The sequence below is a fragment of the Rhea pennata genome, chromosome Z, assembly GCF_028389875.1.
Source record: "Rhea pennata isolate bPtePen1 chromosome Z, bPtePen1.pri, whole genome shotgun sequence".
Classification (NCBI taxonomy): Eukaryota; Metazoa; Chordata; class Aves; order Rheiformes; family Rheidae; genus Rhea; species Rhea pennata.
The window spans coordinates 40639948-40784126 of NC_084702.1; the positions used below are offsets into that span (position 1 = coordinate 40639948).

Here is a 144179-nt window from a genome sequence, read left to right on the forward strand (position 1 = left end):
ATTTTCTTTGTGCACAATCTTCATGGCTTCCCTATTGGCTGAGGATTTTTCTTTTGTTGGAAAATCAGCTTTTAATTTCCTCTTTTTGCCCTACCAGCTAAATTCATGCAGGGATGAATAAAAGCTGTGATGAGTAGACCCCTAAAATTTTCGTTATGGAGCTAGGAGCCTCTTCAGAAAGTGTACGCATCGGACTGCAGTGCAGTAACTACCAGCTTGCTCTCTTGGGGACCGTCCGTGGGGCGCTCTGAAGTAAGCCATGTGCTGCTAGAGCTCTGCCAGCCTCACAGCACAACCCCTGGGGCAGAGTGAACAGGCAGCAAGGATTCATGGCTTTTCTGCTGTGAAATTCCCAAACGGATGACTTCCTTCTTCCCCTGTGACTTTTTTCACCCGTGTATGCTTATATCCCTGTACTTAACACTGGCAAGATTACTTAAGGTATAGGGGAAGCACAACTGGTACATCTTTTTTAAGTCATGAGTTGGTCAGTCTTTATTATCAGACATTTCCGAAGTCTGGAGATGCACAGGCAGCCGTGACAGGTGAGCGTGTCTTTGGCACACTCAGCTTGGCTGTATGCAATTTGAAAAATACACCATGAAAATGTCTTTCTAAAGAGATGTCATCATTAAACCCTTAGAAATGTTACAAAACTAAAGTTTTGATGCAGTTACTCTCTTAGCAATTGCAAATTACTTGGCAGGTATTTTCAGATTCATTATAAAGTGTATTCCCTTTAGGAACAGAAGGACAGAACAGTATGTTGTTTTGCATTTACGTCCAGGTATCTGAAGGAAAACTTATTTATTTGTATGTTCTCTTCTCCTATCCTAAGAAATGGGATATCTGCCAACTTCTTGTGAAGAAGAAAGTGAAATCCTATCATGTGAACAGTAAAATGCAAAATCAGGAAAGAGATTACCATAACCATATGCATTGGCATTTGCAAATATCTTTCATTTCTAAATGGCTTTACAAATCCTAGCTTTGCTCAGACTTAGTCTTTGCATGAGCATACCTAAAGCTCATGCACATAATTCCAGTATGGAAAATGGAATAGTCACATGAATTTATCTGCAGAAACCATATAGGACAAGCAAAACTGCAGGTATCTTCACTCACCACTGAAATCACAACAGTAGTAAGGGGAATTGCTGTGAAAAAGAAGGGAATATTATTATTATTTGTGAAAACACTGTTTCTTAAACACTTTCCAGCTACTTCTTGTGTTTAAAGACCCATTCTGCTTGCAGTGAAGCCATGAAATGACTATCGCTGAGTCCACAGGATGTTGGATCAGGCGCTCCTGGTATGTTCTCGTGCACCACAATAGTTAAGCCAGTGAGTGAATAGCCTTTGCCTTTTTTTTTAGTGTCACTGATACTGCGTCTGTCCATATAAACTTCAGCCTGCTTTGTGGCTGCTGTCTCTCCATTCCCCAGCTAACATTAAATTAGCTCTAAACTAGAGAGAAATCAGTAGCGTAACACCTCAGGCTGCAGCAATGAAGTCCTTCCATGCGATTTCTGGCAGCCTTGTGCTTGACTGAGCACCATCCTGCTGCAGCTGCACCACAGAGGGTACCCCCAGGCTTAGCGCTAGGGCACCGAGGGGTGCACAGCCCTTCCTCACTCTTTTAATTGTGTGGTTGCTAGCTGGGGATATCCAGACCAACTGTGTGTAAGTCACTAAGAGCGCACTAGCTGAATACACAACTGCCACAATACAACTGCCACAAATTGAGTAAATGAAAATAATCCATATTAAAAAAGTACCCTCTTTTATTTGCCCTAAGTAATTTTTATTTTACTTAAGAAAATTAGATTTTACCTTAAACTGTCTTGTTGTGCTGACACTCGGGCTTGGAAAGACAGCTCGGGCTGTTCCCTGTATCAGTGGACAGACTCCGCGTGTAGAAGTTCCCCTTGATACAGAAATCCAATTGTCCTGCCGTTTCTTTTTGGAAATGTAATTGTTTTCTTGATTGAACTTCTTTTCTTGTTCTTCTGGAAAAACAAAGCAGGAAACCTGCCCCCTCTTTTCCTTTTTTCCCAGCTGTTTGAAAAAACATAGAAGTTTTACAACTTTCCTTTGGAAATGCTGAAAGTTGTGTAGGAACAAGAGAAACAAGACTTCTCCTTGCTTCCATCCCGGTTGCTTGAAATGCAGCAGGTCTTTTGTTCCCACAGCAGTGCAACAAGTCGTTTGTTAGCAAGTTAGGTAAGTCCTGAAAGCAAGCAAGAGTGAGACGTTCTGTGCCATTTGGAATGGAATCAAAGAGAGAAATATTTTTTTCACAATCTTTTCCCACAGAAACACTGGTGAGAGAAACATTCTTCAAAGTGTAAAGGGTTGCTTCTAGGAAGAGCTGCTCTCTTTATATGTCAGAGCTACAGTTTCCCTTGGGAAAGTTGTCATTTTTTTCAGATTATTTGACCCTTTGGTAAAGGACTTGCATTCTTTACCTAAAGATAAAGCGACAAGAAGAACATGGAGCTGAAATTCTGGACATTAGTCTTTCTCCTCATTTGTCCAGGCCAAGAGATCTGAGGACACCTAAGAAGCAAGTCTCTAAACAATTAAGGATGATTTGAATGGGGTCCAGTTTAAAGCCTTCCTATTATAACTATACATTTGACTGTTTTTATTATTTTGTGCTCAGCAGATGAAGTATTGGAAATATGCTGAGCCCACTGACAAGCTTAAGCATATGGAGAAAAATACTTTCTAGAAGACCAGAACTTACAGAGCTCCAGATGGTAAAATGAGAGCTAAATCTTCTGTTGAAGAGATCAATGAGCTAAACTAATAGAAGTCATGCATAACACAACCTACATGACATAGAGGACAACAACAGAGTCCTTTTCTATGAACATCTGTTAGATCTATAGGCCTGTAAGGAGATCTCTCTCAAGCCTGTGTACTTAGCATGTTTGCAGTGTGTTCATCAGTTTTGACAACAATTTGGGGCTCTGCGTCGGCGGGAGCCAAGGCCTGACACCTTAGCCTTGTGCAGCCGCCAGAGAGAATTTCTGGTTTTGTCCGTGTGTGAGCTTCTGGGCAACAGCAGATGCTCCCATGCATCCTGGTCATTTCTATGCGAGCTTTAACAGTGTTTTATCAAAAGCATTTTCTCTTTTTTATTTCCCTCCCTGTCAGCCCTTCAGAAGCACATTCGTGCCCGCTAAAGGATTTGCTCTTTCTCTCCTCTTCACGTAACTTATCTTGTCTCCATACCTCTTGTGACTCCGTTACCATCCCAGTGGGATGGTAACTTCTGTCATTGACTAGTTTAATGTACTTAATGTTTTAATGCATAGTTAGATTTATTTTAGTATATTTTTAAGCTGCAACAGTAAAAATAAACAAAAACAATACAGCAGACAGAGGTCAGTGCATTTATTTAGATAATTTGAGATGCTTTTCAAATGTTGTAATGTTTGGTGTATTTTAGAGCAGATAATATAGCATTACATCAATAGTGTTTAGAGACCATACAAGAGCAATTAAGTATACTAATATTTTTCTTCAACGAAAGTTTCTGGAAGACATTTACTACATTCACTTAAGAAAATGATAGCGCTGTGAAGACTAATGAAACAGCTGCCTTGGACAGCAGAATTTAATTTTCCTCTTCCTGATTCTCATCAATACTAATCCAAGAGTAATATACTTACTTGTATACAGCCAGATTTTTAAAAGTATTTAGGAGCCAACCTCTTGCTGATTTCAGTGAGATTTAAGGACCTGTTCATTTCTGCAATATGTATACGATTTTCATAAGGTGAGAATGCAATCCAGGTGTCCAATCAACATTAGATCATTTGATCAATTTATGTATCAATACGAGATAATTTCTTATTTTTCTAAAAGAGAGCTAAGATTTCTTTTTGCAGATTTTAAAAAATCTTTTATATTGATCTTTCTGTTGGCTTGTATTTTATTCAAAACATAAATACTGTTATGCCGTAGTTTGTTAACAATCCAGGCAGTTATGAAGACAACAGCACTTGAGCCCCCTAATTCCACATGCACCCAACGTGTTTACTGTCTGGGTTACTCAGAGTAGCAGGGATATGGCTATGTCATTAAAACTTTGGGAGTGCACAGTGTTCTTGAGCAGTTCTGCAAGCAATCCATAAAATCTGTAATACTGTAAGTGATTCATCCCTGGCTTTTAGACAGCTAGCTTCTGCTCATACGTTTCAAATGAAAATTGTTTAGACCAGCTGCTTTAGACCAACTTTTCAAATTTATCCATTACTAGTGTGGGCATAAGTGCAGGGAAGTATATCAGTATTGCTATTACTAGTCTTGATAACCAGGAAAAAATCTATTTTAGTACAAATGGGGAACATTTGGTTTCGGAAGAGAAGAGTCTGAGTTGGTTGCACCCTCTGGGGTGCAGGCTTGGGCAGTAACAACTGATGTGATTCAGCCTCAGATTAAAACAGCCTTTGAAGAGCTTTGGGCATAATAATATCCCCAAACCCATTTAAAAGCCCCTGTATTTATGAACTTAATGAGGATCTAAATTATTATTTTAAGAAAAAGAAAAAAGATTCTACCAGTATCCTCACCTATTCTTAGCATGGCATACCTGAGAGTCAGTGGATGATGTCTCTTACTTTGCAAGTAAACAGTCCTTCAAAGGAAAGTCCAAAATGTTATTTCCCCATAGCTCTTAATCACCATAATAAAAAGTATTTGAATTTAATTATTTGTCTTACTTTGGACAGACCAGTTCTATAAAATAATCTGTCTTTATCTTTTCAGCACCATGCCTTTTGCTTGTGTTCACCTTGTAACTCACAGATATGCATTGGGTATAAAGTACAGATATTTATAAAGAAAGATGTTACTTCCACTCCATAGGTGCATGCCTAGATACTGTGGGGAGTAGCACACTCAAAACCTCAAGTTGCAACATAGCCACTCCATTCAATTTTGTATTACGTTTATTTGGAGACGCCATCCTTTATGCAACCCATTTCTGGTCAGTTGAAGGCTAATTCAGAAGAAATGTTTATTGAGAAATATGGTCTGATTCACTAACAAATGCACTATGACCAAAGCTTTCATAATGTTTGTGATATGAATGAAAAACATTTGGAAGAGTTTGACGTTTGTGTTTTGGATTAATAATGGTTTGTGCGTAGTATTTCTCAGGATTTGCACCGGGGAGAACTGCAAGCATCTCTACAGCTGTTCTTTCCTCTAATTACCCATCATGACCCAAGCAGATGGCTTTGTCTTTTTCCCATTGCTTCTACGAGATCTCTGTAGAGAGGATTTCAGTCTTACCTTCCTGGGGAAAGTATAACTCAGTCTGAAGGAAGACAAACTCCATATTTGAGCTTCTAATTCATATTCCTTATCTACAAAAATATAAATGTTTTAAAAAGACTTACTAGTAAAAGTGGGCTTGCAAAGTTCAGTAACAGACTAGATGCATAAGAAGAAAGGAAGGGCAGAGTGTGGCTTACTCACATTTACTCCAGCATATTTGATATAGCAATATAAGGAAAGTACCTGGATATTGTACAATGAAGAAAGATAAGATAGAGCTGATAGATAAAGAATGATAGCTAAGCTTATTTTCAAAACTGTTAAAAACTAGAACACATGTATCTCACAGGATCCCACAAGAATATGCCCTGAGGCTAGAAATCAGTCTTGGGATGGGGATTGTATAACACATTCCTCAATCCCTTGGAATCTGAGCTGGTACTTCATGAGGGAACTACTCAACCACGTCAGGTTGTCTGTGCATGCTCATTGCTATGGGATTTGGCTCTTGGACTGGGATTTAATTCTGAGAGAGCCTGCATGTGATACGATATGGCAGGCAGGATAGCCTCAGTCTGAACGAGGGTCTCCTATTTCACACAGGTGGCCCCACAGTAGCACTAGGCCATTGGCAGCATCCGCTGCCTCATTCACCCAAGTAAATCCTCCTCTGATAAAAGCAAAGCTTTTATCATACCAATGTGAAAGCTATATGAAATGAAAAGGTTAAAACACATTTTGGTGGTCACCTCTCACTTGGCTATTCTGGAGACTGATCTGTGAGAGGAGACTTAGATTTGAAAGGCTCGGCCTTCCTTTTTGGCTTCATAGCTGTGGACACAACATTGTGCCTTCCCCTTTACTCTTCCAGGAATATGTGTTAGTGCAAACAAGACAGGAGCAACGTGATAGGATGTGAGGAATAACCGGGCAGTTAGACACTTGCCTCACTTTTGTTGACCACCAAAAGAGACTGAGGCCAGGATAGAAAGGAGGACTCTAGACGTGGAACTGCAGGTCAAGCATGCTCCCCATGGGGGCTACTCATCAAGCCAGATCCCTAAGAAAATCAGCTATTTTCAAGTTTGTGGGTCTCTTAGACTTTCAGACAAGCTTCTCTCCTAGAATGTGCCCTGAGTTGGCAGCTGGGGGATGTGGAGGAGGCCTGGTAGCTCTCTGGCCCCCTGGGGTATCTGTGCATACAGAGTATCCTTCCTTGCAGTTTTAGCTAGCTTCAGGAGAAGGCACCAAGAGACCTTAACACACACAGCAAGATCTATTGCCACAGGCACAAATGCAAACTGTTAGAATACCTATTTTTGTATGGAAGGAGGTACTGAAATGCTAGTGCATATGTGCAGATGTTTAAATAGTTTTTTGCTTCCAGTATTAAATCTGCCATAGGGTAAAATAACAGGACTTTCTGCCCTACTCTGTGCCTTTTGAACCACTTGGGCCATGCAAAGATCATGGAAGAAAACATGCATCTCTCTGCAGTAAAGAGTTCTCCAAGTGGGCGAACTTTTCAAATCATCTTACACCAGTGTTGTCACAGAGTCAGCGTGCCTAACCACATGTTCATTTGCCACTTGAGTAATTCTTGGGTCCTAGGAAACAATACACTCATCTGAGTGCTCGATGTATCACTGCCACAGGAAAACAGCAGCAAACAAACGAACAGAAAAAGAGTTAATAGAGAAACTGTGGCAGAAAAAGAGGACAATTCCTTTCATGCATAGCAGTGATCAGACAACTCCTAGTACCCGTCATAAATACTAATTATCCTCAGCATTGCAGGATACAACCAAGATACAATGGGTTCCGAGCAGGGTGGCATCCCCTAGTAAATGGTCATAAGATTCTGGCTTGCACAAATGTTCAGGATACAGACTTGCTTTTCCTAGGAAAACCACAATTAGTGGGAATAGTTCCTAACAGATATCAGAAAGGAAATGATGAAGAAGAGGGAATATATCCATCCTACTAGAGTGCTCCACCAAAACAAAAAAATCTTACTGAAAAAAGATGAACTTAGCCTGGAAATGGAGAAATTGCCTGAGAAGCTCTGTCAGAGCATATAACAGTTTGTTTAATGGTGTGGTTGCACAGCATAACAATTTCCAAGGAAAGCACTGAGCTGGAGAGATGTTTTTCTACCCTATCATTTGCCAGTGTGGACTACGTTACTGAATGGACTATTGTATGCTCACTCAGTGCTTTCATACCACTCAGCATAGACTCAGCCAAATACCTGTAAAGGGTGCCAATCTGTATTCTGTTTTGTTTGAGGAATAATCATCTTTTATTTATTTACAGGACACTGACAATGTGTTGTCAGTGCTTTACAGACATGCGCCTTTTGGCAAGCGAAAAGCCTCGGAGTCCCCAGCCCGCTCTGGATGGCCTCTCCTGTGGGTACCGAAGTGACCACTCCGTCGGAGAGCCAGGAGGAGGGGGCAGAGGCAAAGGTGGCTTTTATGGCATCTCTTATGCTCCCTCATCTCTGGGGATTACCGATCTGGGTGGAGTTTGGAAGTATCCTGTAAATATGTATGTGCAAAGCGGGGGCTGCCTGTGATTACAACCCATGGGAAACACACGAAGAAAGCAGAAGCCTGTGGGTGTTATTAGTGGTGGTGCTACAGAACAGCCTGCAGTGTCACCCGTCAGTTTGGCGGCTGGCTTTGTGAGCATATTGCTCTCACCAGCATTTAAACCATTTGTAGTCTGTTCTTGACCTTTAGCTTTTGGTCCATAACTGTATATGGCTAAAAACATCTAATTATCCTGTACTGTCTGCTGATGCATTATCCATGCAATTCAGCTACTAGCAGTTCCACCTGCTTGCATTATTCTGAAACTATACAGTAAATTGCTCTACATATTTTTCCCCCAACCTGCCAGAGAGCTCTGTACCATATGGCCAAGCCTCCCATCTTTCTCACCTCTCTCATTTTCCGTAAGCACGTATGGCAAACTACTTCCTCTCATAGGTGTAACCAACAGCATTACCCTGTCTTACCCCCTTCACAAGGGAAAAGCTCATGTTATGTCTTCCTGCATTTCCTTATCAATGGGCAGAAAGTACAGCTCAGCCTGCTACAACAGCTTGTTTATGAGGGGAATGTAAAAATATCTCACTTTCTCTGCTGTGCCCCACAATGTTGTTTTCAGCTAAACTTGTCTCTGCAGGTTATCTCACTGGTGGCTGTTGTGGTCTACAGGCTTGCGGTCTGTGTTAGCTACGAAGGATAGGAGAGTACGCGCAAAACGTAGATATGTTTGCACCATGGTCTTTGCTAAACCATGCACTTTATAGGTGTGGTTAATAGTAGTACAAAGACAGATGTGACTGCATTTATTTGATCTTCCCTGCTGCAAAGTGAATGGTTAACCAAACGTTGATAAGAAATCATCAATATTGTCATCCCTACAGCGCTTAGCAATGACGCAGCGCTATCCACCCAGCCTCTCCAAGTGCGGCATGCAGAAGTGCGTGTTCCCTATGTAGGAAAGGATAGCGCATGTTTGTGACTTGCCTCCAGCCCCTTGACAAACTAGCAGCTGTGCTGGAGGCAGGAGTGACACGTCCCGAATCCCCGTTGCCGTTCCAAGTCCGCTGCATCGGCATGCCTCCACAGCGAGCTGTTCCACTCCAGCTGCCTCCAGTGCCTCGCGGATCTGATATCACTTTATGCATGCCAGAAAATATGCACTTACATGTAAGTGACTGTTTCATACATCTTGAAATACCGTTCATTTCCAGTGAAAATAACAGCTTGATATTTTGCTGTTCTGCCAGCATGCAGGGACTAATCAAAAGTGCTCTGCTGGCCTGCATTCATTTTCCACTTTCAAAGGGACACATCTCCAATATCCTGAGAAAAACAAAAACAGAGACAGAAAATAACAAAAAAAGTACAAGAACATAATCTAATTACCGATCTCAGTTTGAACCTGGAATACTTACTGATTACAGCCTTTTCAACCCCTGTTAACACAACTCTTGCCTGGCATTGAAGTTTTCCAATACAAGAGTACTACTAATGTTTCTTGGATTCATTTTCACTTCTGCCTCACTCCAAACCTTTTCTACATTCTTTCTACTGCAGATAGAAATCAATATTGGTCCTCCTAAGGCAGGTAGTTACTCAGTAGTAACAGCCCAAGAAAAAAAATCTGTATTGCTTTATGCTCCTTTTTGGCAAATATAGAAGTAATTAGTGGCTTCAGTCAGGTCTGCAGATCAGGTATGCATAAAATTTTTCAGGTTCCCATCAGAGCCTCTGTTTCATGGAGCTGTACTGGGAACTGCAAGACCAGTGTCTTGGAGGGTCAAAATGTATTGCTACGGGCATGGTTTTGTAGGAACGCTATGCAGGCTACCAAACGAGTCCCTGCCTATGTAAGTGGGAAGTCTGACCTGGTCTTACTGTCTCATCTGTTTCTGCTTGCAAAGTCTTCTCAGTGGGACACTTCTGGCTCTAAGCGTTGTTTTAAAATGCAGGAAAATGAAAAATGAAGACATCACTACAAATGAAGAGCTTTACAGTCTCCTGAGCTCTGTTTTCTCTCTCACTGCTTGTGAAGGCAGCTTTGGTAGTACTTGCAATTGGGGCCTGACAAAGTCCGAAAGTCTGGAGGCAGTGTTACAAGCTTGAAAAACCTGTCCAAAACCTAAGCAAAAGGCATTAAGTTATACAGAAATTATGTGTGTGTCAACCTGTTCACACAGCAACACTTCTACTGACTTACAAGGGCAAAAGTTCAGTCAGTACATAACCAGGAAAGCTTATCTCAGTGTCATTTAACCTTGTGACTGTGTATCCATGCTCCACATGAGACATACCATGAATGATCAAGGGAAACATGGTTATGCGTTGAGGGTCTCAACAATATCCTTTCCTCTGAAACTGCGTCAGGCTCCTATCTTGCACCCACAAAAATCTACCGCATCTTTTGGCCAAACACTTATTTAACCTAATATTGGTACAGACAAGTATATTCTTGCATAGATACTGTTATGTTTAGCAGTAAACTATTTCTGAGGCCAGGTGCAAAATTAGAGGTAATGTTTAATATGCCCTGGAAGATGTTTCTCTTTGATAAATGCGTGCTGATCAAGGAATACTTAATGAAGGTGAATAAAACCTGCTAGCCAACTGCTTTTTTTCATTAGGATAGTAGCCATGAAACCTGGAGTGTTTAACCTGGTGTTACTGAAATCTGGAATAATCTGTGAAACCGGAGTAGTTTTATACCAACCCTGAAAATAGTAATTGCTGTTCAAGTAATTGCTGTTCAAGTTTATTTTTTGAATCTAAATTTAGACAATATAGCTCCTTTATTTTTTGCTGTAAATGGACTTTTTGTCTATACTTTGTTTTTTTTAAGTTACAAAGACTGGTTTCCACTTTAACTGGCAGCGTGTGCTTCTTGCCTCTTTCAGCTTCATATCCACAGCTACGGAGGCAAAAATTATGACTGTGACTGGCATGTGTGTGTTGCTGTACTGGTTTGTGCAGTTACTGTCCTAGGTCACGCACCTGCTTGCTAGCTGCCTAAGCATGAGGATTCACTTTAACTGCCAATAAAACCTGTGGACCTAGAACATTTAAAAAATGCAACTTTTTAATTCTGATTTCTACTAATTTATTCACTTAACTGTTATAGCCACCACAGCAAGCTGTAGGGAATACAACTGAGAAAAATAAAAGATATTATAAAACTTCAGAGCTTTATTCTGCCCATTATAAGATCAGTACAGAAATCAGTTCAGACGAAATCTTGAACACTTTCAGTTGTGGCAATGTCAGGCCATAGCTTTCTGACAGACCAAGTGAATCTCTTTATTTGCAAATGGTGATTTTGCTTTTCTGCACAGAATCCTTGCATTCTCTCTTGGTATAGGTCAGCTTTTGCCAGCCAGATGTTTACTTCCTGACCTTCACAGCCTCCCTCTGCAGGGCGCACTTCCCTAGAAAACCTTCATTAGGTTTCTAGTGCATTCTCATTTATCTGCCTCTGACTTATTTGCGTTTTTCGGGAGTGCTACTGACAATGGCTCGAGCTGGTAGTGTCTTGTCCTTTATGGGGCAGAAGGAGGAAAAACTCAAGCAGCCCAAAGCAGTCAGACAGCTTTTCACCAAAGCTACAGAAAAGACCATCAAAAGGGAAGCAATGCATAAGAAAATGCATTGCATTTGACTGCATTAATAACTAGTTACAGATGAGTAACATAGGAGCTGATAAATTAAGAAGTCATGATAAAAACAAAGTGGCAGAGACAGCTGCTGAGTAAGGTCCTGAAGGCCCAGCATGACTGATGCTGTCAGTAGTGTGACCTATGCAGTGTGCCAGTTTCAAATACAAGCAGCTGCTAAGGTTGTTGATTGAATATACAAATGTGTACGTGGGAGAGCATCCAAGTTATTGCTGTGTTGAGGTTTAGCCAAGCTTAAAACTGTCTGTAGTTTTGCCTAAGCACATTTCTGTCCTCTCCTTGCCAGATTTAAGATAGAAGATTTCTATAATGTAACGTTTTTATGCACAGGATTTGGAACTATCGCCTTCATCACACTCAGAAGGATTTTTAGAAAACCTTTGAGGCTTAAGTAACACATTAGGAAACGTCTATGTTTTAAAGGCATGCCTGCTATCCCTTTCTGTTTGTTTCAAGCGCAGTTGCTAGCAAACGTTTCCTTCTGCCTTTTATAACAGGAGGGGGACAGGAATGAGGAGAGAATTAGAGGTGCCAAGACTGGGAGACAATGTGAAAATACATGAGGAAATTCTAGAGAATGGGAAAAGGAAGGAAAGAATCAGAGGGAAAAAGGAGGGAATAGGATGAAATACTAAGGGGTGAGATTCTGTTGTCATTTACATGGTTATAAATCAGGAGAGAGTGAAGGACACTAAAATGAAGAGCTCTTTTTCATTTGGGACCCCTGGATTTGCCAAGCACATTTGTTCAGTTTTTCGTTTCCCTTTTGACACTCTCCTTCACTTGTAATGTGAAATCTAGATTACAGACTGAGTCCATAAAAAGGTTTATTTTCTTGAAAGACATAGTTTGTTCTTCACAGAAAGGAAAAGAAATGGTAGTTTAGATGAGCAGATATTTCTGAGGACAACACAAAGATATATTTATTTCCAGTATCAGCTACATTTTCCTAGAAGCACTTACTAAAACTAACCTGCTATCTCAGACCCAGCCATCTTTCTATATCCTGTGGTTTAAATTTCTTTGGAGAGGCTGTCTACACAGAATGAAACATGAAGAGCCAAGCTACAGTTACTTGGCATCACACAAACCACAGAGCAAAGTCCCTTCTACCTAAAGCATAGAGTGACAGTCTAGAGCTCATTGCCTTCTGGGATGAGTTAGGTCCTGGGCAAGATACTGGGGGAACAGTAAAATTAAGCTAAAGCTACAGAGCAACAAACCTTTGTGTGTCTTAGCTGCCAGGCTGCTGGCACTCTGTGACAGGTCTAGCAGGGAGAGTTGGTGAGTGTTCCTGCCCCCATCGGATGAAGAGGAGTTGACAGTGCCGGGATAGGGCCGGGTCAGATCTTCCTGCAAAGAGCAATACAGAGAGCTGAAGGCCTGGATATAGGCTGGTCTACAGCGGATATTGGAGTGAGGTAGTACCCTTATTCAGCTCTTTGAGGGAGAGACTGACAGCCTTAGTTTGTGCAAAATGTCTTTTGGGATAGGATCCATCATATGGAGCTGGTACATTTAAATTCCATATAAGAAACGTGCTCGCTGAGCTTCGAAAATCCTAAGTAACAAGTACCTCTTTTTGTTCTCAGACTTATGGGCCTTATTAAAGTCTCCCGCTGATACTCAGGGGCCAGCAGCATCAGCATGACAAGCAAACCAAAAAAGTAAGTCAAAATCCACTTCACTTTTCTCTTTCAACTGCTGACCACAGTCCTTCCTCATTTTCAGTCTGCTAGACATATTACGTCATTATTCTAGAAGCCCTTTAGTTTTTTTTTTCCCTAGTATCATACAGTAGGAAAGTCTGCAGTTTTCTATACAAAAAGCAGCTTGCAACTGGTTCTTCTGCCAGAAGCACACTGCAGTTATTGCTCCAATGTGTATGCGATCCTGGCAAAGTGATGAGGAGCCTCCAGAACTGGATAAAAGCTTTGGGGTGTCATGCAGTGGTTAAGACCGGTACTGCATATCAAGTAAGCTGTCGCTTTGTAAATAAATTCAACTGACTAACAAATGTCTGAATGTGAGTGTGCATGTTTTGACAGTGGTAGTAAGGGGAAGGGAGCTACAGAGAGAGCATAGAAGCTATGTGTATTTTATACCAGAAAATTTTTACACTGCCTCCTGACAAACTTCCTTACAGTCAGAATTTTTCAATCATCTCCTCTATCAATATCTTTAATTATGTTACATGTACACAATAAAAGCTTGTTTCTGGTTTCTAGAAGGAAGAAATATAAGGAAAGGCCACACTGTTAGTAGCTATCAGGTGCTTCTCAGATGACACCTGGTGGACAAAAGCTAGAGAGATGAAATGCAAGACTTCTTCCCTCCAATCAACCTGATAGCAGCTTGCTCTTACAACACAGAACTGAATCTTCCCTGGCCACATTCTTCTGCGTTACCGCACCTACCGCTGTTGTACTCATCAGATGCCTGTGCTACTCTGCTTATCTTCTCCTGAAGTGTATTATCAGAGCACCTCCAGGTAAGCACATATCATCTATGTCATACCTTTTTTTGCACCTGTTTACATTTTTTTCATAGTGTGGCTGATGCCTTGAGTAGGTTTATTCTGACCTGTGGGTCAGAAGTTGTGCTACTACACTGTACTGCAATGGAGACCTTGTTTTTAGGAAGAAAAATACAACAAACGCTCATCTTAGCAGCAACGAGATGTTTTTATAGTCCAAGGCTACCTAGACAATTTTATGAATGCTTTCACTTGTGGATAGTTGTTCCCATAGAGCTAAAAACTTTGGTTTCCCCTGGTTATTATTGTTCTCTTTCTCTTTTAAATTACTTCTAGTTTGCTTCTCTAATACTGGCTCTCTTTTCTGCTTGCTGCTTTACAACTAACTGCCCTAACGGATTGTTGTCTAGGACCCAGAGATGATGCACCAACAAAAAGACACACTCTGAATTCACTTGAAGAGAAACATCTGCTCATGGAAGTCTCTTTTCAGAGGATCCACATCCAGTGGGAGGATGCTGATGCTGTCTGGTAAAAAAGGTAGTTTACTTAGGGCTCTTATGGATATAATGTTACTGTGCAATCCTTTTTCTTTACTTCACTTTCAGGATTTCAGGAAAATGGGTGGTATGGATGAAAAAATACTGTTCTGTGCATCCATGACAGAAACTCTAGACTAGACAGACTAACCAAACAGGCTCGTAATGTCATGTGTCTTGTTCTAGGCTGAACATAACGCATTGCCTGCTGATAGGAAGCTATGGTTTTCAGTACTGTTTAACTGCTGTGTGTTTACTAGAAAGATTGTCCACCTTTGAAGTCATTTGATATTCTATTCCTTTTTTTCCTAGATTTTTACCTCATTACCTGTCCCACCTGACCAGTTACTGATTTTTCTTAACATCCCTTGACCAACTCTTGCTATCTGGTTGAACTGTGCACAGCCAAAATTTGGAGGAGACAGAGAGAGTGCACAGCTTGTTTTGGATTCTTTGAACCCTGCAGTTGCTGTGCCCAGAGCTTATGCCTCTAGTATGTTTAAGGCCAGCTGAAATTTAAGTGCTGAGCACATGCAGTTTTTCCAGATTTAAACAGGAGAAACGAAGACTTAACTACTGTTGAAATAACAGGCATCTCAATAGACATCTCACGCTAGCAGCAACAGGAGCACCCTACGTCAGAACATTTTGGCCTAAATATCTTCCACCAGGCAAACCCTTTTCTTCACCTCAGGTCCTGTGATCCACTCAGAGTTAAGAAAAAAAGTGAAATTGTACCATTCCTTCCATGTATTATTCCTGCTAAATGAAACAAAGGGCAGTAAATGAAATTAGTTTTCACCTTCCCAGAAAATACAGCTTTATATTTATGCCACTGAAAGCAAAATCTTAAAATATTTGCTCAGGCAAAACTGTCATAAAACTCAGGGACTTGCTAAAGCGCTTTCATCCCCAAACTGAGACGAGAAATAAGGAATGAGGAAGACGGCAGGATTTAGCTCCATGTAATTAGCTAAGCTAACTAGTTTCCTCTGGATCTAGATTATCAGTTTACAAACAGCACAGGGAGGGCACCAAGCATTGTGAGATGTTCTGGCTTAGATGAGTCCTGTGGCATAGAGGAATGAAGTGAGGTCCCAGCTCAGTCGAAAGCCAGGGTTCACCTTTACGCCAGCTTTGCAGCTTGATGCCTGACCCCTCCAGTGCTCAGAGCCAGAGCTTGCCAAGCTCAGACACCTGAAATCCCTCTAAACATGATTTCTAGGGCATCTCCATCAAAGTCTTCTGGATTCTGAGGAACTCATGAATAATATACGTGGCAAACAATAATGTAAGAATCACCACTCAGAAACTGATGAACTACTGAACAAACAGTATCTGAATTAGCTTACGAGTGGAGCCATCTTGACAAAACTGCTTGCTGAAAAATAATGCTTAAAACAGCACAGTCCCTGAGCAATTACGGGTTTGCTTATCATAGTGACAGAAACTTTGAAAGGATTGATAGTCACCAAAGAAAAGCAAATAGAAAGAAGTTCTAGAGGACACACTTCTCTTACATCTGAGTATTGCAGGACAAAGATAAAGAAGATTAGGAAACATTGCTGTGGAAAGAATACTTTTTCAAGCCATTGCAGGTAGCAATCTGTGAGAACAATTCTCCTTAATTTATGCTGATGACTATTTTCAGGTTTTGAAATGTTCTCCTTTGCTTGTTAATTTCTATTCAGCAAATACAAAGAAATCAAATGTAAGCGCAGTCATAAAAAATAAAAAGCAAAAATATAACAGGAAAGTGCTCTTAAAAACATCAATTAGGCAATAAAATGTCTTCAGCATAGGCCATTTGGTTAGCATCTGCGAATGTTTTTGTGTTTTGCAGCTGGGAAAACACCAGTTCATGAAATCTCTTTAGCTAGCAAAGCCACTAAATGAACAGATTATTTCTACTCTGCAGAAATGTTAATTGGCAACTCACTAAAAGTTTGATTGGTATATGTGAGTGAAAAACAAGATCTTGAGAGTTCCAAAAATGTACTGAAAAATGTGAAACTCTTTATTCTTCTGTCAGGATAATAAGGACATGCTTTGGTCTTCCTGAAGGAAGTAATCAGCACAAAAGCTCAAATCCAGACATAAACAGAACCTTAGCCAACAGCAAACATGCCCTATGAGGGGAGAGAGAGAGGGGGGAAAAAAGGTTTAGTCATATACCCAAGATGGCCAATCAGCCACAGTCAAATTACAACAGTATGTGGTTCCTCCCAGTTAAAACCAGCCACTTAGGGAAAAGTGGCACTAGCACTGCCCTACAACAATCATCACTTGCTGCTATACATTTCATGGTTCTTCATATATAAGGTTTCCAAATAACCTATAGCTCAAGCCTGCTCTGTCCACTGAATGTTCAGTAAGTTGCTATGATGGGACACCAGTACGTGGTTTGTGATGCTCTATCAGTGGCTTTGGGTCTTCTTTTGCTTTGGGCAAACTCAGAGGGAGTTAAATAGCATCCCTCAGAGTAAATGTCTCCAAGACTTTCAACAGTATGGGCACCCTAACATACATCCAAGAACACAAGGTGGTTAAATGTCTAACAGTCACCATCTGCTTTAGACAACACAGTGAGGATCCTCTACATATAAACCCCACTTTCTTTCCTTTGAAATCCCAGGATTTCAGGACCCTGTTCCAGGATTCTTTTCCCACCGTAGATTCCTAGAATCTTCCTGGAAAGATGTTGAGCTAAGAAGGTGTCCTACCACCAAAGATCTCTTAAAATGTTTCAGTGGAGTGCTGTTCCCTGAGTGCTGCTGAACCAGTTAATCCTCCATAATGTTAGGTTGCCTTCCACAAAGTGCTAGAAACATTGGCCGCACCTGCGCTGAGAAGACAACTCATTCTGGAGCTGTGCAGAGCAGATGGCTTCTGAACCTGATGTTATTTGAGTTAATTGGGGGTCATTGATTTCATTGGGTCCAGGCTATAAATTAATGACTATCATGGAGCTGGAGATGGGGATGTAATGGTTTGATGTTTCTGACTGTAAATGAGCCCTCTGAGAGGAAGCTTAATAAGCCTGTGTTTCACCTGGCCACCGGGACCGTGGCACCGAAAGCAGACTGCCTGGAGCAGCTCCTGGGGCCCCCGCTAGGGTTAGAGGTGGGAAGGGCGCAGCTCCGCAGAGAGGGGCACAGCGCGCTGGCGGCGGGAGGTGGCAGTTATTCCGGGGAAGCACGTCCCTGGGAGCAACCACGGCCGAGCGCGAGCCGCGAGGCGGCCCGCGCGGGGACCCGCTCCCCGCCGCCGCCCTGCCCGGCCTGGCACCCCACGCCGGTGCGTCCGCGGGCCGAAGTCTCTCTCGGGAGAAGTCGGTTGGTAGCGAGCAGCGGTGGCGGAGGGCGGCTGCGCCACGAAGCGCCGCTCTCCCGAGGGCCGATCCCTTGCTGTTCCCTTAGGAGCAATATGCCCAGATAGAATAGCGCAGACAGAGCTGAACTGACACAAATAACAGCGCAGGGAATCCTTAGGGCCACGAGAGTGATCCAGAAAAGCCCGACAGCACCGAAGAGAAAGAAAGGAAGACGGAAAAGAAAACGAGCGGTCCCGCGCGGCGGCGCTCAGCGCCAGGGCGGGCAGCGAGCGCCGCGCTGCCGCGGCGGGGCGGCGACCGTTGGCGGCGGCCAACATGGCTGCCCTGGCAACGGCCGTCGCCGCGGCGGCGGCCGCCGGGCAGCAACAGGTAAAGGCGCGGCGGCGGCCCGCCACGGCGGGCGGCTGGGGGAGCGGGGCGGCTCCGGGCGGCGCCCTCCTCTCTGCGGGCGCGGCGGCGGGCCCGGGGCCGGCGGCGGCGAGGCGAGCGGGGAGCGGCGGCCGGGGGAGCGCGGCCCGGGAGGCGCGGGGCTGCGTCGCTCAGAGCGAGGCGCCGGCGCCGGTCCGCAGCGCGGTCGAGAAGGGGGCGAACAACCGTGCGGAGCATCGTGTAGGGAAGAGCGAAGCGGCACCGCCGTCTGCCAGGATGATCTCAAAATAGCGGCTTCGTGGGCTGAACGTGCGGTCCCACAGCCCTTCCTCGTCAGTAATCCTAGGGTTAATTACACTGTGGATGTCCAGAGTTGCCGCAAACAGTGCGGGCGGGATTTTAAGCTTCAGGTTTCAGGATTGCGGGAGATAAGCTGGTCCTTTCCTTGAACAAGATGAATTAGGGGGTAGTCTGCCTAGTGTAGGTTACGTGCTTACAGTCAGGAGCTTGGTTTCCTCTTAATCTTTCCATACTAATTGCCAGAAGAGGCAAAGCATTTAGGTTTGGTTTATCCTGTGGTTCACCGGTGAGCAACCTCTGTTAAAGCAGTCTGATGCTGCCTTTTTTCCATTTCTTTGTTGAAAAATAGGTTTTATATACAGTCATCAGGTCACCATGTCATCAATCAAGTTTTATAGCTGTGTGACTTTAAAATATTTGAATTATGCCACTGTACACCTGAAGTAATGCTGTTACTGGTTACCTCTGCACTGCATTGCTGACTGCTTAAAAATGATCAATGAATATTTGAAAACACAATATTGTTTTTTAATATTATTTTACTTTGTTATGTACAGAATGACAGCTGTTTCAGCACTGCAGGTGCTGGTCGACAGTTTCAGCTTCAGAATTGGAAGGTGAAAGCTGAACAAGCTAAGAAGGTTGAATTTATACGAACAGCAGAAAAACTAAAAACCCAGTAAGTTGGAACACTTCCTTGTAAGTATATTTTTCATGCTGTTCTAGAAATAACTCAAGGTTAAAGGTAAGAATTCATAGTAATGAAACTTTTAGACTATGTTAAGTTTCATTTTCTGGAGTCCAGAGGATTATTGTGGTCGTGATACTAGTTCAGAATAGACTTAGGAGTTCTAAAATGGCCTGTTCTTCAAACCACCAACATCTGGAGTTGGTCAGTCTTGTTATTTGCTGTGCTATTGCTCAAGTAGATGCACAGAAGTGAAGGTGCTTGTGGCATAATTGAGTTTTCAATTTTCCTCTTCAGCTGTGCTTAACCTTTCTAAGGACCTTAAACCCGTAAGATCTAGGTCAACAGAAGAGAAACTGTGGTAGTGTTACAACAGCTTTCACGGAGAAGACTGAGAGCATTTCACCTAGAATATCTAAAGTGTTGCCTTGGTTAATGGGGGTTCAAGTCAGCTCAGGCATAGAAATTATTTGAATGCGTCTTCCCACGTCTTGAAAAAGTGCTGTAATAACTAATCTGTTGATTCAAAGGACAGAGGAGTTTTTTCTCACACAGATGAGAAAGAGCTGACAGCCGCCAGGCTCAAGGGAAGGTTTGTAGTTATGAATCCTGAATGAACTGGGACACAACTCTCACAGCAATGTTTTACACTGTCTGACTCAATCTGCTCCTACTTGGTTATTGTGGAGCCTGGGTTATGGCTTAAATGTGGCTGCTGGGTCATGTAGAGAATCCTAAGTAGTTTTAAACTGGGCAGTCTGGATACAGGTAGCAGTTTAACCAGAGCAGCTTGTTCTTCTGTAATTGTTGTGCTCTTGAGATTTGGTACTCAGTTCTGGGACAGCAAAACATTTCAACCTGAGATATGAAGGCATCTCTGCATCATCTAGTGGTTTGAACATTAAAGTAGTAATAGTCTACTGCAGAACTCATGCTATTGCTGTGAGGGGTTTCTTAGGTTGTCAGCACTACTGTTTAACACAGGGAATCCTACCTAATCTCCGAGTACCATGTATCATACTGCCATGATCTCTAACAAGGTGGCACTGGATTACACAGATATGCTCAAAACTGCAGCATCTACAGCCCTTTTCCAATGGCCTTGTTACACTGCCTTGCACAAGGCAAACCAAATCTTACTCTGAGTCAAATTTTAAAGTTTCTGACCTTAGTAAAGAAGCAAATGTCACCTATAGGTCTCTATTATAAAGGATTGTCAGTAGCAAAGATAGCAATTACAGTATCCTAAATTAACACTAGTGAACTTGCATTTGACTCTTTTGTTGAAGTATTACTGAGAGTGTAACATTGACTGTACTTGTTTGCCTGTGTTGGGGCTCCATCTATGTATGTAACTGCATTAATACAGCCCGTCTCCTTTGTGTGCTTTCTGGTGAAAATTCTTGTAAAATTCTCTCATAGTAAGCATGCAAATAAGATTTCAGGCTCTTTCAGTGTGTAAACTACTGCCTGTCAGGAAGATAATTTATGTGTTAATGCCTTTCCCTCGTTCAAGGTGCTTGGGATACTTTGGTGTTTGGTCTTCTAACTGCACACAGGTTTTCACTGGAAACAACTATAGGAGCAAACTAATGACTTGTATAGAATCTAAAAGAGTCTTGCTGACACAGTATCAACTGAATGTTAACTTGAAGAAATTTGAGGGCTTTGCTGAGTGTTTGTGTATTTCTCAGTGTTGCCATTTTTTTCCAGGCTTGCAGCTATAGAAAAAGATAAAAATGGACATCTTTACAGCAGGAAGAATAAACATGTAGAATACAGTGTACTAGAAGAACTGGAACATAAAATGACCATCAATAGGAAAGCTGAAAGTAAGTGTTTTTTATTCTCTTTGTGTTTTTTCCCTCTACAGTTGTTTGCTTAACTGGTTTATTAATGTGTAGTATAGAGAGGGATTAGTACAGCTGGGAGGTGAATTCTGATAAAAGTGTGGAATTTCAGTGTAAGTACTGCTTATAAAGGAGATTTCCACAATTCACTTGCAAAATTAAGACACGCAAATATCTTGGGCCTTCTGTGTTATTAACTGTTTGCTTTTAATCTTGAATATAGCAGACACCACCTTTATAAAACTTCAATGAAAGTTATTATTTTGGAAACTTAGAAACATTTTTGTATGTGTGTAGCAAAATACAATATAGTCTAGCCAAGGTACAATACATATATCCTTCTCACAAATAAGTTTTTCCTATGCTGACTGCTGAATATAGATAGGCTTTTAAACACTGAAGTTTTGTAGTCGTGTTTTTTCAGCTTCTTGGATAATGGTCGTACGTAGTCTAAATGGTACTTTGAGTTGGTGTGCAGAGTCTTCTATTGTATCTGTTCTACTTCAGGACTAATTAAATCCTTAAGGGAAAATAAATGTTACTCTCTAGTCACAGTCCTTTAATTCTTTAAAGGGCATTCAGATAAATCATACCATGCCTCTGATGCAGAAGATAAAACAAAATAAATTGAAGAATGGGAAAGACCTGGAGAAATAACTAAAAATACACTTACCTTACAAATGTGTATGTGTTTTAATGGGGGGGGGGGTTGAAGATACCTGTCATACCCTCTACATCTTACAAGTCTTATGATGTGTAAATATTTCCAAGGGATGCTGAGCCAAGAAGTTCAGAACGTTTTCTAGGGATAAGGAGGGAGTATGGAAGTAGGGTTGGAGACAACGTTACAAAATGATAAAGAGGACAAAGACGAGAGATAGAAGTCACTAAATGTAAGGTGTGAAAGAGTGTTAGAGTAGGGTCTTTGAGGGTGTATACTAGATCCTCCAAGCTTGCTATTTACTATGCTACTATGTTAGGGTCTCTGAGCATGATTTATGTGCTCTTAATGTTTCTGTGGTCTCCGCAGGAACTAATAGGGTCAGGTCTTAGCTGCACTCTGTTACATTTAGCTCCAGGCTCTCTCTTATCCATTCCTTAAAACCAATCCTTTTAGGAAAGGACATGCAGTCCCCAGATTCCTCAGTAACTTAGGTATATCCAAGACTTCAGTACTTTTGAATTTATAGACTCTTGAGGAAGCAAGCAGTGACAAATCAGACCAGTGCATGCAGTTCCTTGGCTCTCTGGAAAACATGTTTTCTGCTTTAGTGAACACAACAAATATGTAAATGTAATTGAAACAGTAAATTCACATGTGCTTGCCAAGTTTTTCTCTCTATTGTTCAGTGTTTTGAAGCCTAAGTCAGAGTCCCTAAAAATTCTGGAGTTGTCTTCTGCATAGGCAGTACTGTTCTCCAAACTCCAGTTACCTGGTAAAAAGATTTGAGAAAACTAAATTAACCTAGATATGACTCTCCTGTTGACCTCTTTAGAAGTATGAGCTATTACAGTTTAAATCTCTGTTGACCCTGTGCTGGGAGATGCATGTCACATTAAAGTACTTAGTATTGCAGCAGTTTCATAAGATCAAACAGAATTTTTAATCCTGCTTAGATGAAATCCTCAATTTATTTTGGACCTTTGATTGTGTTTGTTTTATTGAATTTAATGCACAAAGAAATGTTTTGAACTATCAGCTAGCTTCTTATTTTCTTTAACAGAAACTAAAATCTTACAGAAGCTATCAAAAATACATAATAATGTGAAGAGACTTCAGCGACAATTAAAAGATGTGAAGCCTACACCAGAATGTAAGTCTTGCTGGCAGATTTAAGAACATTCTCTTTTAAAGACAATTTTCTTGGATAACTGTGCTTGTGCTTCTCCTGTAGAAGTCTGTCTGCTTTTCTAGGAATCTGGGAAGAAGATGTAAGAAGGAAGGAGTGTAAGAAAGGATAAAGGCTCTTGCACTTCTCTGTGGAAGCAGAGCAGCTTATTTTGTCTTGGAGCCAGTGTCAGTTTGCTTGTTCAGGCTGTTGAGAGTCGAGTGTCTTCTAAATGCTAGTCTTTTTCCTATGTAAAATAAAACTAGTATTTTAATGAAGCGCAGATGTAGTTCCCTTGTCATCTGATAAGAGGTCACAGAGCAGGGTCTACAGAGAGCAGAGTCTACAGGGAATTAGTTTCTAACCATCTAGATGGCTTGAAGTGCAAATTGAAATAATTCTGTGGAAAATGCTTAAACAGCTTGTTCAGTTACATGTCTTGAAACTCTTGGAAAATACACATTGAAAGAACCATTCTCCTGCAGTGCTCTGATATTGTGTATGCAGCTCACATTGAACTTCTGTTAGCTGAGGGCTTTACGTCTAACACACCTAATTTCATTTTTTCAGTGCCTATATTATAAAAAAAACCACATTGTCTTCTTTCTTAAGGTGTCAGCAAGATACCAAGAACTAACAAGGCATGGAAACTGAACTAAGAGTTTTAGATGATACAGTAGTATCAGTTTAGCTTTTTTGTTTGTTTGCTTGCTTTTTGTTTTAAAGCCAAGTTAGTTCAACTTACATGTTCAATTTGTGTCCATGGGGAAGTTGTGCTGGTTTAAACCGTTCAGATTCTAGACCAGTTTTGTACAGTTGCAAAATAGGCCTTCCTAGACAGCTGTTCTACTAGACTTTCCCAAATTGGGACTCAAGCATGCTAACAGGACTGTATACAGAATCTAACTTGTATGTTCTATTGCAGGCTCAGCTTCATTGAAAGTAGGGAGCTGTAGGTTAAATTGGTCTGGTACAACATGGTGTAAACCAAAGATTTGAATGGGCTTCTTAAGTTACTGTAATTGCACTGTTGCATAAAACAAAGGTGGCAACCCTTTAGTTTAAGTTAAGGCTTAACCTTACCTTCACTCCTGTGAATCAATTGAAGCTTACATAGAAATTACTTGTTTAATTGAAATAAACATTTGGGGAGAGGGGAGAATTTTAGCTAAATCACTGTGAATTTGTACCTTCTCAATAGAAGAGAATCTTCTTTTTAAGAATTCGTTTGAGATGGAAATGCAGCCTTTTTTGCACGTGCTTCCCAGAATTCTCTGTAAGTGTCTGTTTCTGGGTAGTGCTGAATTGCTGGTAAAGACTTTAAACTTCTTAAGTATTATGCTCTTTTTTCTTCCTTTTCAGTTGTTGACAAGCTCAGGGAAATGATGGAAGAAGTTGAAAATGCAATCAATGCTTTTAAAGAGGAACAGAGACAAATGTATGTTTATACATGTTTCAGCTGAAAAAATGCTTTAATATGACTTAAAGTAGTTATACAATGAAAACTTTGCATTAATGTTGTATCATGTAAACTCTCTAGTGGTTTCTGTGGTACGTAAATGAAAGCTTAAACTATCAAGATTAGAATCCCAATAAACAACCTTTGTGAGAGATTGTTTACATAGTGCTAGAGTGATCCAATCTAACAATCATTTGCCTATGAAAAGGCTGTTCAGAGAATGATCCTTTTGGGAAGGGGTGTTTGGAATTTTTTTTTCCCCTTTCTGCCTCCTGCTGTCAGGAGGGGATTAAATTAGTTGCTTCCGTGCCATAAATATGTGCTTCCATTAAAAAGGTAACTTAATTCTGATTGTGTATTACTTTATTATGGGATCATTACAGCTACACTGTTATCTGTTATGCCATTTCTATTCATAATCTTTTAGAAATAGCTTCTGTGTGGAATTGTTCAATTCCAAAATTTAGTTTCAGTGAACAATGAATGCTAGATTTCTTTGGTTCCATTCCAATGTTTGTTTTCTTTTTAGATATGAACAGCTTTTGAAGGAGGAAAAAACTACCATCAATGAACTCAGCACCTTTGAGAAAAAGGTGGAACTATGGGCATTAGGTAACTCAACAACAGAAAAGGCTTTGAGATTACCATCAGCTGGGGTCTCAGTTAATAAAACACTGCAAAATCATCTGCCTGAAGAAGTAGTAGAGTTTGAAAGATTTCTTCAGCGAACAGGAGGGCGGCAAGGAGGCTGGGATGATTATGATCATCAACATTTTCTGAAAGCATGGACAAAATGCAAAGGAAGAGCATCCTACTTGGATGAAGCCCTTGAGTATCTCTCTGGAAGAACAAAGGAAGATGTTGAACAGCATGATAAATGGTATAGAGAATTTCTAGTTTTACAAGAAAGAAAAAAAGAGGTAAGATAACCTTCTAGGACTTTTGTAACTTTAAGAAAAGATACTTATTTAAAAAATACAGACTTCTTATTTTTGTATTTGCCTCTCTGGTGGTAGTGCAAGGTAGATTTCTCTAGTAGTAGTTGATGAAGTCTTTAGCATCCTTACCATGCCAGTAAATATTTGTCTTAAAGAGAGATTAACAAATGTGGATCTAACAACATGCTGAAGTGCCCTGTGTATTGGTGGAGTGTATTATAAATGGCTTTGATAGCAGTTTTCTGACGAGTTAGGTGCAGTAAGCAGTCTCACCTCACATTGAGGTTCTTGTTACATCCTCTAACTGTGGGTGTCCTGCTATACCTGTAAGCAATACACCTGCCCCATATTGGCTTAGAGAATTGATTCCTTGAAGAACTATGAGCCTTGAGAGAGCTTTGAGCTTTGCCATAATAAAAGATACACTGACATAAACATTGAATTGTTAAGAAGATAATATGTGAAATTATTAATTTGAAGAAAAAAAGATCTGAAATATGTTTGCATCGAGAAAAGCATTTCACACTGACATTCACAACAGTTCTAAGGTATTATAAATGGTATAACTTAAATGATTTTAGATAGCAAGTCTTAAACCTGCCCTGGGAGAAAGCAGATAGAGGTGCTATTTTGCCTTAAGACGTTGCATAAAGAGACCCTGAATTCCTATCTTCAGCTCATATTCTCAGTGCGTATGTTTTCATCTGCTATCTGTTACTTGTGACAGACTAAATCAACATGAATGTATAAGACTTTTGTGGAGATCTTATTTTTTTTCCGGTGTTTTCATGCAGTCAATTAAGAAGTGGAAAAAAAAACAGCATCAAGAAAAAGAAGGAATCTTGAAGGAAAAAGAGAAATCAGAAAAAATACTTAGAAAAGAGTGTTTTCAACGTGAAGAAGCTCAGAAGCAAAAGGCAGGAGAAGAAAGGAAAAGACAACAAGTAGCAATTGAAGAATGGAAAAAACAGAAAGCAATAGCTTTTGCTATGGAACAAGCATCGCAGCTAAAACTAGAAGAAGAGAAGGAGAAAAAGCAACAGAAAGAACGCCAGCGCCAATGCCATGTTAAGTTACTGTTGGAAAGGTATACCTTGTTGAAGAAAGAAAAGGAGGAACTTGAAAAGCTTGAGAAGGAGAAAAAGGAGGAAGCTGAAAGGGAGGAAAGGAAGAAAATTGCTGCAGAAGAAATTACTAAGTTTCAAGAGCGAGTGAGTGACTGCCTTTCCATTTATGTATTTGTGTTTAAATTTATCTACTTCCTCCTATAATATAATCTGATGAGTTTTAAAATCCTTAATACCCTAGTTTTACTCATTTAAATCTATTTTAGATTCACTATGAATAATTTTGTCTAAGTCCAGGAAAAAGTGTGAATCTTTATTCTAGATAAAGCAGTTACTTTCTCTCAAAGTCTAAGTTCTACAGGTTTATTCAAACCTATATTTCATTCTAAATGTAGAGACATTTTTCTGTGCTTGAGTGTGATTACAGTTTGGGAAAAACACTTTAGGACCATTCAAAGAGTACAAATTACTCTCCGTGCTAAAGAAAACGTTAGCAGACCTGATTGCTGTATGCAGATGTGTAAGTAATAAAAAGAATAGATTGAAGGAATTGCAGGTTCTTGTAGTTGTAAATTAGATCCCAGTTCACTGTAAATTTCATTATAGTAGAACCAGTATTATTGTCAGCGTTTCTGTTAACTTTCATTTTAGAAAGGGTGGTTAACTACTAGAATCTGTTTTTTTTTTTCTTTACTATGCAATTGCAGAGAACAAAATTTAGTAAGTAGCCATCTAGCATAACTGAATTCTGTACTGGCACAAAAGAATTACAAAAGAAAAAGTAAATTCTAATTCTGTGAAAAGGCCGTGTGCATATTTTAATACAATTTGTTTTATTTTTCCAAAATAAGTTTGCATTTCATCTTAATATATTTTTTCAGGATCTCCGTAAACTTGAACAAAAGATTCATGAAAAACAAGCTAAAGAAGAGGAAAAACGAGAAAAAGAAAAGAGATTGGCAAAGTTAAGAGAGAAGGTAGCACTCTAGTAACATTATTTTAGAACTTTTTTCTGTTATTGACTATTTAGATAAGTAAAAATAGTTACTTTTCAGAGCAAAGCAAGAAAAAGAATTGTTTAAACTATTGAGCTGCATACACCTCAGACTTGGAGAATTTTTCTGTCTCTGAGCAATAATTATTACAGGTAACTTGTTGCCTGCAGCTTATTTTTTGAAGATGGTTTGCTAACATTAGTGGACTAAGTAGGCTGGCATCCAGAAATATTTTCTGGACCTTGTCTGGGTTCTCAGAGTCTAACTTTTTAATTTACTGGAATAACTTAATATTGCATGAAATAAAAGTTTCTAACATGTCCTGTGGCAGTGTGGGCAAAAGTGTCCTCCTCATTAGATGGGTTTATTTTATATTTTCCTTGCATCTATCTACATGCTAAAGATGTAATTGGTTTGTAGGATTCATTCTGAGATTTATGAAGGAGACTGGTTATTTGTTCTTTGTTCGTTTCACTGTAAGGTTGAAATTCATGCAGCCAGAGACCCCTCCAGGTTGTACAGGCCTACCAAGGTCTGGGAGGAACGCACAAAAGAGATCGGACCAACGGGTTCAGAACCACTCTTGCATATTCCTCATAGGTAAGGAGAAGAACAATGAATGCGTGTCACTTCTTTCTTCTCCTTTTTTCTTTAATTTGAGCTATTTATCTGGTTGTGCATTTCAGAGCTATCCCAGCCTGGAGACAAGGGTTGTAGATGAGCATCTGCCCGCCGTTTTTACAGGATGATCGTTTCCTTGTGGCCGACCGTCTTCAGGCTCTTACCGCAAACGCGCCGGACGCAAAGAAATATCATGTTTGTGTTTTGTGAGCGTTGAGCTAGTGCGAGTGCGAGCAGTGTTTCCATCATGCCATGTATGTCACCGCATTAAAAGCGCTTCCGTGTGAGCAGGTTTCCTCGCGTTCCCTGCCCGCTCTCGGAGCGCTGTGGGCGCCCCGAGGGCCAGGGAGCAGAGCCCGGCCCTCGCGGACGTGCCCGCCCCGCCCCGCCCCCTCCCCTCGCGCAGCCGCTGCGTCACCGCCCGCCAGTGACGCGCCTCGTGCGCGCCGGGCGCGGGCGGCGGCAAGATGGCGGCGGAGCCGTCGGCGCTGGGCCCGGGGGAGGCGGAGCGGCTGGACTTCCTGCGGGAGCGGCATGTGCGCTTCTTCCAGCGCTGCCTCCAGATCCTGCCCGAGCGCTACTCCTCCCTGGAGACCAGCAGGTAGCGGGCCGGGCTCCGGGCGCTGCGGCGGGGAGCCCTCCGGCGGGCGGGCGGGCGGCAGGGGCGCCTCGCTGCCTTCGCCCGCCGCCGCCTCGGCGAGGCGCGGGGCCGCTGCCGGGGAGTGCCTCCCGGAGAGGGCCAGCCTGCGGCAGCTCCCGCGGGGGCGGCCCCGCCGGCGCGGCGGGTCGCGGTGAGCGCTCTCTGCCGGGGGGGCGGGGGGCGCGTTTCTGCCCGCAGGCCGCTCTCAGGAAACGCGCGGTTGCGTAGGGGTTTCCTCCGTGCGCAGTTAAACTCCTCGATACCCACGGGAGGGATACCCACTTGTTGACCTGCTAATCTATTTTCAGTCCCATGCCTCACCCTTTTAATCTACCTAGAAAGCCGATTTTAAAATAAGTGACTTAAGCGCTCTGTATCCCAAAGTCAACGTGCAGAAGACTCAACTATGTAACTGAAATTATTTAAATCTTCATTAGCTTGAATAAGTATTAAAGCATATTAATTGTGATAGTGAAATATATGCCTTCCCTTAAAATAGGGGGACACTTGTCCATGTAATGGCTTCAGAATGCGTTTAATTCAGATTCTTAATGTTGTCCCATGAGGTAATAAGTTATTTCTGATTCACAAGACAAGCAATACTGTGTTTGCAAAGTTGCATGTGAGGAAAAACTTGGAGAGATGTAAAGCATTCAATATTTTATTCAAGTAATAAAGCCATCAACTTCTTACAGTTTTTTTTGTAGTCTCTTGGGAGTCATATTGTGGAAAAAGTACAATGACTTTTATCATGTATTTTGATTATTTTTCAATACTTTGAAAAGTTTCAAGAAGATTTTTCCAGTCCTGTTATCTTACTGCATTTATGCTTGTTTAGGTGGTGAGTAACAGAGATCCTCTCTGATCTCTAGACCAAAATACCAAGCCTGATTACAAGTAAAACTAATTTGGTTATCCAAGCTTAACATTTACAGGACTTAGAACAACAAAGGCAAAGTATATCCTGAGCTGCTTCAGCGAAACTATAGTCAGCAGATCAAGGGATGTGATTAGCCTGCTCCATTTAAGCATTTGTTATGCCATACTTGGAATACTGTGTTTGGTTTTGGTCCCCTTGTTCAACAGAGACACTGAAAAATTGATGAGTTCAGCAGAGAAGAGCCACCAAGATGATAAAAAGAGTTGGAAAAATGGACATTTGAAGAAAGCCTAAAGAGAACAGAAGGCTCAGGGAGGATCTAATGACAGTCTTCCAGTACTTAAAAGCTGGTTAGAAAAAAAGGTGGAGGAGCTCACTTCACAAAGGAGCGTGGTGATGGTGCAAGAGGCAGCAGGCATGAGTTCTGTCAGAGGAGATTCAGTGTATATAAGAACAGTATTCTTCACTGTAAGAGTAGTTAAACAGTGGAATAAGTTGCCTAGAGAAATGATGGAGCATCCTTCTCTTGGGGGGAAAAAAGGAAAAAAAATCAGACTGTTCAACAGGGCCCTGGCACTGCTTTCAACAAAAGATGCAACTGAATGATCTCCAAAGGCCTGTGCTAGCCTAGACATTTCTGTTCTGTGGCTTACATTGTCAAGCTGTCCCGGTTTGCCACTGAGCTAAAATAGAGGCTATAGTTTACTTGGCATCATCCCCAATTTTATTAGCATTACACTTGCGTTAATAGTGTAATGCTAACTGTTTTCAGATCTCTTCTAGAAACCGGTGGCCTGATGGACCTTGAATTTGATGTGCAGTCAAAGTAGCCATGATACCTTAAATAACCAATGCCCAATATGTGTTTGTATAATGACTGTGCAGCGCTGAAAAAACTCTTAAGTTTTCTGAAAATTGTAACTGGCTGAAACTATTTCAGGACTCTAACTTCTGGCTAATCAGCATATTCAAGTTTAAACCTTCAATTAGAATAAAAATCATCTAAATTCAGCATGTATTTTTCATAAGTCATGATATCTTTACTAATGCAGGTATTCTTCAATTTAAATATATTGTTATCTTTTAAATCAGTGTTCTGCAGGCGTATGTATCCATCTGTCAACAAATTCTTAGCAGGTGATAACATCACAGCAGCGTTTGACTGTGAGTGTAGTAAGCAGCCTTTTTGACAAGTTCAAGGTCACCAAGCAGCAAATTTCCAGTGTTGACATTGTTGCAGAAGGAAACACTGTTACCCTTTTATTCTTGTCTCCCTTGTTCCTGTGTTTGTGTGGTAAACCAGAGTGGGGAAGTCAACTAAATTAAAGAGCAACTTACTTTAAAAAAAAAAAAAAAGTTAGTAAGATTGGTTTTGGTTTATCACACTGCAGCAGGAACAACTGCATTGGTTGTCATGGGACAAGGTGATAGAAGTTAAAATTTTCTTTTGGTACAGTGCTGGTCTGCTCTAACTTAGACTGTGATTTGTCATACGCTAAAGGAATTGGTGGAAGACTGAAGAAATTTGATTTCATGTTCTTTACTAAAATAACTGATCTAAGGACCTCGTAGTTATTTTAATCTGTAGCTACTGCATGCAACATCAGTAGTTTTTCAGTGATCTGGTCTGTAAACTCTTGTACGTGCTTGGTCAATACCATGAGGTTTGCTGGGAGAATGCACCTCTCCTGGTCTCTGAAGTCTTTCAGATTGAGGAATTTCATGATGCTCTTTGTATCATGCTTGTTCAGAACCTCAAGTCAGTCACTTCAAAAGGTTTTGGAATTTTTCTGAGAAACTGCAATCTGAAAACCAAAGGCTCAGAATCTGTCACCAGAAATGTCTGTCTTTGCTTATATTTGTGAGGCACTTAAAACAGGGATTTTTTTTTTTAGCAGGTTAAGTAACAAAACAGATTTCATCTTCAACCTTTGATGTGCAACTTGCTAAATTAATACACGTACAGTAACTAAAGTAGTAGTAGAAGGCATGAAGAAAAGGTACAGCAATAGTGATGCCAGATTTGAGGGTTGTATCAGAAAAGGGGTGCTCTGGAGGTAAATTGTTCTATGTAAAGCTTTTTAATTTCATGCAGTGTTAGCTAAGGTACTGGTAGCAGTTGTCTTTATTCTGTTAATGCTCAGTGGGACAGGACAGCATGTGAAGTAAAATGAAGTATGTAGGCACTGTGTTCAGCAATGTGGGATATTCTTGCCCATCGTATGTGAATTCCAGCAGTCTATGTACAGTCAGTTCCTAAACGCTCCTGTTAACACAGAATCAATTCTGATTAGGTAAACTGAAGCTTAGACATGCATGCAACTAATTTCTGCATTCATTTATCTGACGTGAATATTTTTGAGGGTAGGTCAGGTATATTGTTTTATCTTTTGTATGTACAGTCTTGTATTTCAGGGCCTGGTGTGCTGCAGTGCCTAGTGCTGAAATTGCATAACATTTGTGCCTCTTGGAAAGTAGCTTAGCTAGGTAACATAGTGCAAAACTGCCTTCAAATATTTGTAGTCAAAGATTGTCAAACTTTGTGTTTTTGAAAATCGGAAACACGTGCAGCCTTAAAAAAAATACTACAGTTGAACTGTCTTTTAACCTTTATTCCTTATGAAGTATAAAATAATAGTTTTGCTCAAAATAGTGAGTTATTGTCCACAGTCTGATTTTGGCTTACATAGATATGATCAGTGGCAAAAGCTGATGTAAAAGTGCTAAGCTTGCATTAAAGACGATTTTGAAGCAGATAGTCTGCTTAAGTGATATTTTTGTTCTATGTAGAAATAACTTTTGTGTGCAGCATACTTTTTCTGATTCTCTGTAATAAAAGATTTGTTTGTAATAATAGTAGTAGAGAGACATATCTTAGAATTCGATGATTACAGAAAAAAAGTTTACTCTTTTTTGGCCAGGGATACTTGCACCAGTGGAGAGAGATGCTATTCTGTGTTTGAAATTTTTGGCAAGGACCTTACAGTTGCATGCAGTGGGTTTTTTTTTTTTTGTTGTTGTTTTTGAAAGAGGGATCAATAGTGTTCAATATCCAAGAAGATTATAAGCTAAAGTACTTTGTGAGAATGGTCAAAAAGAAAAGTGCATAAACCCAGGATCTAGTTAAAGGATAGCATAAAATCAAATAATTCAGCTTAAGAATGAATTGTGGTCACTGCTTCAAATGAATTGTGGTCACTGCCTGTGGTATGTAATTCTAGGTGATATCAGTTGTGAAGCAGAACTTGTTGGCTTAAAAAATGGCTTGTGAATCTTAGGCCAAATGATTATTATAACAGCAGGTCAGCACACTCATAGGAATGTCGTGCTTTGTGGAGTGTGACGCTGTATTTGAAATGAGTGTTTGCTGCACCGTCATTTGGCTCTTGCACCATCAGTCGCTGCAGAATACTTCTAAGGTGTATTTTAAGCTGGCCGTGGTGTTTGCAGCCCTGATGCAGATACAGAGGTTTCTGTCCTGATCTTCTTCAGAAGATCCTACTTCTTATGCTTAGGGTGGCTCAGCAGTGAGGTAACTGCTCATTATAACTGAGTCTTATAAGGAAAGCTGGCACTGACTTTTGGGTTTCCTTAGCATGCTAAGCTGTAGTTTCTGCCCATTTAGCAGCTGTTTCAAGATCAGCTTGTCAGCTGATAAAACGAGAGCAAGAATTTTCAGAAAGTAGGCAGATACAACTGTGGGTGCTAGAATGTAAATCCATCTAATTTTAATCTGACTCAGACCTTCCAAGTTACCACTGCACAAACGTTTTCCCTGATAGCAAGCTATCTCAACTTCCTGTCCTAGCACTGTGGTATTGGTGCTTTTTCAGTGCACGTCACGATTATTTGAGGGGCTGTACTATAAACCAGATGATTGAAATGATCTGAGTTAAAGACAAAACCTCCCAGCTAAGAGGACTGATTTGCAGTGTAGCCCTATAAACAGTTACAATAGCGCAAATTTAGGGAAGGAGAAGAGCTTTGGAAGCAGGAAGGAACTTCAGCATGCTGGCTACTGCTGACTTCATTTCCTGTATTGGATACTTGGATTTGGCTTGCTTAATTTTAGATGTTTAATTAAGTTAGTCACTGAAGCTCCTTTGTAATCAAGAACAAGAAATAAGTACCTCTATGTAGTATGTCATCCTGTGTGTTTATGTCTACATTTGTTGGTTACAAAGGAAGTCTTGCCGTTCAACACCTAACTTTTAAGCATCTGAAATTGTCACAATGACAATTGACACAATGAGAGGCAGCTGACTTCAGTTCAGGGTTACCTTGCACTTACTGCATAGTTATAAGATTGTTCCTGTAAGAATTCATCACAGAGAATTAGTTTATAAGTTAGTAACTTAATAACGTAGTTTACCTTGTAGTGTTTTTTTCAGGTAAGCAGGCCCATAGGCTAACATCTGAATTGGCATCTCATTACCGTATAAAAGAAGGCATGGCTTATATGAAGAGTCTTGTCGAGACAAAGAAATGTTTAAAGTATAAAGAATATAATTTTATCCAGTAGATAAATTTAATATTTTCTGAGCTAGACTCAATGTGGTGTTCCACTCTGCAAGCTTAGAATTCACAGATGTTTGTGTTTCAGCAACCGTTTGTTAATCTCCCCATGATATTTATGGTGGGAAGTGTAAGTCTTATCTTTTTCTTTTAGGTTGACAATTGCATTTTTCGCGCTCTCTGGTCTGGATATGTTGGATTCCTTAGATGTGGTGAACAAAGATGATATAATAGAATGGATTTATTCCCTGCAGGTCCTTCCCACAGAAGACAGTGAGTGAGTTTTTAGTTTTTTTTTATTGATATTAACATCTTTACTTTTGCTTTTCACCTGGGGAATAGTGTATGGCTCTTGTTTTTTATAAAATACAAGCTTGACCCTCCTGAGGTGCTGTCATGATAATTTCAGATAGCAGTATGTCTGGTTCCTAGAACTAGATCCCTCTAAAGAAGTAAGTCTAGAAGAAGTGATAAGTTTTGCTTTTTATATATTTAAGTTGAAGCTATGAAAAGACTTTCAAGATAAGACGATATAATATACTTATAGAATGGTTGAGGTTGAAAGGGACCTCTACTTCAATACTACTTAAGTTCTGCCTTCAGAAACCTTCTCAGAGAAGTTTTTTCCCTGTTTCTAAAAGAAATACCTATGCCACATGATTGTTAATAGACTTACAATGCTTATATTGACTTCCTCTAATTACAGCTATGCCAGGAACTGTGAGCACAGGTGTAGCTATATGGAACAGCTTTTTAAAAAAGGAGGGGTAAGATGAAGAAGCAAAAAGGATAAACACAGTTCCCACTTTAAAATGAAAAATCTGTTCTTTGCATCTGTGATGGTTAAATTTGCCTAATATTTTTAGAAGGGAGTAATACTGTTGCTCTGTCCCAGCTGTTCTCAGATTGGAGTGTGCATAATAGATGCAGTTTAGGGAGGGAGCTCAAAAGAAGCCACCCCTCCAGGTGGCTTAGCAGAAGCCAAGGGGAGCGCCATTTCTGTGGGCTTGCTGGTACTGTGATTTTCTGTGACAGCTCAGGTGAGTGGCTAATAGCAGCAGAGGGAGTGGAAGGGAGGGAGATGCAGGTAAGGCAGCTCTGACATGAGGTACTGGCATGTTAAATGCTGGTGTGGAGTAGCTCCAGACTGGTCTTCAGAGAAGAAGTAATTGTAGGTGCGTGTCTATAAAATCATGAAAGTGGGAAGTGCTTTTAATGTTGGATGGCTGCAGAAATAGAATCATGTATTTCCTTATAATAGCTAATCATATACCACAAATTAGGTCTCTTTCCTAAAAGCAATTTTAGGAAGTAAAAGCGTTTTTATGAAGTGAATGTGTAAAAGTCAAGATTGCTGATGCTTGACTTTTGTGGTAGTGAAAAGAATCCATTTCTTTCTTTGGCAACTTGCAAACCTTCAGATCTGTGCTAGGCATTAGCTCTTAATAGTTTTTTTTTTTTTTTTTTTTTTTTTTTTTGCTTGGGTTGTATTTCAGGACTGGTTATCGAAAATTAATGGGTTTATATCATATAACTACTTCTACAGTTCTCTTAATTAAGAGAAGGTTCCTGTCCCTTAGCATTAGGAAAGCTTTCCATGTGTACGTTCTTTGTTTTCAGGAGATGCGTACTTTGTGATCTCTATCCCTGTCTTGGGAGTGTATTCTAATAGAACCATCAACTTTACAAGAGGAGGGATTAGAACAGGCATTTTTGTTTGTTTGCTTTTGACGGTATGCTGAAATTCTCTGTAAGCTGTGTCCCCACCACCACCACCTAGCCAATACTTGGGAGATAGTCCCATTGTTAAGGGAGGGCAGTGTCAGTCTCAGCTTGCAGGTGTGGGAGCTAAAGATCCAGGGCACAGTTAGGACAAGCTCTTTTTGTTCCCTTCCACTGGAATCTCATCCCATCATACAGGAATACTTTTGCAGGGGGTGCCATTTTTACTTTATCTGGTGGTCAATAGACGATTAAAATGTAAATGATCCTAACAGCAACAAAATAGATGCTGGATGACTAAATATTCAGAACCTCCTGTAATGTCTAGTTTCAATAAAATGTCCTGACTCTCTGTTTTTTAATACGTGAGATGTTTGTTGACAGCTTGCCATTAGTAGAGCTCTGACTCCATCTTTTGCCATGCCCAAAGTAGTAGCTAAACTATGGTAGACCTGAGGCCTTTGGTTTCAAGATGATTGTACATCTCTAGTTAAAGGGAATACTTGCTAGCTTGATGCATCAGAATGATTCTGAGAAAAAAATCTGAGTTTACTTTGCTTTAAAGTAATAATCTGTTGCAGCTTCTTTGACATGCGTGCTGATAACTTCTTTCTGAGAAAATATAAGTGTTTAAATTATTTCTGGAATAATGAAATTCCAATAATCTTGCTTTCAGTAACAGCATTGCACTTAATGTTAGTCTTCATTACTTTTAGCTCTAGCATTGAAAACCAATGAACTTATATTTTACATTGAAATACATTTTTAGAACTTCTTGGTTCTTTTTGCTTTTTTTGATTGAGTCACTGAACTAACCCCTAAAAGGAGGGGAGGGGGGATTGTTGGGGGAGGGAGGGAAACATCCTCTGCTGTTAATATTTCTCTTTCCAAAGCTTCTGTATCAGTAGTACTTCACTTGATTTTACTTAAGGCACTTTTTTAAGGTGGCAAGTTCAGATTATTTTGAGAACTACTGCTGTCTTACAGTGGGTTTCCAGGTGATAGAACAATCAATACGCTACAAACTTAATTTCAGTTTACTTTTACCAATAACTATTATAGTAGGAAATTGTAGAACTTGATAGAAAATTCAGACTTCAGTGTTTAGAATACTTGTTAGTTATACTCTAAAAATATGCTGTGATAGTAGTAAATAGTGTGGTTGTATGTACCAGTATGAATGTGCTAGTGTAACCTGCATTTGAAAGGTTTATAGCCTTTGAAATTTTTATGTGAAACTGAAGTTCACAAAAGCAAAATGGTGAGATCTTGTTCTAGCTGAGTAAGAAAGCAAAAATTATAGTATATGATCATGAATGAAATACACTAAAGGAAGCTGAAGATTGAGGTCCATCGGGATAGACTGAATTCTTCTGTGGTTTTAGCTATGAAACATGAGAGATTAAAAAAGTAATATGCTTTAGATACCATAATTGATTTCAGGTGAAGTGTTTGGGAGACTGACTCCATACAGGTTGTAATTAGAGAGAGAGAATAGCCATGTCACACATGCCAGCTGATGCTCGCTCTCACACCTAACAGTGTTTGCTAGATGCTTAGTCTCGTTGGTGTCTTCTGCCTATTTGAAAAGACTCTGTCTTCTGTAACTTCTACAAATTAGTTTGGCTTTAACTTCCATAGCATTCGACCATTGCTACTTTTCCTTCCTGTTCAGTAAATGCTCTGCTTAGTTGCACAGCTAATAGCACGTGATTGTTTTTTTTGTGTGTTCCTTGTAGTAAGACCTCACTGTTTTTCCTTGAGGAAAACCTAAAGGAGGTTGAAAGCTTGAAAAAGCCTCTTTTTCTCTTCCTTCTGCAGGGAAAGAGGCTGTATTCTTTTACAAATCTTATCAGAAATGACAGTTTAGAGCTAAAGACGTGGGTTTTTTTCCAAATATGAAATTAGAAAAAGGATCTTGCCTCAATTGTTTGTTCTTCTGGTTCTTATCATGTCATAACTTTGCTCTTTGCCCTCTCTTAAAGCAGCTCCTAGACAGAATTTCAAAATTATTGTAACTGTTTTAAAGTGCAACTCTTAACAATGTGAGAGAGATGTATCCCAGTTGTTACTTGCAGGTCAGGTTTAAAACTGGTTCATTGCTTTTGAAAGATCATGAATTCAGAGCACTAAACTGAAGTAATCTAATTATAGACAGAAAATGGAGGCTGTTTCGTTGGTCATATACATCTGCCATCCTCCCCTATAGCAACACTGCTGCTGTTTGACCCTGCTGTTTGGCTTATTTAACTGGCAGAAAAGCATGTATTTATTTATGTATCAGAAAGGTTAGCTTTCTATTGCCCTGGTGACCTGACTTGGCTGGGGGATACAAGTGCCAGAGCACAGTGGGGGAGAGGGAGAGAGATTAAGTACTTTGACAGCAGGATCTTTCACTGGCTTTGCTGTACTAACAAACTGCACCCCAGGTAAAGCTGAGACATCTTTCATTTCCTGATTTGAGTCCCCAGGGTCTGTGCTTAGCTGCTTGGAAAATCAATGTTTTGCACCAGGGACCTAAAGCTTTGTTCTGCCAAAGTTTGAATTTAGATTGGTAACAATGCTTGTTGTGCACATTCCGGTGCTTTGGTTTATAAGAATAATTATTTTTTAGCCTCATTTCAGTAAGAATTGCTCATGTTTATCTGGATATGCCAACTGTGTCAACCTGTGTTAAAGCTATGACTTCTTCTTGTATTTTAAGCTTTTAATAGCATATGTAAAATAAGAAAAGCTTAGAAGCCAGAGCAATACGTAGGTACCCTGAAGGGAAAGAAGTAGTAGTAAAAGTTATTACTCTTCCCATCAAAGTCACATAACAAAAATGTTCTTTCTGTAACAAAAATGCTCTTCAGATAAACCTCCTGTGATCATCATCCAGAGCTCTAGTATAAAGCTTAAGGACTGTCTGGCCTACACGTGTAATATGCCTTTCTTCAAGGTAAAGTCTCAGCTTTGGTGTCTCTTGGTGGAGTCTCTTACTTTGGGAAACAGGTCAAATTTATTTAATTCTGTTTTCAAATATGACAGATTTTTCCGGGTGTTCTTTGTTCTGCTTGAAACAATCATACAGTGATTGATGAAACTTTTACTACTTATTGCTAATTTTTGAGTTCATTCAGAAAGTGGTTACAGATGCTTAACTGAAAGTGAACGCTAGGTGGTACCATTTCATAACCACATATACTTGATGCTTCAACTGATTCTGTAGGTATTGAAGTTGTCACTTCAGCAATTTTTTACGTGGGACATTAATTCTGATTATTATCCTTTTAATTAAGATATGTTTCTGGAATTTGCTTGATTTTTTTTTTAATGGTACGTCTGATCATTACTGCCTGTTTGCAGCTCAGCAAAGTAGGCAAGAGTTTGATTAGCACTGCTAAACTATTACATAAGATAAAATAGTAAAACCAACTTGTCAGCAAGTGAGATGATGCACATAAACTGAAAGGCAGGGCTTCTTCATTAAATAAATATTTCCCCTTTAGAGTTGGACTTGTACTTATAGGAAGCTTTAAAAGGCAAAAAAAAAAAAGAAAAAAAAAAAAAGAAAAAAGAAAAAAAAAAGACCAGAATCGAGTAGCTAGAAATGAGCTGTTTCCCCTTCCTGCTTAGCACTTCCTTTACCAGCTCCACGTTCTATTTTTAAAGTTAAGAATTGCAACTGTCAGGTTAGCAATTCACTTGTAATCCTGAGACTCGAGGAAACAACTTTTACACGGACATTAACAGTGAAGTTCTTTTATGCGGGAGAGAAGAAATTTTACTTCTCTCTGAAGATTATGTGACAGTAGCTATGCACCAGTAGACATGACTGTTTTCTAGGTGAAGGATTTCCATGTTTTTCCCTTTTAGAGATGTATTTTGTAGCTTATATTAGCCTGTTTGACACTCATTTTTTTGCTGAAAACAATGCTTTTTCACAATGTTGGTTAGGAAAATTGGTATTTAAGAAATAGGACTTCTGATTTTGCTTTTTTCTTTTCACTAGTTCATTCGTGTTATATCGTGCTTCAATTTATGAAGCTTTGTTGGCAGGGTCCTTAAGGAACTGCTTAAGCCTAATCTTTATTGTGCTTTCCACAGTCTGTTGCAACACAAAAAGTAAGGTCTTTACTCCAGCAACTAACAGACAACTTTCTTTGCTGAAAAGATATAGGTTACAACGAAATATAGCAGTTAAGTTTTTTTTTTTTTTTATCTACAAATCCAGATGTTCTTTCTTTTTTCTCATTGTTGCTATAGCACACTAACTTCTAGTGTATGCTGAACTGACCTTTGTTACACCTGTAGAGTCATTAAATTTTGGGGGGATAAAAGTTTGAGAAGTGGGAATTGCAGGTGTGGTTTGTTTTTTTTTTTTTTTGTTCTTTTGTTATTGTTGTTAAATGATAGTTCAGTCCATGGAGATTAGATCCAAAGACTGGCCTGTTAGAAAAATTTGTGCACTTTACCAGCATTGAAGTATTTAGACTGATACAAGTTTCTAAATTAATGTTGCGTATCTGCAGACTGTGTTTTAAGCTAGAGGTTAACTGTGTTGCTGAATTACATCAGTATTGATAGTTTTGACATACATTGCACAGTGATTTTTTTTTTTAGGGTTTTTGGTATTATAACTATTGCTGTTCACTTAAGCTGGTGCAAATTTTCTTAATATCCACGAAGCTTTTTAGATTCAAGGCTGAAGATGAGAAAAGAAAAAGGAATTAAAAAAGAGATGAAAATGGAGAGAAAATGAGTGAATTAGAGTTCTTTTACCTTTGGAGGCTGGGAAGTGAAGCAGTTGAGCTTTTGCAGTGCAGAAGCAGACTTGAGCCCTGGAAACTTATAATTAGTGCTAGACAGAATGTGGTACACGCTCCTCTAAATACATCCTGAGATACTGTGACACATTTAAAAAAAAAATCACATCTGAATCTTTGGAAGAAATGTCTGATTAGTAACATGTTCTTGTTCCTGTGTTTTGAGTGAGAGGGAAATGGCTCTATTAAAAAATGTCGTATTATTTTAACTATTTCATTCTGACAGTGTCACATTAAATCAGTACTGGCTTAAAACTGCAGATAGTTTGTTTGTCCTTGTATATATTGCAAAGCATCTTAAAACAATTCTGCTTAGGAACAGATGGTATTACTAGGCAGAAAGCTAGATAGAAAAAAAAAATTTCTTAATGCTGGGCACTTTTCCAGGAAAATAATCAATCAATCAGTCTCTCTCTCCTTCTCTCTCTCTCATTTTATTTATTTATTAAGAACAGGGAAGAAAGTTCTGTGCTGGTATGAACAACGTATTTCCACCAAATATGATAATCTCTTGCTTTCTCATTATACCAGGATCCAGGTTGTTTGATTGTTTTTCCTATTCAGAATGCTAACAATCTGAGGTAGGGAACATACTGAAAGGAACGTACATGCAAACTCTGGTTGTACTGTGAGTGGTGCTGAACTAACAGGTCTTGATCTTGGCTAGAGAATTGCAGTTTATAATGAATGTTTCAGGAAAGCAAATCAGCTGACTTCTTATCTTTTTTCCTTCTCTAGGATCAAACTTGAATCGCTGTGGATTCAGAGGCTCTTCGTATTTAGGGATGCCATTCAACCCATCCAAGGTTAGTTAAGTGTGATGAAAAAATTTCAATTAGGCAGTAAATGATCTTCTGTCTTTTTTGTTATATTAACTACAGAGTTGTAGAAAATGTGGGAGGCGAAGTTTTGTTCTGTTGATATACTGAAAGATTTGAAGAGCTTTTGTAGTAGGGTACTCCTAAAATGGTCCTGCTTGTGTGTACAGGGGGCAGTGAAGAAAGTGACGTTCAAATTGTGACTTGTCTCAGTGCACTATCCCCTGCTCTGATCTGTGACTAGGGATGGAAAATTCTCCAGCTCAAGAACTGTCTGTGGTCCTGGAAGAGCAGGACAGAAATGCTGTGTATTAAGTGGTGGAGGGCATGCTGTTTTTCAATATTCCTCTTCATGTGATGAAACATGGAATGTTTGATCGGACTTTGTATTCGCTCAATCATAGGCAAGGCTCTGCTCATTTCGGTGGTGGAAAACAGTAAATGAGGATACTTTTCAGGGTTGAGGAGAATCAACTGAGGTTGAGGAGAATTAAAGTCTGTACAGGAAAAGAGGATGCCCTTAGTGCTGGGGACAAATGAGGTGAGCAAAGGCTGCTAGTGCTACAGAAGATATCATTGGAAGATGGAAATAGGGACCAGAGTGCAGGAGGGATTGTGAAAAAAGATACGCAAGTTCTGTGCAGTGTTTGAGAATGAAAAGTTTTGATTGATTCACTATTGAAGAGTAGATGAAACATCTCTCTGCAAGTATTTGGTTTCTAGAGAAGAGGTAACGCGTAATTCTGATATTTATTTATTAGTATTGAGATATGAAATTGAAAGCAAGAATGGACATCTGATATGGTTATGACTGTAGCTGAGCATAAAAACACCTGATCTAGCTTGTGTATGAGGATAGTAGAGCAGCCAGATTTGTCATTTTTATTTATTTTAACAGCATAGCCATAGGATTCTGAGTATTCTGTGAGAATATTAATTTACACTAGAATAATAATCACTTATTGCCGTTTTTTACATAGCAAGTCAACCAAGTATTCATAGCATTAATAGCTACAGTTTACACTTTATAATAGGGAAAAAATAACTGTGAAGAGGATTTTGTATGTCTCTACACCAGGTGCTACAGCAACATGTGACAGGCAAGGTAATCTGCCTCTTGGTTTGCTTTGGTATTTATCCCTTTTTACACTACAGATGGTTTCTGCAGTGAGCTCTGGTTGTAGTACTAAGATGAATTCATCATCTCTTTTAATTGGAATTAACCTCAGTGGCAATCCTACCACCTACTGCGCTTGAAGGAAAGAAGGAAAATGTCTGCTTAAAACAAAACTTTAAAGTATTTGGGATCTCTACTGGTGGCTTATTGGGATACTTTATTAAAAGTAAAGCTTAAATGCAAAATAGCAGACCATAATTTCAGTATGGTCATAAAAAAAAAAAAAGACCGATTCTACTCGAAGCTGGTAGTCATCTTTTTGATAACAGTCTCCTAAAGATGCTGGAGGTGTAATGCTATTATTGTGGTATAACTGCATTATACGATGCATAAACGCACAATCTTACCAAAACAAGGTAATAAAAATGCACCAACCACGTTTCCTCAAAGATCTGGGTCAGTGCTATGCAATGTAGTACATTAAATCAGTATATGCTTTTTGGAAACTTGTCCCCATTGCATAAAGCTTGAATAATGAGTTTTGCATAAGTTCTGAGATTTTGTACAGCCCTTTGATGATGAAAAGTCCAAAAGAAATGAAAAGTATCATTACAGCTTAATAGCATGTCCTGGTGTTTTAATTTAACACTCAAGTTTCAGTAGTACATGCTTCAGATATAAATATTCTCTTTTCAGGAAATTCGTTGGACCCCATCAGTGTCTTATAACCTGTTAGCCAAACTGTAGAAAGGACAAAGGACAGAATCATGCAACCTGTGAAAATTCCTTGCAAGGTTGTTATATTCAGAGAACTATTCACAGATGGATATACTTCTTATTCAAGCATCGTAATATATCATATGTTACTGCATGATACATAATACATTATTACATTATCAAATCATACGTTATTGCATAATACATCATTGCATCTACATTAAATGTATCAGATCTACTTTGATTTATTGACACACAAAAGTGTACTTATTTCCAGAGTGTTGCCTTAAAATATTCTGAAACGACTCAAAGGAAGAATTTGGAAATCTGCTGTAATGACTTTGGGTTATGTTTAAGGTCTTGTTGTTTTTCTTAATTCATCATTTAAAAGTGATCAATTAAATCTCTATCTTTAAAAATAATAATTAAAAATGCCTATAAGCTTTTTGGATTTGCATTGGCAGTTACTTATTCCATGCTGCTACAGTGATTTCATTCTTGGACTCTGAGAAAGTGCCATACTGGAGATAGCCAAATCTCTTTTGTCACTAGGGATGCTTGAAAATAATAGAAAAAAGGAAAGGGGTATGTTAGACTCTCCCAACTCTATTAAATGTTACCAGGATATTTCATTTATTCTCTCTCTTTTTCTCTCTCTCTCTCTCTCTCTCTCTTTCTCTCTCTTTTTTAATAAAAACTATGCTTTTGGTTTTTGATAGTAGTGACTGTGCAGGTCATTGAAGCGGCATCAAAAATGTAGCAAAAACCTATCACCTTGACCACTCATCACACAGCTTTAACAAGTCCTTGCAGGCTTAATTGTAAAAGGAGGTTAAAAGTACTACTTCTATCAGCGCATTTAAATGAGTACTTTCAAATTAGAAAACTATCTTCTGAAATTACTCCAGATTCTGTGGTCGCTCAGGTTTCGTGTTACTAGAGTTTAAAATGGCTTTTAAAACTAGGGGTTAGCAGTGTCCTTACAGTTTCAGGCAGAACTAGGTCTTTTAAATGAATTTAAACTGTTACAAATCAGTTTTAGGGGCTAGATTGAAAGCCAGTGCCTAGCACTTTTTTGGAAGGACTGCTGGAAGTGACATGTTTTTGCTGGAGAAGGATCTTTTTTTGTGTTCCCAGGACCGCATTGTATTTTCTCAAGGCTGAAACAATCCCTGTTTGTAACACTGATGCCAGGGGAGAAGACAGCTTTTTGAAAGTCTGACTTTGTGTAGCAATGTGCTTGGTAACGCGTTTCAGTGTGTTGAAAGATCTTGCCTCCTTAGGGTTAATTCTCTAAAGGAAGGCTCAGATTATAGAGGCCATCATGGAATCTCTCCTAAAACAGGACTATTTTACTCCAGTGGTGACAGCCAAGTTAATCTGGTTCCTGTGTGTACTAAAAGCAGTAATTATCACAAAAGATGTGCGGGACTTGGCCGTATCCCCATAGCAGGGTTTCTCAGGGTATGCGTGCATCAGGCGTTTAGTTCGGGTCAGGAGAGCGCTTCTTACCCGCGTCTCCTTAATGCGCTCGCCTCAGAGAGCGCGGCGCACCAACCGGGCGCTTCTGGAGGGAACGGAAGCAGCGGGTGCACCCCGCACGCACCCCGCCACCCGTTCGCGGGCAGCCAGCTCGGGGAGCAGCCTGCAGGCAGCGGCCGGTCTGGCACGCGCCGAGCAGGGTTCAGCGCCGCGGCACCTGCTGCTCTGCTCCCGAGCCCCTGCCTGCTGCGCCGCGTCGCTCCGTACCTAGCGGGTTGCGTTGCTCACTGGTGGATGCTTAATCTGCGTGTTTAACACTCTTCTTGCTGCTAATTTTGGGGAAGTAATTGCTGTCATTCTTAAAAATAACTTCGTTTTGGTTACCTCTGTGCCCTTGGCCCATGGAGGACTTTCACTGTTTGAGATGATGGCAACAAGGACGTTTTTTTTTTTTAATGCCTGGCCTAATGGTTTGATCAGTTTTTGCTGCCTTTGGTCTGCAGTGTCTATGAAGCAGAAGGAGTGCAATTTAACTAAAAGTAGGCTTTATTCATAGTATAGAACTTAAGAAGAAACTTCTTTTAGCCAAGCCTGAAGGTGTCCATTAAGAAATCAGTTGCTTTGACTATGGTGTCTTTGATAAATTCAGAGCAGACTTTTACACGGTGTCTGAATTACTTTGTCTTGCATAGCAGAGGCAATTTAACAGCAGGTTTTTCTATTAAATAGACATAATGTTTAAACACCCTTGATATTCAACATAGTTAAAGAAACTTAAAAGTCAAGACTTGTGTAGCTCAAGTGTTTGTCTTTCATTTGATCTCTTTTCGGGAGAAAAAAGTGTACTTGTACTGGAAAACATCATTTTATGGGGGGAAAAGGATTGTTGTTTGATACCTAAGATTATTTTTACCTCTGTAATATCAGATGTACAGAAGTAGAATTTTTCAGTTCAAATATAGCATGTTTCTAGACTTACTTGAAGGGGCCTTTTTGAAAGAACTCCAAGGCCTATGGCAGAGAGAGTTTCTGAGGAAGGTTTGTCTTTGACTATGTAGGTTTGAAATTTAGTGGGTCATTTAAAAAAAGTCCTTCAAGCAGAGATGAGCATTGTTTTTGTATTTTGGTAAATGAAAGGAATGTTGTTGGACAATTTTGAAAAATATTTTAAATACAGAAAGCATTATTTAGTTCAATACCAGAGTGTGCGTATATGTAATGGAGCCGTTGGTTAGGGGTACTTTATCACGAAAGGCTTCCTCCCATCCACGCAAATTTTAGAAGTACTAGCAGTTATCTTACAAAACACTGGAGACTTGTTCTTCTCTTTTTTCTATTGAAAAAGTCATCTCAGTCCTTGTTTCTGGCATCAAATTGTCACAGGGCCAGTTTCTGCAATTTTTGGATTCTCGTTTAATTTTTACCTCAAAGAAACTCTTATTGTTCAGGCTCAGATGTTTTTGTTGAATTAGAGTATGAAACGTATATTGGTGTGTGTGTGTAGGCATATACGTGAAGTGGGTTAAGGAGTATTGTGACAATCTTGAAATAATTCAATGGAGCCTAGAGAAGACTAAGAGATGAGTGCATTTTGGCATCCTTGACGGAATTTGAACAATTCTGGTTAAGGGACAGAATGCAATATTTTTCTGAAATAATATATTAACCATATTTGTTTTATATAAAAAAAATCATGTATGGTGAACAAAGATCTGTTGGCCCTCAAAAGCATCCAAATCCGGTAGTAAATTTACATTTGAAACTTCATCTTGGCCTTTGTGAGTATGCCCTGTAATAATTTGTTTGTGATCTTGATTCTGAATCTTCTATGTTTAACTTAATTTTATTTGGATATCAACCATACATGTTGGGGTTGGGGGCTCTAAAATGAATCCTCCCAAGACTTTGAATACATACCGTTATATTGACCCTCTGTCCCTTCCACAGACTTTTTTAGCAGTTACATGTCAAAGTATCTACCAGTATACCAGTTTTGCATGTAAAGAATTGAATTACTTGCCACATGATAGTATTGGGGAAAAAGGAAACTATTAGCAGAGAAGGTATTTGTGTGAGCTACTAGCAGCTGTTCTTGAATGCTGAAACCATGTCCCTATTTCCCTATATAATGACACGTTTGAGAATCACTGTTTAGGTATGCATCCTAATAGTGCTTTCTGCGTTACTTGTACCTAACTCTTCGCGTGGTGTTCAAGGATGGAAGCAGAACATTGCACAACTGATTTAGCTGTAAACTTCGTGACAGTTATGTGCAGCCAATGCTCACTTCCATTTGCGTTACATGCACCGTAGAGGTGTGGTTTGTGCCCTTGGCTGTAGCTACTGTACTTGCAAAGTTTTATACGCCTTTGGAGTTACTGAAACCCTGTATTTGGAAAAGCAGTGTTGCTTCTACATGCTGAAATATTTGTGTGGAAAATAAAAATGTATACCTTGTCTTGCTGTTGTAGTGATTGATACAGTGTTTTTCAGGGGAGAAGGAATTGTTTTGTATCCTGAGCATGCAGTATTCATGCTTATAATGCATTTTATACAAACTGTATTTATTGCAGCGAGTGATAGTGTACTAGAAATACTTACATTCACTAAAAATAAAGATCCAGTTATTTCAATGTGTTTATAGGCTACCAAAAGCTTACAGGCAGTGTGGATTAGTGTGTGTGTGTATAAAAAGTACAATTAAAATAATCTTGTGAACGAGAAATTTTGAGCTACGTTGTTTTGAAACTGTGTGAAGAATTGCCATTTAAATTAGACTTTTGGGGAATTGCAGATGCTTTAGAAATTTTCCTGAATATCCAAGCATGTTTGAAGTAGTTAAGACATTTGCATAAAATTTCTATAATCAGTGATTTTAAAGAGTCAAGTCTGCGTATCCTTAGAGTAAATCTACTTTGCTTAGTAAATATAATCTTCCTCTGGAAATAATATTTTCAAAAATAAAGTTGAACTGTTTCACTGTAGCAGTTACTGTTCCATTATTCCTGATGTCAATATTGATTCGGAGAGGGACTCTAGTAATAGCTATGCGAGTGTGTAGAAAGAGCAGTGGTATGCGATAAACATTGATTTGCAGGCTTCAGCATTTTCAGTGTGTGTGAAATGAGTGGAGGCATCTCCTGCATTTCCCTGCTCCTCTGATCCAGGATATTTGAAGCAGGGCGAATATAAATGGTCCTGTCATTCCAGTTTAACCTCAATCATACAGGTGTTTGGAAATTTAGTTTTCTTTGGAGTTGCCTCCTGACCTCCTGGAGCATTTTGTAGGCAGTTAGTACTAACTGTGAAAGAACCTCTGCAGATATTTTTCGTATGCTAATTTCTCTCTTGTATTTCATTTGACAAAATAGACAAGAAGTGTTAGCTACTGAGCTGGGTTATTGAGAATCCTTTTAGGGCCAGAATTTGTTCAAATTCAGGTTTTTAGGAGAAAGACATGCTTGGTTTAAAAATAAATTAATCGAAATGTTAAACAATATTTTTCTGTGACAGAGCAAGCTTGTATCACTCTACATATGTGAGTTTTTGGAACTGAATTTTACATTTCAAGTACGATGATGCATCACAAGGATTAAGCTGCTCATAATAAAATCTATTAAGGGAAAGGTATTCTGAACAGAAGAGTTTTGGTTCTGTCAGGTTTCAGATGCTGAAAGGGGGTGCGACAGGCCAAGTCGTCCCTCCAGGGATCCGGGCCGGCCATCCACCCAGCCTAGAGAAGCGTTTCCCGGTGGTGACCGCCCGGTGGTGACCGCCCGGCGGCCCTCCATCTGCGGCCTGCTCCTCGACGGAGACCCCAGGGCAGGACGGGGCGGCGGTGGGAGTCGAGGGAGCGGAGGGTGCAGCGCTCAGCACCCCCCTGCTCCCCGTCCGTTGCGCAGCTGGAGCTTTTCCAGTAGTGCCGCAGCGACTCGCCGCGTTGCTGCAGCCTCCCTTCCCCATCTGTGCTGGAGTCCCTTCTGGGAGAAGAGTTCCTTGCTGTCTAGTGGGAAATAGGTACTGCTCTCCCAGCTTCTTATCTGAAATAATGATCTTTTCTTGGGGAGTTGACCAGAAAAATGCCATGTACCCGTAACATAGTTTTATTTAACTTGTTTTTATACTGCTTGTTGCATGTGTTCTTTTTAAATGAGTTGCAAAGTAGAAATGGCAGTTGACATAATCCCAGTAACAAGTATTTTAGAAACTTATTTGTCTCTGCTGCTTAGCACAGAAGTAGCTCCTTTATCAAAAAAAAAAAAAAAAAAAAAAAAAAAAAAGAAAAGAAAGAAAGAAAAAAGAAAAGAAAAACCTTTCAGTTGTTCCAAACTGATCCATCCTAAGTACCACAACACAAATCACATGTAACAAGATGACTTCAGATAATGTCTAGGATGTACCTGTAAAATATCACAAGAAAAGAAAAAGTACATTCAGCATGTCAGTCATCTCCCCATTTTGTGATCTGTAGCATGTGACTAGTCAGCATTTAACTCTCATTTTAACTTCTCTGTTGACTTTGGGTTTTTTTATGTAAATACTCTGTGTAAGACCTGATTATTGTTTTATAATAGAGATGAAAGTGGATGAGGGGTTAATTTGCTTTCTCTTCAACTGATGGAGATTACTAATAATCTCTCTCTTGCTTTTGTACTTGTAGATAATTAGGTTCTGAAATCTTTGCAGAAGGAACCTCTAGAGGTATGGCTATTTAACAGAAAGCTCATCCTGCTGCCAGGAAACTAATGCTCAGGAGTATGTCAGGATAAACTTAGATACAACTGAGCACATCTAATTTTTCTTTCTTTTTTCTTTCTTTTTTTTTTTTGGTTAACTCTTACGTAAGTATCAGTTTTGGTACAGTCTTGTTCCAAAGCTTCCTGCTGACCAGCTGATGATTACAAGGGTATCAGAGCTGTGCAGTAAGTTAGTTTCATTCAGAGAAGTTTAGTGGGATGCCTTCAGTTTAACCATAATTCGTGAAGGGAAATTAACTTTTTAAAACAAAACAAAGAACTGTGATATTAGGTCTTACAACATTTCAAAAATTTTTCTTCTTTTTTTTTTAGGGTCCTGGTATATCTCATCCCTATGATAGTGGGCATATAGCAATGACTTACACAGGTCTGTCATGTCTGCTTATTCTTGGAGATGATTTAAGTCGAGTAAATAAAGATGCCTTATTGGAAGGACTGAGAGCTCTCCAGCTGGAGGATGGAAGGTAAATTGTATTTTATATTTACAACCCTATATTTACAACCAAGGTTAATGGAATACCTAAGTGTGGAATGAAACACAGTGCACAAGTTTTTTATGAAAATAGTAGTGTAATATTTTCTTTCTTTGGTGGAGATCAACCGTAGAAGACATGCCGCTTCACAGGTGTTAAGCAGCGCCTTGCGTCCAGAGTTGCTTTCATATTGGACAACGATTGTTTGCTCTCAGCTATAGGTACATACTGTTGGAAAGTTAATGGTTTGGCTTAAGTCTTGCGAAAGGTTGTTTTTTTGTATCTTTTTGATAAGTGAGATTTTCTCTGTTCATATTGTCTGGTTTTGCAAGGCCTTATTAACGTGATGTTTGCTCTGCTCTGTGGGAGAGTGAGCTGTAGTTTTGAGACACTCAGAATAGTAATATAGCAGGATGAATTACCTTAAATACAACTTCTATTGTAAGTATAATAATATTAAACTTCATTGTGTGATTCATTCTTTTTGCATGCATTTTTTAAAAAATACTGTGCTTCCTCCTTAATCTGCTTCTGTTTGACTTTTATGTAGGCTGGAGATGGTAGTTAATGAAATTCCTGGTAGATCACGTGATCTGTCTATGTAATTAGATTTTACTGAATATCATTTTTGAAAGAGTACTTTAAGAAATACATAATTATAGAAATCTTATTCCTGAAGGAATTCTATTTCACTTCATAATTAAATTGCTCTCTCTCCATTTACTAGCTGTAAAAGCTGATAAGATGAAAACTTTTTTTTTTGGTTGAAAGGCTTTGTGTCACCTACAAGTCTTCTATAATTAAAACCTCTTTTTATGGAATATACTTTTCAAAATACAATGTTAGATTAAAAAAAAAAATCCAGAATGTTCTACATGGAAGTCGTGAGTAGAATGATACACCATTTCCTCTTATATATAGCCACAGAATGGCCTTGATTGGCTGAGGTCTAATGTACGTGTACAGAAACACGTAAGCGTGTGTGTTGGTCTACCTTAGTTCACCAGCATCTTTAAGGGCCTCGGGGTGTCTGTGCTGCTGCTGGATGCCTTCTTGTTGCATGCTGAGCCGTTTCTGTTGTCACAGTACGTGCAAGAGGAGGGAGTGGGGACGAGCTATGGCAAACCCACTGGCATCTTGAAGTGATCACTTGCCTGTCGGCAATAATAAACTACATTTAGTCAACCTGTTCTGCACGTTTGTATCGTGTGTGGTTTTAAGGTTTTAATGTACAGACTGATTAAAATAGAGGATTAAGTGGAAGATGCTGAAGAGTGCCAGCTAGCCACAAGAGGGAAAGAAAGGGTGCTTTGCACTTCTCTGGGGTAGAGTTGTTACTCGGGTGGGAGTCAACTCCTAGTATGACAGACATTTTTGTACCTATAATAATAGCTTTTACAGCAACCAAGGGGAAGAATGTACAGAAGTCAGAACCTGTCCTAACATCTTGTCTGGGTGGAAGTAGTCAGTGAGGTGAATAAGAGAAAGAAAATCTTTCCCGGTGTAAAGCTTGTATAAGTATGCTATGCTTAGTTTTTATTTTTTCACCCATGTCTTCTGTTAGCTAAAAAAAATATAATTGTATTGTCTCTTTAGATGTTATGAATGCATGGGGGGGTACTCGCATGCGTGCATTTTTGCTTTACCTTGAGTTAACATGATCTGAAGTGTCTGGATAACATAAAGGGCAGTTGTCACCTAAGGATGGGGTGAAGTTGTAAAGTACATCACCAGTACATGTTCAGAAGCACCTTGGCTCCTCTAAACATCCTTTGCTATATCCAGAGCTAATGGAGTGGGTTTCCATTTGAGCTGCATAGACCACGACCTGGCAACCGTGGGGAATCAGCAGAGATGAAACTGTTTCCCGGTAGATATTGGAGGCTCTTTGTACACAGGAAGATACGTCGTGCTTATTTGGATTCCATGGTCAAAGGAGGAATGTCACAGTGGTTTTTGAAAGATGGTCTTTCAAGTCAGAAGTACTTTGTTGGGGGTTTTTTATATTTTTTAGAGTAGAGATCTGACAGGAGGACTCCACAAAATATCCTGTTGTGCTAGCTTTTTGCAAATACTTAACTTTTAGAAATACTCTAACTAGGTCTTTGAACCAAATGAAGGCTTGCCAGGAAGCAAATCATAACATCACTCTTCTTCGTAAAAGTCTCTTAAAGAAGATGGGATTTGTGTCTAACCTAGGTATGACAATTTTAAACTGTTGTCAGAGTTTGGAAACAGTTTAACTGTTAGAAACCAAAAACTGAGTTGCAGCTAATTTTCCTTTTTTAAATTAGAGATGATAATAACAACAGTTACATTTATATACATATATGGGAATCTGATCCTGAAGTGAGTCAGAAAAGCAATGTGAGTTATGAAGATTTCTAGACCAGCAAAGAATTCTGCTAAAAATATTAGATGGTTGTAATGGTAACTCATGCATCAGTGTGTAAGAGGTGAAAGAATACATAATCAACATCTTTGGATAAATAAAGACCAGGGTCATGACACTGCCAAAAATAAGGTTATCCAAACCCCTAAATGTTAATAGTTCTATTAGTTTTGCTTGGCTTGGTTAGAATCACGTGTTCAGAAAAGAAAATCTGTTGCAGTTTTGGGTTACATTCGTAGTGTCGTTTCTCTGAATAGTGTAAGTAGAATAACTTAGTTCGAAAGGAAAAATAATGCAATTCCTAAAATGTTCCTCACATTTTCTAATGTAACAGACTATACGATGTATAATGAGAGAAACCTTTCTTTCAGTTTCTGTGCTGTGCTGGAAGGAAGTGAGAATGATATGAGATTTGTGTACTGTGCTTCCTGCATCTGCTACATGCTTGATAACTGGTCAGGCATGGATATGAAAAAAGCAATAGACTACATTAGAAGAAGTATGGTGAGTTATTCTCAAAGAGTTATTTATTAACACATTTGAAACGTAATTGCTTTATTTCTTCACTATGACTATAAATCCATCCAAATTGAAATATTATAATATTTTATTTGTTACCTATTCCTATTTTAGTGAGTTGAATATGAAAAAGTACATTCCTTTTTTCTGCAATGTGCATACTAGCAACAATTGTAATATATTCACTGTAAATTAAATCTTTTTTCTTTAAAACTCAATTTAAAATTGAAAGCATTACAAGGACTTCAGGCCTTAATGTTTAAATAATTTTTTAAAAAGCATAAATAAAACATTGCATTAATAAATCCTCAAATTTCAATTAGCTCTAGTGTTGCTTTTCAAATGACATACAGAATCAAAGGAAAAATTAATTATTGAGATCAGTTCAAACTTAATAAGTGTTCCAGTCAGGCACTTTGTTAATTATTTATTAGATATTTCCAATAAAGCAAAATATTAGTACATGTAATTTTTTCTGTGTGCATGTTGCCTTCATTTTTGGATGGAGCAAAATGATTTTTAGTTATTTTTCACTTCTGTTTGGGTAGTAGGCATAAAGAGAGCACATACTTAACCTGGACGTATTTATTCATGTGATAAGAGGTTACAGATTCGGAGAAGGTGAAGAATTGGTGTTAGACTACAAATAATGTCAGACATGGTCTGTATCGATTCTGAAAAAACTTAAAGGACACAAGGTGAAAGTATCAACATGAAATGTTCAAAGACATTTGGCAATGAAGAATATATGCAAATGCTAAGATTCATTGATTCACTATTTGCGGTTATTTCATCCAAGTTACTTTAAGTTAGTTGAAATACAAAAATGATACATTACTTATTAAAAAGTATATCCCACATACTTTTGGTATTTTAGTTAATGAATAAATGTGCTTTTAAAATACTAATTCTGTTAATTAAATGAATTTCATTTTCAAAGATTAATATAAATGATTAGTAGAGTAAGTTGAGAAACAAGTAATCTCCTGCTGCAGTTATGATTTAGATCAGCAAGGAAAAAAAATGATTTAAATTAATCAGGCCTTGTCTGAATTGTTTTTTTTTTTTTTTTTACACTTAGTTTTTAGGGGGTATAGTTAGATTTTAAAGCATTTGTTAATGTGCATCACAAGAAGCTTCTGGCAGACCACCCATACTTGTTAGGGATGTGATTTTCTTCAAATGCTCTTTTTTTTTATGAGGTCAATCACTCTGATTCATACACTGTCCATTGGTGATACTAGCCTGCGTATTGGAGTCAAGGGTATGAACAAAATTTTTATACTGTCACACCTTGGTTTTAATGCCTGGGCTATTTCGTTTAATGCTAGTTCATATATTTGTACTCTGCCCTTTGGTACAGGCGCACTCTCAGTCTTAAGTTACTGTAGGATGTGGTCTGTTTATATGTTGTGTGGTTTTAAACAATATTCAGTGTTTAGAATGCCCTACGCATGCAATGTTGAGCTAAGCAGTATTTGCATAGTCTAGGAATATAACTAACCTTCATGGACTAAGCTAAAACATGGCAGTCTTTCTCCTATCCTGCAAGACGCAACACAGTTGAAAAGAAAATACGTAGTAAGGGAACAAGTTAATATGATTTCCCTTAATATAGTGGCATTTACAGTACAGACATTAAAGAAGAGTGCACCAAGTGAAAAGTAGCCAAATGCTTGGTTTTTAAGAGCAATTTGACAGGATACCTCATCAAAAGCTTTAAAAACAAAACCAAACCTGAACTGCTGTAGAGCAAGAACAATTGTCCTTTTATGGACACAGCTATTCAGTTTACTGGAGAGGGCAACTAGTGTAGTTTGCTAATTATTTTGGGTTATTTATGACGGTTAAGTCAGTTGTCAAACACACACAGCCCAGTAATCTGTTCATGTTCAACCAGCTCCCTTAATTCTTTTTTCCTCCGTTTTCCCATGCTTGTTCTTCCCCAATCTGCTTCCCAATCTGCTTTCCCAATCTGTCCTTTCCTTAACCGTCACATAATAAGTTTTGCACACCCTTGTGTTCTGCTTAAAACACCCTGTAAGAAGGTTTATACAGTCCTGAAATTCTCTTCCCCTCCATCCCTGAAGGAGTCCTGGAGCCCCGTAGGCAGTAACCCCCGTTAGCTAGCATGGGTTTCAAGGGAGGGAGTTTCCCGGCTGACTCCTTGGTGGGTGTCGTGCCAGGGACCATGCTTTAACCCGTCTCCTTTGATGGTCTGAGGGAGCGGCTGCGTCAGGGTGCTCCCTTTGCACTGGTTAGCTCCGGAGGGTTCCTCCTGCAGTGTTGCTCCTCTGATGTTCGCTGGGCCTTTGTTTACCAAGATTAGCCTTTAGTCAGATAGCTTAACAGAGACCCGAAAGGCAAATCAAATTTAAAGAAGAACAGAGAGCAAAACCAAAGAATAAAACCTTCACTATCATGTTCTGTGAGTCACATCAATGATGTGTTTGCATTTTGTGCACCTGAGTGCAGTTTGAGTCCTAAAGGGTACAATAAAAGCTAGGACACATGCAAAGAAAGTTGAGTTGAACGGTCAGAAGTATGAAAGGGCTGGTGTAAAAGGAGTGTTTAATATACCAGGACTCTTCATTCTGGAAATGAGATGATTAAGTGGAGTGTGACAGGGTTCTCCAAAGAAGTAAGTGGCACCAAAAAGATTAAGTGAGCAAGGAGCAGCTGTTTCTTTCTGAGACAAAAACTGGAAAGCATCATATGAGGGCACTGATAGAGCAGGCAAATAGACATTTTCTGAAAGTTTGGAGCTTTTAAATTGCACTTCGAAATGAAAATTTGAAATTTAATTTTGAGTTTAGAGATCTACTGTCCACTGTGAACCTGAAAAGAATTTATCGTTTGTTTATGGAGCCTCAGAACCTGCAATTTCCAACTGTTGTGTTCGTAATAGGAAAATTGACCCCCTCCTTTTTTCTTTTTTTTAATAATAAAAATCGAAGCCTAAACAGAAAAGGCCTCCTGAGAAGACCCAGATTAATGCTTCAGTTAACTGATGAAGTAAAATTGTGGTCTGGGCATGGTCTAAGTACAGAGACACCAGCTTATCATTAAGGCTAGGTCTGCTTCTGGCTAGCTGAGAGAGGAACCCAAAGAATTTTGTTAGGCAGCGAGCCACAGGCAGCAGACTCCTTAGGATGAGCTAATGTGTAGCAAGGAATGTCATATTTCTATCCAGGTTTACTGTAAATTAGGGAGTAGATCACCTATACACTGCATTTAGTAGGACTCGTGCTTTTTAAAAGCGTTGGTTTACTATGAATGCACTGCAGAGCTGGCATGCACATGTGCAGTGGCTTTATCTGGGTTTTCTGGCTGTGCAGCTGCTTCGTGGCAGCAACTTGGACTTCCACATGCTAACTGGGTTGGAAGGCATCTGGCACTTTTGGGCAAATACGCGCAATCTTTGAATACCATCTGGTCAAAATCACTGACTTGAAGATGTGTACAAGGAAGTCTCAGGTGTATGGTAGCCCTCTGTGAAAATTGTTTTGCTGTGGCTGTCATTCTTTCCTCTGGTTTGTCTCTCTTCCCCCCAGTGACCTCCTTCAAATTGCATTCCAGTTCAGTTATCTATTGTGAGCCAAGTACTGCCGTGTATTTCTTAAACAAATGTAATACACGTAATGGTTCGGTATAATGAAGTGGGGGATGCATGAATGTTAGCCTGAGCGCTTAAGATTTTGTAGACAGTGCTGAAAATAACCTAAAATACAAGTATTTTAAATTTCAAAATAAAATTTATTTGCGCTTATTTCGTTTGTTTTTGCTTGTGTGATTATACAGTGAATATTGTTATAGATTTTCTTGCAAATGCTTATTCCTGTTGTGCTACAATGTTGCCTTGTTTTGATACATCCATTAATTATAAAACAGATCACATTGTTCAGTAGTAAGCTGCTGTCACATAAAGGTGTGATTTTGTTTCACCATCTTATGTCATCATTTACAAATAGATGAAACTCACTTATGTACCTCTGTACAAGTCATAGTTCACAAACTTTTTTCAGCTATGCAGATCAATGTACATGTGAAGTGCAAATGACTTGAATGGAGAGTAACATGACTGGTTAGTCACTAATTTTCATAGTATGCTTCTGAATTTTTAGCTTATTCTTTGTAAATTATTCTCCTTAATGCTGTGTCAGAATTCTAACAGATAATGTTGCTAAAAGTGAAATAGTGAAGGTTTTTGTATAGTTAGGCACATAAAGAACAGTGGGAGATTGGAACATGCAATAGTTATGTTGCCTTACTATTATGTATTAACTATATTAAAAAGGATTTTGTATCTTCATACAGAACAGAATGATGGCTTTCTATTATCCAGTGACTAAAAAGTATTTAACAATAGTGGTTAATTTTCTGGTCTGTGGAATTGTCAAATTCTGATACACAATTTTTATGGGCATAAGCCTTGGTCTAATTTGGTTTTCATGTTCAGAAATCAGATATATCACTAATTCAAATATAACAGACACTAAAATGCTGAAATTTGGAGTGACTTCAGCAAACGCAGACTCCAAATGCTATTTTTTGCCAACATATCTTGGTTTACCTCAAATTTGGTTTTCGATGGAGATGTTGCAATAATTTTTAATTAAGGCATCTGTTTTTTCTAGTATTGTACAGAGCCTTCTGCAAATATGAGTATATGAATGTGATGATAATGAAGCTGGTTGTGAAACTATCAGAGTGAGGGTTTGGAGTGTGGAGTGAAGATTGTGTCCCACTGGATCTACGCATTTCCTGAGGATAGTATTTAATTATGCAGCTTTCGTGTTGCAGTTACCTAGAGCTTCTTTTGCATGGACTTTACTGTGCCTTTTGAAAAAGGACAAAGAAGCAAAACTATATCCCTAGTTCTTTAATGCACACACATCCCCAAAGAGCAGCTGCTGCCTGTGAATAAATAGGCACCAGTCAGCGAAAGGTCAGCTATTGTCTATTAAAATTTCAAGCTAATTGTAAATCCCAGTATGGAAAACTGTCTGGGATGGACACTTAACAGCTTTTCTCCATAACTAATTACTTTTGCTGCACAAAAAGCAAACCACCACGTCCTCTTACAAATACTGTTTGTATCATTAATTAGCTTTGTTTATCAGCTTGCCCTTGCTTAGCAGTTAATGGCCTGAGGAGTGTGGCAGCACATTTGAATTGTGTTCTCGAAATGCACTGCCAGGAGTTAAAAGGAACTTTACGCTGTGTGTTTGAGCATTCAGGTGTTCCTGGTGATTACTTAAAACTGACTGTTTTCAAACTTTAGAAGATCAAGCTGCTGCTTAAAGTTGGTTCAGATGCACAAACCTTTTAAGTACTTCAGCTTGTAGCAAGACCTCAAGAGGTGAGGGATAGAGCTTGAATATGCTTAGCCACTGTCAGCTTCTCTTTCCTCTTTTTCCCCAATATCCCTTAAAAAACAAAAAACAAAAAAACAAACAAAAAGAAAAACACTACAGTATCATCCTTGTGTCGTTGCTGAAGACATGCTAGCTCTAGTAACCATCCTTTAGTTAGAATATGGATCTGTCAAGGTGTCCTGTATCTGTTAGTGACTATTAAATACTTTAAAAAAACATGAGATGTTCATAGTCAATAGTTGATTAAAGATAAAAAAAAAAAAAAAAAAAAAAAAAAAAAAACTTTTCTGACTGTCTAATCAGAACACGAAGCAGTCTGTAATTGAACTGTAATGTAGGAGTGGTATGATCTATGTAATTTAATGTTGGAAGTTAAACATAAAACATGGAATTTTTTTTTTCCTACTAAACAGTTTGATGTATGTCCGGTAATAATGAATTCTATTGATTATTATGCATTCTGTGAACACTTGTAAATTAAACAGTTTCCATTTTATAAATAATTTACTCTGCTCTCTTGTTTCTTACCATGCAAAATAATTTAATGAATTTGTAGAGAAGAGAGATTGTTATTCCTACATTTACAATATCACCTGCTCTTAGATTGCTTAGAACCTGCACTGTAATATTTTGGATGGTTTCTTTGTGAGAATGAAGCTGCTTCTTTAGCTTTCGCTTAACAGAGCAATTTTTCCAGCATTTTGAAAGTAACTTTTAACAGTAGTATTTTATAAGGCAGTTTAAGTTAATTGTAAATAGTATGCTTTAGTATACTGCTGCTTCTGGCTTTTTTTCTCCCTACCACTCTTCAGTTGGTCTTTATCCATGCTAAAGCATTTCTTGTGCTTTGGCATTATTCAAACAGTAGTACCTTACATTAATTAGCTTTTGAATTAGAGACAGATTTCATTTATATACTTCAGTTTTGTTTGGAAATATATATCCATTTTTTCCTTTCAGAAAGGAAAATTCCATTTTTGTTTTAATGGTTACCTGCATTGCATACTTTCCCTTTGGCAAATGTTTACCCAGCTCCTGACTTTTAACATGCGTTACAGCTAAAATGAACTCTGTATTCTTTAATTAAAGAAAAAAGTCTTTAAAGAAACTGCCCATCTTGAAACAATGCTGACTTGCTAACCAGTCATTTTGTGCCAAGAGCTTTTTGAAGTTCAGCAGGTTCAGAACTGAACTAATGTGGTGGTATGGTCTGATGATAATTTTGCTAATAAAGTGAGAAATTGTGATGTCTATAGAAGTGATTTAGCTCTGAAGTAACTGGTTTGTGATTTTTTTTCTTCAGTCATATGATAATGGCCTGGCACAAGGAGCTGGACTAGAATCTCATGGTAAGAATGTTTTAAGATGTTGTACACCCATTTTTAAGGCTGGAATTAAGTGATAACTGCTATAAGAAGTGCAGGATATGTCATGTTTTTCCTTATTTTCTGACTTTAAGTGGTATGAAGAGGAGCAAATCCAAAACATGCCTTGGAATGTGGTCTGTCGTCTTCCTTTAGTTCCAGCTTAGTATCAGACTAGATGGGCCCTTTAGAATAATACATCAGGTCCATTATTCATACTTCATGGATGTTTTGCTGAAAGGTGTTGGCTGTCGTCTTCATCTCTTGCCGACAGAGTCGCCTATTTGTGCATGTACCATTGCAGTGGTGTGGATTTATCTGCAAGAGATCTTGTGTAATGCACTTGATGATTTCCAGTTTTAGCAGCTATCAGTAAAACCTAGAAACATTTCCTCTGTTAGATTACAGCATCCATTTAGGTCTCAATTCTTGAAGCTGCAGTAAATCTTTGCAAACAGGTGGAAACCATGAAGATAAGAATTCCCAAGAGACTGATTTTTAAGCAAGTATTTTTTTTTCTCTTCAATGAAGTAATTGGCCTTTTCCTAACTGAGAAACTATTGACTCTTATATGACTGATATTAAATCTATTCATTGGCTGCTAGCTTTTTCATTAGTATTGAACTTTTATATTATTCCATATATATATTTTTCCTGCTGTATGGGCAAAGTTGAAAAACATAAATTATTCTCTTACATATTTTAAAATGTAGTTAACTAAGTTTCTCTAGAGTGCTAGAGGTTATAAATATTGTTGCTTCGGTATTCTTCCTGCCTTTTGTCACCAGAATGAAAAGTAATCTTAAAGTATGCGGTGACTTCTAGTGCCTGAATAGGCTAACAGTGGATCTTGGGCCCCAACTCTTAAACTTGTTCTTTCCTGGACTGTAATTATGTAGTTACAGGTAATAGAATGAGCTTTGTTGGGTTTTAAAAAGTGATAGCAATGATACACAGATTACATGAGTTCTATAGGGTTAGATTTAGCTCAGTTGATTAGAGCGTGGTGCTAATAGTGCCAAGGTCGTGGGTTCCATCCCTGTATGGGTCACTCGTTTGAGGGTTGGACTAGATGATCTCCAGGGGTCCCTTCCAACCTTACCAATTCTATGATTCTATGATTCTCTTCTAATTCCAAAATTCACCTTGTGGTTTACTTGATAACAATAGCAAAAAAATCCTTAGAAGTGTAATTTATGTGTTTGTTACAGCTATAAGAATCTCACTTTTTTTTTTTTTTGGTAGCATTGACCGTGTCTTAGTTTTTTCTGTCCTGGTTTCTGCTCATCAGACACCTACTAAAACACTGAATAGCAGTTGTCTTTACAGAAAAGTCATTCCTGGGAAATAGGTAGCAGTTATATTCATGGTAACGTTGCACATGAGAAGAAGGGAGAGTTAACCACCATTTTAGAGCATGGTGCTAATAATGCCAAGGTTGTGGGTTCGATCCCCATAGAGGCCACATGCTTGGGGTTGGACCAGATGATCTCCAGAGGTCCCTTCCAACCTTACCAGTTCTATGAGTCTATGATTTTTTCTTTTTTTTTTTTTGGAAGAGGACTTCAGATTAAGAAACTTAATGCACATGCTATTGTAGGAGCTAAAGAAGGATATGCAGCTGCCAAGATGTAATTAGTGGACCAAGTGTTAAAGTGTCTGAGGTACACCTTTACTTTCGGAATCTGTAGTCCAGATCCAATGTCCGAATTGGATCAATTCAAAGCTCTGAGTTTCCGTCAAAGAGAATTACTGGTATCTACTTCCTGTAAGCTACTCCTAGCCTTTATTTCTGCAATATCTTTAATGCATTGGAGGGGTCACTGAACCAACTGGAAGACAAAATTTACTTGTTAAAATAAAAATTGTTTAGCTGTAGCCATTGATCTGTCCTGTTACACAACAACAATAATTTTCCTAAAAGCTGTATTGGAACATGATATGGGAGAAAAAAATGGTTGGAATGAGAATGTCCCATCAACCAAAATCAGAGTGATTTTCACTAATTGAAGTTAGTAATGGGAAGAAAACTAAAATCTGTGTAGACTAGTGTGATAGTCTGAAGAAAGTGGGAGTAGGCAGGATTTTCCGTATAAATTTCCTTCTTTAACCTTATGACCTGTGGTGTTACATGGGGAAAAGTATATCACATTTTTAACTAAAAGCTTGTCTGTATATTTTTCCTTCTCTGGGGCCTGTGTCTGAGACTGCCTTTGGCATCTCTGTTTCAGTCTGAGTGCTGACTTCCCATTAGTTTTCCTGGGTGAGTTGCATATGAAGAAATATCTTCTCTTGCATTACCATTACTCATCCCTAAACTGCTGTGTAATGTAAATGAGGCAGTCCTGAGAAACCTTCCGGCTTTAAGAAAATGAATTCAGGCTTCTTTGTGCAAGAGGTTTGGGGTTTTGGTTCTTTTTTTTTCTTTTTTTTTTCCCCCCTCCCTTTGGTATATATGTGAGCTAAAAGTGTTTTACTTGTTTGGGTTTTATGCTTAAAATTAACACTTTTGTACTCCTTTAGAAATCTGTTCATTTAATCATTATTACCCTAGTTAAATTCTGATTGGGATCACATAAGCTGCAATGAAAATCTGGCTATCTTTAAACTTTGCATAAACAACCGTTTCCTCATAGGTGGCTCTACATTTTGTGGTATTGCATCACTATGTTTGATGGGTAAATTGGAGGAAGTTTTTTCGGAAAAAGAACTGAACAGAATAAGAAGGTGGTGTATAATGAGACAGCAGAATGGCTACCATGGACGACCCAACAAACCTGTAGACACTTGCTATTCCTTTTGGGTGGGAGCAACTTTGAAGGTAATGTACAGAAAAGCCATAGGATGTGACTTATTTTGACTTGTTTTGTTTTTTTAACCATCTTATCTGTTCTTTTTCTGGCGCAGTTACGTATTTGGTGAAGATACATGAATATGCTTAGATGACTATAAATGTCTCATCTGTAAAAATGCAGGATGAGGAAGTTCAGCAAATTACCGGAAGTTTACCAGTGTCCCACTTATATACATGAATGTGTAGTATATTTTTAGTATGAAATAAACATATTAAACTTTAGTATATTATTGTAACACTTTACCTTCTTTTCAGCTCTTGAACATATTCCAATATACAAATTTTGAGAAAAACCGAAATTACATCCTGTCAACTCAAGATCGCCTTGTTGGTGGATTCGCCAAGTGGCCAGATAGCCATCCAGGTGAATGTACTTCTTAAATTATGAGTGTATTCTAAGCTAGAAATGTATTCCAGCAGCCAAACATCTGAGAGGTTTAAAAGAGATTTTTTTTTCCCCCAGGCACCTTCAAGTAAGCTGTTTAGACTAAGAATATCACTGTCTACTAAGAGCTGGATGAGCTTTTCCATATGTTTTTAACCATTTTAATTAACATACTGTGCAGTGAGTATCTGTAAATGTTCTGAAACACTTTACTCAGACACTCTATTTCCTTAACAAAGGAATCCTTTGAACATATTCAGAAGTCACTGATGTACTTTAAAAAAAAAAAAAGGCCAGCTCAGAATTTAGATAGTTGCATGTTATCTTTTACAGATTGTAGTTACACATAGAAATTATACATAACATATCTGAAAGTTGTATTAATTATTGGTGGTTGCGTTTTGGAAGTGGATACTGTTAATTTGAAAAGATGCTAGAGTTCAAAGAAGATAAAGTAAAAATATAAAAACAAACCTTGTGCCAATAGTTTTGCTCAGTAGCATTTTGTACAGAAAAGATAAACAGTCTGTAAACTCATCAAACGATAAAAATATAGTCATAATAAAGGAGGAGACGGCTCAGATTCTGCGCAGAGATATTTCAGCCTGGCATTTCCTTTTGAAGCAAGTTGAGTTTAGAATTCCCTTCTGGAAAAAATACAGAATTTGTCGGAGTGGACCCTCACTCATAATACGGTGTTTGTGATATGCTTTTCTCCAAACGTCCACTCCTATCCACTCTGAAAAACTAATACTTAAAAATCAGCTTAGAATTCCTGAAAACTAGCTATATTTGCTGTATATTATGTAGACTAGTCTGTATCACTGAGAGGAAATATTTGTGTTTATATTGATGAAATGTTTACTTAGATTAGGAAGAAAAGCAGTCTAAAACCCTGGTCATGTGAAGAGTTCTTTAACTTGTCTTTTAACACAGTTGTGATCGTTTGAGGTAAGATTTGAGCAAGGCAAGACTACTATTTGCTTTGCTACAAAGCTATTTGCTTTGAATTGTATAGTGTTCCTGTCTAAATGCTACTGTTTCCTACAAAGCAAGCTTCTACTGTCTCTTAAGCTTTCTTTTGAGAGTAGTTAAAGTAGCTTATATTTTTGAACTTGAATGTCGTGTCTGGCCACAGAAATAGAACAGGCAGATTGAACTAGAGCACTAAGGACTTACTAGATTATTGTTCTATAAATGTACAGAAGTTTTGCTGGTATGCCAAATTCTTCCTAGCCCTGACAGTTTATAGAATACATATCTTCACATATCTTCACAGATCACATATCTACTGGGAAAAACTTAATTTGGTGTTTCTTTTGGTACTGCTGAATTTCATAGGATTTTTACAAAAAAAAAAAAAAAAAACAGTTTGTATTTTTGTGGTAGGTGAGGGGTTTTTGCAGCGTTCTTTTCTCAGGCAGATGGTGACATAAGTCTGTGTTCACAATTTCAAGAAAAACAGTAAAAAAAGTGAATGCAATTCTAATCTGAAGACAGACTGTAAGTGCAGCATCATAGAAATTGTTTTTATGGATCTGCCATTTCAATATCATGTATGCACAGCTGAGCTGTCTACAAAATTAGTCTAGCATCTGAAAGCCAAGCTGTCGTCTTGAACATTGTATGTCTACCACAATAAAGATTTCACACTTTACTAACATGAAGTGTCTGTGCAGCTCCATTGTTTTCAAAAGCCTGCTGATGGTTAAGTGTACATAGTCCTCTTGACTTCAGCGTATATGCAGAACGTGAAGGTAATGAGACTCTTATGGGTCATCCTGTAAATGAGCTAATAGTTCTGTTGAGGTTGAGTAGTGATAGAAAGGAGTCATTCTTCTTGAAGCAGTTAGCTTTTGTAAAGCAGAGGATAGTGGCCTCTGTTCTTGTTGCAAAACTCAGATGTGACAGTGTGTGCCAGGGAAAGTTTGCAAAGTAAGAATATACCATTTTTTTGTAGCTGCTTTCTAGAGTAGATTCAGAATTTGAACTTCTGTAGCTTTTATTTTGTTCCAAAGAAACTCTTTACATTTGCATCCTCAACCCATCTTTGCTATGAAATACTTTGTTTATGAAAAAAACTAGGAAAAATTGTGGAAACCAGAAAATTACTTATGGTAATCTAAATATTACACAGACTACCAAAGTTGCAAATAACTTTTCACAACTGATGATTCAGGGAAATACTATTTTGTAGTCCTGATGTTCCCATGCTATCAGACATTAATACACTGTTGGTTCTGGAGGCCAATAGCATTATTTTAAACTGTTTTTTGATTTAGTATAGTGTTTGGACTAGTGTGCGTGTTGAGCAGTGAGCTTAGAAAATTGTTCCTTGCCTTTGAAAATCAATCTGAAAAGTCAAGCGTCTCTTAAATGCTAATAATTCCCTAAAATTATGAGCAAGGATAGAAACTCCACAGCCTCTCTGGGCAACCTGTTCCAATGTTCAGCAACTTTCACAGTAGTGTTTTCTTGTGTCTTCTTTTGGGCCTTTCATATTATGCATTTTTTAATCTGACAAAACTTTTCAGTATCCCTGCTGAGCAGGGAGGTTGGACTTGATGATCTCCTGAGGTCCCTTCGAACCTTACTGATTCTATGATTCTATGATCATCGTAGTAGTCTTACTACTGTTTCATAAAGGGGGCAGGGACACCATCTCATTAGGTAAATTTCTACTTCAAAACAGAGCACAGCACCTACTTAATTTGTTTTGTTCTTCATTTGCAAGTCACTGATATACTCATCTAACAATGTCAATATGCGGTAGATAAAAAGGAACTTTTTAAATTTCCAGATCTTTAATCTTGAACTCTTAGATTTGCCATCTTATGTTAATGTGACTTACTACAAATATTAAAACCCCAAGTATTAGGGTTTTAAAGAACTGTTTTTTTGTTAGAATACATACTGAAGTCATTCATTTTTTTTCTAAACTTGAACATAAATCACAATGAGATTTAAATGAACTTTTTTAAAACTACTAAATGTGCTGCTGTGCACTCAGCAGATCATGACACAGCTCTGATGCATCTCACTCAATACCTTTAAAATGATATGCAGTGTAAGAGAATTGGAAATGTGAATTGCAAATGATGCAAAAGAAAATAAAAGATTTAACATGTTAAAACAAGAGAGTGAGAGGATGAAAATGAGTGTGCGCAATTACTAAAACACTCTGAAGTGAGATTTGCTCTAGTCAGAGTATAAATGCACTTTGCATTTGTACTTTTAAGAGAGCTACTCAATAGTTGCAAGGTTCATGCTGTCTTGTTTTTGTGTGTTGCTCATGAAACAAAACGTTTGGACTCATGCTTTTCAGCCTTGGAAAGCCTTGTGTCTCTTATAGCTTGAAACAGAAGCGTACACAGGCTGCATAGGTAAGTTTGATTAGAACCTGGATGCATATTAAGTTGGTATGAATTTACACAGCTGTAGGACTTCATGATAATTAGGTTTGTTTATGGGTTTTAGTGAATATCATTGCAGTTTTCCATAGGGATTAATATACTGTATTTTCTGAAGTTGAGCTCTCTTTGCCTGACATACTGCCTGTATGTTCGTTAGGAACTGCATCTGGTGAGCATGCTTTTGTCTGCATGTTAGTGCTGATAAGCAAAAGTCTTCTTTCAGGAAGGATATTTGGCTAGAGACTCTAGTCAGATATACCCTCTTGTAATAATATTTTAGTCAGATGTAAAATTAGTGATGTTATCAAAAGTTCACCAAGTGTTGAGAATGTGTAAGAGATGCAGTAAGGTCACATCTTTCCATTTTTAGGCTGTGATTTCATGGGCAGGTAACCCAGTCTAGTGGCTTGCTGTTGCAGAGGAGGCAGGATCCCTCCTTGTCCTACCAGCTTTCCCAAGTGCAGCTGCATAGTCCTTTGCCTTTTCACACTTGCTTTAGTGTGTATATATATATATAGAACCCATCTGCAAACAATTCTAATTCACTAAAATATTGGAAAGATATCAAACTTTTCATGCTTGGGTGGGTTTTCTTCCATTGAATTGCTTTGGGTTACAGAGTGTGTTCAGCAAGCTCTAGCGCTGGTATGAGATAGACAGCTGGAGCAGTGGGGATGGGGGAAGGAGAGTGTTTCTTTTTGGTGGCAGTGGTCTGTTACAGCTGATTAATCCACCTCATGAATTTGTATCCCTAGCGGGAAGAAGAGAAGTTAGGGAAAGAAATGATTTCTTTCAAGCTTCTAACCTTGCTGTTTGGCAACTACTGGTGCTAATGTTGGTGTTCCAGTAGTCAGCTATCCACCTGACCTTTCATCTGCAAAAAAATCCTTCGAGTTTGAAAAAACAAGATACTTCTGCTGCAGGAAATGTGTTTCCAGGTCCTCAAATTCTTTTGCTATTTGGCCTGAGCACTCAGCTGAAATTATGTAGTGGACAAGAATTTTTGTAAAATAAAACAGACTCTTATCTTAGAGATTGCAGACTGTCATTTCGTAGAATCATAGAATGCTGGAGGGCTTGGGCAGAAATTGTTTTCTTGCCTCAGATCCTACATTTAAATGTAGCACTTCTTTGTTTTCCTTGATTGTAATTATTTAGGGATCTTGGAATCCAGAAACAGTTGGCTGTTACAGCCTGACAGAGATGTAATTTTCTTTTTCCTTTTCTGTCCCACTTTCAGATGCGTTACATGCCTACTTTGGGATCTGTGGCTTGTCGTTAATGGGAGAAACTGGTATTTGCAAAGTTCATCCTGCCCTGAATGTAAGCACAAGAACCTCAGAGCGCCTTCACCATCTCCATCAGATCTGGAAAACAAGGACTCTAAACAGTGTTCAGATGACACACATGTCTTTACATGACTGATTTAGACTTGAATTTAGTTCTGGTAGCATAACTGTAGCCCAAGGTTAAAAGCCATGTATAACCAATGTGCTCTTTTAAGTGCTGGAGTCATACAATCAGATCTGTGTTGCTGGCATCACTTTGATAGGGAATTGCCTTCAGCCAGTTATTCTGCATTGGGGGAAAAGGAAATAATGTGGTTATGTAGAAGTTCGTCATCGCAGACTGTAAATGGCTCTTCAAATGGCTTTACTTCTGAGAAATCCCTTGAGGCAATTAAACATCATTTTTATTTTATTTTTTTAAATTTCTGCATACAGTGTCAAAATATATAATGGGAAAGTATTTTCAAAATCTGTTTACATATCATACAGTATAGCACAGGATGTTGGGGTTCTTTATGACCTTAATGTTTGACACATTTTTGGGTAGAGAATCTCCCATACTTAGTCTCAGTTAAAAATTGCCTTTTGTTGTCTACTTCCAAATCCCATAAACTTTGTTGAAAAAAAAATAAAACTATTTTATTCAATATACTGTACTGTTAAAGTTCTGTGGCCTTACTAAATGAATTGCCTAATTCTAATTATTAGCTTCTACATCAGTGCAGTGGATCATTAGCCAGACAGTGATCGGAAATAGTCTCTTCATGGGTTATTAATGAGAGGGTAGAGTATTAGTGTATGGCATTGAGATACTCAGCACAAGCTTCTGAAAGAGTAGGAGTATAGTAAGAGTATAGACAACTTGAGTTTTCTAGGGTAAGTGTATAGCATAGAGGCGACAAGAGCAAGGGGGAGGTCCTGGCTGAAGAAGCATTAGAGAATGAAACAAAAAGGAATCAAGTATGGAGATGGCTTTTGTTCTTCCCATCCTGAGGAAATGACCTGAAATGTATGTGCAGATAGAAAGGGATGGTAGAATTGCCTGAAAGAGGTCCTGTCAAGCTGTAGGTTGCACCCTGAACATCTGGGCGCTATGGCAGTTCTTTTGGGAGTCCACACTTGGAGGAGCTCAACAGGACATCTGTCAGCAATAGTGGAGGTGGCTTCCCTGAATATGAGACAGCCAGGCCATGGATACAATGTCTGTCTAGTTGAGAAACAATCAAAGAAACAGCTTGGGGAAAAATGGCTCAAAATAGCACAGTGGCAAGATGATATGCTTGTCCTTGACATGGAAAGTTGACCCATGATAAAGTGGGGCATAGTTTTGGAACATGGTGGAGTTACAGTGAAGATAAGATGCAAGTGGAGCTATCTTTCCCTACGCACAACCGCTCCCTTGCTGGAGAAGCTTTTACTGGGCTTTTAGCATTTAGTAGATGTCCCCAGCTGGAGGAGGTAGCCATGAATTTCAGAAGAACTGTGTTCTGCTAAAAGCAAGCTGCTCAAGGGCGCTGCTGGAAAACAGCCAAATAATAGATGCTTTCTTACCTGCCTTCCCGAGGAGTGATATATTTCATTATCTTAAGACAAGTATGTGGTTAGTTGCAAATCCAAAACTATAGCTCCACTGTTTCACCATCTGGGAGCAGAATCTCATCTGTAAGCAATACCAGGTTAGAGGAGCAGAAGCAATAGGACAGCACTGAAAAGTCACACTCTGCAAAAAATGAGTTCATCTCTTATGGCAAATAATTTAACAGTATTTTGCTTAGAAAAGCAGCTAATAATTTTTGCGTTGTTTTCTTTATCTGTAAACTATGTTGGCTTGTTAAAGATCTTCCATTTCACATCCCTCAACTCCCATTTCTACTCCAACTTTTTCTTCTCAGCTAATAACAGCATTTTTTCAGGCTGAATGTTGACAGCAACTTAACCTTTTCTAAAGGTTGCAGGAGGCATATTTGTTTCCAGTTAACTCCTATAGTTTGTTCTGAAGTCAGCAAACTGATTATACCTTCACCCCTCATTGAGAATCTAATTACTTTGATAGATATGAAATCTTTAATCTTTTTTAAGTTGACTAGAATCTCTCTTTGTGCTGATAACCAACTCTACACATATGAGCTAGTGAATATGACTATTGACTGTTCCCGTGCAGCAGCCATTTAGATTCTGACCTGCTCTGTGGTTAATGCTGGACTGCATTGCTTCTTCCATTTTGGGGGTTAGGTCTTCTAACTAGCAAAATGATTGCTAAACTAAATAAACTAAATCAACTAAAATTGATGGATTAAAAAATTCACAGATAAAAAGAGGAGTCTAGAAGCTAAAATAACTTTTAAAACTATAATATTCAAAGCCAGCTAAAACTTAAATGTGATCTGTAAAGTTTAAATGTAGCTGCAAAAAACAAACCATGATATTATTGTTCCCCGTGATAATTTTGTGTTAACCGTAGCTTTACCTGACAGAGCTTGAGTTCTCAGTAAGTAATTAACAAATGAAATAGCTTTACTCTGTATTTGAGGATATAAAATGTCTTGGCTATGAAGGCTTGCAGTATGCAGAACAGCCACTACTGCAGCTTTTTGGTGTTTCAGTAGTAGTGTCATACAACAGCCCTGCTCCCTAATTCTTCCTCCTTGTTAAGATGCATTTATAAAATTAATACCTTATTTAATCTTCAGCAGCACTTTAAAATTGCTGATGTTGGCTCCAGCTGACAAATGTGTGCCAGCTGCGTGCCCCATCTTATCTGAAAGGCTTACAAACCATGGCTCTCATTCAGCTTCCTGTTGCAGAAAAGCAGCTTTGAACTGTCGTCTTTAGACTAAGGAAGTTAAATGCATACCCTCAATAGGATGTGAGGATTGAGCTTCCAAACATCATCATTAAGGCTTTTACAGCAGCTTTAATTTCTGGATTTGTTCATAGCTACTGGCAGATGTGATTACACAATTTTGGAAGGCTGTTGCTAAATGTATTTGTATATGGACTCTTCATCTTGAGAAATTTTGTTCTTTGATGGGACAATTATCAGCTATGATTGAGCAAGCTAACAAGTAAATTAGATGTTGAAGAAACATCTAAATATTATGAATGTTGAAACACGTAATAAAGGTCTGCCTTGCTTCATGTACTAATTCCCTGTAACAAATTAAAAGACAGCTTAAGAGGAATAGAAGAAGCTATGCCAAATAAGCTGTTCTCAATGCCAGCCAGTATCAAAAATGAGTTATCCCGTAGAAACTGTAGTGTTCCTAGAAAAATACATTTTGTCTTTGCAGCGAGTCCTTAGCCGTTCTGTTTGGGATTACTTTGTGTGGAAGAGAAGAAGCAAGGATTTCTGAAGTCAAAGTGCTTCTGTGGGGAGCTCATCTCCTCGCACTTCGGAGGAACTGCTGTTGGTGCCCTTGCTGAGGTAAAATACACGCTGTCGGGATGTGAGAAGGAGGGAGACGCTCAGGTAAGTAGATGTTATTGCTGCAACTAAAATACAAAGTATCTCTGAAATTCATCACTTGAATGAGAATCTTGGTCTATTTAGGTTGATGTTAGATCCTGTGGTTGTTAAGAAAATTTCTTGCTTTGCTGTTGCAAGTCGGTGCCGTCTGATCAGTTCTGAATTCAGACAAGCATTGGATGACTCAGAAGAGGGTGCCCTATCTCTGTACTAAATAATTTTAAATATACATAAATATACAGAGCATATTCTCAGGGCATAGAAAGTGAAGACCTCCTAGCCGATGGTAGCAAAATCCCATACTACTGCTTTGCTTTTGAGACATTGGTAAAAAGCCTTATTTGATAACTACAGTGTAAAAACATCCTTTAAAATGTATATGTAAGTACAGACTCTGTACTTGCAGACAGGGCTGTTCAAAAATGGTAATTGCCTCTTGGGAATGAACAGGATCCTGAGGAATGAACAAGTTCTGTCTCAAATAAAAAGGGGAAACTCACTAAGGAAAAGAAAATCTGTGTGGAGACAATTTGCAACTTCTCTTTTTGAGAATTTCAAAATATGCATGGGAGGGAAAATGTCTGTGGTAAGGAAAGAGCTTTCAATTTGCCAAATATGATTGTTTATGTTAAATTCACAAATAAAAGGAGGAAGAGATGCATATGGAAGTGTGTGTTTGGCAGTTTTAGTCGTGTACATGCGTGAAGGTGGCCTTCACGTTAACCTGTAACAGTGATGATAAGCAAACTCTTACACGAGGACCTGAGGCTTCCCTGTGCCTTGGTTAAAACCGCATTGTGTTCTAGCAGTCCTGAGTTGAAACACTCCTGTGAGATAGCCAGGAGGCCTTAAGGAAGCTGTTTTTGCAAGAGCCATCAGCGGATTTTCATCCAGATCTTCCTCCCTGTATCCACTTTGCTACATGCACTAGAGAGGCTACCCCTTATCCTGGGGGAGGAGGAACCCACCTTGTCATTTTATGGAGAATCCACTAAAAGACAATTTGACATGAAATTTCGGAATAGAAGTAAATGCAGAGCATTTTGTTCTTCTTCACCAGTCCTAAGTGCTTGTGGAGATAACAGTGGTGCTTATGCTGCCTAGAAAGCTAAAAAATGCTAGAATCCTATTGAAATTGCATAATTTAAAATTTTTTCCAAGCACAGTGCTATATTTATCTGGTGTGATACTCTCCAAGGAACTTTCATTTGACAACTTTCTTTAAATTATAACCATCTCTTAAAAAAAAGCCTATTTTCTAAAATTACGTTTTAAGCTTGGACCCAACCTTTGTATTGCTAGTTGTACCATTAAAATATCCTTAAATTTCAAACTCATTGTGGAGTGTATCTATATAGACCTTCTGCCCAGGGAGGCTGTGGAGTTTTCAGTGGTGGCATTCTTTCCATCAGGTTAGACTAACAACTCGGAAATGACACAAGGACAGCTTATCCAGCCTTGGGGTGGTTTGGTGGCTCACTGATCTCTTAAGGACCCTGCTGGCCTATTTTCTACAGCTCCGTAATCCTACCTCAACATCAGTTTTTGAGTGGGTGTTTTGTTCTGCCTCAGCCTCTAAATACTTTATATTGAGGTCTGTTTTCACTGGCTGAACTGTTTAACATCGGCCTGAACTGCAAGGCATGTAGATGGGAACTGGGAGTTGCTTCTATAAATAAAACTTAAGAGCAAATCAGAAGTGCAAACTTCTGTTTGCACTCCTGTCTGTATTTTTGTATTGTGCAGATCAGTTGTCCCTAGGCTGTGCGGGCTGCCCAGCATCCTTCTGAAATAGCCTCTCAAATATGCTGCTCTCTGGTGAGGCCAAGGAGAGGGTTCTGCTGGAGCTGTGTCTGGATGAGGCTTTCCAATGCAGTCATAGGGCTTTTCTAGATATGTATTGACATATTTGCGTGTATGTGTGTGCGTGTGTATATGTATGTATATATGTATTTTATTTATATACATACATATATGTATGTATATATATATGTGTGTCTATATATATATAAAAAATTCTATATATAACTCTGTTTATGGCCAGAAAGAATGCATGCTCTCAGTTGCTTTCCAGTTGCTATGGATAAGTTCCTCAGCAGCTCATAGAAACTGCTGCAACCACCAAACTTCCCTGATGACTCTGTGCCTTAACTTTTGTTTTCAGTGTAAATAAATTCCAGCTTCAAATGCCTGCCTTCTGCGAATTCAGGAGCTACTGGTGACAGCAAACGCTGTGATGGTAGACATCTAAAGAAAAGGTGTAAATCTTACTAATGAGGTGAGCTTCTCTGGCCATAGGCCATGTGATGTCCCTTCCCTTTGCTGCCACGGGCTTCTCACAGTTATTATTAACCCCAATTATGAGGGAGCCACAGTGGCATATGTTGCATCCTGTTTGCCTGAGATGGACACCCTTCCCCAGCAAGGGGTATTCAGGGATGAGGGGATCAGCAGCCAGCAGTGGGAAAGACACCTCTTCCCATCCCTGTAAGCCCTGCTGGCATGCTCTGGGGCTCGGTGGCCCAGGAGCACAGTGTCCATGCAGGCACCAGAGCCCACGGCATGCTTGCAGGGGCCTGTGTGTCACGGGAGCTGAGCTTTTAGACATTTCTGCTCATGTTCCTGGGTGACTATTACAGGCTTTCTTTCACCTCTCATGACTTCAAGTCATGGGTAGGTTTCAGGATTCCCTACACAAAGCAAAGGAAAGCAGTTTGCTTTTGGCTGTGGCAGAAGCCGGAACAAGCACACAGGCTGGCATTTGAGATGCCTGTAGTGTATGGTCTCCAGGGAGGGCTGTTTTTTGAGCCAAAGACTCTGCAAGCTATGAAGAGCAACAGTTCCCACGAGCTCCATTCTAAAAAGGGAAACTAAATTCTGCAGCAGCTGTTGATCTGATAGCCAGTCTGGACGGGGTGTCCCTCTCGTCCCCTTCCGGTTAGCCAGCCTCCTCCAGCTACCCATGGGCTAGCTTTGCCATCAGAACAAGCTGAGCTTTGTGCTGCTTTTCAGGCTAGCCAGATTTGCAGCAAACAGGAAGGTAAAGAAAGGGTGATTTTTCTCCTTTCAAAAATGTTCTTATGTCAGTGACTGGTGAGGGTCTGTACACTACAAGCACTCGCAGAGGGAGATTCAGGCACTTCAGAGGTGCTTTGTCTAGGAGCAAAGAGCCCACTAAGAGGCTGAGACAGCTCTAGGCTAGACACTTCTGCCAATTTACTGACGTCAGGAGCCGATTATTCCTGATGACAATTTAATCATGATAAAACATAAATAAAAACAAATGAGACCAAAATGTCCTTTTTGCAAACATTTCACTCACACCAACTCTATCTGAAAAGAGTAGGTAAAGGGTAGGAAGACAGGAGGGAAAAAAAGAAAAAGGTATAAATAACACTCTATTTCTAGCTAGCAGAAGAAGGGTGTGTCTTGACTTTAACCAGTTTGAAATCCCTGTTTGGTAGGTGGTTCAGGAAGGACTCTGGAAGGAGCTACCCTTGGCAGAGCAACATGCATTTGACTTTCCTGTCCTTCACAGATGGGCAAAGCGAGCATGACTCCGTGAAGTTCGTGAGTTATAGCTGAATCAAAGGGAAATCCATTCCGCTCAGTTAGGCTGCTGCATCAAGGCTTTTGCAAGCACGCCAGGGAGAATTGCTGAAGTTGTCAAGAGACATGTAGAAGTCAAAGGAATAAAATGAAAGTTTCATTGAAAACTAGGGAGATTTCTGATTAATGAAGCCTAGAAACTACAGAGTGATGTTTGAAGTGCTTGTCTGCTAGTGTTAGGGCCAAGAGTGCTGTCATCAGAAGCTGTACTTCTGCCTTTTGTCTGATCAATAATTATCTTTCTGCGGTTGCCAGGCCCCTGTAGCAAGGTGTGTCCAACCTCACTCTGCACTGTGGCATGTGCGGGACAAGGATGATGTCCCAAAGGGTCGCTGAGTGCTCGTGGGACTGTTCTCTTGCAGTATACCCAACAGCTGGCTGTGTGTGTTGTGGTGCCCTCCTTGTGCATTGAGGCACATGTAGGGGAACCAGCCATGCTTTGGTCAATTTGGCTCCAAACAGACCTCTCTCCCTCCTGCCCTGGCGGGCCTCAGCATCCATCCCATGCTGGGGCCTGGAGGATTGTCACAGGCCCTTTTGGTTCCTCGTGGTGCAAACAGCTAGCAGGTGAACTGCTGCATTTTGCCCTTGGCTTTTTGCTAATCCTACCAGGAACAACGTGCTTTGCTGTGACTTTAGATGACATTCCATGAGTGATGTTTTTGGCCTTTTGTTCAGTACTATACATCCCTTTATATACAGGTGCTGAATTTGTTTATCCCAGTAGGCCTCTGAGGGGTCATCTGCACCTTTGTCAGCCCTCAGAGGGGGGACAGAGAGTCCCCCTGGGCTGAGGGTTGCCTGCCCAACTTGCTGTACCGCTGCTCTGCTGACCGTGTTACAGTGCTACGGGATGCTTCTCCAACAGGGTGACGTTTGTGTAAGTACTCATCCCAGCTGGATATTAGTTTTAAAACTGGTTTGTAGGATCTGGTCAGGGGAACTGCAGTGGAAGACACGCAGGTAAACAGCAGTGCTAATTTTGGTGTGCACAGCAGGGAAGGATGGTAGTTGTCTGACTAGTGCAAGTATAATAGGGTCTACACAGACATTGTGTTGTGCAAATTCAATCCCCAGTGAATTTAATCTGCTTTCAATGGGGATTAAAGACTGTATTAACTGGCTGGTAAATACATACAAAGAATTTAATTGAACAAACACAGGACATACCATTTTGAAAAATGAAAGTTAACTCAAACCTAGTCCTGGTGTGGTTGAGCTTAAAGACAAATGTAGGAGCCCAGCTGCTCCCTTTAAACCTCAAACACATAAATTAAGCAAACTTTGTAGAGAGATGTAATACTCTTTAAAGGCCAGCTGAGCCTGAAAAGCTTTAAGGCCTATCCATTCTTCTTCAGAGCCTTCACTGTCTCTTCTGTTACTTGAACACATAAATCACTAAAATATGTATCACTGCAGTTGCGTGCAGATCTCAGTCGCATTCATCTTTCCCTAATTTCCACTTGTCTGATTTCTTTGTTGTATAAATTCTTTCAAGTAAATTAATAGAATATCTGCCATATTTTACTCAATTAATATTTCTTAAAACTCTAGAAACATTAAATTCTCTTTACATTGTCAACTATGATGAACTGTATTCATAGCAAAAAATGGCCACTATGTTACATATTCATGGTAGGCATCATTACATACTTTGACTGATTCCTTATAAATATATAACAACATACTCAATATATTAAATATTAATAGTAGTCTCTCCTAATTAACCCATATTTCTTAAACGAACTTGCTCCCAGAGGCATGTGTCATATGAGACAGTCTAAGAGGAAATCATACAGAAAGATATGTTTCTATATAGGACAGATGTAGTTTTCACTCTTGTGTGTTGGTGCCTTATTAGGTAGTGCTTGGAGATGTTTATGGTACTTGGATGGAGGTGTGTCGGTGGAGAAAGGCAAAAAGCCTCGAGGTAGATACCTCTGGTGTTAGAGGTCTGAACGCAAGACACAGTTGCCCTTTGTGAACAAAGTCAAACAAAATGTCGGTAGATTTGAAATTCCCCCTTTTATTTTACCACGTGTCTTTAGACACTAAGGAAGACCAGAGACGCAGAGGATCTGTTCTGATGGAGCACTGATGATGTAAAATCAAATTCTCCAACACAAAGTGAGGGTGTGAGCAGACCGCTGCCTTACAGAGGGAGATCCGGGGATTCCAGGGACTCGCAAACTAAGCCTGAACCCAAAGCGGAGTTTGTTAACAGGAGCGGCAGAGAGAAGGGGCAGGAGATAGGTGCCCTGCCCTGGATATCTGTGGGTGGAGCAGATGCAGAAAGAGGCAGCTCCCTGTCTGCACGCTGACTGTGCACTGAGACTCCAGCTCATCATCTTCCTTCTTCCTCCCCAGGACACCATGGATGGAAATGGAAAAAATATAACATCCTGCTGTCATGCCTCAAAGAACAACTGGGAATGGGTTTTGTTGCAGGCAGGTTTGAAATTTAGTTTCGTCACATCACATTTATGCTGCTTGTAAAGGCTTTCTAGTCATCGGAAGGACGCATCTGTTTCATGGCTGAACGTTTTTCAGCCGGTGACAGTTCTCATCAATAGCAATCCCTATGGTAGGAAGCTGTTTACATGAAATTCATAAACTATTTACACCAACTCTCTTTAATAATGCTTGAATTGGATCTAGACCTGAATGCTGCTATGAGAATAGATGCAGATCGCAATTCTTATCAGACACGTGTGCTTGGATATGCATAAAGGTTTTTCCATGATTTCAAATGTTTGTTCAAATGTACAATTTAGTACAGAGGTAGGTCATACTGGCATAGTTTTCCACTACCTATTATTATAGGGTAATCTTTCTTGCCATCTCTCTTGCTGCGGCATTGATACTGTCAATAACATTTGAGTCCTGTGAGGTGGAAGTACATCTATACAGATCCATTTTCCTATGAACACTGTAAAATGGAAGCCCCCCCCTCTCCTCAGTACTCAGTTAACTTTACTGGCCCTTTTTATATTGCCACTTGTAATGGTTTTCAAACATCTTTAAGTAGATTTCCTCATGTAATGATGGCCAACAATTTTAAGCATGGTGTACATATGTATGGTGGAGAAGCCCCCTGGGCAAGATGCTAGACTGGTATAAAAGGTATGTGCTTGAGTGAATTCAGTCTATAAAATGGAAACAAGAAAATATCTTAGACTCCTAGGAGAGTAGAAGGAAAATAGCATCAGGCTTCATTACTCAGATTTATTTCAGAAGCAGAGACCAAGCTAGAGAAGGAGATCGAGTAGCAAATCTAGAGCTGTCGGTGAAGAATCAACATATTTCACAGGTCAGGAAATACAAATTTTATTTACAATTGAATTTCTGTATCAATGTGCCAGGACAGAGCACTGTGTCACACGACACTTCAGGATTACAATACTGGGCTGGATTTTCCGCTGGAATACATTTGTACAAATCAGTTTAGATCATCGAATAATCTGACCCGAGATATTTGTTGTTTGGAGAACTGCTTCAAGACTAAGTGACATAAAACAAACTGAATCATTCTACTATTTAATTTTGATATAATTTTTTTGAGACTGATAATTTGATGCCAATCAAAATTTTGAATGCAGTTTGAGGCAGGTTTCATAGAAAAGAACTGACCTCAGAGATGAAACAAAGGGAGAAAAATCATGAAAAGCAAATATATTTTGGCTATTTATGTGGAACAGGTGAGGAGTTCTTGGCTATTTCTGTTACACCTTGCAGAGGTTTTGTAAAACACAGCGAATGGTTACCAAGAGGGGTGAAAGTTCCTCGGCCACCATCCAAGACGAAGCGTTTCCATCTGTCTGCAGCCTTCCAAAGGCACATTCCACTGTCATTCTGCAGCTACTTGAGATAAAGCCTGGCACAGACTTTCTCCCGTCCAAGGGAAGGTAAACTGGATCCTCCAGAACAACTACAGGAATCGATAGCTCTTGCTGAGAGTAGTCCTGAATTCCTAACTGTTTTGGATCTATGGAGACAGCCTGTGTTAATGTTACCAAAGTGCCCATGAGGCTCTGTCAAGTCTTGCAGTATTCTGCAAAAATACTCTTTTCTGCAGGGCTCATGATGGAGAGGGCTCGTGGTCATCCCAAACAGAGCTGCCATATAAGTATGCCGTTGCTGAAGCTGTAAAATCAATGTCAAAGTGAGCTGTGACACCGTCCTGTTTACCTGTCACTGACAGCCACCACACCTGGAGGAACATCAGTGCTGGCAGAGCTTACTCTGCAATAAAGCTGCTCCAAGAAAAGAGCACAAAGGAACCCTCTCTTTCTCCTCCTCCTCCAGTATCCGTCTTGCCTTGGCTGACTCATATGAGCTGTATTTACATCTCTTTATATATATGGCATGTTGCAATGAGAACCACAGCACTTCCTTGTGAGCTGTGATTGTGGTGTTGATCAACTTGATAAAAATGAGCGATAAGAAGGTGAAAGAAGGGGAAACTTTCCTTTTCAATCCCAAGTCCCAGAATTCCATGCCAGGCTGGTCAGAAACCCCACGTATAGCAGAAAGGAGCAAAACAAAACACACCACTGGAGCAAAAAATCACGAGGCAGCATTTTTAGAAATTCAGAGCACTTAATTTGAAATAGCAGTGTGATTTCATGGCCAAAGAGCACAAGGCAAAAGTGCAGCCACTTCGGAACAGTCATGTGACGTGCGCGCCATGGGGGACCGTGGTCTCCTGTGGTTTGGGAGACTGGTGGTGTGAGTCGTTTAACACGAACATAACAAACCTGCAACAAGATTTAGGTGCAGACGTGCCTCAGGCTGAAAGGTTTTTAGTGTGGTAAACTGCTCCATGAGGAGCTGTTGTCTTCTGTATCGTGGAGCAGAAAGGGCTGTAAATTCCTCAGCTTTTTCAAATGGCCTGTTATTACCGAATGGTAAGGTCAAAGGTACGTTTGCTGCTTGGCTCTGGTTATCATTTAGAGATTCACACTGATATTGTGGTATAATCTTCCTTGACACAGGAGTGCCTTCGTTGCTTAGCTCAAGACTGAAGTGGAGTCCTCAAAACGATTACGTGAGCAGCTTGGGCGATGTGAGACACACTTCTATAGAGCCCACTGTCCCAAGCTGAGCAAGCTCTGCTTTCTCACTGCAGTCACTACTTACCAAAGAAATTACGGTAGTGAAAACGTCCCACGTGAGTGCCATTCACTGAACTGGAATAAGATCAGAGAAGCAAAATATCTCACATCATGTTAAATTATGTATCGAGGACTTCTTAACTGCGTGAGTGACGACAGCTGCTTGTCCCTGTGCCTCTCTAACCGTTGTTTATTCCTAAGCTCCTTGCACAAAAGCAATACGTGGAGCACTGAAGCATACTGAAAGTGTGTCTCTATCACAAAAACAAGCTATTTGGTTAATGAGACATCTGATATATATAACTCTACAGTATCTAGTAACAAAAAAGACTGGTAGCTATTCCTGTGCCCCATTTTTCTGAGAAAGAAAGGGTATATTGTTTCAGTGAGTAACCTGCAGAAAGAATGTGGGATAACGTTACTACAGTATCAGTAGGCTTAGGAAATGCAGCCTCTGAAGAGATACATTATACTGGTAAAAACATACCCAAGGGTATTTTATAACACATGGAGTGATGTGCTCGATGGGCTACCTGGTGTCTCAAGTGTAAGAGTGGCTTGCCCCTTTCCACATTTTAGTTTTGGCATGAGCAAGGGGGAGAGATGAGAGTAGGGGACCAGCTACTTGTTAGCCCTTCTCTCTGAGTCTTGGGACAGCGAGGACGTAAGAGTTTGGGGGTGATTCTAGGACCAGAGGAGGAAGACATGAGCCAAATGCTGGCTAAAGCGACCTTTTGTGCCTCTGCCAGAAGCAGGCTACTGCAGCTGCTTGGAGCGAGCCAGGCAGCATGGAGCAGGAGCGTGCTGCCTGTGGGGTTGGTGGCATCATTCCCCAGCTGTCCTGTGGGACGTCTTGCCCACAGCACTTGAATGGTTTTGCAGTGTCTCTCCTTGCAGCTGGCCCTTTTACCAGCTGCAAGTCCTGCAGCGGGCCCTGCAGCCTGCCTGCCTCAAGCAGCAACTCACCCACCCGGGAGTACTGAGGTTGCCAGGGCCCGTTTTTCTGCCTCAGTTATGTACCGACACGTTGCCTCCATCTGACCTTGAGTGGCAGCATCAAGCTCTGGGATACGGCAAAATAGATGATAGAAGTTTTCCTCCTGTTTGAGTTACCCTACAAGTATGCTGTTAGCCAAGTGCAAGCACAACCACCCAGCTCATCCTAACACCTAGGTACGTTGCAGCAGCAGATGCTATTCTTTGTAATGTGCTTATGCACTCTTTCGTCTAAACAAAAGCTTGGAGTTTGAGAAAACACAGCGCCTTTCGATGAATGCATTATGCATACATCCCATTTTGAACTGTGCTTTCAAGTCCCTCTTTTGAAAAGAGGCATGTCTGCTTCGGTACTGCCTCCTCCAGCAGATCCAGCTGCAGGATCAGCCCCAAGGTTTTTCTAAAGCATTTCTTATGCTAGCATTTAAGTGCAACTCACGGCCATGCCACAGGATCCAGGGAAGACTGAGGGTGTATTTATACAGGGACACTTAGATTAGAGTGCGAGTACGCGCAGCCCGCTAGCTTTAACCCGGCGCGAGCAGCTGCACCACGCCTGCAGGCAGCGCGGCGGCATTTCTGGGTGCTAGAGGTGCGCCCGGGCGGCCGCCTGCCCCGCAGCCCCCCGCGGCTGCTGCGGGAGCCGTGTGCGGGGCCCGCGGGCGGCCCTGCCGCCGCACGGCCAGAAACCCCCACTGGGTTCCCGCCGCCCCGTGTGAAACTTTCGGAGCGCGGCCGCCCGCCATGTCCACGGCAGCCGGCGGCAGCCGCTTTGGCTACATCGTGGACCTGCTGGAGCGAGGCAAGGTGGGGGCCGGGGCCGCGGCCGGGAGGGTCCCTGGGGCCGGGAGGGTGGACGGGGCCGGGGTCTGCCAGGGGCTGCGGCGGGCGGGCGCGGGGCTGCGCCCACTGCAGCAGGGGAAGGCGCCTCCCACCCCTATTTTTAACTCTTTCAGAGTCCCTCTGTCTTTATTTATTATGGGTTTTTTTGGGGCCAACTTAACTCATCTGTAAGGTTAATGCGTATCTCGGAGGCTTGCGTGGTGTTCGCAGCACACTTCTGAGGCTGTCGGATGAAAAACAAAGCGCGGAGCGTCACTCAGCGCGCGGCGGTTAGACACCTGGCAGTTTTTGCAGCTTCCTGTTCTGTAAATGACAGCTTGTCCTTCTGCTAGTTTGTGGATATAGCGTGCTCATGTAGGCAGTATCCATGCCGACGGGTTACTTGGTGCTTTTTCTATTATCCGTCGTCGGCGTGGCTGCGGACTACGCTGGAGTGAAAAGCGTCACCCACAGGAAATGATTCAGAGTTTGCAAATATTTGGGGAGAAACAGTATGCGTTTGTTAAAACAAGGGGAAAAAATCCAGCTTCTCATAAATTGAGAACTGCTAACATATGTCAGAAACAAGGAGCTTTTATCCCCCACTGAAGACTTTGCTGTGATGAATTTTTTTAAAAAAACCCAAAACCTGAAATATATGTCATTTTTGAATTTTAAAACAAGTGCAGTATATAAAGGGCTTGTTTGGGAGATGCTGTTTCCATTCTGAAAGTAGAGTCGTTCTAGGTCATTTCCAGAGACTATGTTCAAACTGCAGTTCCAGTTCACCCACCGCTGCTTCCCACTCCCTCTCCTAAATGGTCTGAACGAACGTGTGGAGCAGGGTGAGAGACATCTTTCCTGGGTGATTTCCTGCTTCTCCTTCCTGGGCAAGAGTCACGCGTGCAGCTCCAAAGGACAGTTCAGACGGTCAAGTCTTGTTTTTTGTCACAGCCACCTTACACAATACACACAAAGTGTTCAGGCAAAGATCCCCTTTTGCCTGTGATTTCCCCTCGAAGGGGGATGATACTTCTGTGCTGTCTCTCACCGTTAAGCAGTCTGTGCTGGTAACTCGAGTTAGACTTCCCTCCGCAAGAGCATATGCTGCAGTAGACAACTGAGTTAGCACTTTTGAGTGAAATATGCGTATTTATTACAAACAGTGCTGTTCTTTATACACAGAGCATCACAGTTGCCAAGTCCCATCTCAAGAGACACTTGATGAGCTTGAAGAAAATAGGAGCAGTAGCTGTGCTGTGCTCTTAGCAGACTCTTTCGTAGAGGTTGTCACTCTATTTGAGACTCTTCAGGGGTGAGCTCTTGAGACCTCTCACTCTCCACTTTTCCTTTTGCATTTATTTCCCTTCAGAGTGGGGTGTTACATTGCAGCCCCTTTGTAATTTATTGAGGAGCTTTGAGTTTAATTCACCAGCTGTGGTTCTGCTTTCCCAGAGACAGTAGTGGAGACCTAGTCTACCCAGCCAAGACTACCCAACTGTACTGGTAACGCCCACTACAGGAGGAGCAGCCTGGACCAGCAGAAGAGTAATTCTGCTGGGATGATTAAGCTTCTTTCTCAAGTGACATAAACCACGCCAGCAAAAGGACTCTCCTGCTTGGTAAACTGTATTTGCTTAGGGGCAGGGTATTGCTGCTTAGAGGTCTCATTAGCATCGTTTCCCCTTTCCTGTGCTCTTAAATCAATAGAGCTGTTTCAACAAAGCCTGAGAGCATTAGCGTGCTCTGAATTCATAGACTGGTAAAAATCTAGCTGTCATAGAACAATGAACTTCTAGAGAAACAGAATGTAATAACAATACCTTATACTCACATACTCACCCATCTGCTGTATAGGATCCTAACTGGCATGATATAGCTAATTTATCAGCTTTTAGACTCCGAGCAAGTGACTCTTTTATAGAAAGAGGTCATGCTGTTTTCCAACACAGCTTGCCTTCTGTGTCAAGCCTCTCAAACTAGAACAAATCTTTAGGTTTTGCTTTCCCTAGGGGATGTGGCTCCAAAGACTTGTTATCCTTATTAGTGATTAAATTAATATTCCTGTGTGATACTAGTCCCCTGTGATTCTATTTCACACTCACAACTTACACATTGTACCTGGAACACAAAGATGTATATAAAACTCACAGCCCCAGTGACAGTCCTTGTGTAATCCATATGTCCACAGCATCTGTTATGGCTCAATGCAATGGTCTTTGAGATATTCTGGGCTTCCAAGGCACCTGTCGCAATCGTCACAGTAGCATCTGAGCACTTCAAAATATCCTTGTAAGATAGATAGATTAACTGTTAGCTACATTTTATAGCTGAGGCACTGAGGCAAAAAGAGATCGTATGACCTTCTTTCAGGACTCTCAAGTCTCAATTCAGATCTTAGCAAGGAAGGGCATACAACTGCCTCAAACCACATAATAGTCTAGAAATGGTTTGGGGATTTTTCACTCTTCTTCATTGTCCATAAATTTCTTCTCGCAATTTTTGTCAAACACAGATACCCCCACAATTAGTCTCCCTCACTCCATTCAAAGTTATGTTCCATTTTTATAGACTTACGTTTTCTTCATTGAAATGCATCTATTTCCTTTTTGATAACAACTTTAATTAATTTTTATATGCTGTAAATAAATACTTGTGTTTGATGGTGTAATTGATACCAATATGTCTCTATGTAGTAGAAACATTTTCGGGTATTTTTCTGCAAAAGGAATAAAATCCATAAACCAATATAAAACAGTATGAATTTCAGAGATGAGCTAGCATCACTGATGCTATGTGCACTAGCTGTTGATTTTATTGAAATGAGGGTCTTGGCATATTCCATTTTCTGATAAAATCCCTTCTGCTGTTTCCACACTCATTTATTTTGTCATCTGTTCCTGCTCAGCATGGTTTGCAGAAGCTGAGCGCGTGTGATTCATGAAGAACAGCTTTGAAAAGGGTGCTCCAGGAAACGCATTTTGAGAAATGGATACTTTTAAGAACAAGCCCAAAATCCCATTTGACAGCATGTAACTTTTCAAAATAATTGCTAAGAGCATGTGAAATTCTGCAAGCCCTCCACCCAGACCCTTCAGATAATTAAACACCAATTTTCTATCCCTGTCTTCTGTTGTTGTACAATGACGGGTGTACAATTCTCTTTAATGGCATTTTTTTTGTTCCTTCAGAGAGGATAAGGGATAGAGCTACATAGTGCTGTAAAAACCAAGTCACGTGAGGAACTGAAAAGAGGAAATGCAGTAAAAATTGACAAGCGGCTGTGGAGGTCAGTGGGTTGTTCTGAGCTGCCTGACTTAACTCAAATTGATCAGAAGATAAAGCTTTAGATATTTCATGCTTATGTGTGGGAAAACACTTGTGCAGGTGTTTGGTCCCTTTGAGGAGACTAATCCTTTCTTTTAACACCAGTTTTTACTACTGTTTACAGAGTATCCAGAAATGTGTTAGTTCATGTGTGTATTGTGAAGGGTATTTGTGCAAAAAGGTGACTTGGGTTAAAAGGGCACCTAAAGGTAACTTGGTATTGGATCTGGGTTAACAGCTTAAGATAGACTTCACAGAGGAGTCTGAGTTTGAAACCTTGCAGCTAAAAGAATAAAAATCCAACTTGCCTGTCTTCACCACTTTTAATCTGAGTTGCTTAGCTGAGTTAGTCAGTGCGTGTGACAAAGATGTGTTTCTACAGCATAGACATGCCCTCATCATTTCAGGGATGGATTTTCTGAAGAGTCTACAACAGCAAGGGATGTGATACCCTTGAGCTACCAAAGCTGAGCTACCAGCTTTGCCCTTAAGGAGAGAGATAGCTACAATCAGAAGTGAAGTAGAGAAGGCAGTGGGAACAGAAGTGCAATACACTATGTGGTACGTGTGTATTACTTCTGTTTTATACCATATCTTATATGGTGTCAGAAACTTGGGTCTGTGGTTGAGCTTCCTGTAAATTGGATTTTTTTAATGTAATCCTCTCACATTTGAAATGCTTTTAAAAATAACTATTATGCTTTGTTTCTTTTAAGCAGTAATATTTGTTTACAGTTGTGATTCAGTTCAGAGCTGTATTATTGAATTTCATATATATTTTTCATGGTAATTCTTATATTTGCTTGGCAAGTGAATACAAGGGATGGAGAGAAACTGTAGTGTCTTCTGTCTGGGCTGTTGTCTGTAGCTGCTCTTTGGATTCCCTGAGACTGCTACTCTCCAGGTTGTCCTTGATGTGAAGTAGAATACTGTAGACGTGGCAGTAAGTGAAAAAGTAAGGATATACTGAACTGACTTCTGCTTTGAGATGTGCCAGCTACAAATCCTTCCCAAAGCTGAACATAATCCTAATATTCTGGCAGTTCAGTGAGCATAGTCCTTACTGGTTCTGCACTCTGTTTCTAGCAATGGATAATGTGACCTTCCTGATTTGTTCAATCTGAGCTTCTGAGCTTTGTTAGGAATCCCATCAGACATGCAAAGGTTATGGTCCTGTAGCACATCTCTGCTCCTGTAAAGTAGATAAACAAGCACAATCAAAGGGTAATTTGGATCCAGCAAATGTCTTGCTACCAGAGAAAACACAAAGCAAAGGACTTGCAGGGTCTACAGGTCGGAAGAGAGATGTTATTTCTTTGGCATTTAGGAAGAAGGCATGTTAAAGCTGTCAGCTCAGGTGATTGGACTGGCACTATTTATCAGTGATCTATAGGTGCTGTCGTCAGATTAACTGAATATTCACAACTGTTTGATGTACCTGACAAGAACTGTAATTTTTGTCTTGGAAAACATGCAAAATAATTAAGCATTGCAGTCTCTCACAATTACTGAGAGTCCTCAGCAGTTAAGATGTGGCACCAGTGGGATAAGGAAAAGTTGCAGCTGTGGCTGTACATGAGGGATAAAGCAAGCACTCTTTACAATAATTATTCTTTTCCACACTGCAACCTAACAGAAATTTGAATGCAGATAAAATCCTCAGATTAAGGTTCGATATTTTTTATTTTATGACCAAAAAACCTCAAGTCATCATCATTTTCTTTGTATTGTAAAATACCAACGGCTGTAGGCCCTTGCTGGCTGCTCAGAATGACACAGCTGAAGGGTAGCTATCAAGAAGACAAAAGATGAGCCTGTACTACTAAGCCAAAAGAAGCACATTTCTCCCAGGCACTGTAAGTTCCAGCCTGACTGCTGAGCTAAACATATATCTCACCTTAGGTGATGGAGAAAAGGCTGGGGAAAATAATAACCCTCAAGGTTCAGCATTTTAAACTCTTAAGTAGAGAAGCAAATTGCACTGCTGACGATTTAGAAAGCCGGCTGTACGCTGCAACCCCACTGCATCCATCCTGGCCGAAACTTACTGCTCAGGGAGAAAAGTGTCTTATCTGGTAGCTTGGTCCCCAAGGCTGTGCCTGTACTGCCATGTTAGCTGAGGGCAGATTTCACACTTGAGTCTGAACATCACGCGTATGTACGCTGTGTACGGCTTGGCTCTGCTCTGATGCAAGTCTAGTGTGAGCCAATGAGCACTTCAGTCGGAGAAATGCAGACGCGGCAGGGAACTGGTGCACACTTGTGCTTTGGCTAGAAAAGCAGTGTAAATAAAACTCTCTTGAATGACTCGGTTCTGGATTTGAATGTGGCCTTGAGTGCAACCCCTGGAGGCAGGAGAGGTGTTGCCAGAATGCCCTGAGCTCTTCTGGCAGGGACGGGGCTATGCTGCTTTGTTTGGTAGGATCCCAATCACAGTACAAATAACACAGAACAGTGTAGGCTTTCTATTGCTTACCAAAAACCGGTGCCTCATCCTTTTCGAATCACACTAGTAGTTAGTGCAAATCAGTGCTTGAGAGACTACTGTGTACTACTGATTAAATTAACAAGCGCATTTAACCCCAGATGGGAGAGAAATAAGGATAACAAGACCATCCAGTTTTTCTCCTGTGCTGCTGATCTTGGGAATGCAAAGCACTCCTGCAGCTCCCTCAGTAAGCCCCACCTGCTGAGGAGCAAGAGCAAATTATGCAGGATGTGTTGAATTCTCTTGACACTTTCCAGGTATTTCTTGATGTAGAAAAAGGGATCCCTAGTTATTCTCTGCAAAACAGCTTTCCAACTGATGCGTGTATGTAGCTGAGAACAAAGCAGATGGATGGGTCTGACCTTAGTGGCCCCTTGTGTTTATTAACTCTTTCTGCAGAGGCTGCCAACAGCAGTGTCTTCAGAGGGTAGGTTACACTCTTAACCATTTAATGTATCAGTGATTCCTAACCATTCTTCTTTTTTTTTTTTTTTTTTTTTTCCTCTCAACCGTTTAAAGCTAATGCAGAGTTTGGCACTGTAAATGCAGTAGGCCTAGGCTGGGACTGGATCAAAAGTCTAGTAAAAAGGTATGAGTGCAGAAGGGGGAGTTTTGCCCTTTGGAGGCCTTCAAAGACCTTTACACCCATGGCACGTCTTAATGTGGTGAAGGAGATGGTAATTAAAATCCAGCTCTAAAGTACCTGAAGCCGGAGCAAACAGACGTGCAAACAAGTTAATACCTTAATGATCTACGAGGGGATTGGAGAAGCAGTCGCTCCCCAGCCCTGACAGTGACAGTGGCTGGCACTATGATGCAACTGCAGGCTGCGGGAGGACGGGAAGGACACCTGCGCTCCAGGCTTGGCCCCACTGACAACATTGTCCTGGGCTGGCAACTACATCTCCGGCATGAAGCGAAGCGTGGTTTCCCTTGCTGTGCTGGCTAAGATGAAGCTCGTCATACTGTTTCAAAGAGAGTAATAGAGCCAAAGAAGCTTTGGTCTTGTCTGCAGTGGATTGTTTATGTCACCCTAAATCAATCACATCCGGGATCAGCGATGGGTAGTGTGCTGACGTAGTCAAGGCTGGGTCGTGCTTATTAAGAACGACAGCCTTTTAAACATGCTCAAAAATCAGGAAACTAGGGATCATAAAGGAAGTTGGTTGATAATACAGTTATGCACAAGCGTCCAAATCATTACTCAATGTGTAGCTGGAGGGCTGACAACTAAACATGTCCTTATCAACCTGTTCCTCCTCCCTTGCATGCTTTTATTGCTGCAGGACAGTGCATGAACTTGGTCAAGTGACCAGATTCATTTTGAATATACAGACTCTGAATTAGTGGCAATTTCAGAATAATTTCAAGCCTACTACTCTGTATTTTTAAGAGGGTGGTTTCTAAAGTAAAAGTGTACTCTTACATGTAATCTAATCTTAAAAGTTCTTCTAATGTATTTTGCTTTGCAATGCTGGACATGCAAAAACATCACCTCTGACTTAGTAATTTCCAAGTATAATTTTCCATTCAAATTTCTTGGCCAGGTCATAGAAGCCCAAATGTAAATAATGACCAAAACCAAATTCAACTCTTCATATATATTTGTTTTATTGACTCACATGAAATGTAATTTCGAGGGGAGAAGGAGCTTATTATCCCAACGTTATTCTTTCAGGTAGACTATGCAAAAATAGGTCAAATTTAGGGTTTGTCAAACCGACAGCACTTCAACATTCGCATAGTCCCTACTCCATCTGTTTTAATTAACTAAACCTCTTTCTGTTGTGTTACATAAGGACACTGTACGTCTTAACCTTGAATTTCCTAACTAAAGGGTTTTTTTTGCCTTAGCCTACTACGTAGCTGCAGACAGCATTGTTTCTGCACCTTCCCCAGCATCTGAAGCCAGAGATTTAATGTATTTTCCATTTGCTCTGGCCGTTGGTGGGAAGGTGTCTGCCTCACCTTTCCAAACACAAACATGTTGTACAGAGAAGACAGGAGATGTGAACACTTGTAATGATCTTTGGTTTTCAGCCGGTCCAGCTGCCGCGAAAACCACCGGGGCTCGCCCGGCCGCTGCCCCGCCGGCCTTCCGCTGTCCTGGGCGTCGGGGCGTTTCTCCTTAGGGACAGACACACACGCGCGTGACCTTTAGAGGCGTAAGGAAGGCATTTTGAAGGGCAGATCGGGAACTATTTCTGCAGGGAAGAGTAGGGAAGAGGAACCGGAGCGGGAGCCCCGGAGCGGGAGTGTTTTGGGGTACGGCTCCCGCACCGGGAGGCTCCCGAGCAGCCCTCCAGGCCGCGCGGTCACAGCCCCGCGAAGCCGCCCTGCCCGGGGCCCGCGAGGCCGCGGCCACGTCCTGCGGCAGCGCGCCGGGGCAGAGCTGAGCCCGCCCGCCGGTCCTGCGGGGCCTTCGGACAGGCTGCGGCGGCGGCGGCGGCGGCCTCGGCACCTCCGCTCGGCCCCTCCCTCCGCCTCCCTCTCCGCCCGCCGCGTTTCGCGCACCGCGGCCCCTCAGCCGGAGCGGCCGTTGGGCCGGGGGCGGGGCCGAGGGGGCGGGGCGGGCCCGAGGGGGCGGGGCCTGCCGGGGCGCGGCGCCGCTGGACAGCTCCGGCGGGGAGGCGGCGCCGCGCTGCCCCCTGCCGGCGCCGCGCCGCGCCGCGCCCCGCGCGCCCTTCGCGCCGCGCCCCGGCAGGCGTGTCCGCCCGCCCGCCCGCCCGCCCGCCGCTCGCGCCGCGCGAGGCTGCTAGGTGCCGCGGCCGCCCGCCATTGTGCGCTGGGCGCCGCGCGGGCCCCGCCCGGCGCGGGCGGCACTAGGGAGCAGCCGCCCCGGGGCAGCGCCGGCAGCTCGCCGCCCTCCGCCCCGCCCCGGCCAGACGGCGCCCCGCCGGCCGCTGCAGCAGAGCCTGCGGGAGCGGGCGGCGCCAGGATGGAGGGCGACCGGCTGGAGCCCTCAGTGAGTGCCGCGGCGGCGGGGCCGGGGCGGCGGGGGGCTGCCCGCGTCCGCGCTGGCGGCGGGGGCCGCGCAGCCCTTCGCGGGCGGCGGCTTTGTCCTCGGCGCGGCGCCGCCCGCTCCCGCGGCAGCCGGGCGCCCTGCGGTGTCCGGGCGCTGCGCAGGTCCGAGGGCGGCTCGTTGTGCACCGACATTTTATTATTATTATTATTATTATTATTATTATTAAGAAATGGTTCTTGATTAGCGCTGTTCGCCTGACGAAGTCGAGGCGGTGTCAGTGCTTGCACGCTGCGGGAAAGCCCGACGGTTTTTTTACCGGTCTGACTTTGAGGGGGGGGAGGTTGTCCTTTATTCGTGTTTTTTTTTTTTTTTTTTTTTTTTTTTTTTAGAAACAAGCGAGCAAACTGAGTTAAACCTCTAGATTCCGATTTTTAACAACGCCAGTTGCTCTCACTTCACTGAGATTTTTACCCGGAGTTAAGACTACTTCCCCTCCTGTCCCCCCCCGCAATGCGGGCGGGACCTGCAGCTGAACCGCGTTCGCACGGTTCCGCGTGGAGCGAGCGTTGCCCGCGCTGGCAGGCGCCGCCGTGCCCGAGCCGCCGTGCCCGAGCCGCCCCCGGAGCACCGGCGCTGGGCAGAGCGGTTCCCTGCGGAGCTGGCGCTCGGTGGCCCGGTAACGCGCTACGTCCGCCCGGCTCGTGTTTCCTGCGCTTACACTTGCTTCCCCCCGCCCCTCTTCTGTCATGAAGGTTACCATAAAGAATATCGAAAGAGAGCTCATCTGCCCAGCGTGCAAGGAATTATTCACCCATCCGCTGATCCTTCCCTGTCAGCACAGTATTTGTCACAAATGCGTAAAAGAAATTCTCTTCACGCTCGAAGACTCTTTCACCGATGGAGGCTCTGAATCCTCTAATCAGAGTAGCCCTCGGATTCGAATCCATTCCCCTAGCATGGACAGAATTGACAGGATTAGCAGATCAGGTACGTATCGGAGTTTTGCGTGTTTCTCGAATTTCATACGTGACTTGGACTGACTGGTGCCTGCACTGGTAAAGGGTCTTCTTGGTATCCCTGACATACTGGTAGTTAAACGGATAACTTTGAGAATAGTGCGAGTCTTGTTCATTCTGCGTTAAGAACAATGGGAATATTTTTATTTTAAGGACAATGCACTCTATTTCATGTAGAAATAAATTAGTCTTTGTGGCATCATGTAAATGTTTGTAGCCATTGTTTTCATTTATTCCTGTGTTTCAGTGACTGCTGAGCATCAAGCTGTTGATTTCAACAATTTTATTATCTGTCATAATACTGTTAAGCTGTTCTCTCACATTTTTGCCAGCCTAAATTTTGTAGTTATGACTTCCCACTGAGTCTTTGCAGACTTTCCAAATAATAATTTTGTTCTATCCATTTCTTTGCATTTACATTAAATTGTTTCTGTAGAGGATGATCATTGCATGGTTGAAGAACTCTAATGGATGACTGTAACGAACAGTCTCTTTCAGCATGGTCTGCTTGAAGCTTTAAAGAACACTTAGCTTTATGGCCCTTATTGCTCTTTGTGATACCATACTGTAAAGATTCTTTGTTAGATTCTACTCAGTTATCTGTCTAATCCACAGATAAGCTGATCAACTTTATGCAGATATATGGAAAGTATTTCATGCATGCTATACTTCAAAGAAACCACACATTGTGGCTTTTAGGGCTCATTCTGGAATAATTATCCAATTTAAATCCACTCGCTGCAGTGATCTGGAAGAGCATTCATGTGCAAGACAAGTCCTAAATCTTGTGTTTCATGTTTTCTTCATGTTATCCTTCCCAGTGTTCCAAGGTGAAATGTTTTATTTCACCGTCTTCTCTTAAATGTTTCTTAACTTTAGTACTGATATTTTTCTCAAATAAGTTTGATAAGTAATCTTATCTTTGCCTTAATTTGTCTGATTGATGCTTACATGATATGAGGGAAACCTCAGTCAAGTGGCCCGTTATTTTCATTACAGCCCTATTCAGGTATGGGATGGAGAGCCAGCCACTAGTTAGCTCTACCTACAGTTCACTTACTGTCTTAGCCTCTTGCTAACTCCAGTTTCACGCAAGCTTAGAATGAGGGAGGAGAGCCTCGTGGTAAATGAATTCTCCCAAATAGAAGTCCATTTACCTTTTTTTACTCAGTAAGCACAATGTGCAGATATTCCTGCATGTGTATTGACTACAGCTCTCACTGATTTCGGTTGCAGCTGTCGGCTTTATAGTTTTACAAAGTGGACATCAGACCTCCGGGTTGAGTGCCTGGGAAGTAATGAATAAATGCGCTGTGGGCGACCTCCCTGTGAGAGCTGTGGCTTATGAAATGTGGGAGTATCAGACAGGCTGTGCGTGGGGAACAACCTCCCCATGCTGCGTTCAGCAGCTTAAACAAGGAGATAATCCTTTCTCTCCTGTCAGATCCTGTCTTCCCAGTTGCTTTCCATCAGCCACTACAAATGAAGATCTAACATTGCGTGGTTTCTGCTTCCTGCCATAGCGCCCGTGTGCTGAATGAGGCAGGGAGTCACTTTTAAGAGTGAGAGACGGACGTGTAATTACTACAAGAAGCCAAGCACTGTAATGCCTCCTGTTTCAATGTTTGGAGGAGGAGCAGGTAGTTTGGGAGACTTGGGAATTAAGATTTGAAGAGCTTAACTTGCAGCTCTGCCAGACTTGGATGCCGTTTTTGCAGTGTCAGTAAAGACAAGACGACAAAGATTCATTCTTGAGACTCCTTTGCCTTGTGGTTTATGCACTCAAGTTATTTCAGGGGTTGCAGTTTTTAAATCCATAGTAGTCCTCTGCTGTCCCAGCAAACTGATTGGAAGTAACATGTGTTTTCTCCTCATTTGACCTGTTAGTAGAGGGTGATGAAGGCTTTGTTAGAAGTCTTTGTACCTGCTTGGGCGTCAACAGAGTGTAGAGAAGTGAAAATCCTGGGCTTTCATCTCCTTCCCCCTAACCGGTGTTGGGCAAATGCAAATTGCAGGAAAAATTATCATCTAAAATGGTTCATATTTGCAAAATGAAAAGCATATGGAAGTCGGAGCTTTAAAGAACGAAGGTAGACACACAAGTTGTGCTGTCTTTGCTTGCAGTGTAAAAGGCATTGTGGCTCCATTGCTATGTGGAAGATTTGCTCTCAAAAATTTGGTACCATCGATGTTCAGCTGAATTGCAGCTGACATTTGTGCAATTCTTATCTGGCATCTGAAGTAACTATGATGTTGTGTATCCTCTTGCTTACCGTTTTGTAAATAGACCTTACACAACTTATATAATTTATAAATTTATAATATATCTTGTGTGGGATTTGTAGTAAAATATTAAAGAAAAACATCCAAAGTTGTGCATCACGTGAAACAGTAGAATTTCTGGCGGGTTTGTATAGAGCATGTTGCCATAAGACATTGTTTTCATACTTGAAAATACATATGATGCCTTTCTCATTTATTTATTTGTTTTTCTTTCTTAAGGAATCCTTGTTATCTGTTGAGGATACCAACTATTTTAAATGATTTTGGCCTTTAAATTCTCAAGAAACCGGAAAGAGCTGGTCCACATTTTGTAATTATTGTGCGCACACAGCTTGCATTTTCAAATACAGTTCATTATAATGTAGAAAAGCTGGAACTGGTAGAACAGTTTATTTTTCAGTTGAAATGGAGTGCATGTTCTTGTTAAATCTAAGCTTTTAGTTTTAAAAAAATCCAGTTTTGTATGTAAAATGTTACGAACAAATTATATTGTATATAAAATTAAAAGATATTGCTTACTGCTAGTCTATCTTCTGTAATATTAGTGTAATTAGAAAAAAGCATGTGATGTGGTTATGTTGATACTTGTGCAGCACTGATGGATGAAGTAGAACTGAACTTTAAAAATATATATATATCTTTTAATATATATATATTTATCTCCATCTATTCTTTCTTCTGCCTTCTTCCTACTTAAATACCACAGTTGTCATATGTTAGGAAATTAAACAACCTTTCCTTTCAGCCTTACAATAGTTTAACAGCCACAGGAAAGAAAACAGTTGACAGTCTTCGTCTGAGCCATTGTAAGCCAATGGTATATCTCATTTTTCAATTTCTAAAAACAGCTTTCTGTTCATTGTTCGCAGCCTCGCAGAGGAGGTCTTTTGGGTGGAGAGGTAGAAATGCTTCACTTCTTGTATGGCTCTAGATAGTATAGTGTTTAGATCTTGAGTTAAGTATTGTTGGTTAGCGTATAGTGTTTTGTCAGTGGTCAAGTCCGCAAAATGGCTTTTGCAGTGAGCAAAGGTGCAGAAGACTTCTATTAGGAAAGCTTTTCATTCTGTTCTATGATTGACTTAAAGGTCAACTGGACTGGAGTTAAGGGTTGGATTTTTTTCATGTGTGTGTTAATGACTAAACATACTTTAAAAAGTGCAAGTACATCAGCTGTTGCTTCCGTCTAAAAAAAAAATAATAATCAACAACCCCTTGGCTTTTTAATTTTCAAGAATGACATAATCAAGTTTCAGTAAAACTGCTTACCACCAGTGAAATATAATTATATTGATCTTTATAACACTTGGAGGTCACGGTCAGCAATATCACTTTTAAATGGAAGGTAATGTGAGTTCTTCATTAGATCTGAGCCCCTTTAATTGTATCTGAGTAAAAAGGAAAGGATTGAATTCATACCTTGCTGATCTGACCAGGTAGTCCTGGATTTGGCAATATAATATGGCACATACAGGTATGAGGGAAAAGTAAATACTTAAAACTGACACTTTTTCCCTCATGATTAGCGTGCTGACTGACACAGTCAAGTTGAAGGACAGCCAATGTCTCCGTTTTAAATAGATTTAATTCCAGAAACACTGGCAGAGATGCTAGTCTGAGCATCTCTGCCTCTGTTCTGGACTTGTTCTCAGATGTGGTCATAAATGTTTCTTTTTAGGTGTGATGCTCTGTCAAAAATGGGAAAACCAAACCTTCTTGTTGGCATAATATTGGCAGACACACGAGCAGTCCATAGAAATACTGTATCCTTCAAGACAGGAATGAACTGAACTAACCACAAATCAGAATTTCACACTCCATATGAAGAGCGAAGCAGTTCATAGGAAGTCAAACTGCTTCAGTTGGACAATAGAAGTGTCGTAAACAAATAGAGATACTGTAGTTCTTAAGGCTCTTATAAAGCTGTATTTATCTGCTCTGGTTACAGAGAGCACCCCTGACTTGGGGAAGATTTTTGAAGTATCTGAAAATTATTTTTTAAACTATGAATTTGTCTCCCTTTTTTTTTTTTCTTCTAAATATCTGTTCACAAGCATTAACTGAGTTTGGGGGTGGCAGTATATAATTTTTTTTAATGCATCAGAATCCAGTTGACTTTTAAAAACTTTTTTGTTGTTGTTTAAACTCTCACAGAATTAACATTCATGTCTTCCATAATCACAGAATGCTGGTGATACTGTTTACTTGGAAAACACAATTTTATCTTTAAGATGTCTTATCCCTTTGCAAACCTGCAGCTGTAGGTTAGGTGACTTTTCCACATTTTAAGCGTTAGTATCTCCTTGTGGGAAGAACGTATCTGCAGGATGTGCCCAACTTAAGGGTGTTGTCTAGCTAGATAGAGACTTATTCTAGTATTTGTGAATTTGGAGTCTGAATAGGAAAACGTTGTATTATTGTTTTATTTATTTTTTAATCAACTTAGAAATCTGACTATTTTTACTGAGTCAGTAATAACAGCATGTTCTCCAGTTACTGATCTGTTTATAAACCACAATGGAAATTTATTTTTTGGTAACTCCTAGTGTTTCATAAAATAAATACTTGTTGTTGGAAACTGAATTGGCAAAGTGTAAAAGAGAAACTGGGGAAGATCAAAGTTTCTCTGAACTGTGCACCTAATACATCTGCAGAATCTAGAATTTTTTACTATGTGAAATGCTTTGTTTTGGTTTTTTGTATATGTGCAAAATTCAGTTTGAGCAAACTGAAAGGCAAAGATAGAAGAGACAGCGCTCAAAGTAATCTATCATTTAAACAGACAGTGTTTGCTTTTCAAAATAGGAACTTAAAAATCCTGTAAGCAATAAGCAGGCTGATTCTTACTGCATGTTTATATTTTAACATCCTCACTGGGCAAAAAGCATTTCCATGCTTTTAAGTATTGAAGTGGCAGAGTATGCTGGAAAGGTTAGGAAGTACGCTTCCAGGTTTTAAAACAGGAAAAAAAAAAAAAAAAAAAAAGCTTTTGGAGTACCCTTTAGTGAAAAGGGATGAGACATCTTAAGATACGCAGGCCTCTCTGGGCGTTGGATAGCTTTTTCTGTAAGCGAAGTGTCACCAGTCCATGCAGAGCATGGCTCATCGCTACAGTCTCGTTTGTTCCACGACTGGCAGAATGAAAGGCCTCAATTGGATTGCAGCTAACTCACCTTTGAGTTAAACGGACACCAGTCCCACATTTGAGCCGGTTGGCCCAGACTCCAAAAGCATGCTACTGGATAAGAATTTCAGACTGTATTTTTAAACTTGACCACTGCACCATATTTTTCCCTGTTATCTTGCTTTGTCATTGCTTGCTTTCTGCTATAGTGAACTGCTTGTAGGCAGTCTCGTACATACAACACTGTATCATTATTTTCCTAGTTTTAGCAAATGTAAGTATTCCCTGTCCCCTTATTACAGCTGTTGACTGCATGATATTGCATGCAAAATCATCCTTCTGCTCAGGCCGTTGCAGAAGCCTGGGCAGAAGAGCTCTTTCCATTCTGTGCAGAGTGCTAGCTTGGAGCATACATTTTAAATGAGGTTTGTGTTTCACTGCTGTTTCTGTGCATTGCATGTGTGTGTTGCTGTATATGCCAAGTTACAGGTATTACAGGATGTGCAGTTTGGGTTATTGATTCACTTCAAGGAAGTACCAAAAAAAAAAAATCTCTGCTTCCTTTAGCCCGAGAGTTACATACTGTCCGCTTGGGTTATTAGTATTGTGTTCTGTAAATGTGGTCTAATTGTGCTGCTCAGAACCTGCGGAAAGGCCTAAGTCCACCTGACTTTGAGACCATCAGCTTGTGTACTTTTTCCTGCTCTGGTTGTGGCTTGTTAGCTGACAATCCTGCAGAATTATCATGGGACACGTTTCGAAGATTTGTGAAGTTCTTTGTGGCAGTGTGTTTTCAAAGAGGCAGAGAAGTGCATGGTAGGAAGGGAGGCTTTAAACTATTGATTGTAGCAATCATAGAAGAAACAGCGTAAAGCAAGTGTGTTTTTGGCTAGCATCAAAGGACACTTCAGAAATATTGATGCTTTATTTCATTTGGGAGGGGAGCTGACTGAATACAGATAAGAACTAGTTTCCCATTCTAATAAAGAACCGATTTCAGCACTGTAAGAATTTGCCTCTAGGTACTCTTAGTCATACCTCCATTTACAGTTTGGTTAGTTGTTACGCACTCTCCTCAAAGGGGTTTTAAAACTGCTCCAGTTGGAGGATGGTTTTTAGTTTCTTTCTATGGGGAATTGAGAGGATACGTATTAGGTGTAAAGGCTGGTTTAGCCTGCTGCAGAATTACTTGTATGACCCTCTGCTGTTGTTCCTGAGCTCACGAATGAGGCGAGGGATGCACCCCCTGCTCGACAGCTGAGAGAGCACTGAGCTGTGAAGAGCCTTGGGGCCTACAAGAGCCATTTCAGAACAAGTTCCAAGGGCTTTTAAAGTTTGCAGCTTTACTTGAGCCGTAGACGACTTTATTCTGGACAGGAGGAGAAAGTTTTGCATAGCTGTTTGGTCGGAATGTAACCTCTCTGCAATCCCCTTCTAAAATGAAAAGCGATAGGCTTAACGTGTTAAATCATGTAGATCTGTGGTTCCCTAACTCAGGGTAAGGGAATTTCTCAAACTTACTCATCTCAGTGTTAGGTTCCCTTTGATTTACGTGCAGGTTTAGTTAGCAATCCTTCTTTCTCAAGGCTGTTCAGCCAGGGAAAGGCCAAGTCAGCTGCAGCGTGTTTTGACTAACTGATTTAGTTTGGTTGGTTCTCTTGCTGGCTGTTTTTATGACTCCTCGTGGGAAAAGCAAGATAAGTTTGTCTCAGCCAAAGCAAACTTCTAGGATCTCAAAACTGGCCATATTCATCTGGGAGTAACTATTTATTCTCACTCGGAGAATACGCATCCTTTGCTTGAATGTGTTACAAAGCCGTGACTCTGGGCAGCCAGGCAGCCCAATACTAACTGGTTTTCGGAAAGCATGCGTGTAGCATTTAAAAATGGCTGCAATTGAATTTGAGTGCATCCAAAACTAGACCAAGATCTCAAGAATGTTCTCTTAAGGGAGTGCCTTTTGGAGCTTTACATACTGGGTAATTGCCATAAAAGTGTTTTAGGCTTACGAAAGAAAACTGTTAGTTCCTACATAAACCCTCAGACTAGTTAAAGTTAACTGGCCCCAAGTGACTTGCCATGAGTTTAGGCAGTCCTCTTCCACACCTTGTGCAGAGATGGTGAGATGTTTTCGACAGAAAAGAAATCATATTTACAAATGTCTCACTGTGCAGGGCCTGATTTGAAGAAAAGGGTAGTGATGTTGATATAGTGGTTTTGCAAGAAACAAAATTGCTGGAAGCAGATGATAGAATTGGACAGAAAATTCATCTTAACATCGAATTAAGCATTAGAGTAGTTCGTAATGTGTCTGTAGTCACACATTATAGTGCCTTGTAATGGCAAATCTGTGCTCTTTGGCTTGGCAGAATGCATATTAATTACTATTGTATTGGTTTGGATGATGTGCTAAAATAGTTTGGGATTGGTTCATAAATTCCTGTGTTCCTGAAACATCTAAACCTCTCCTGTTTATGCTCCTACTAAACCAGGATTTGCTGTCTATACAGGCAGAAAACGCAATTCACTGACTCCTAGAACAACTATGTTTCCATGTCCTGGCTGTCGGCATGATATTGATCTTGGAGAACGTGGCATCAGTGGCTTGTTTCGAAACCTTACTTTGGAAACAATTGTGGAAAGATACAGGCAGGCAGCCAGGGCAGCCACAGCTATTATGTGCGATTTCTGCAAACCTCCAGCTCAAGAATCCACAAAGAGCTGCATGGACTGCAGTGCAAGCTATTGCAATGAATGTTTCAAAGTGTACCATCCTTGGGGAACTGTAAAAGCCCAGCATGAATATGTAGGACCAACCACCAACTTCAGACCCAAGGTAAGTGTATAGCTTAATGTAGTACAGCATTTGGATATAGCTTGTGGACACTGCTGTGCAGCAGTAGTTGCTTTTTAGGATCATTGTTGCTTTATTGACTTCTGCTGTTATTTATTGAGTGAATCATAAGCTTTTATTCCTGTTGATGCTAAGGTAGCTGGAGCTGAAAAGGATTTGGAAAATGTATTTGAAAGAGACTTTAGAATAAAGGATTTTTTACTTTGAGGAATGGATTATGTTATTTGTGGTTTGTTGTCCTTTTGTAAGACTTGATGATCTTGAACAAATAGAATTGCGATGCTTTCCTCTCAAGGTCAGGTCAAGCAAGACATATGTGTATGTGGTAAACTAAAAAAAACACTTTTCCCTTCCCAACTTTATGCAGATTCCCTTTGGATGTTTTTTTGCCTCTGAAGGTGATCTAAAGTAGAGCTTTCCCCCCTCCCTTCCCTCTGTGCATCTGCCAGTAGCAGGAGGTGGAGTTCAAGTCTCCACTGTCACTACATCCCATTATTTCTTAGCTGCTGCAGAAGAGGAAAATGTAATGGCTAGTTTTCTACTTTTCAAGCTGCTGCTGCTGCATTCAGGCAAAACAAGCGACTGCAAACTAGTTACCTTTGTTTCTGCTGCTAAGCTGATGCAGAACATGACTGTGGTCTATTGAGTTGAAGTTACATGAGAGGAGCAATTGTCACAGCTGCCATCTCCAACAAAAGACTGCAACAGGTCTTAATGTCCCTGCATTTACAGCATGCCCTGTGGCCTGTGACAGGGAGAGAGCCTTGGGCTGATTTTCCTAAACTTGTTTGTGACAGCAAGGCTTGGGGCTAGAGCTCTCTGGAGGGGACTAGCAGTACTTGGAGTAATACTAGCTCTTGGTCCCATGCAGGTAGTGGTTCTGGTGCAGGGGGACACAGCAAGCTCGATTCAAAGTGCCTCCAGTAATGAGGCAGTCTTCCGAAGCTTTTTCTAGCACGATGCTTAGGTGTGTTACTATAGAAGGGATATAGTGTGAGGGCTGTAGCGTGAGGGAAGGTTTTAAGCATGAAGCCAGAGTCTGTTTGCTGCAAGCAACCTTGTTAGCTGTACCCAGGCTTCTTCTCAAGGAGAGCTCCTGCCTGGCTGCAGAGCAGATTAGCATTCGATTAGGGAGAGCAGGGACTTAGAGCAAAGCACGCACTGGCCTTGCAACCCCCATGTCATTGAAGGTCCTACAAAACCCAGAAGTGTTGGTGTTCAGGGAGTTTTGGTTCATGTTGCTGCTTCTTACAGTTAATATTTACACAGTACTAAGCTCTTCTTCAGCTTCTCTATGAACCAACTTCGTTGTAAGCCAAAACAGACGTTTAAGCTGATACAAATGTGGACACTCTTGTGCAGCTGACTAGGCCTCAGCTCTTCTAGAACTGGAAATAATTCAGGCATTTTATAGGTATGGATTTGACTTTACAGGAAACTTTATGTGGATCATTCTCCCCCAGTAACCTAGAGTGCAGATGTAAAGATTTACCTGAGCTGTGAAGTTAAAATCTGCTCATGTCATTCATGAATAATATCACATCTCCTAAAAGTAAGGACTACTGAAGTCTTCAACTGATGATAAAATTTCTGCAGAGCTAACTTGAAATGAGCTCAGTTCTGGAGAAGGCCCCCACTTGGGCCTTCTCTTGGTTTAAATCCAGAATGTCTCCCCTCAAGTAAGCAGGCTCAACTCTGGCACAACCTAGGCTTGAAAAGATCGGTTCATGTTTTTATCTAACAAAGTCTTCAATGTAAGATACTAAAATTAATACTGTAAAATAGGCTACTTGCCTTGATTTACCAATATTTTCCATAGATTTAAAATCTATAAAAAGTAGACCTTTAATTAAAGTTATGCTATGTATGAGAAGCATTTGACTGATGTTCTCTTGTAGATAAGGCTGTAAAAACTTGAGACTCAAGAGTTAGTAAGCCAGTAGATAATAAACATCCAGTAGTTCATTTAGTGGAGTTCTTTCTGGATTTAATATATTCATTGCAGTTAATAGCAAGTATGTGCTTGAAATGCTTTAAAATGTACACAACTATCTCTGTAAAATAATGCTTTATTGGATAAACAAATATGTTAGAAGTGTGTATGCTCCCTTCTAAATGCAACTATTGATCTAAAATGCTGTAGAGCTCCCTACAAGCTTTCCTTCTATAGTACCTCAACCCTCCTGCTACAATACTGGTACTTAAAAAATACCAGACATTTCTTGATCTGTGTGTACCCTTAAATCCATACTTAATCTGCATGTAGTTTAACAACATGTGGTACCAACAAAAGGAGATATTCAAAACCCACCTGGATGCAATCCTGTCTAACATGCTGTAGGTGATCCTGCTTGAGCAGGGGGCTTGGACTAGATGATCTCCAGAGGTCCCTTCCAACCTCAATCATTCTGTGATTCTGTGAAAAGTCAGTAGTTAAATTCTGTTGAAGCAGAGCCAAATAGGGAGAAGTAGTTTTGATCATCCTGACCTTGATACACCAAGTGCTAATGAGAACTCAGGCCTTTCTAAAATTATATGGGAAGACAGAGGTATTGTTTAAAAAACAATAGCAACAAAAGCTATAGTTTAGATACATAAGGTATAGAAACATCTTTATAAAAGCTTCCCAACGACAACAAACTGAGCTTTACTGTGTTCTCATAGAGATCTTTCTGAGGACTGTTTCAGCTTAACATGAGGGGGAAAAAAGGTGTATTTCATTACAGTGCCCTGTTAAGACCTGAACTGAATGCTTGGAGTATTTGTTAGTCTCCTACACAGTGTTCCCAGTCACCACTTTGATTAATTTAAAACCAGACTGGAGAGCACTTTGTAACGTGTGTGGTGGGGGTGGGAGAGGCACCTACTGGGCCGATGGTTCCTGCCTTTGAGAGGAGAGAACAAGATCATCTGCTGACCGCTTCTCGCTAGCTGCGGTTTGTAATTCGTGTTCACGTGAGGAGGTGAATAAAAATACAGGGTTTCTGCTGGCGTGGCCAGATAGTGCTCTGCAAAAATGACATCCTTGGACTAACAGCATGATTGCAGGTTTTTAGAGACGTCTGCTTGCACGGCTGACTTCCAGGAAAGCTTCCTTTCCATAACCCAGTAGGCAGTGACGGCGGAATAGCTTACAGTGTTGTGTCTAACGATAGCCGCATGTACCAAGGTGCTTGTAAGACTGATCTCCTTACCCTGTTCATCGAAGCCAGAGGGAACATTTAGGGGCTGATAACTGGTTTCAGGGAAGCCCTGCATTTTTAACTTAGTGTGTCCGTTTTTATACTGCTATCAAATTTCCATTTTGGTGCTCTTCCCTGTCTGTTTTATCATTATTATTATTTTTTATGGCTTGATTTGCTTGGAGCTGTGTGGTACTACTGCTTGTTCTCCTTAGCTTGCAGTTGAGAACCTTTTTCAAGAGCTCTTCTGTGGTGGTGTAGAGTAGATGGTCCCCAACACTGCCTTTCAGTATTGGGCAGTGGATTTTTTTTTCCTTTTTCCCCCTTGTAGATGTGTTTATCTGTTGTCTGAACTTTGAGTTCAACTGCATTTTTTTTCTCTTTGAGCAATTATTCAAGCTTGTTCAATTTTGAAAGGTGATCTTCAGTGAACTGGAGATTTTTTTTTAAAAGCATTTATTCTGATATTGGAAATGGCATTCACTGTGAACAACTTGTACTTGGAGTCAGACAAATAAAAAAGGAAACAGTTAGGCTCGTTCTCTTTAAGCTGACTGTAACTGGTGTTGGAGGCTGAATTTTATTTGTTGCTCCAGGAGCAGTGGGCTAAGTGGCTGATTTGAGTCTAGTTTAGATTTGGATCATTACTAGATTATGCCAACTCTGGCTTTAGGAAGTAGTTCGTAGGCCTTGCAGGAGACAACTGAGAAGCTGGTTTGGCAGAGGTTAAGTTTGACAGGATGGAGTGTGTTGCTGTATTGCATTTACAGCTCTGACCAGGAGTGCCAGGGGGCTGGTTAGCTGTGATAGTGTGGAGCGTGCAGACTCGGGGATTAGCAAGGCTAATTGCCGTGTGCCGGCTATGTGGTGCATACATGGATGTTGCTCCAGATTTACTCAATGGAAACCTTACTGAAACTCTGTGTGTTCATCCCTTGGATATCACTTGCATGAACATACATAAAATGATGGCGGATAAAATGACTATAAAAACATAGTGAGGGAATTGGATACTGCTGTGGGATTGTTTGCTTGTTTTAATGGCTTGTTGAGCACCTCAGTTTTTGGAAATACACCTGCATTCTCTCTGCTGTCTTTTCAGATTTTGATGTGCCCAGAACATGAAATGGAGAGGGTAAACATGTACTGTGAAATTTGCAGAAGGCCTGTTTGTCATCTTTGTAAACTGGGTGGATCTCATGCAAACCATAGAGTAACAACTATGAGCACTGCCTACAAAACCCTTAAGGTAAAAGTAAATATTGTTTGACTTGGCCTTAAGAAAGGGAAGAGTACTGAGCTTCTGGTGTAAGGGCAAACTCTCTCTGGCAGAAAGCCAGGATGTGTATTTAGAGGACACTGTCATGAGGTGTGCTCTTGTGCAACATCTGTTAATGTGTGTATTAGTATGACTTAGTGTATGTTTGAGAAACTGAACTATATCTTCCGTGACAACCGAACCATAACACCTTAACGGTGCTTTTACTTTATTTTAGCCAATTGTACCGCAGTATTGACCAAGGCAAAAGGTTTAAGCAGTTAACCCTTTGCAGTCGTAGTTTTCACCACTGAAGGTTCAGACAAGTATCTTTGTGGCTTGGATGAACTGACACCTTAAGATCATTCTAGATAAATTTGGATCTGAAATGACTTTTGGACCTTGTATGTTATGTATCTGTTATTTCTGTAAGTGTAGTAGAAAGGGAAGACTTGCAGGCATTACTTTGTTATTAGAAAATGATAGCTGCTACTACTACTTCTTCTTCCTGTTTTTCCTCTCTTCTTCTTCCCCCACCAAAAAACAAAACAAACAACAACAACAAAAAAACCAACTCTGCTTGCCTTGTGTGCCTTGGCCTCCTTACCTGTTGTTTGCGAGGCTGTTCCTGTACAGCTGGTAATCCTTTTGCAAATAGGGAAATGCAGAGACATTCGGAAAGCACTAACATTCCAAATCACTCATTTCTCTACTAAATCTTATTGCAAAGAAGTTCATGGTAACTGAGGAGGCTTTCCTATGTTTCAGTAATGCCTGCAAGCCTCGTGTTGCTCAGTCTAAGAGAAGATGACTCTTGTGGCTGGGGAAGGGTGGGCCAATAGGTGGGCTGTTGCATGTTGGTTAGACGCCTCTGCCCCTAGCCCTGCTCAAAACCGGTGGCCTGGATGCTGGGCACGCTCATCGCCAATCACTGAACAACAGGTCTCCGCAGCATTGGCTCTTCATAACTGGTAGCTGGTTTTCAGCCTCATAACTAGACAAACTGAGCACAGCCGGACAGCTTACCTTCACTGGTTTGAGTGGGATATCCATGTTCTGCACTGGTTTGAGTGGGATATCCGTGTTCTGCCAGCTTGCTATTGTATTTTAACAGGAGAAGCTTTCAAAAGATATAGAATACCTCATCAGTAAGGAGAGCCAGGTAAAAGGTCAGATCTCTCAGCTGGGTCTCCTGATGAAGGAAACGGAGGTAAGCATGACTTGCTAATTGCTTGAGAAAGGTCCTTGAAGGCATGCAACAGGGAGTTGCACTGTTATCAGAAAAGCCTTTCAAAACCTTTTTTTTTCCTCTCAGTTAGTCATAAATCATAAAACCATTTCTGTCGTTTGTGTTAGTATTGAGTTACACTTGTCTACTGTAAAGGCATAATTCTGACAGTGAGGGAAATTTGCACAACATAAACAGTCTGTCCAGAAGGGAAGTTTGGGTGCTATTGTAAATGTAATTGGTTAAGGTATCAGATAAGCCTTATTTCAAAGAGAGCTCTGGGTGTTAATGGTACCGCTCGATTTATACCCTCTGTTTAATTTGAGAGGCTGTTGCAATAAAGTCAGAGTTGAGCAGTCGGGGGAGCAGGCTCACACACAAGCCAAAAAACTCTGTGTACAGAAATGGCAGAAGATCCTAGCCCCGTCCATAGCTCGATACAGACCGTACCTGTGCTTTGTAGTTCCTTATCTAGGGCATAGTCAGAGATGGGCCTGCTGTCATGAGGGCATATGTGGGAAAATGGTTTTGACTCCTGATTCAAGATGATTAGGGAAGCTGAAAGAGTACCTGGCTCTTGAGCATGAAGATTTCAGAGGCTGACTTGCTTTTATAGTGCTTTAGGCAGAGAAATGTCCTGCAAAATTCAAGAAATAATCAGGGGAATATTTTCCTAATCTTATTTGCTAGGTTCAAATAGTAAATACCTATTAGCATGGGTGCAGTGTTACTCATGTGAGCTTTATTGTGTTGTTAAATATGGAAAATATTAGTCTTGTCTGCCAAACAGATGATTAAAGTGCTATGATAATTTGAAAAACCTTAAATGTGCCTCTGTACTCTGTGCCACAGTACTGTGGAATCTCCCTCAAATTTATTTTGTTCCCTCCTAGTGCAATGGTGAGAGAGCTAAAGAAGAAGCGTCTCAGAATTTTGACAAACTATTTGATGTTCTGCAAGAGAAGAGATCGGTAGCTCTCAGGGCAATTGAAGCATCTAAGAATTTAAGGCTGGAGAAACTACAAACCCAAATAGAGGAATATCAAGGTCTTCTGGAAAATAATGGCCTTGTAGGATATGCTCAAGAAGTGCTCAAAGAAACGGATCAGTCTTGTTTTGTCCAAACAGCAAAGCAACTTCATGTCAGGTATTTTAAATATCTTTGTTTTAGGTACAGGATGTCTATTCAAGCGTACTCTTCTGATATCTGATAGCAGTGTTCTTAATGTAGTATCTTATATTTGCAGAAGTTCATAGGTGGTCCAGGTGGGGTTTGGTGGAAATTGTTATGTTCCAGTGTGTGCTAAGAAATGGCACACAGAAGAGATTCTCTCCTACAACATCAGGCCTTGCTTATCAGAACTGCAGTATAAGGGTAGTGCATTCAGCTTGGTGATGCATGTCTTTGCTCAGAGATTGTATCAGGAACTTGCAAGTTAATCTAATAGTTCTGTCCTGGCTTTAAACTCTTTGATCTTAGTAGTTGTTCTCCATTAGCACTTTGAACAGAATGCCCCAAATAGTTTAGATGTTCTACCATCTGAACTGTTATCTGGTTATTATCTTTACATTAATGTACAAAAGGCATTCAAATTTTGCAGTTAAATTCTCTCTGGTGAGACAGATTCCTGGGAGACTTTACTAACAACATGAAAATAGGACTCTTCCTTTAAAGTAAAAAGTAACACTTTTATTTAAAAAAAAAATGCATAGAAATAAATTTCCTCTTATCTCCTCTCTCAACCTCGTACTTTCAGAATCCAGAAGGCTACTGAATCTCTGAAGAGCTTCAGGCCAGCAGCTGAAACTTCTTTTCAAGACTTTGTGGTGGATGTAGCCAAGCAAGAAGAGGTCCTTGGTGACTTGTCCTTCTATTCCAATGGTAAGTTGCAAGAGAAGCAGGTCTTTATTGATCCATGGTCTTTGGGCTCTCTCTCCAGACAGAGGCAAGATTTATGCAGGGCTATAGTTACCTAAATCTGTCATGCACCTTTTGACTTTTGTTGTTCCCTTTTTCTCTATGATACACAAGGCATTGCCTATTAATAATGCTAGCTTCAGCTTTGATAAACAAGCTAAGATGCCATCATCTTCACTACTAGTTTATGTTGCTTTCCAAAATACTAAAGTTAAGTAAGGCCTAGAAGCTTGTCTTTGCATGACAGAAAAGGATTGGATTTCATACAGTTTTTGGCTTGCCAGCAAAAAATAAATACCACTGACAACTGTCAAAGTCATGCAGAAGATAAGGATTTATTTTGGCACATGAACAGAACCATCCTCATATCCATTCTTTCATTGTATGAGTCAGATTTTTTTTTCTTCACTGCATTATAACCACTGCACAAAGGTCTTACATGGTTAATTCTAACAATAAAAATCTAAACTTTTTTTTTCCCTCCTTAATCTTTGACATTCTAGGTCTAGATGTACCGGAAATCAATGAAGAAAAGAGCAAAATGTACAACAAGGCTGTGATCAGTTGGGAATATCCTGGGAAAGCAGATTCAGCTGATATCTATGTCCTTGAGTATAGAAAGCTTAATAAAGACGAGGAGAGTGCAACGTGGCAAGAGATCGAAGTTTGCAGCAAGAGCAAAGTAATATCTGATCTTGATAACAACAGTAGCTATGCCTTTAGAGTCCGAGGGTACAAAGGGTCCATCTGCAGCCCTTGGAGCAGAGAAGTTATCTTGCATACACCTCCAGCTCCAGGTACTATTTTATTTATGTCCAGAAGGTGCTGAATTTATATCCATAGATGTTATGAGAAGCTGTAGGCAATTTCTAGAAGTGCTCAGACTTCTATTTTATTGTTACCTAGTTGCATAAACGTATAGAAACATTGTTAACAAACACCTTAATTAGCATACTGAGACTATGTTAGCTTGTGTGACATTCCTAGTAGCTTTTAAAAGTGAGAATTTCAAATGCAAGTGTGTGTTAAAATGTAGTTTGTAAGCACAGAAGGCCAGGCTGTTAACTAATGGTCAATTTTGGGGATCCTATTTTTCAGTTTTTAGTTTTCTTTTCGATGACAAATGTGGGTACAACAGTGAACATCTTCTGCTGAACCCAAGAAGAAGCTCTGTGGAAAGCAGGGCTGGATTTCCTCTGCTGCTAGGAGCTGAACGCATACAGGTTGGATGTTACACAACTCTGGATTACATCATTGGTGACACTGGGATTGCCAAAGGGAAGCATTTCTGGGCTTTTCATGTGGAAGCCCATTCATACCTGGTGAAAGTGGGAGTTGCTTCTAGCGCCAAGATACAGGAATGGCTTCATAATCCCCGTGATGTGACCAGCCCGAGGTAAATTGTGGATTCTTGCGTAATACATGTTCTACATAAAGGTGGCTTTTTAAATTAAGAGGAAATCTTAAATCAGTAAACAACATGAACCGTAATCAGTGGAAAATAGTTTGAAGGATCTGGTATATGCAGGGTTGCTTTTGTTGGGGAAGGAGGGGAGCGGAGGGGTTTTCCCAAACATTAATAGAAAGATGGTCCTTTAACTATCCAGAGTTCTATTTTCTTTCTTTTGGGGGAAAGAAGTCATGTTCCTATATATGTCAAGATGTGTAAATAAAAGCAAGAAGGAAAAAAAATCATAGTTGCAAGACTGAAGCAATGTTTAATGATCAACAGGTAGCCTCTGCCTTAATTCTCTGAGAGTGCTAGGTTTGGCGGCCGTTCAGAGGTACAGTGTTCACTCTGCATCATTGTGGTCACTGGCTGTCCTCTTGTGAACTGTACAGTGGTGATGCTAGGCACAAAACAAAATACAGTGGGCAAAACAGCAAAGAGATTTCCAGCTCTCAATTGCAAAATTGCAATTAGAGTAATCTTGGATGTGTCTAGGAACTCCAGGCTGAGGGGGTTGTCCCTGAGGACTTGCAACTTTTTCAGGAATCTAATGGATGTATTGGCTTTCTCCTATCTAACATACTAAAACTGTTAAAAAAAACAAACAAAAAAAACACAATGTTTTGAGTTGCTTAAGGTCAGAGCCTTTTTACAAAGCAAGAAATTAAATTCTGACTTCCTTATCCCTTTTTTCTTATTCACAAAAATATCTGGAAACCTTAACTGACACACATCCAAAAAAAAAAAAAAAATCTAGGAATTGTATGCACAGAATGATGACTTATATGCTTCTTTGATCTGTCTTCATCTGATAAAAAAGTAGGGAAATCTTTGCAGACTCAACAGATCTGGCTACAAACTTCCTCACCAGCTGGAAACCAGGAGTTCAGGGAAACCTCCTCAAAGAGTCCAAATTGTTTTTTTTTTTTTTTTTTTTTTTTTTAACTTAGAATATAATGTGCTATATTGTGAATTTAAAAGACAATATAATGCAGCGGTGACATAGAAAACTCGTAGTACAACAATAATGTTAAATGTATTTACTTGTGTTTTTTAACATTACATAAATATGTTCAAGGTAAACATATCCTGCGCATAGTGATCAGTCATATTTGCTAAGCTACTACTCATGTTAACTCATTTCCTATAATTTTAAGTTCATCTAATCACAAGTATGATTAGATAAAGCTGCAACTTGAGTTTGTTGTAAAACGTTCTCTGGTCGCGTCCTCATTAGTGTTTGCCTGCATTAACTGTGTTTGAAGTGGCCCAAGTGAGCATTCTCCAGCTACTAAATGCATCTTTCCTTCTGGCTCAGGTATATTCTTACTGCACAAGGCTTTGTGATTGCTTGCATATTGTTACCTGTCTTACAAAAGTATTTTCTCTTGTTTGAACGCTGATAACGCTTCACAGTTTGACAAAAGCAAACGTTTGTTTTTCTATTCTAGATATGAACAAGACAGTGGTCATGACAGTGGGAGTGAAGATACCTGCTTTGAATCATCACAGCCTTTTACTTTGGTGACTTTAGGCATGAGAAGTTTCTTTATCCCCAAAGCACCTGCCGCCCCCAAAGATTCAGCGAGCAGAATTCTTCCCATGCCATCGTGTATAGGGGTCTGCCTTGACTATGACAAGGGCAAGGTTGGATTCTATGATGCAGATCATATGAAATGCCTTTATGAGCGCCAGGTGGACTGTTCCGGTATAATGTATCCGGCATTTGCTTTAATGGGTGGATCAGGAATTCATCTTGAGGAAGCCATTGCAGCAAACCACTTGGAGTACCAAGATGATATATAATACAGTGATATCTTCCCATTGCCGTTTTGAGATGGAAAATGAGAGCAGAGGTGTTCTGCCTTAGCATTCAGTCCTAATTAATTACATCATATTTAAGTGCTGCACACAAGCCTTTGGGTCATGTGTTTTTTTTTTTTTTTTTTTTTTTTTTTTTTTTTTTTTTTTTTTTAAACAAATGGCCCAGTTGCTTCTACAAGTGGGAAACGTTCTTCCAGCAACTCTCCTGCCTTTCTTGTGATCTGTGCGATGCTGTTCTCTGCAGACGTTCTTCCCGGGGGAGGCAGTTGGGAAGAAGTTTGACTAGCAACCAAAATTACTCCTTGGGGTGGAAATCTGCCTTTTAAGTAATTTAAATCCTTACATAGTTGGTTTCACATTAATGGAGTCAAAGCTGCCAGTGTGTGATTGCCATTATCCTTTAAGAAACCTGCCTGAATGCATTTGAGTGGTCAAGTGCTTTCTGACTAACCTACGAGCACCGTTAGGGTGGGCCTTTTAGTGCTAAATAACCCTTGCACAAATACAAAGCAGTGAGAAAGCAAAACTGCGGTTGAACGTTTAGTTTGTGTTTGGAAGGAGAAAGGTAAACTAAAAGCTGATCTTATTTCATGTATCTTTAATATAACTGTAAGTTAGAACTCTAATTCTGACACCTGGTGTATAGTTGGTGGCGTAATGGTAAGTTTCTTTGCTCTTCCAGGTTTTTAGTGTAGGCTACATAAAAGAAAGTGCAATTTGACCTTAAACGTCAGACTTCTGAGTGTGAAGCCTGAATTATTTGCATGTATGAGTAATAGTACCTGGTATGTGGGCAAAAGCAAATGAATTATTGACACAAGTAATGAAATGCGAACTTTTAAATTCAGGTATTTCTGTTAATACATGTTTTATAAGTTAACTTTATACTAATAAAGGCTTGTTTTTAGTAAGAATGTTAAAAATGCACTGATTAAGTTTTGAGACCCAAAGTTTGCCTTAAAGGGTATCTCTGTTCAAATTTCTGTTCCTCTCATGTTAAAAACTGTATTGGGTAGTAGTGTTTGCATCTGTCTGGAAGGAATCTGTGTAAAAATCCATTTGAGTACTGGCATTGTTAGCTTGCATTGTGAAAAATACGGATCTAAAGTGAAGGATGTTTCTAACGTATACTCGGTGCTTTCTGATTTTGGGGTATAGTAGCCCTTCTTGATGAATGTGTGTGAAGTATGCTTACTAAGTATATGTATACAGTTGTAGAAATAGGACCTGAAAATCAGTATTACACTGAAATGAATGTAGGTCGTGATGCAAAACCTGAGTTATGCTTTGCTACGTGGCTTGTCATGCTGATCAGATCTAGAGTCCGCCTCTCCCACTGTCCTCTCTCCTAAGCCTCCATCCAGCGGCCACTGTTGGACGATAAGAACAGGGCAATGTGGAGGGGTTGTTCTCCTGCCCCACACTCCCAGCCTCTCGTAATTGGCAGAAAGTCACCTGCACCAAGGTGAGTGTGATGGCCCCGCAGGGACTAGGTAGGCTTAGGAAAAGCAGCCTCTTGTGTGTGTCTTACCATTAACACTCTTGCCTTACTAACACTGTGGGGCAGTAAGTTCCACAGCTTAATTGTATGTTTGTGTAAGAAATACTTTGATAGACCTAGGCAGCAGTTTGAAAACAGTGGGCACGTCTTGGGACTTCTCCAGCAGAAGAAACGGCAAATCGTTTGTCACTAGTCACACCTTAGGTTATTTCTCTGTATAGCAGATCTTTACTGTAGTCTTTCCTTCCCATTACGCCCTCCCCATCTTTATTTTTCCATATCCACATTTCCTACCTGCCTAGTTGCTCGCGATACGGAAGCCATTCAGTGCTTGCGAGCATCCCGTTGCCCCTCTCTCTGTATTCTCTCACCTTTCAAGGCCGAGCAGAGCAGCACTCTGTACAGACACATTCTGATACTGTGAAGACTCACGAGGTTCTGGGTTTTGTTTTTTACCATGAGCCTCGATCTGTATTTGCCTTTTGGTTGATAGTGAATAACAAGCTGGTGTTTTCTGAGATTCTTTTGCAATGTTTTCCATGTGATCCTAATGATGAGTTCTAAACAAGCTGCGCACATGTAGGGTTTCCCCACTCTGTTGGTTATTTTGTATTTACTAATGTTGAATTTCATCTGCCAGTTTTAGTGACTTGCTCCTGAGGCTGCCCTGTAGCTCTTCACAATCATTTCTAGACTGGATTGTTCCTGAGTAATTTTGTAGGTAACACAAATATCCTTTTTTGGTTTGCTTCTTTTCCTAGATCACTAAGCATTATCTTGAATAACTTAAATTGTAGTAAGACCCAGCAAATCTTCTTCCATTGTTAAAATTTACTGTTTCTTCCATTTTGTTTGTCTGTTATTTATTAATCCATAAGTAGTTCAATGAACTACCAAAAACTTTTAAATTCTTATACACTGTATTGACGAGATCACTCATTCTTTTGTGTGTGAGCTCAGTAAAGTCAAATAGACCCAGGAGACAGGATTCTCTCTTCAGTAGTTGTCTTCTCCCATCACCATTTGTCCATTTATGTACCAAATCTTGTATAAGCTTAAAGCTGTAGATTTTAGAGGCTAGGACTTACTGTTCTGTTGTTCCCAAATCGAATCTTTTTCTATGAATGAGTATCACGAATGTCACTTTTGATTCCTCTGTTTCAGTAACCAGTCTAAGTGGCACATTTTATGTCATGTTAGCATTCCGCAATTCTGCATTGGGATTCTTTGGAAACATCTGGATCAATATCCCTAGGATGTAGCAGTTCATTACTGTTTATTTTAAAGAAATCTTTATAAACTGAACACTTTTGTCTTAAATACCAAGAGTCCCTCAGACTCTTTCCTTGTTTAAAAAAAAAAGAATTTGTCCTGGTTTGAGAATAGAGAAAAGGGATAAAGAATTCACTTTTTTTCTACTCTGGCCTTATCTTACTTTCATTTAAGATGAGCTCAGCTATGCAATTACTTTACTGGGCAGAGACTGATGCTACTTTAAAAACTCTTCCTTTGACAAGAACATTTATCAACATTTTGGTACGTCTGTTTGTATTTATCTCACTGAGTTTAAAAATTGATTTAGCATTTGGTGTTACTTGAATACTTTGGACACATTCATTACAGTACTATATGGTGCTTACTCCCATTTATTAAATATAAGACATACTGTTAGAGGCAAAGGATTTTTTTCACTACAGTGGAAAAGTGTCATCTCTTCGAAATGAAGTTCAGCAGTACTTGCCTATCTAGATACTTTTTTTTTTTCCAAAACAAATTTCTTCCTACAAAACAGCACTTTACAATGTAGACTAAGCTAAGAATGGTGTGGTATTGTGTGGATCCTTGTGCAATATAGCTGTTTGGTGACTACTGTGTGATCTGCAAAGCTCCATGCAGGTGTGAATCATGTAGACCCTTTTTCTTAAATATCTAAAGCTTTAACAAGAAGGCCTTGTTTAAAATATTCTGAAATGTAAATGTGATGTCACTTTTTTTTTAAATAAAAGCTGAAAATCCAGTAGCTTCCTTATTCACATTATTACATCCCAGCTCTAAATCACCCCTGTTGAAATGGTATTTTGTAAAGTAGGTGAGAACAGGTGAGTTGGGGGCGGGGGGGAAGCACTGTTCTCCTTTGCAGAAGGCTTGGCTCTCGAGTCTGCCCGTGCACCCACTGACGGTGCTCTAGGTAAGTAACTCTAGTTTTTCACTGAATAAGGAGTCTAGTTCGGGCTAGTTGCCACAGCAGGCATTTACGTAAGATGCCAGCATTAGGAACCTGGCTGCCTGAGGCTCCCTCTCTAGTCAGAGGAGGGAAATGTATATCTCGAGGGCAATTGGCTCTTGGGCATTTTCAGGAGCCTACCCTTTCCTTATCAAGGAAATTGGTGGTACCTAGCTCAGTCAAGTGCCCTAAGATAGGTTGGATGGACCCAGACCCTCAGCTGACTTGAGCTATAATTGTGAAAGCTGGTGACAGGGTATCTGTGTCTCTGAGAAGTCAGGGTTGACATTTGGGGCAGTTAACGCACGTTCCAACCCCAGCGGGTTTCTCCTTTCAGGCCTGTTGCACAGGTATCTGGGAGCACTAGAGACTGTATCCACAAGTGTCGTGTGAATGGAGCTAATGTGATTAAGACAGCTTCAAAGCCATAGCTTTGTCAAAAAAAATATATATATATATACACATAACTTCTTTATGAGAGAATGACTGACACATCTTGGAGGTAGGGCTATCAAAACTAAATAGTGTTTGCTAAATTTTCTCAACTTTCTGATTTAAGCTCAAGCCTCAAGTATGTTGTTCAGACATAAATGAGAAGTTTGTTTATTCCTCGAGTAAAACCAGCTCTATAAAGACAGAAGAGTATTTGAGGAAGCACTTGAAAAAAAACCTCAGGATGAAGAATATTCTTTGAGCCACATCAGCAAATGAATACACTTTTCTGGCACTTTCTGAAATGTTTGCCATGAGGGCTAGATTCAGATGGTACATGGTCTTTGGCTTACCTCCTACTTGGTAACAATTTGCTGAAGGCTTATTTAAAGTTCAAAAAAACCCATCATTCCATAAATGCACATCTGTATGAGAGAGTTCAGTTTGCACTGAAGTCTCAAATTAGAAGTGGCTTTGACTTGGCTTGAAGGATGATATTTCTAGCTCCTTTGGCAAAATAATAAGGGTTTTTGTGTACTTATTGCCCAACTATAAACATTGCACTAGGCAAATCCAACTTAGCATGAAAGGGTCCATTTGTTTTAGCTATCCTGCCTGTTTTGACAGCCTTAGTCCTTGTTCTTAACCCTTTTATTGCCCCTGCCTCTTATTTCCCATAAGACATTTGCAAGAGAGAAGTAGAGGGCTCAAACAGTTTTTGTTTTCCTCACAGAGGTTTTTTCCTACCTCTTGATTTAATTCTGACTGTCTCCTTCTGCTGTTCCATTACACCCACATCAGTTTTGTTTGCTGTAGCTATTGAATTTTCTACTCTTTTTCTCTCAGACCTGGAAATAGCTACAGCAGCAATAGCCTCTGCTCCTCTATACAACATAACTGATGGCAGAGGAGCAGGGGAGAAGCTGTCTTAAAGGGAAAGAAATGGGCTGCCCTGAGTGGATAGAAAACTTTAATCCTGTAAAAATAAGTTTCTGAGGACCGGAAAAAAAAATGCCTTTTTTCTTCTCCCAGGGGCCCTGCTTGATTGTTCTTCTGCATGAGGCGGCCCAGCCAGGTGAACGCAGCCAGGCAGTCAGAGGAGGTTCCCACCAGAGCTGCTAAAAATGCGCAACCTGCAAATGGCTCGCTGTTCAGAAATGGCTGTTTCTGGAGTTCGTAACCCACTGTGACGTGGTAGGCTAAGGCAGGGGATTTGGTGCAGTCCTCCTGAGGAAGGAACATGCAGAAGCATTAGTTTCTGCCCTGGCTTAGGCAAAAAAGATTGCATTTGTCTATGTCCCTTTGATTTAAAAGAGGTTATCGCCTAAGAAAAAATGCTGTCTGTCTGAACTGTTATACAGATATCTTTTTTTTTTTTTTTTTTTTTGTGGAGGGCCTTTTCATATGCACCTGGGTGTGCTTTCTGTGAAGGGGCTAGCTGGGAGCTAGCCTTGTGATCCTAGCACAAGGACCTGGAGCTGAGATGTGACAGGGTGCCTTGGCAGAGCCAACAGGATGATTTACTGTTTTTCTGGACTTAAGATGGCAGAGCCAGCTGCTGCCCCCCTGCCCTCGGCAGCTTTAAGCCCCTTGCCTTTGAGCTCCCCTGAGTCAGCATGGCACTCGCAGCCTTTTTGCTCTGTTGAAAAGCAGCCCTGTACCTCTTGCAGCTCCTTTTGCAGTGGAGATGCTCAGTGGCCACAGGCAAGAGACCCCTGTGTGGAGCATCTTCTTTTCTTTTGTAGAAACAAATGGGTTATATTTTGTGGTGGTTGTTGACTTTAGGAAAAAGAAGGCCTCTGTTTTCAAAGCCTGCCTGCATGTGGGTGGGAAGGCAAGCCTGCTTTGGCTTCCGCTTTGCCCTGTTTGCTCCCGTGCAGGCAGGCACAAAGGCAGGCGTCCCCAAAGACGGGCACGTATCCTGAAGAGCAGCAAGTGAAAGGGACAGGGACTTCACAGGCTGAAGTGCATTGTAGTGCATTACATAAATGAAATTAACCTCATTTCATTGCCCAATGCCGTTGAAGCCAGCGAGCATGGGCTCAGTGCCTCAGGCCAGGAGTGCTCCCTGGCCTCTGCACTGCACGGCTGCCGGCACCCACAGCCCTATATAACTGAGTGCCAGCCAGCACTGGCAGTCACAGCGCTTAGCCTGGTTAATTAATATTGTAATCAAAAGGCAATAACACAATTCACATCAATGCTGATCACTAGCGCTAAAGTTCCCAAAAGACAGCTGTGAGCAGCTGTGAGCAGCTTTTCCTGGGAGACAGGCTGAGCCTACTCTGTAAGCTCATGTATAGGCAGTGCATACTTCACTTCGTACATTCTGCAGTTTTGCAAATGCCCATTTACGTCTCAAGGCAGAGGCACAAAATTTAAGATTGCATGAGGCACTCTTGACACAGGACCAGCCCAGGCTTTCATGTATTTTCCAAAGCTGCTGGTAGCATTGCAATCCTCAGCAGAACATAGATGAATGCAAAGGTACATGGGCTGACTGCTTTGAAGTAAATCTGGGAAATGGTTCCTCTCTTTTGAAATGCAAACTTGATGGCAGAGCCATTGCTTCTGTGGCTGCTGCTCCCTTTCATATGGCACATACACACAATACAAACGAAAGCTAGAGTGACAATCAAAGGCTTTGAGAAGCAAAAGGCCAGAAAAAAAACACATTCTTCTTGCCAACTTGTTTTATGCGATGCAATACTTTTAGCCTGCTGAAATAGAGTTCAACAAGTAGGTCTGCGGGGACCTACTTGTTGGAAATCAAGTTGAAAGCTTGCACTCCAGTGCGACTTGTTCACTCAGAATGAACAATTATTCCATGTTTCAGTGTTGAGGTCAGCACTGCTCACATTTACAGTGTGTCTGCACTGGAAAATTCAGGTTGAGATTTGTCAACTTTTATCCAGATTGTTGAGAAATCTACTGGAAGGGTTTTTTTCAGTTTTCGTAAGACAAACTGATTTAGTAAGAATGTTCTTCATCAGTATGAACAATATTTCTTCATCACTTGCTGAGATTTGTTGTTGTTGTGATACTAGGGATAGTGAGGATGAAAAAAAGACATAATAAGTAGTAATAAAGTTCTTGCTATTTAAAAATAAAATAACACATCACTATTGTGAAATACTGCTGCAGAAATAATTACAGATGCTTTGGCATGAAGATCTTTCCTGTAGCTATTGAAAACTTCTAAATAAATCAAGAAATTGAGAGACTTATTTTTTAAAATATATAAGAAGTGTACAGGGAAGGGCATGGAAGTACTAAAAGGAGTATAGCAACCTTCTGATCTATGCGGAGTGATGAAGTGAAAGTTCCCTGAGCCTTCCTCTGTAGTGTGATAAATTTTGTAGATATAGCAAAGTGCTGAATTTCTCACATTTGGTTATTTCTTGTTAAAATGATGTAAAACTTATTCTCCCTGTGGTTCCATTATTTCCTTGTAGTGTGTCACTACAAGGAAAAGCAAGTTCTCCTGTGAAGAAGTCTTTTTCTATTTTAAAAACAATATTAAAATTTGTTTAAAAAAGGACTTAAGAAGTCACCACAATCCCTTACACATCACATCTGCCTGAACTGAGATATTGATAAGAAACTAGGTGTCTGACTAGGACATAATTATTTCTCATTTTCAGTGCAGATGGGATTTGAACTGTGTTCTTTAACCCAGTATACTTATTGTTATGGTCTGGACTTACCCAGTTTACAAAGCAGGCTTAGGTGTCATTCGCACATGTTTATATCATGTGAATAAGCCAAATCATGTCCAACTCAGATCGGTCGAAGTTTTGTAACTTCGGTTAAAGGCGGGCTTTGCTCCAACGCTTGTTGAAGCAGATAGAAAGTCAGATGAGAGCAGCTCTAAATCAACAATTTGGAAGAAGAAAAAGGTCAGGTTTCCAGAAAATTTGTTAGGTGTTATAATGCCAAATGGGAGCCTGCCATTTTTTATTTCCCTCTACCACACTTCAATTACTGGCCACCCTTACAGAAGGTTTGGTTTCAATGCCTGTATAATATTGCAGAATATATTATCACAAATATTGGCAGAAGTATTTACAGATAATTAATGTTAGATTGTTTTATTTAATCCCGGGCTTTCTCTTCATCAAAATGATAAGGCAAGAACATTGCAAGATACCGAACTATTTGTGGGAGACAAAAGAAAGTCCTGCTCTGTATCTTCATTAATAAGCTCTCATCTGATTCTTGTGTAGTTATCATCTGACAAAATTATCATTAACAAACTTCAGTTTCTCTTATACCCATTATGTAATCAGTGTGTTTCTGTATTGAAGCATGATGTGATGCAGAAAGTAGTAGTGAACTAGCCCCAGGTACAAAGCACCCCCATAGAAGCAAGCCCATGCAGGCTCCAAATGTGGTCAGCTATAACAATCTTCCCCACTCATCAGTCCAGTCTTCCTCTTCTGGGATGGGAGATACTGGCACCATCAGCTTGCTAAATCGCATTGTCCCCAAAGCAGTCAAGTGTTGGGCACTTAATTATCAAACCCTATTGCTGGACTCAAAAGAAGAGAAATGTGCTGTCCTGAGCCTGAGTTAGAAAATCTCAAATAATCTTCCTCATTTTGAAACACAGCTAATCCCTTCCAGGAAAGCTCAGCTTTCCTATATTTAAGAAAGTGTACTCTATTGACAAAACATGCACTAATTACTTGCTCTTGAAAAACATCTTCCATGCAAAAATGTCTTTAAAGACAGAGCCAAGCAAATGGACCAAACCAAGCCCGAGAAAGTAATTAAAACTCACACTGTTTGCATTAGCATCAAGTCTTCATCATGCAGTTTCAGTAACTTCACAAATTTAGGAATAGACCCGTGAAAGAAGGCAAGAACAGTGTATTCCCCTCAACTCCAGGTGACCTCCCCACTGGACGGAGTCAGGTTTCTGCCCGCATGGATGTCATGGAATGGTAAAGATCTTTAACAATAGCCACAATCCACATCGTATTAAACCAGCAAGATTCTTGTAAAAAAGTAGTGGCTTTTTTACATGACTCCTTCATGTTCCAGAAATATCTGATGTTTCCCTCCCCGCACACCTGCATGCTTTACTTCTCATCACATAACCATTTACACACAGTGGCTTCAGGTGGGTTTTAAGCTCACAGCGAGTGTTATCCTCTCAGATCATTTCTTTGGGCAATTAAATATCCTCTGTTTTTACCTAAACATTCAGATTCAGTTTGAAGTATTTCCTTTGCTGAAAAGCCAGGTTTCTGTGGCACTGTACTGGCTCCAGTCAGAGGCCATGACTTGAAAATTGGCAGGCAGCAGTTCACAGCCGGGCTAGGAGGAAGCAGCAGCTATGTTTTCTTTCTTTTTTTTCTTTTTTTTTTTCTTTTTTTTCCCCAGATCTGACAATTAATATAATTAAGTCATGAGCTTAGTTCCATTAAGTTGCTGTCATTAAACCATGCAACTGGCAATCATGACACCTCTTGTGAACTGCTGTGGGTACAGAGTAGCTGGTTCCTCAAAATGGAGTCTGAGAGACTATAATCAGAAAACCCTTCTTAAACAGATCTTCTAGCGAAGGAAATCGTTCATTCCCTAATTTCTCAAAGCCACTATATTTTCAAGGGGCATAATTTAATCATTCAGTAAATACTGGAAAGCTGTCAACATAAGCTGTAAGTTACTGTCTTTGCATTCATTTATTTTTAAGAGAAGTAAGGATTAAAGCCACCAGGAGACCCGCTGGAAGCATGAAACATCCCGGAGTGAAGCCCCGAAGCCCGGTTTCCGGGCTGTCGGTGGTGCTCCCGCTCGTCGCACGCACAGCACAGACGCTGCAGCCCTCTGCTCGGGCTGGGCTTTGCGATCAGCCTGGAGGCTGCCAGAGGCGGCGAGTGGGGGCACGGGGATGGGGGCAGACGCGGCGCCCTCCCAGCGCACCTGCGGCAGGGGCGCGCGGGTCACTGGGTCCTACCCAAAAGACTCGGTGAGGCCACGGGGCCACCCCTGCTGCGCAGGGCCGTTTCAGGGAGGCGGCAGGCGAGCGCGCCTCGCGGCGGCCGTTGCCGCGGCGCCGCCCGCGCGCGCTCGCCGCGCCTCGCGGCGGCCGTTGCCGCGGCGCCGCCCGCGCGCGCTCGCCGCGCCTCGCGGCGGCCGTTGCCGCGGCGCCGCCCGCGCGCGCTCGCCGCGCCTCGCGGCGGCCGTTGCCGCGGCGCCGCCCGCGCGCGCTCGCCGCGCCTCGCGGCGGCCGTTGCCGCGGCGCCGCCCGCGCGCGCTCGCCGCGCCTCGCGGCGGCCGTTGCCGCGGCGCCGCCCGCGCGCGCTCGCCGCGCCTCGCGGCGGCCGTTGCCGCGGCGCCGCCCGCGCGCGCTCGCCGCGCCTCGCGGCGGCCGTTGCCGCGGCGCCGCCCGCGCGCGCTCGCCGCGCCTCGCGGCGGCCGTTGCCGCGGCGCCGCCCGCGCGCGCTCGCCGCGCCTCGCGGCGGCCGTTGCCGCGGCGCCGCCCGCGCGCGCTCGCCGCGCCTCGCGGCGGCCGTTGCCGCGGCGCCCGGGGCGGCCGTTATCTCGCCGCCGCCACGAGATGGCACCGGCGCGCCGCGGCTCGGCCCGGCCTGCCGGCGGGCCTGCGGCGGCCAGAGCCCGGAAGGGGGGTCCCGGGAGGGTCATGGCCGCGCCGCGGCGGGGGCTGCTGTGGTAAAAATGCTCCTCTGCTCCAGCTCGAGTAAGTCAGAGAGGCACAGTGCTGTGCGAGGGGCCTGCCTGCTCCGCGGCCCGGTCTGCAGGCGCTGCGCAGCGGCCGACGCCTGCCCGTGAGCCCACCGGGTGTGCAGTGGTGCTCTGGAGATCCCGGGCTTCTTCGCTTAAAAGGTGAGGAGCTGGAGCCGGGACCAGTGTGCTCCCCTCCTGCCTCCCTCCCAGGTCCCCACGGCACACGCTGCCTGTCCCAGCTGGAGGCCACCCTCGGCAAATACGCAGTGTGTACCCCAAAGGACACGCAGCTCGTCCTGGTACCCAGCACTCCCAACCTGTATTCGCTGCCTGGCTGTGATAATTAGGAATTGCAAAACTGAAGAACTTGGGAGAAAGCCATGCTACAGTTTTGTTTTTTTTTTTAACCTGCTAGTGGAAGGAAAGGTGGAAAGGGGGATGCGGCACCCATTTACAATGCAGGCTCTTCAACTGAGAGGACAGCTTTGAAATTGGTTGCCTAGGTGGATCTGTCCCTATCTGAAGCAATTCCTTGGAAATCTGAACCTCCCACTAAATAATATGGCTGTTTGTTTTTGAACAGCAGGCCCACAGTGTGTTACCAGCAGCCAGGTAAGTTTTCTGCCTTCTTTTTAATGACACACATAAGATGAAAGATGTTCCATAATCAGCTCACTAAATAATTACTTCAGAATAAAGGGTCTAGTATCAGAATAATTGGTTTTGATGTCACTGATGTTTCTGTGCCCATGCTCTTGATGAGCTCCTGTCTCTAAATTTCAGAAGATACTTTTTTTCTTAAGCAGTAAAGAAGGTGAAGTATATAGGAAAGAAACCTTTTCTCTAGGAGTGGACCGGAAGCCTTCTAGTCAGGCACATTAATTAAATCAGTGTTCTTCAAGAAGTTGACAGATGACTGTTACTTCCCCTGAGATTAGCCAGCCAGCTTCTCAGCATTTAGGACTTGATACCTTTGGTCATAAGAGGTCACATAAACTACTTGCTTGAAGAGGGCTGCAGGAGAAGCGGGCATTTGACGGGTCCTGCATGGCTCACGTGGCTAGTTTCCCCACATGCTTTACCTGCTTTTCCTGTCTTCATGCTTTTTCTGTGGATTGCTTACTCAGCCCTGCTTAGAAGCATCACAAGTCAACCCTACAATTAGTGCAGTAATCATTGCAGCCATCTCTTCCTGTCTGACACATGCCCGCTCATTTCTCTGAAGCATCTGTGTTTTATTTAAGGACTGTGCTGTCAGCACTGTGACATGATTAAGTAAAGAAGGGATCTGTTTTAGGTCAAGACTGCTAAGTCACATTTGCTGTGAAGAATAATGATGTGATTGCATATTACATTTTCTCAGCAGCAGAACTGGTTTAAGAAGTTTCTGAATGAGCTGCTGCCAGCTACCTGTTCCTCTCACCTCCAGCCTGTTTTTTAAAGGGCAGGGGTGAGAATGAGCAGTGCAAAATGAGAAAGGGGGAACCTCTTTGGCAATGAAGCCACGTTAAAAAAGGGTAATGTGCAATTATGTACTAGATATTCCATACGCAGCCAAGTACCACAGTGACCTCTTCTTTCCTTTTTTTTTTCTTACAGAATTTATTTCAACCCTAATGCCTGCTGGTTGGCACTGACTAAAGGCAATGTTGCCAGGTTTGTGGGATTCTATTATGCTGTTATTTAATGAGATAAGCAATTTTCATATAGCCATGCTAAATAGCCTTTTGGGAACCTTAGCGCTAGTGATCAGCACTGACCTCCAGGCAGGTCTCCTGTAGCAGGCTGGATGCCTGGCATCTTATGTGATACATAAATATGTGGGTTTGATAAGAGAATGGGAATTGGTTTCCCTCCCCAAGTCATTTCTGTAGATGTGTTTTAAAAGTCTGGCAGTGATTTTTTTTTTTTTTTTTTAAGCACTGTGTTGCTTACTCTTTTGATCTGCTGGTGCTAAGTTGTAAAAGAGTGGAGAGTTTTGTTACAGTCTGTGGCCACTTCTGAACGAGCATACAGCAGATGATTTCTTTCACAGATGGCTGAATATTTATTTGAGGTTCAAAAGCATGACACGAACAATCCTGACTGAGGTGGCGGGAGAGCAACTGAACCACCGCAGGCTCAGTCCCAAGCAGTCCTGCCTGCCAGTGTCCATCAGGGTACCCTGGAGGCAGCTGGCTCAAGGGGCAGTGCTTTCATGCCGTGGTTACAGGTGGCTGTGTGGGTGTGGCTGCTGTGACTGCAGGAGGGTGAGTAAGTCTCGGCACACAGAAGTGAGGACTATGGAAAGGAGTTGGAAGGGGCCCTTGCAGTCATGGTAGTACAAAGTAGTACAGTGGAGATTTTTCACCCTTGATAAGAAGGAAAGGTTCATCCATTTTGCGTGTGTGTGGGATAAACAAAAATCACTAAATGCTTTGCACTGTCTTAATAAGCTTGACCTGTCCCATCTCAGTTCAGGGCTTTGCATAGAAATGCGGGGTTTGTTCGCCTGGGCAGCACACTCCCTTTTGCATGAATTCTAAGTTAAAGCCAGATAATGGCAGGAAACTACCAAATATTGGCCACATCCTATCTTTGTCTACACAACTGCAGAGATTATACATACTACGGATGTTTCACCGAGTGTATACTTTTCTGTGAGAGTAGTGGGTATCACTTAAATAGTGTTTTGGGAGATCTATTTCTTCCTGTTTATGCAGATATGATGGCAATGGTGCTTAGTTTATAAATTGCTTCTTTTAAAAATTAGGGTTATTTCCTATCATTCAGTTAATTCTGGAAAATCCTCTCTTACTCCAGACAGACAGGCAAAGGAGTCTATATAAATGTTACATTCTCTTTCTGCTTTAGAAAATTATCAGAGTTACTGCTTTGTGGAGGTAGCTGGTAAGAGGAATAAAAATAATTGAAGTTTCCTTTTATATTAATTTTTTTAATTCTTGTGTTGTGACTCTGTGTCTCTGTTTTGAATTGCAATGAAGTGTCCTAAACTCAGTTTCTCTGCCACTGTTGTATTGCTTCCACAGAGGAAGGTTTTATGAAGAAGTTCTTTTTCTTGAAGGGCAAATACACTACAAGTCATTAGCAATCAGTCTTTTAATAACTATATTTTCACAACTCCAAAAGACTGTATTTCAGACTATAGAAATGCTTGATTGTAGTCCCGTGATCAGGTGCCTATGCATACCAAGCACTTGTCAACTTGCGCTCAGAAATAGGTTGCTGCAGTGCTTCTCAGTCACTGCTTTTCAGCCAATTAGTGCTTTGCTGAATGAAGAACTCAGAAAGGTCTGTGCTGGGACACCTTTTTTGCAATATGAATATTTTTTTTTTGATAGAGAAGAATGCATGAGATGGTGGTACTTGCTTTGCTGAGATGCCTGTTAAGAATTTGATGACCCCTAATAATTTTTCGTGGTTGTAAAGGACTACTGTGGAGGCTAAAATGCTTTCTCATTGTGCTGTAGATTTGGCTTGGATAATGAGTGTGTAAACTTCCCTGTTAGCCATCTTGACCATAACTGATGCCTTGCATGTGAGGGATGAGAGAACGTATTTTAAAGTACACACTTGTGCCTCTGCTTGTGCCACCTCAGAGGGCCCATGGTTCCAGGATACAATCCCATGGCAGTGAAGATAACAAATGCTCCCTTCTTTGTTGCTGGTACCTATCCCTAGTGCTCTTCTTACCTGCGTCTCATGCACAGTGGTGCTATGGGCTCCCTCAGGCTTAAGGTTGATCTGGCTTTCTACAGATTTCAGAATATGCATGTTGAGCCTAAGATTCAATACTTGCAGACGTAATGGCCAACCCAAATCCAGCTGGTGATGGAGTGGCCAATTTAACTGTCCCCCCGCCACACACCTTTTTTTTCATAAGTGTGAGGGAAGTCCTTGTATAGAAAGGGAGAGTGCTATACTGAGGGTGGGGAGCGCACTCAGTTGCTGTCAACAGAGTCAACAGATCCCACTCAGGGTTTACCTGCTCCAGTGCTAGCCCCCCACCCACCCACAGAGGGTTAGTTAAGGGGGTGATGCGAAGGCATGTGGGTCAGCTCTCCAGTTAGAGGAAGGCAGACCCGTCGGAGTTCTAGGCTGCGATTCCTTGCTTGTTTGAGGAAAGATCCCTGATTTCTTAACCTTGATTTCTCTCTGAAAATTAACAAACACAGAAAAGATGCTGGAAGGAATGGGGATTTTGTGAGCTGAATATTTGTCTGTAAAGCTGAGAATACTACTTTACTTTGCTGATTAAATGTGAATTAATTCCCTGAGATCTGAAGAGCTGTGTCCACTTAAATCAATAGTGAGCACAGCCCTGTTTTGCTAATGACTGTGTGCCTCTGCATGACAGATCTACAGTTCGGATGCTGATGTTCTTTCTAAATCTGGCAGTACTCTGAAGCTTCTTTTTAAGTAGAGAAAGAAATGAGATCCTATTCTTGCTCCCTTTTGCTTTTCCCTAAAGCAAAATTCTATGCTTATGTCTCCTATTTCCTAATTCAGGCACTATCTCAATCTGTTATCAGCAATTGTCATTTCCCTTAAATAATCTTGGTACAGTACAACTGACCAAGACAACTTAAAATAAGGGTATGTGTCTGGATCAAACTTAACCCGATCAAATTAATAGTTTTCCTCCTTAGTTTGCTTCCTGGCACAGCTTGAATATGTGAAATTCATTCTCCTAGTAATCCTCACAGTAACAAAAAACAATATGCATTCTCTTACTGATTAAAAATGTAGGAATGATTATTAAGAAAGCAAAGAGAAGACCTCCCATAGTAGTGTCATAGTAATCAAACAAGCAGGCAGAATCAGTCACTACTGTCTTATCTTTCAGCTTTCTCTGTGATGTTAAGATAACCCTTATGGTTGGATGGAAGAGGGTTATAAATCTTTTTCAAGTTATAAAAACATTTGTGCACTTCCGATACCCAGCCCTGCTGTGTTGCATACCTGGCCACTCTCTTTCTTTGCCTTTGCTTTTGACTTTCCAGGATGGACAAAGGACATAATATCAAGTAAATAAACCAAGAAGAAAAACTTAAAAGCATGTTGCAGGTCACCTTAAACGGAAACCTTCCCAATCCTAAAGGCTGTCTGTGTCATGATGTCAAAGTAGATGTTTAGTGCAGAAGAAATTGGTAATAGTGTTTATGTCTTTATTTAAAGATTGATAACAAAATAAAAAAAATTCTTAAACTAGCCATCTCCTGCAAGGGCTGCTTTTGGCCATGACGCTGTTGCTTGGAGAAGAAGGTGCTAAGCAGACAACAAACCCTCTTTTATGGTCAGTGACTTTCCTATGAAAAGTGCATTTTATTTGCTGTTCTCATGTAGCTGCTAGCAAGATGAATGTGAAATCTGGTCTTTACAGGCTTCACAGGGGACTTCACCTCTGACTTTAACGCAGTCAAGATGCTCCTCACTGTTCTCCCTCTTAAAGTCTTACAGGGTGCAATGGCCATATCTCATCAGGGCCTTGCAATCTCCCTGCCTGGATTCATTTATTGCTTGGCATGTTTTCACAGGAAATGCTACATGACTTTGTGCATTTTCACTTTCATGTTAAATAAGAAAGCAAGGCTCACTTATGAAAACTCTCTCTGTAGATGTCACTAACATACTCTGCTGGATTATCCTGAGAGTTAGAAGTAAGGCTGTCGCACGAGGAGTAATTGCATAAGGAACTGCGCTGGCTGTGCTCTGCCTGAGGGTATTTGTGGCAGTTACTTTTGGTCAGTTTCATGTAATGATTAGGATTTTCAAATCTTGTGCCAGCTGGTCATGCATATTTTTAATAAGGACTAACTTGTTTTATAGAGACTAATTACTATTCCAGTCTATTTCCCCTTCCCCATGCTCTTTTATAATCAATAAGGAAAGTTATATTATTTTTATTTTCCCTGGAGAAAGGAGGCTTTTGAGGGATCTGATCCTTGTAATACTTGTAATGAAGAGGGCCCTTTTGAAAGCAATGAGATGCTGTTCAGAATAAAGAGGAGTCAAAAGCTAGGGGTCTGAGAGGGAATTTAAGTAATAAGAAATTGGAAATTCACTTAGGACTACTTCGCTTAGAAGGAAGATGTATAGAGAGGGGTACATCCAAAATTAAATGCCCTGATGATGTTATAAAATGGTAAAATTCAGGTATTGGTTCAGCAGAGACGTATAATGTAAACAATATATAATGAAGAGTTGAGACAAATTATATCTGAGAGGAGCTTGCTTATTTTACTTAATGGTCTTGCCATTAGTGGCATTGCCATTAATGGTCTGCCACAGACAGACAGACAGACAGACAGACTGGCCGGCCCCAATTCTTGGGCATCTGGCAGGATGTACTAAGTATCATTCTGTAGCTTCTGCTTTTTGACTTCGCTGAATAACAAGTAATACCTCCAGCAGGAAGCACCTACCACTGAGTGCAGAAGTACTTGTTTTCTCTGATTCTCAACCAGAACATCTGGACTCACATTAAGATACATGCTAGACTAGATCCCTGTTTCTTACCAATTTATTTAGCTCCATTGACTTATCTTAGGTTGCAATCATGAACATCAATTTAATTTTGGTTGTGAGAATGCCAAACGAGGAAAGGTAAACCCTTGAAATTTGCTAATCTGTGGTATCTATGTTGGGCATATTTGGAAAACTTTGATAAAAGCAGACATCATCTCCTGGGACCGAACAGACTTGCCTCTGACTTCAGTAAACCGCACTTACTGTTTCATAACATGACTGTCTAGATTAATTTGTCTCAGTGTCCCTGTAATACAATGTTCAAATCCAGACATCACAACAGGGAAATAAATAATGTAGCTTTTCTCATGCCCTAAACCTCAAGGCCTTTTCTTAACCTCTAGTTTAACTATACCTACTGCTTTAATATAGAGTAAGAATAAAGATACATGAACATAATCATCTATTCTGTCAGCTGTAGGTTAGTGTTTGACGCAGCCAGAGGAGTACAAACATGCACAGAATTTGTCCAGATGAAAGGATAATCCATTTGGAAGTGCAACTTGCAGCATCTGTTCAGAGTACGAAAAGCACTGTATTCCAGTGAAATTCCTGCAGAGATCCTGAGTTGAAATAGAGCTTCACTAGGGTTTTGAAGGCAATGAGGTTTAAGGACAATGTTTTGCTGATTGCAAATATACTTGAAATCTTATGTGAATAGAAATATACAGTGGGCTTGGGGCCTATAAGAATTTCACTGGTATTGCATCAACAGCAAAATTAGCTTCTGTGAATCCCTGCACCACACACTGCCCAGGATTTCTGATCTGTTGGGCATCTCTAAATCTTAACTTCTCTTTACCTCCTATAATCTGATATTGCAGCAGCAAAGCAATGGCTTGCCAAGTGTATAACAAATTTTGGTCTGGCTTTCTTATATATTGAATAGCTGTGTAACCTGTCTAGTAATGTCTTTGAATACAAAGAAACTCAGATTTAGAAAATTCAGCCTAATTACACCATCAGAAACCTTACTAATAGTTTACTGTAAAGAAGATGAAATGATGTGCTTTCAAGATTATCACATTATTTTTTACTGCTTGTTGTTGCAAGATGTGTCTGTATTCACTGTATTCAGGATAGTGCCCAATTTCACCAATCACCAATGATTATTTTATAACTCAAATCCTATTTAGTGTTTGAGCATTATGAGTGAATAGCTATAATAGCTCTTTCGTGCTTTCTAAAGTTCCATCCTGATAACCATGTAGCTTTACAGCTCGGAGACCTACACAATTTATGAGCAGCTGAAAGAAATGGTAACAAAATGTAACAAACAGAATGGAGATGTCAAAATATAAGAGGCTTTAACAAGGTTGTTAATGAAAAATAAATAACTATGTAATAGCAGAGGCAGCCATTCCCTGCTAATAATTACTGCTGTAGTTTTAAATAATAATAAACTCAGCCACATCTGTTAATTTGGACTCCGTTTTATAGAAGAGGATTTCTGTCGTCAAAGACAGCAATCGGTTTTCACCTGTAACTTCTTGTTTGGTCTGGAGGGCTCTCTCGGTCTAGGTTTAAGTCTTCCCCTGGTTTCATTAGCTTGGTCAGATGTTACTGATAGCTCCTGTCTGAGATTGTAGGGTGGAGTTGGGCAGATGATCAATGAATCCTGCTTTGAGGTTTCTACGTTTCTACCTGGTGGTTGTGAAACATGCATCAGTTTGCACAGCAGGCAGAAAGTGGCTGTGAAAATCTGAGTTTTCAGAAAACCTCCTGTCATGGCAGTGTGAGAGGTGGGCACTGTGGGTTTTTGAGAACCACCCTTGTAGGTTACTTCAGAGTTTAGAGTTCTCTGGGAGATGCAATGGCCTAGCAAATTGCCAAATTTTAGAAAAGGCCAAGTAATTCCTGAGCCAGTGCGTGTCTGTGATGGCTCAGTGTCTCTGGGGAGAAGGCTCAGGTAAGCAAGTCTGTCTTAGGCTGTCTTGAAAATATAATAAATGATACCAGAACCCAGGGAAAGAAAACAGCAATGCTTCACGAACAGCCCAGTTCTGCGCACATAACAGGCTTTAAATTTTGGTAGATACAAAAAAAGCAGAACAAAACAAAGCAAAAAAATCTCAAAACACACAAAAACCCAAAACACTCCCCCCCCATGCTTATTACAGGCAGACAAGATTTGTATTTGTGATCAGTGCCATCTAATTTATAATTCGATGGGCATCGAATAGGCCCTTTGGGGCAGAACTCTACCTTTTGTTTCAAAGAAAGAGTCTTTATTGCTATAAAGAAAGCGAAAATCTGAAGAAAAGCCGTAAACTGCAAATAAACTTGCTGACCCTCCAGAGAACTGAAACAACTGCAGTGAGAAGTGTGAAGTGCTACATCCATCTCAATAGGCCAGAACTCTGACCTCAAAATGCACATTTAAATCTCCTTATTTCTAAGCTAACCACTTTGCAGGGTAAGTCCCATTCATCTTCAGTGCAAAAATTGCCTAGATACTAAAAGCCCCACTTCCTGCCCCAAACAACTGCTCCAGTTCAGCTGCTGTAACCTGTCAAAACAGAAATCTGCAGGGAGCTGCATAGCAAAAACGTGAGGACAGGGATGCAGTAGTTGAACAGGGAGGCTGTGCTGTGAGCAAGAACAGCCTGGGCAAAAGCACAACCTGATGTCTCTGCCAGCCCAGGGCAGCTGGCGGGTGCTGTGTGAGGGCCCATTCCCGTTGTGGTCCTCTGAATTCACTGCATAGGCTTTGTACACAGCTTTTGATTTTTCTCTTCTCACCAAACTGGCTATGTCAGGAATAGCCCTAGTGAAAGATCCATGAATGTTTGAATGTTTACTTTATGCAAACTCTGACTCATTTTTCCGAAGTAAATTAGGTGTTTAAGTATTTTCCTCTCTCATAAATAAACAATAAAGGTATTGTTATCATTCGTATTATTTGCTCCATAAAATGAACAGTCAGAGCAGGAACTAAAAATCAACGTTAGCCTATAACATGCTGCAGTATCATTGTGAGAAAACATAGCCAACCATAGAAACATTTCAGGACTTGACTTGTCAGTCTTGGTTCACAAGAGCAATCTTTGCTCACAAGAGTAATCCCATTCAGTTGACAGACAAGGATTCTGGTTTAAGACTAAATATTTGCTACCTCTTAAAGACTTTTTTTTTTAACATAAAGTCTTGTTTTATTGCTATTTTCAAAAACACTACTTCAGAAAATGGACTAAAGCAAAATTGTTGAATTTTGGTCTGTTTTATACCTGTTTATTCTTATAATTCTGTTCTGCTAATGCTTTCTTGACTTACACTGCAACTTGGATATAAATGTAGCCATGCTGAGGCAATATAATACAGGACAAGCGATTAACAAAGCCTAGAACTATTCTAGCATATTTTTTTAGCACTGTGAAATGCGATAGGAGCACAGAAGCTTGGATCCTGAAAATATTTTCTGAATGTCTCTGTGCTCTTTCATATTTTAATAGCTGATATACAGAGTATTTTCTTAAGCCTCCCATAGATTTAGATAAACACAAGGGGGCACTTTAGTCCATTTATTTATTCAAGCCATTGTGCAGGATAATGCTTTCCATTACACTTCCATTCCATCAAAGAGTTAAGCCAGTGAAAAGGCTTTTTTAGCCTTTTTTTCCCTCATTCAATAGAATCAAACCACAGAGTGTAAAACCGCCAGAGGTGGCGAACTAGGCAAGAGAATGACAGGAGAGAGAGCTAAGAAGAAAATTCGTGTTATGTCTGTGGTGGAAGTTGCCTCTTGTTAAAGAACTGTTTGGTGGTCACAGCTCTTTGAGCTGTGGTCTAAAATACTGTCATTATGCAAGGCTGGGCGTGGGTAACATCTAGAAAATATTTTAGAAGAAGTTTTAGAAAATGATGATTGGATAGCTTGCTTCACTTTAGGTCAAAATTAAGTTGGGAGTACTAAACTTGCGGAAATGCAAGCACATAGATGACGTAGCAAATCAAGGCCTTTAAAAAAAAAGCTGTTTTAAAGCTTTGTTTAGGCATAGAGTTGAAACTGGAAGTCCAGTAGCTATGTGATTCTGCAGTGGAAGTTCTCCTTACCTTCTGACTTGGACAATGATTATGAAAACTGGGTTATTTAGCTAGTGCTGGGGAGTTTGGCTGTATTCAGCTGTAGAAGAACTGCTGTATTTTCAGCTGATGTGTAAAGATTAAAACAAAAAAATGAGAGAGGGTACAGGGGTAATGGCAATTGACTGTTGCCTCAGGCTCCAGATTTTCATTTTACTGCCTGTAATCAGATACTGTCAGCAGCAGTGCACAACCAGGAAATTCCTTTAAACTCTAAGCAAGCTTTATAATGTCTGTTGTTCTCCAGTGCCACAGATACCACATTTCTCTTCTTTTTTCTTTCTCATCCCCACTTTCTCTCTTTATTGTTTTGCAGCAAAGAGGGGCCCCTTTATGTTCCATTGTTCTTCATCTTATTTCTGTAGCACCAGGAGTGTTTAGCTGAGAGATTCCCAAGGCCCCATTCTTTCCTTATCTCGCTATAAAATAAAAACATGCACTTCAAGTTAGTAGCTAGGGACACTTATCTTATGTATCAAATTATGTAGCTGCTTGGCACAGTGGGTTGCATGCCTTTTTAGGCAGGGCTAATGAGAAGTTAAATCTTGTGTCTCCCATATCTTTATGCTCCCATCTCCCATGGTTTGGGTGTTTTTCTGTCCGAATAATAGCACCCATTCTTTGTAGTTGTATATCTGTTTCTGAATTTGTTTACATCTACTGCAGCGTTTTTATAGCAGATTTCCACCGTTTTCTGACTGCTCCTTGAGACCTATCACGTTGCCAAGGGATTCTTTTGAGAACCAGAAAGGAAGATGATTTGACAGGAGGTCAAAGAAACTGGAGGCTGAACTGGATAGGGTGCAGAGTGGATTGTCTCTGATCAGTTCTCATTAGTACTTGTAATTACATAGCAATGCTTACTGTAAAAAGTGAATAAATTTGAAATAATATAACTCACTTACTCACTGGTTTAGATTGCTTATAATCTCACCTATCTAGTATATTGGACAGAATATGTGGTGTGTCTTGAATATGACTCTGTCTATTGACAAGGTTGTTTCTTTAGTTCAAGCAGTAGACATATGAAGAGACTGTCTGAATGAAGGTTAGCAGCTCAGTTCCTAGTGTCAGCTAGGTTTCAAATCCATCATATATCACAGTAACAATATGACATGTATAGTATATGATTGAAGAATCCCTTGAATATTAAGCAGTGCACAGCTAAGTCAAAGGGAACTGTAGTCTCAGGTAAAAAGACCTATTTAAAGACCTCACTGCACAGCAAATCTAAATACAGCCATACATGCCATGAGGAAGCTAAGAAAATACTTATAACAGATGAAAGAGTCAGAGATGAACTGTTATTAATTGTTTGGAATATTAGACTATTGTATGTAGTAATCCATCTATACATACATATTATAACCATCTGTAGAAAAGATGCTGTATGACAGAGTGCTAAATATCTTACACACAATATCGACCAGAGAAATTCTCTTTATTGTGTCAAATTCAGTCTGGTTTTATTTATGTTGTTTATGAAGTGGCCAGGAAGAAGTTTATAATGAACCATTGCTAAGATGATAAATTCTCACCTGGAGGGAAATAACTTTTAAACCTATATTGCTGAAATTGATTAAACCATTTTGGTAGCTAACCTGGAGAGTGGCCATGGTATATAAGGTGTTTTTTGAAGTGTGCCGCACTTGGCTGCCAGTCTTCCATTAGTTCTAGTAAGTTAATTGGAGCTGAGTTGCCAAAGGCCAGACTGCTGAAATAGGGACATGACCTTTAGCTTTGAAATTACAGGCAGGGTGGTGCATGTTACTAAGACATATTTTTTAGTGTTCAGTTAGGATAGAAACGAGTGAGCATACTGAAAATACTGTAGAGCTATTTTATACGTACAGTAATATACACTGTATGTATATTATTCATACAGTGAATGAAAGAGAGAAAAATATGCTAATGAGTGTATGTACTACGTGTAACGTAGCGTTACAGCTAAAATGTCATTGGGCTATTTTGGAGTCAGACAAAAAAATAACATTTTGCAGAGAGAGTGCCTCTGGTCTTTGTAACAGGACACATTTTTTGGTCTACAGATCACTTCAGTCTTCTCTGTACTACTATAGGTGAATAAAGGGAGATGTGAGCCTAGGAAGCTGCTGTCACAGCAGGGTATATGCATGTATTGCATTAACAATGCATGTATGCCTGAATGCATTCACATTCTCATGCTGCTATAAGAATGCATGGTATTTATTAGCTATTAAAATTGAGTAATTTATGTTGCAAATTAAAACATCAATTAAAATGTAAAAAAATCTAATCTTAGTTCACTATAAAAGTGCGTGTATGAGAAATTTATGGGTAGATCTCTGATCTATATCACTGGTAAAACTTTGGAATTTAGATGAAGCCTGTTTTCTGTATACTTTCAGAAGTGTGTGGGATTGGTTTTTTATCCATCCTATATGAGAAGATGGGGCTCTTATCCTTTCAATCCGTGATTGCTTTGAGATCTAGCTGAATCATGAGGAATTTGCAAGAGATCAGGCAATGTGTGCTGATGACTGTGTTTCTTGTCCATACACAGTGACACTTTGCTGTGCCACTGCTGGATCTCATCTGAACTCAGTCTCACCTTCCCCCTTCCTATCCTTAGGCTGCAGAGGAGCTGTGAAAGTGCACAGGTCAAGAGTACTTCAGTCTTTTACACTGCTGTGGTTACACAGTGTTGGTGGGACATGTGCTGCAGATACCCCTCTCTTTTGCCTTGCACTTACTTCTAATTTGCTCTTCCTTGCCCTTTCCAGTAATCATGAACATGCAGGTTCACCGTGAAGAGACTTGCTGAAATTTGAGAGAAAGCTGGAGAATACCAAAAAGGGCAGGAGGAAGCAGGGCTGACAACTGAGAAAATGTGATTTATTTCCCTGACTCTGTCACCGACTTGCTGTGTAACCTTGAGCAGGTTGTTTTTTATCACCTAGTGTTTCAGAAAAAAGGGAAGAGGACTGCAGAGTCACTGACTGAAGAGCAGAGATAGCATGAGCCCTTTCACAGGGGGTAATGTAATTGTGATAAGTGAATTTGCTGGGCAGTGCAGACCCCCCTGTTGACCGCTGAAGTCAGGGGGATCTGATGGGTGGAGAGCACGGCTCAGTTTGGTTATTAACAGTTTGCAGCAATGCAGCATGCTGTGACAGCAGGCACTGCGGCTCCGTGACCTGTCACCGCTTTCCCCTGGTGCCAGCGGGTGCCTTCCCTCCCTGGGAGATGAAAGGGAGCAGCGGACTCGCTGGGGTAAGAGATGCTGTACTCAATTATGTGAAGGGTGATTGCTAAAAAGTGCAAGGATTGAAAGGCAGATGTGTATTGGTATTCAAACAGCTGTTATCCAGGATCTGAGAGTTACCCTTACTTGACAGAAGTGTCAAAGGTAACAGCTGAGGGATTTCATAGACATTTTCTTCCTTTGCCTTATTAATATGTGAACCTTTTAAAGGTACAGTAGTACACTGTTTTGCTGCTACATAGCACCTTCACTCTGAAGTCCTTGAATGCTGATGAACATTTTCTCCTTCACTTCCTCCACAGGAGGTGCTGTAGAGTTACATCGCTTGTTTAACATAACAAAACAGGCAAGTGCCCGCCCCCCAGTGGGGCACAGCTGCTCTCTCTGCAGTGCTCTTTTCCTTCGAGTGCAGGGGAGAGGGTGGTTTACCTCCCTATTTGTGTTGGGCAGTGACAGGAGGCCCTGAGTGCCCCAGAGGCCAGTCCCTGGCTTGTCGGGGCCTGGCCAGCAGCGCCAATGCAGCTGTGAGGATGGTTGTCCTTTCCCAGGAAAAGTGATATGCTTGGCAATTCTGCACATTTGTTTAGGATTCCCCAGAAGATTGAATTTTGTTTGAAAGATAAGCTGCTGCTACTGTTAGCTTTCAGCTAACAAAATCAAAGTACTCATAAATTATCTTTTCTGTAGTGAGGCCTTGTGAATGAATTTGTTTGTCAGTATGTTTGATCTACACTTTTTTTTTTTTTTTTTTAGAGCCAGAGTAGGAATGGAAAACAAGGAAAGGTCTTTTTCTGTACTCCTCAAAAACCAATGGGGCATCCAGCTCCTGGTCTGTGTGGGAGAGTGCCTTCAGCTGGCTGCCGATGGGTGCTGCCCTTTGGCCACTGGAAGCTGCCAGGGCTACAGGGGAAAATGAATGTGAGTTCATTAAGGCTTTTAATCGTTTCATGTCTCGGCCCGTATGTGGTGTTTGGCAGGACCTGGAGTGGATGGCTGGGAAAAGCCTGGGGTCTATGAAAGGCTGGCAGAGGGAGGCCGTGGTGCATATCAGGCACAGCAACAGTTTGTACCCCTGCCCTTGCGCGGGAGCATCGCTTGCAGCTCCCTGGGGATGCACGCTGGCATCTGCCCTCACCTGGCCACAGGCATGGCATGCTGCTGTGTGGGGTGGATTTAGCGCTTTTCACAGTAACACGAGGCTTCATGGCCAGCTAGGATCTCTCAGTGTGCCTTTGAAAGAGCCAACGCTGTTTCGTTAGTTACTAAGTTGTTAAGCACTGGTACAGGCTGCCCAGAGAGGTTGTGTAGTCTCCTTCTGTGGAAATGCATGAAACCCACCTGGATGCAATCCTGTCTAACATGCTCTAAGTGACCCTGCTTGAGCAGGGGCCTTGGACTAGATGATCTCCAGAGATCCCTTCCAACCTCAATCATTCTGTGATTCTGTAATGAAGTCTTTCAAATGTGGACCCCTTGCAAAAAAAGAAGAAAAAAAGGTGTAATCCTTCAGTTAGCAAACATCTATCTCCTCCAGGAAGTAAAAAGCCTTGAGGGAAGTCGTGCAGTGAGAATGAAGCACGCAAACTGTCTTGCAATTGTTAAAGCACTTGAGGAAGTACTGTTAAAGCTGCAAACACCAGATAAGCATATGATCAGGGCATCAAAATCAGAAGTCGAACATGGAATTTTATCATGTTTCTAAAGAGAGTTAGGGTTTCTGGAGAGAATTAGTTTTCCAGAGGCATGTGTGTGATGATTTTTAATTCCTAGCCATGTAAGAAAAGTTAATGTCTAACTTTTCACACAGGCACTCAGAAATTCAGAATAATGTATTTTTCTTCTTTGGTTGCCATTTCTCCCACATAATCTCCCTGATTGTTCTCTTTTTCTCTCTTTTTCTTTCTTTCTTTCTTTTTTTTTTTAATGGCCCTGGTGGAAGGTAGGTTGCGTATAGAACAGCATTTTATAATACTTAAGTAATCATTTCTTCAAAGCACTACTGAGAAGGAATTTAATACAAAGCAGGCACAATAGTTTTTCCTGAAATGGCTAGAGAGTTTTGCTGGTTATTAGCTCCACATGTGGTCTGTGTTGTTGTCAGCAGGCTTCTGCCGTGGTTACTTGGAGAATACTATCTTACTAGGTCAGCTATGAGCCTAGAGAGCTTTGCTTGAACTTTGTTAGAGCTGAATAGAATAGCTAGTGGGAAACTGCTGTATTTTATTGCTGCTCTGATGGTTACTTTTTTTAAGAGAACAGTGGAAATTAAAATTTATAAATGGATGTGGAATGTTGTCAGGCAACTATTACCTTCCACTTCAGGCAGGTACTAACTGATTCTGAATAATATGCTTATCGAGATTTACCAGCTGATTGACAGGGCTAGAAATGTACAGGTTTTTGACAGGGTAATAACTGGGCAGTTGCGAATAAAGCTGAGGTTCTCTGCATTCTGGTGTGATGTCCCACTCCAAAGAGGTGTTTCTCACTAGCACTCTGTTAAGAAATATAAACAGCAGTACTCTGGCATTGAAATACTAAAGTCTTATTTGAATAATCAATTCAGTGATTCACTGAGGCTCTCCTTTGCTTTCTGTGATTCCTGTGTGTCACCACTGATCCTGGAGCTGTCAGTGGTTCTTCTGGGACTTTTCCATTGGGCTTGCTAGGAGCTGTTTGGTGCCATTGGCAAGGGGTGTTTCAGTGGCTCACTCTGTAGCGAGATGGGACCAATAACAAGCAGCCAGGTAAACAATCCTTGACAAGCAACTCCTTGCCCATTTTCCAACACTGCTTGGTGGCTAAAGTGGGAAGTTGAACTGTGAATAACAGTTCAATTATTTAATATTCCATTCAATGGTGATATATATTTTGATGCAGTTCTAGCTTTGATTTAGGTCCAAGCCAACCGACCACCTTATTTGCCCTGAATCCCTTGTAGCATTTTTTGAAACTACTTGCAGAGAAAACGTTTCTTTAAAAAGAGTCAGTTCTGTTAGCATGGTTATGTACAAAATAGTTTGACAAATTCAAAGGACCTAATTAAAGGAATTATACTAGTAATGTTTCAGGACGGGCTGTGGTGTGGAGACTTTGCTATGCACAGTGTAGAGTACTAGGAACCCCTTGTTAAGAATGATCTGTAGCTGGATATCTGCATGTGTTTTTTTTTTTTTTTTCTAGTTCAAGGGATTTAAATACAAGGAAATTACTTTTAATGCAAACATATATTTTTGATTATGGACTGTAGTTATTGTTCTTGCTATGGAGAATAATAAGCAAGACTGTCCATTGCAGGCAATACAAAATGATGCAGCAATTAAAGATTACAAACCAAAACAGAGAGTCCATACAGAAGAAGGAATTTTGCTTCAGATTCACGCATGCATTCAAAAAATACTCAGTATGATGCTGTACCGTCTCACAAAATACCATTTTCTGAGAAAATCAATCCTTCCTGTTTTATTTGCAATTTTATTATTCTGTAAAATGGAGAAAGAACTGGGTCGTCAACACACTTATTATTAGTGAAGTTTTAATAACATGCTACATAAAAAAATGCACATCATTTCTTTGACCAAATGTCCAAACATTAACTTATGCAAATTGCATAATGCAGAACTTTGAGAAATCAGGGCTAATGTTGCTTAGTAAAGCCACCTAGACAATAATCTAATAACAAGTGCAAGATGATAAAAGCAAGACAAGAGATTTGAAAGGTCAGACTTGCATTGCAGGAAACTGGCTCTGCGTATTTTCCCTTAAAATTTCCAAACAAAAGTATTCTGCAGAATTGAACTCATGTTTTTCATCGTTCTATGTCTATGCACAGTACAGAGAAGAGGGATTAGTCTAGCCCAGTGTTTATAAACTGCACTGAGACTTCAGGATGCCAAGAATTCTGCTCTCAAATTCCCTTCTTACAAGTATTGAAGAAAGATTGCTTATTGTAGAAGAAAGAAAAAGACAGCAATACAAATAGTACCTTAGATTATGGAACTGTTTTTTTCATGTGTGACACACCTCTACAGTTTGGACTTATTCAGAAATTACTGCTTAGCTACTGCTCTGTGTATTACAGAAAGCATATCTCATCTGTTAAATATCCTGATTTCTGATCTGAATAAATCTCAGCTGCTGAGTTGTACTGGTCTGATACCAACAACACTTCTTATGATTCCTAGCTGTCTTTGCCTGCATATAGGACTGCTGAGACAAGACTAGAGAGAAGAAGTTTTAAATTAAAAGATAAATGTACTGGCAGAATTTGACTGAAAACTCTACTTTGAAAGAAAGCATGAATAGTATTTTTAAGTCATTTTTTGAAGTAGCTTGTTACACCGTCCAGAAAAAAAGGATGTGGGAATAGTTTTTTTTCTCGAGAGAATATGTAATAATGCTTAGTGAAGACCTCGGAGCAGGTATGCCTGGGGTGGTGCTTGGGCTGGGCTTTGCTCTGTTTCATTTTGTCTCCTTTTCTAAAGAAATTCAGCCTGAGAGGGGTAATTCTGACCCACTACAATCAACAGGCACATTTAGAGAAAAATAGGGAGCTTATATTGTTTACAGCCAACATGTCACTTACTTGTTAGCAGTGTTTTGCAATATTCCAGAAGGTGTTATGGTATTTATTAATAGTTTGTATTGCAGTCACACCTACTTTATTTGTGTTTCCATGTTGTGAGAACTCATTTGCTGTGTGGTAAAAGCTTAATATCTGTTAGATGGAAATTTGATTAGATGTGTGTATACTGATATGCAGAGTCTGTAAATTATTTATTGGAGGAGAATGAAAAAGGAAGAGAGATGATATGTGTATGGGGAGGGGAGAAGAAAAACAAACTTTGAGAAGTTGAAAGGATGACTTTGAAAGCAAAGCAGTTACTTAAGGATGATAGTTGGTAGGTTTAGGTGTGTTTTCTGTTTTGTGTTGTCTTGAATTCAAAAGGATGAATCAAATTATTTAAAAAATGCATGTTCTAAGTATTATCAATGAAATGCCTGGGCACAGTTCAAGCAACTTAAAACAGAAAACTGTAGAACAAGTGCAGATGCAAATACCATTTATTTTAGTGAACTGCACTATAATTTAATCCAACTATGTGCTGGTAAATAAAATCTAAAAAGATAAAAACCAGTGAGTTTTAAAAGTACTGACAAATATAAAACTGCATTATTGTTAAATAGAGACTGAAAACTGACAACTCTGTGGCTATTTTTAGAACATAATTTCAAACCCTAACAATAGTGACAAGCCTATCTTGTCATAATGATGTATAGGATACTGTGAGCACAGCTATATATTGTGCTGAATACTTTTGGAATAAAATGTTGCTTTATTAAGAACCCAATGTGATTAGGGTTCATACAGAAGAATGATTATTTTATGTTCTTAACAGGAGTGTATACAACATAATCATATTTTGCAACTGCCAAGGGATGATTTTGGAGAATTTTCTGCAAATCAAGGAAGAACAGCATAATGGCATGACACTACTGGATCTGCCAGATGACCTTTACCGAGTCTGCCTCCCCCTTGCTAAAGTTCCATAGTATCCAATGGTTTTGATGACAGGAACAGAGGTAGTACCTGAAGATACTTCTGATCTCACTGCAGGTAAGGTCACAGAGATTTTAAAACATTAACAATAACTACTGATCAGTGTCATACATGAAGTAACATTCTGCCACTACAGCTTTGTCCTGTAATGAATTTTCTTTGTTATGATTTTCCTTTGAGAGTGAAATTGCAGCCTGGTTATCCTAACATGTATAAGTGGCTCTTGTGTTGCTCCCACAAGTGCTGAGTGGTAGGGAAATGTACTTTGCAGACTTAGAAGAACCCAGGCCTGTGATTTCAGGCCTCTAAGACCTTGACTTTTCTCATAAATTGGCTGAACAGCTACGTGATTCCAGGCTTGGCAAGTTTGCTTATTGTCCCTGAGACATTTGTGACAGTAGAACAGAAATTGGCTTTGGTAATCTCCGTGCTCTGAAAGGATCTCCATGTTAGTAACATGCTAGGCACACACGTACGCTTGCTATTTCCCTGAGAGAAAAAAACACAAACAGAACATGATGCATCTGTCCATAACCCTTCAGCTATCCACTCTAGTAACTATTTTTGTCAGTTTCTGTGAGCAGCTATAGCAAGAACTGGATATTCTATACTATCTCTCTGTTTCCTGACTCTACAGACACTGGCAACCCTGTCCCACAGTATCACTGATTCAAATGCATAGAGTTCTGGGAAAACCTGATGATCTGTATCTCCTATTGCAATCTGCTTTGGGATCTACTCTCACAGGAATACTTGGGAATCATGAGGACTGGCTGACTCATCTCCCCTGCTATGATTGTAATTTTCCATTTACACAGTAAACCTGGGTTTGTGTACAGAAACTGCTGGAAAATTCCAACTGTCCTTCTCCTTAGCAAGGTCAAAGCCGAACTGGATGCCACAGACAGAAACCATAATGCAAACCTAACGTACACAATCTGTTGTGAGTCAGTTGTGCGCACATCACTGCTTCCAATCAAAATGCTTAGAATCGATAAGTCTAATGACAACAAACTAAAGACAGCCTAGATAGTATCTGAAAGTTCCCATCAGTTGCTCTGCTCATCACTAGCGGAGCTGATAGCATCCATTTTAGAAAATTTTATCACTGAACTCTGAATCCCATTAAAATCTCATGTTATTATATAGCAGGGCATGCTCTACTCTATCTTTTGGCAATGATGAGCAAGTCTCACTCTCCAGCTGCATGGTCTTTTAGCAAATTGAGATCTTCTAATTGATCTGAATATTCAGACCTCAGAATAGCACAGAGACAGCACTTCTGAGGATAACTAATGATATTTTACAAAATTCAAATTCTGGCCATCCACCAGCATTCATTTTGCTAAATCAAAGTGCAGTGTTCCTTTGTGAACTGATACTAAAGCTGAATGCAATTAGAGGCATGCTGAAGAGTTTACCAGAGTTCAGGATCTCTGTTGACTCTGGAAAGATTTCTGGCTCTTGCTAAGAAGAGAAAAGTAAAACCTAAATTCCTGTTCCCATGCCCAAACTTACAGACAGCATTACAAATTGTAGTGGGATAAATAGGGTGTGAATGTACAGCATGTCAGACTCTGATACAAAATCGCCCCTACTTTATGATAAAAACAAGACAGTTCTTTCCCTTTGTCTTTTTGGGGTAACCTATCTGAAATTGCCTAATTGCCTAGTGTCTACCACAGTATAGGAATATGCACACAGCTATGTGGAACAGCTGCTGTGCAGTAATTTGTTCAGTGTCTGCACACTGTATTTCTTACCCTTTTTGGAAAGGGAAGGGAGAGTGTCTGTCAGGCAGTAAGCTTATAGTTTGAGCACTAGTACACTGTAAACCAGGGGTTCCTTTTTTTTTTTTTTTTTTTTTTTTTTTTTCCCTCCCTTAGGTACCACATTTGGCCGCAGTGGTGGTCATATATCACCTACCATTCACTGAAGCCACAGCTCCTGGGTATATGCCAAGCCCTTACCACTTTGGGATGATATATATTGCAGTTTGAGGACTCATGTCATGCATTGCATGTACTGGTAAGCTTCCTTCATCTTAAAAGAAAAAATCAGATGGGAGAATCCTGCAAACTCACACGTAGTTGTGCCGGTTCATATGTTAGAAAGGTTAGCATGAGACAGCAAACCAGCTCAGAGAATCAGTATACATTTAAAACAGCTCAGTAAGAAGGTTCAGTTCACTACACAGCCATGCAGACAATTATATTGGTACAATTAGGGACAGTACAGGAGAACAGAATGGCAGGAGTTGTATAGCCTTGTGTTGCTACCAAAAGAAATATTTGTCAGACATGTTTGGACAAACTGGATTAAAATCAGCTGCTCAGTTAAGAAGTTAGCAGAGAGACACGCATGCACACCCACACACGTGTGCACAGAGGAAACAAATTAGAAGGAAGAACCCCAAAAAAGAGCAAAGCCAGGATAATCTTGTCACCTGGGTACATATTAGAGGCAAAAGACCTGATGAAAAGATGAAAAGACATCTAGCCAAGTCATCAGTGGAAGAGTGGGATTAGTAGTCTGCATGAAGTTATGTCTTTCTACAACCTGAGTTAGTGATTTCTTATGCACTTAGAATTTCTAGCTCTATCCTACTAGACAGTCCCATACAAACACTCAAAGAGATTAACTGGCGACTTTATAAAGCTAAATTACAAACTATTCTGGGCCTATAAGTATGTGCAGATACCCACCTGGTACTAGTTTAAATTTTTGGATTCTTTAAAATCTACTCTGTAATCTAAAATATCTTCTAGTTTTGATTTCTGTTATAAACAGGTTGATGAATTGAAAGGGGAGATACCCATCAAATAAAAATAAATTTGACTAAGATAGAATTAAATGGACAACACTCCAGTCATTCCCTAGTGACTAATCTGCTTGTTTCATTGAATTATTACCAACAAGGACATTATTATTCTTACTTATGTATGTAACTCTGCTGTTTTAACAATTTAGGTGACTCATCCAGAGGAAATAGAGCAAGAGACATCTATTTAACTTTGTATTCAGCTGTAGCTGGAAGCCATTTAGGTTTTCTAATTTAAAATGCAACTACAGAGAAATCACATTTGGAATGCTTTTGGGGCCGGGGGAGGTACATGAGGGAATGATTAATCCAACCAGGAATACCACACACTCATTGAGATAATGGAGAAAGTTTGAGATTCTGAATATGAGAAATCACTGGATCCTGGTTCAGTTAAACTGAACCTCCTCAGTTCAGCTTGACTTCAGTTAAGTGAAGGACACTAAGCACTATCCAGAGGTTTATCCTAACTGGGGAAAAGATAGAGAACTTGTCTTGGATCTAGTATCTGCTGCTATAACATGCTAGAACCGCTGATGTTTATCACTGATGTCTAAAATGACAACATTATTGTTGTTTTAAATAGCAGTTAAATAGCAAAGTAAATTGTGATTTCCGAATAACTGCTGTCTTCTTGTCACATCTTGTCATTGGATTGTTAGCTCA

At 40.6% G+C, this 144179-nt stretch overlaps 3 protein-coding genes and 1 long non-coding RNA gene across 5 annotated transcripts; all 4 read left to right on the top strand.

Annotated features, from left to right (window-relative positions):
- Nucleotides 1-18162: 18162 nt before the first annotated feature.
- On the top strand, nucleotides 18163-28267 carry CCDC112 (coiled-coil domain containing 112). Its single transcript, XM_062600175.1, has 10 exons — nucleotides 18163-18233; nucleotides 19091-19212; nucleotides 20935-21053; nucleotides 22796-22885; nucleotides 24263-24338; nucleotides 24889-25279; nucleotides 26092-26508; nucleotides 27246-27341; nucleotides 27841-27959; nucleotides 28046-28267. The coding sequence occupies exons 1-10, from the start codon at nucleotides 18180-18182 to the stop codon at nucleotides 28074-28076; spliced, it is 1515 nt and encodes a 504-aa protein (XP_062456159.1). The 5' UTR covers nucleotides 18163-18179; the 3' UTR covers nucleotides 28077-28267.
- Nucleotides 28268-28402: 135 nt separating this feature from the next.
- Nucleotides 28403-68386, top strand: PGGT1B (protein geranylgeranyltransferase type I subunit beta). Its single transcript, XM_062600176.1, is given in 10 exon segments — nucleotides 28403-28581; nucleotides 34170-34288; nucleotides 41284-41351; nucleotides 49749-49900; nucleotides 52673-52805; nucleotides 59502-59547; nucleotides 62199-62383; nucleotides 62672-62780; nucleotides 67455-67586; nucleotides 67589-68386. Coding segments are annotated over 10 exon segments (1125 nt in total). The 5' UTR covers nucleotides 28403-28447; the 3' UTR covers nucleotides 67636-68386.
- A 2320-nt stretch (nucleotides 68387-70706) lies between these two features.
- Nucleotides 70707-77152, top strand: LOC134153739 (uncharacterized). The gene is made up of 4 exons (XR_009961212.1): nucleotides 70707-70972; nucleotides 73134-73247; nucleotides 75281-75458; nucleotides 76946-77152. It is a non-coding gene; the product is annotated as an uncharacterized LOC134153739 (long non-coding RNA).
- Nucleotides 77153-81432: 4280 nt separating this feature from the next.
- Nucleotides 81433-110556, top strand: TRIM36 (tripartite motif containing 36). 2 transcript variants are annotated; one of them, XM_062599196.1, is made up of 10 exons: nucleotides 81433-81495; nucleotides 91043-91277; nucleotides 99221-99546; nucleotides 103849-103995; nucleotides 105119-105214; nucleotides 106126-106379; nucleotides 106990-107114; nucleotides 107654-107947; nucleotides 108249-108546; nucleotides 110052-110556. In XM_062599196.1, the coding sequence occupies exons 1-10, from the start codon at nucleotides 81433-81435 to the stop codon at nucleotides 110404-110406; spliced, it is 2193 nt and encodes a 730-aa protein (XP_062455180.1). In that variant the 3' UTR covers nucleotides 110407-110556. The 2 variants fall into 2 exon arrangements, with proteins under 2 accessions (XP_062455180.1, XP_062455182.1); XM_062599198.1 differs by lacking the exon at nucleotides 81433-81495 and adding an exon at nucleotides 90254-90290.
- The last annotated feature ends 33623 nt before the right edge of the window (nucleotides 110557-144179 follow it).

What these genes read in the sequence shown, in the direction of transcription:
- CCDC112 (XM_062600175.1), top strand. Translation starts at nt 18,180, where the DNA reads ATGGCTGCCCTGGCAACGGCCGTCGCCGCGGCGGCGGCCGCCGGGCAG. An exon ending in TGTGAAGCCTACACCAGAAT is followed by an intron (nt 22,886 to 24,262) that starts GTAAGTCTTGCT and finishes CTTCCTTTTCAG; the next exon opens with TTGTTGACAAGCTCAGGGAA. An exon ending in AAAGAGGAACAGAGACAAAT is followed by an intron (nt 24,339 to 24,888) that starts GTATGTTTATAC and finishes TTTTCTTTTTAG; the next exon opens with ATATGAACAGCTTTTGAAGG.
- TRIM36 (XM_062599196.1), top strand. Translation starts at nt 81,433, where the DNA reads ATGTCCACGGCAGCCGGCGGCAGCCGCTTTGGCTACATCGTGGACCTG. An exon ending in CTGCCTACAAAACCCTTAAG is followed by an intron (nt 103,996 to 105,118) that starts GTAAAAGTAAAT and finishes GTATTTTAACAG; the next exon opens with GAGAAGCTTTCAAAAGATAT. An exon ending in GCATACACCTCCAGCTCCAG is followed by an intron (nt 107,948 to 108,248) that starts GTACTATTTTAT and finishes CCTATTTTTCAG; the next exon opens with TTTTTAGTTTTCTTTTCGAT.